This window comes from Castor canadensis, chromosome 10 (genome assembly GCF_047511655.1).
Source record: "Castor canadensis chromosome 10, mCasCan1.hap1v2, whole genome shotgun sequence".
NCBI classification, from domain to species: Eukaryota; Metazoa; Chordata; class Mammalia; order Rodentia; family Castoridae; genus Castor; species Castor canadensis.
In genome coordinates this window covers 81,142,985-81,287,163 of record NC_133395.1, presented here as the reverse complement: position 1 = coordinate 81,287,163, position 144,179 = coordinate 81,142,985, and the positions used below count along the sequence as shown (strand labels likewise).

The following is a 144,179-nucleotide window of genomic DNA, read 5'->3' as shown; positions in this document are numbered from 1 at the left end:
ACCTTGTCCAATGAGTTCTCTTGTAGTCAGGCCGCAAGGATGGGCGCCACTTGCCCGCAACCTGGATGGGCATGCTGCGTGAACCTGACGAAGAGCAATATGGAATGAGAAATAAGACACACACAGACATACAGACATTCAACAAAAAAGCTGGGGACCAGAGGGCTGCATGTTCCTGATGGGAAACGTGAGCTCCTCCCTGAGCCCAAGTGTTTATTTTAATAGGTCAGTACAAGGAAAAGACTCAGGTAAAAATCAAGCTTTTACAATTCTTGATGCAAGGTGAAAGGAATGAGGTTGGGTGGGCTAGTTTTCCTAAGGCTAATGAAACTTAATTACAACACATCAGTTCTGGAATCATCAAGGCACGTAGGACACCTTATCTAAGGTAGTGATTAATCTGGCATCAGGGAGTCTCCTAACAGTTCTGGTACCTTATCTAGTTTTGCATCAGTGGGCTGGTATGTGGACACAGCAGGTTGTATTCTTCAAGATGTGAGAACAAAGGTCAAGACACCAGGTACTGGGAAAAATATGGTAGAAGAGGCTGTGCAAACTTCTACATGGAGAGGCTGTGCAAACTCCATTATATGCCAGTCCAGGGTTCATGACTGGTCTCCAACATCATACGGTTTAAGAGAAAGTTGCCTTCCAGAGCTCAACATTTGGTGCTAAAGGTACATAGAACATTCTGTGTTATTTTCATTTCAATGAGGAAATCAGAAAATGTTTTCAGAAATGTTATGCCCCATCGTTCTTAGACATTGGGATGTATTAGGACTAAAGCTACTTAGTTTACACAGAGGAATGCCTCTATACAAATTTCTGTTTGAAGTAAACTGTTAGCATGCATATGTTGTAGAAATGTATTTGGTTGTACTTGTTGCCTTGCCAAAGGTGTTTTAAGTCCACTGACCATGAATCAATTCTTGGTATTGATTGCCTACCTTGCGATATGCTCATAAACACTACATGTACCTTGATTGTATGAATTTAGGGATATGCTGTGTTGACATGACAGAAAATGAAGTATGCATCAAACCTGAAAAGACAAGAGTGGTCCACATTTGTTCATCATTTTCTTCTGAAAGTTCCAAAATGAACAATAAGCAGGAAGTAGATATCCATCATTAGGTCCTCTTCATTACTCTGAGGCATAGAAAAAAAAATGTGTAAACAAGTGCCTGGCACTTTTCAGTCATTTTACAAATAAATGAATATTCTTACATTTCCTTTCTCATTGAAGATTGGTATTTCATTTTGAATTTCTCTCTTGTTTGGGAAGGAATTGCTTTCTAGATCCTATTTTTGCTTGATATTATTTAAACTTCACCTAGGAAAATATTTTCCTTACTTTGTCACTTCATCCAAGCTCTTTTCCTACCAATACAATGTTAGTGAAATATTAGTGTTTAATCCAATATTTACCTACATGAAGCAGCTTCTAAGTCCATTTATACTCAACATGACATACTATCATGTCTCTTTCATGCCATATATTTTATTTTGCCCCTCCAGCTATTAGAATTTCCTTAAACATGAATTTGCTTTAAAGTTTCCATTAATTTTATGAGGAATGCAATGTAGATTTAAATATTCTGAAGTTAATTCCAATTCCTTGATGAAATATGCCCATATGCTAAAATTCTGTCTCTGAATGAGTTTTGCCTGAACTTCCATGACCAGGTTACAACATCATGCCTACACGGTAGTAAATTGTAGTCTTAATATATAGAGCAAGTATGGGGTTCTGTATTCCAATGCTTTCATTTTTCTTTCAAGTCTATTTGAATTTAAAATAGGAAATTCAATTGCCATTTTAGAATGTGATCAGGGTATCTTTATTCAACTCATTACTTATGCTAATATTAACAGAGAATATCACATCTTCCAAGGAAGGGTGTTGCTAATTTACCTGAGGTTTCAGACCAAAGAGGAAGAAATGTGCCACATGGACAAATGAAAAGTAAGCCATATAATATACTTTTTAAAAGTCCTTTTAAAGAATGTTTATTTCAAATGTGAATATTAGTATGTTCCACTATCCAAAGAAAATATATATTAGGTGTATATTATCAGAGAAATGGAAGACCATGTGTGATGAGCTGTAATTCTGATCAAGTTTCTGAAACAGGTAAAATTGAGAATGCCACTTAAGGTTTTGAATTCATGATTACATTTTAAGGTACTCTAACAATGTACTACTGTTAGGGAAGAAAGAAGGGAGAGAAAGGGGGTTGAAGAGAAGAAAAGTGGGGATTCCTGGAAGCATTTGAAGGAAAATGAAGCTGGTGATCTATGTACCAGTGGGAATATAAGGAAATTACTCAGTAAGAAATTATAATTTTGAAAAACTTTAATGTGAGCTCTTAGAATCATGACTTGTCAGAGAAATAGAGCAACATATTCTCACTTTTTGCCTTCTACTTTGTTGGGAAGGCATTATGAGTTGTAGTACTTCTTCATGCAGAGCTGTGTATTATTTTCCATAAATATATATGATTGTATATGGTCAACCATTCTTATGTATAATATATTGTCACATAAAGTGCTTCTATCTTACAGCATAGTATCATAGAGGCCAGAATAAAAGAATAGGAAAGAAGAAAAATAAGACTAGTTATGGAAAGATCAGGATAGCAAAGGCTGTATACAGCTGAGCACAGGCTTGGTGGCTGGTTTGCATTGTGAATAGGGAGACATGGGAAGAAAAATAAATCCCTTATATCACTTGTGATATTTGTCACCTTTCCATTTGGGTGACATGATAGAAAGAAACTGCTGTTGAGATTCCTCAAAAATATGTTAGGTAAAGAGAGTTGGAAACAGACCTTGCATTGAACTGACCTTATCAAACATCAAAGAATCACCTCTTGGGAACTATGGTAAAATGCCCATTCTGATTCTGAATTTCTGAGACTGTGCATGTTCATTGAGATCTAAGGTGATGCAGATCCTGCTGGTCCTCCATCCACATTCTTAGTAGCAAGATATGCATTTTCCATTAAAGAAATATATACAGAGAACAGGAGGGAGTAACAGGTCCTGCCTGGGGGGTAGGTACTAGTGGAAGGTGGAGGAGGTCAGGAAAGGGAGGGAAAGGTTAAATACAGTACAAATACTATACATACACATGTATGTAAATGGAGAAGTGATACCTATTGAAACTATTCCAGGAATGGGGAGAGGGAGATAAAGGAGAATGGTGGAGGGTGTGAATTCAAGTATAATATGTTTGATATATTGTAAGAATTTTTGTTAATGCCACAGTGTACCCCTACCCAGCAGAACAGCAAAAAACAAAGAAAGAAATATATACACAGAGACACTGGGTAATCATTAATGGCCTGACAGGGCCAAAGGAAAACAAATTTTGCATTTCTTTCTGAGCATGTTGTTAGCTGGGGAGAGAGCATAAAGATGGGCAATAGAAATTGCAGTGTGTCTGCTTTTAGAATACTAATGCTATAATATTTTATAGTTGTCTAGAATTCTAGTTCCATAATTCTAAGATATTGCTGCCAAATCAAGAAGAAAGAAATGTTATAAATAATCATACAAAACATTTATAATGGAAACAATCAAGATGCAGTTATAGAGATTATTTTGAAAAGAGATTGTCTAGTAGAAAGGAAGAGAAAAGAAAGCAGTTGTCAAAGTAATGAATTCATAATGAGAAAACTAGAGGGAACTCACTTCAGATGGCTTCAGTATATTAGCTGTTACTCAAAGACTAGAACTACACTCCATAGACTATTGGATGCAGGAGGGAGTGTTGGAATTGGGGTTAAGTGGAGGCATCAAAGATGTATGTTGCACTGATGTTAGTTACACAAATGGGAATAATTTCAGTACAAAAATCATTAAATTATTATTTAAAAGCAAAATAGTTATACCATAAAATATTTTCTGAACCAACATGACATTACAAAGCAGTGTAATTTGTAATAAAAATCATAGAGTATATTGCTTGAATGTCAAAAATCTGACTAGTAAATATTGCACTCACTTGAAATGTAGTAAGTTGTAAATATCCAATAATTCTGCAAAAAAAGTCAGTTTATTCTATTTTGATAATACTTTGATACAAAAGTTTATTATACAGTATTTCCTATAAGGAATTGTAATATGTCTAAACTAGATGGATAATGAATGTAGTCATTCCAATATCCCACATGGGTATGAAAACAGTAATAATCTATGAATGGCTACTTTAAATGTCTATATCCATGATGACAAGTATAGAAAATTTTTGATACAAAATGGATTATACACTTCGCTTGATTGTCATTGCCACTTTACATTTTCTAAATTACAGACCAAATTCCAGAATACTAACAAATTCTTAATTACACTGCTATAAAACATTCTGAAGTGTTTTGTTAAAGGGTTGGTTTTTCATTTTATCAGAGTACTACACATTTCAAATATCTTTTATAGTTTTAATACTCTCCTCTGTTTTGAGATTATATTTTTCTCCGTCAATCAGAATTTTCACATTGGTATTTGTGCCTTTTCTCTTTCAGTTATGTTCATTGGATACATAATCTTTCTGTGAAATTGTTAACTAAATTTAATCCTAATTTCACTCCTTCTATTATATTTCCAGTTCCATTCTCCCTCTTCCCTGCTCTTTCAAACAGTGATTGGCAGTTTCATTCTGTTATCTTCACATGTTTATGTGTAGTGTACTTCTACCCTTTTTACCCCATAGTAGTTTTCTTCTTCCTTCCCATCCTCCCACTGATCAACCTCAAGAGAACACCCCATATACATTAGTGTCCCACTGTTATCATCATCGTCACCATCATCATCATTTTAGGTCTAGGTTCCTCAAATAAGTGAGAATATACAATATTTGGCCTTTTAATCTTCATTTATTTCAGCTTAATGACCTAGCATTCCATTTGTTTTCTTGCAAATGGCAAAATTATATTTATGTATAAGTATATGTAATATTATGTTTTTGTTTTTTCATTTACCATTTCTTGAATGCCTCAGTCATTTCCACAGTTTGGCAATAGTGAAAAGAGCTATAATAAACATGGGTATGCAAGTATTGCTCTTTTTTTTAATCATCATACAAAAAAAGAATTTTATTTTGAGAAATTGATTTCTAATTTATTTCAAGTTTTTCTTTCAGAAATAAAACCACAGAACAACACAAGCTAATTCAACCTTAAAGGCTGGCATGCTGAGCAAGGAATGTTCTTATTCTTTGTAGGAGCTCCTTCTTTACACTGTCAGGTACCAGGGTTCTGCCTTTTGGAGTGATTTCAGCCATCAAGTCATCAACAGTAATGTGCTCTAGTCCTTTTTCTTTAATTACCTCTTTACAGTGTGCCTTCAATTGATCCTTCCAGCCACACTCAATTAATTTAGCTCTCAGCAACTCTTTGAGGCATTCTCTTTCTCCAGTTTCCACTAACCTTTGCTTAATCGCTGCTCTCATCTGTGCATCTTTGTTCATCTTGCTGACCACCATCACTGCAGGTGAGGGCCATCCCTTCCCAGTGACAAAATGATCCTTGTGCTGGCGACCATTACCTGCCACACGCTTCGGCTTCCCAGGCCAAAGTATTGCTCTTGTATACTAAACTCCATGGAATTTATGTCCAAGAGTGGTATTATAGGGTGAAAATGTAGGTCTACTTTTATTTTGGGGGGGATATCTCCATCCTTATTTCCATAGTGGTTATACTAGTTTACATCCCAACAACAGTGCGTCAGGATTCCTTTCTCCTCATGTAACCACCAGCATTTTTTTCTTTTATTATTCATAGATGCATACAAGGCTTGGGTCATTTCTCCCCCCTGCCCCCACCACCTCACTTACCACCCACTCCGCCCCCTCCTTCTCCCCCCTACCCCCTCAATACCCAGCAGAAACTATTTTGCCCTTATTTCTAAATTTTGTTGTAGAGAGAGTATAAGCAATAATAGGAAGGAACAAGGGGTTTTGCTGGTGGAGATAAGGATAGCTATACAGGGCATTGACTCACATTGATTTCCTGTGCGTGGGTGTTACCTTCTAGGTTAATTCTTTTTGATCTAACCTTTTCTCTAGTTGCTGGTCCCCTTTTCCTATTGGCCTCAGTTGCTTTTCAGGTATCTGCTTTAGTTTCTCTGCGTTAAGGGCAACAAATGCTAGCTACTTTTTAGGTGTCTTACCTATCCTCACCCCTCCCTTGTGTGCTCTCACTTTTATCACGTGCTCAAAGTCCAATCCCATTGTTGTGTTTTCCCTTGATCTAATGTCCACATATGAGGGACAACATACAATTTTTGGTCTTTTGGGCCAGGCTAACCTCACTCAGAATGATACCAGCGAATGATAACATTTCATTCTTCTTCATGGCTGCATAAAATTCCATTGTGTATAGATACCACATTTTCTTAATCCATTCATCAGTGGTGGGGCATCTTGGCTGTTTCCATAACTTGGCTATTGTGAATAGTGCCGCAATAAACATGGGTGTGCAGGTGCCTTTGGAGTAACCTGTGTCACAGTCCTTTGGGTATATCCCCAAGAGTGGTGTTGCTGGATCAAATGGTAGATCAATGTCTGGCTTTTTAAGTAGCCTCCAAATTTTTTTCCAGAGTGGTTGTACTAGTTTACATTCCCACCAACAGTGTAAGAGGGTTCCTTTTTCCCCCGCATCCTCACCAACACCTGTTGTTGGTGGTGTTGCTGATGATGGCTATTCTAACAGGGGTGAGGTGGAAACTTAGCGTGGTTTTAATTTGCATTTCCTTTATTGCTAGGGATGGTGAGCATTTTTTCATGTGTTTTTTGGCCATTTGAATTTCTTCTTTTGAGAAAGTTCTGTTTAGTTCACTTGCCCATTTCTTTATTGGTTCATTAGTTTTGGGAGAATTTAGTTTTTTAAGTTCCCTATATATTCTGGTTATCAGTCCTTTGTCTGATGTCTAGCTGGCAAATATTTTCTCCCACTCTGTGGGTGTTCTCTTCAGTTTAGAGACCATTTCTTTTGATGAACAGAAGCTTTTTAGCTTTATGAGGTCCCATTTATCTATGCTATCTCTTAGTTGCTGTGCTGCTGGGGTTTCGTTGAGAAAGTTCTTACCTATACCTACTAACTCCAGAGTATTTCCTACTCTTTCCTGTATCAACTTTAGAGTTTGTGGTCTGATATTAAGATCCTTGATCCATTTTGAGTTAATCTTGGTATAGGGTGATATACATGGATCTAGTTTCAGTTTTTTGCAGACTGCTAACCAGTTTTCCTAGCAGTTTTTGTTGAAGAAGCTGCTATTTCTCCATCGTATATATTTAGCTCCTTTGTCAAAGACAAGTTGGATATAGTTGTGTGGCTTCATATCTGGGTCCTCTATTCTGTTCCACTGGTCTTCATGTCTGTTTTTGTGCCAGTACCATGCTGTTTTTATTGTTATTGCTTTGTAATATAGTTTGAAGTCAGGTATTGTGATACCTCCTGCATTGTTCTTTTGACTGAGTATTGCCTTGGCTATTCGTGGCCTCTTGTGTTTCCATATAAATTTAACAGTAGATTTTTCAATCTCTTTAATGAATGTCATTGGAATTTTGATGGGAATTGCATTAAGCATGTAGATTACTTTTGGGAGTATCGACATTTTTACTATGTTGATTCTACCAATCCATGAGCATGGGAGATCTCTCCACTTTCTATAGTCTTCCTCAATCTCTTTCTTCAGAAGTGTATAGTTTTCCTTGTAGAGGTCTTTCACATCTTTTGTTAGATTTACACCTGGGTATTTGATTTTTTTGAGGCTATTGTAAATGGAACTGTTTTCATACAGTCTTTTTCAGTTTGCTCATTGTTAGTGTATAGAAATGCTAATGATTTTTCTACGTTGATTTTATATCCTGCTACCTTGCTATAGCTATTGATGATGTCTAGAAGCTTCTGAGTAGAGCTTTTTGGGTCTTCAAGGTATAGGATCATGTCATCTGCAAATAGGGATATTTTGACAGTTTCTTTACCTATTTGTATTCCTTTTATTCCTTCTTCTTGCCTAATTGCTCTGGCTAAGATTTCCAGTACTATGTTGAATAGGAGTGGAGATAGTGGGCATCCTTGTCTGGTTCCTGATTTTAGAGGGAATGGTTTCAGTTTTTCTCCATTAGGTATAATGCTGGCTGTAGGTTTGTCATATATAGCTTTTATAATGTTGAGGAACTTTCCTTCTATTCCTAGTTTTGTTAGAGCTTTCATCATGAAATGATGTTGGATCTTATCAAAGGCTTTTTCTGCATCTATTGAGATGATCAAGTGGTTTTTGTCTTTGCTTCTGTTAATGTGGTTTATTACATTTATTGATTTTTATATGTTGAACCATCCCTGCATCCCTGGGATGAAGCCTACTTGGTTGTGGTGAATAATCTTTTTGATGTGTTGTTGAATTCGGTTTGCCATTATTTTCTTGGGGATTTTTGCGTCAATGTTCATTAAGGAGATTGGCCTATAGTTCTCCTTTTTGGAGGTGTCTTTGCCTGGTTTTGGGGTAAGTGTAATACTGGCTTCATAAAATGTGTTAGGCAGTTTTCCTTCCCTTTATATTTCATGGAACAGTTTAAGGAAGGTTGGTATCAGTTCTTCTTTAAAGGTCTGATAGAATTCAGTAGAGAATCCATCAGGTCCTGGACTTTCTTTTTGGGGAGACTCTTGATGCTGCTTCAATTTCATTTTGTGTTATAGGTCTATTCAGGTGATTAATTTCCTCTTGGTTCAGTTTTGGATGGTCATATGTGTCTAGAAATCTGTCCATTTCTTTAAGATTTTCAAATTTATTTGAATATAGGTTCTGAAAGTAGTCTCTGATGATTTCCTGGACTTCGACGGTGTTTATTGTTATCTCCCCTTTTGCTTTCCTGATTTTACTAATTTGGGTTTTTTTCTCTCCTCATTGTAGTTACGTTTGCCAGGGGTCTATCGATCTTGTTTATTTTTTCAAAGAACCAACTTTTTTGTTTCATTAATTCTTTGTATGGTTTTTTTGATTTCTATTTCATTGATTTCAGCTCCTGTTTTTCTTATTTCTCTCTTTCTATTTGTTTTGGGATTTGCTTGTTCTTGTTTTTCTAGGAGTTTGAGATGTATCATTAGGTTATTGATTTGGGATCTTTCAGTCTTTTTAATATATGCACTCATGGCTATAAACTTTCCTCTCAGGACTGCCTTAGCTGTGTCCCATAGGTCCCGGAAGGTTGTGTTTTCATTTTCATTGACTTCCAGGAACTTTTTAATTTCCTCTTTTTTTTCATCAATGATCCATTCTTCATTAAGTAATGAGTTATTTAGTTGCCACCTGTTTGCATGTTTTTTGTCTTTATTTTTGTTGTTGAGTTCTAGTTTTATTGCATTGCGATCAGATAGAATGCATGGTATAATTTCTTTTTTCTTATATTTGCTGAGGCTTGCTTTGTGCCCTAGGATATGATCTATTTTGGAGATGGTTCCATGGGCTGCTGAGAAGAATGTATATTGTGTAGAAGTGTTCTGTAGACATCAAGTAGGTCCATTTGATCTATGGTATATTTTAGATCTTGGATTTCTTTATTGATTTTTTGTTTCGATGACCTATCTATTGATGATAATGGTGTTAAAGTCTCCCACAACCACTGTGTTGGTGTTTATATATGCTTTTAGGTCTTTCAGGGTATGTTTGACGAAATTGGGTGCGTTGACATTGGGTGCATACAGATTGATGATTATTATTTCCTTTTGGTCTATTTCCCCTTTTATTAGTATGGAATGTCCTTCTTTATCTTGTTTGATCAATGTAGGTTTGAAGTCTACTTTGTCAGAGATGAGTATTGCTACTCCTGCCTGTTTTCGGGGGCCATTGGCTTGGTAAATCTTCTTCCAGCCTTTCATCCTAAGCCTATGCTTATTTCTGTTGGTGAGATGGGTCTCCTGTAAGCAACAAATTGTTGGATCTTCCTTTTTAATCCATTTCGTCAAGCGGTGCCTTTTGATGGGTGAATTAAGTCCATTAACATTAAGCGTTAGTACTGATAGGTATGTGGTGATTCCTGTCATTTAGTTGTCTCAGTTGTTTGAAGGTTTGATTGTGCGTACCTAAGTTGAGGTTACTCTCTACTGTCTTGCTTTTTCTTTTCCTGTGGTTTGGTGCTGCCTGTCTTTTCATGGTTAAGTTGGGTTTCACTTTCTGTGTGCAGAATCCCTTGCAGAATCTTTTGTAGTGGTGGCTTTGTGGTCACATATTGTTTTAGTTTCTGCTTATCATGGAAGACTTTTATTGCTCCATCTATTTTGAATGATAGTTTTGCTGGGTAGAATATCCTGGGGTTGAAGTTATTTTCATTCAGTGCCTGGAAGATCTCACCCCACGCTCTTCTTGCTTTTAATGTTTCTTTTGAGAAGTCTGCTGTGATTTTGATGGGTTTACCTTTGTATGTTACTTGTTTTTTCTCTCTTACAGCCTTCAATATTCTTTCCTTAGTTTCTGAACTTGTTGTTTTAATGATGATATGTTATGGGGTAGTTCTATTTTGATCTGGTCTGTTTGGTGTCCTGGAGGCCTCTTGCATCTGTATGGGAATATCTTCCTCTAGATTTGGGAAATTTTCCATTATTATTTTGTTGAATATATTACACATTCCCTTCGCTTGCACCTCTTCTCCTTCTTCGATGCCCATGATTCTCAAGTTTGGTCTTTTGATGGAGTCAGTGAGTTCTTGCATTTTCTTTTCACAGGTCCTGAGTTGTTTAATTAATAGTTCTTCGGTTTTTCCTTTAATTACCATTTCATCTTCAAGTTCTGAGATTCTGTCTTCTGTTTGTTCTATTCTGCTGGATTGGCCTTCCGTTTTGTTTTGCAGTTCTGTTTTGCTGTTTTTTCTGAGGTTTTCCATATCCTGGCTGTTTTCCTCTTTAATGTTGTCAATTTTTTCTTGAGTTCATTTATCCATTTATTCATTGTGTTCTCTGTTTCACTTTGGTGTTTATACAGTGCTTCTATGGTTTCCTTTATTTCTTCTTTTGCTTTTTCAAATTCTCTATTTTTATTGTCTTGGAATTTCTTGAGTGTCTCCTGTACATTTTGGTTGACCCTATCCAGTATCATCTCTATAAAATTCTCATTGAGTACCTGTAGTATGTCTTCTTTTAAATTATTCTTGTGGGCTTCATTGGGTCCTTTGGCATAGTTTATCTTCATTTTGTTGGAGTCTGGATCTGAGTTTCTGTTTTCTTCATTCCCCTCTGGTTCCAGTACTAATTTTTTGCTGGGGGCAACTGGTTTCCCTGTTTTTTCTTTCTTCCCATCATTGTCTTTGGTGTTGTTACTGTCCCTGTACTGTGTGCAATTAAGTATTTTCTAGCTTGTAATAATAACAATGGTAATATTCAGAATGGAAGGGTGAGCTGGATTGAAAGGAAGAAGTTAAAGAAAGGGGGAAAACAAATACACAGACAAGAAGGAGAAAACCGAACAAGATATCAGACAAGAAAGTTTCAAAGGTATAAACAGGGAGCGTTAGTGTACTAATTGACAGTAAGCTGAACAGACATTAGAGAGACAGAGAGAGGATTGAAAATCAAAACAAAAAAAAAAGATAAGAATAAAAATAAAAAATAAGTAAATGAAAGAAATATCTATATATAAAAATGAATTAAAATAAGATGAAAAATAGCAAATTAAGAAAAAAAACAAAAAATCAAAAAACCAAAAAGCCTCCAAGTTCAAATGCAATGAAGTTTCAGTCTTAATAATTTGGTTGTCCGTCTCAGTCTCCATTCCTGGAGATAGTGCCTCAGATGTTGTTCTGTAGTTGTCTCATCAAAGGGGACACATAAAGTAGGACAAAACTACACACACACACACACACACACACGCAAACCCCATCAAGTGTCCCAAGTTCAAATGCAATACAGTTTCAGTAAGTTTTTCAGCATGCAGGTGTAATTCGGTTGTTCTCTCATCAAAGGTAGGGAGAAAAAGAAAAAAAATACTCTGGAGACAGTTCTGGGAATGGTATCTGCAGCTGTGGCTTGCCTGCCCGGTGCTGTCAGCCTGCTGTTGCTGGAGGCGTTATTTATGCAGATCTCTGGGGTGAGCTTAGCACTCACCTGTCCCCGCAGGCTTTCTTTGCTCAGAGTTCTCCTGTGCGGGAGCCTCTGCTACAAGCTTTCCCCTTTCCAAGCACTGGGAAAGATGACACTGCACCCGCGTTGTCAGGCCTGCATGTTTATTTACAGTTCATGTGGGAGGTGGGTCTTCCCCCCTCTCCTGTGCAGTTTTCCTCCCACCGCCACTTTCACAAGCTTTCTTGCTCCTGATTACTGGACGGTGCTGCTGCTCCTGCCAGCTGCCATGTTTGTTTACAGTTCACGTGGGAAGTGGGTCTTCCCTCCTCTCCTGTGGAGTTTTCCTCCCTCCACCACTCTCCCAAGCTTTCCCGCTCCTGGTTGCTGGGCACGCACCCCACACCCACTCCCACCAGAGCCTCGCCGGCCCACCTGGCTTGTTTATTTACAGTCCCGGGAAGGATTCCCTTCCCCCAATCTTCGGCACTCAGGGTGCCCCACCCTCTTTCCCGTGTGTCTTTATTGTTCTTTTTTTATTTTTATTTTTATTTTATTATTCATATGTGCATACAAGGCTTGGTTCATTTCTCCCCCCTGCCCCCACCCCCTCCCTTACCACCCACTCCACCCCCTCCCGCTCCCCCCGCTCAATACCCAGCTGAAACTATTTTGCCCTTATCTCTAATTTTGTTGTAGAGAGAGTAGTCTTTATTGTTCTTATTGCTTATTACTCAGTTTCTCTTTTTTCCCCAGGTAGAGTTTGGTCTGTCCAGGGGGCTATGCTGCTCTGGCCCAGGCTTGTCTGTGGGAGTACTGTGGTACCACGAAGCTCACCTGGTCTGCGTCTTCCCAAGCTGTCTGTGCGTGGGCGGCTGGCGGCCCAGGGTCCCTCCTGGTTTCTCCGTTTAACATGAAGTGGAGATTCTTTGCGCCAGCTGGAGGTGTGGTGGGGTCAAAGTTATGCTTCTTCTCAGTGATTATGCCTGCAAAGTGTGTCTCCAGCGTCTCTCCAAGATTTCACTATAGGAGGCTCGCTTTCTGCTTCCTCCCTCTAGCTGCCATCTTCACATGTTCCAGTTTTCTCGTTTTTAAAATTTTTTAAATTTTTTTATTCACATGTGCATACATTGTTTTTGGCCTCTCTTTCCCACATGCCCTCGGTTCCATGTAGAACCTGTTCTGCCCTTATCACTAATTATGTTGAAGAGAAGACATAAGCCATAATATGAAAGACAAAGCATTTTTGATAGTTTAGATAAGGATAGCTATACAAAGAGATTCCTAGCATTGCTTCCATGTACAAAGGTGTTGCAACCCAAGTTGATTCATCTCTACCTGGCCTTTTCACTAGTTCCTGATCCCCTTCCCATATTGACCTCTGTCGCTTTAAGTTTTCTGTATTAGTTCCTCTGCAAGTTTAATGAAACATGAAAATATGAGGTATGGCTATCCACATACCTCCCAGATTTGCTCTCCCCTTGTCATGTGACCCAAGTCCAACAACATTGCTATATTTGCCCTGGATCTAAAGTCCGCATATGAGGAAGAACATACAATTTTTGGTGTTCTGAGCCTGGCTAACCTCAGCATGATGTTCTCCAGTTCCATCATTTACTTGAGAATAATAAGAGTTTATTCTTCTTCATGGCTGAGTAAAACTCAACGTGTATAAGTACCACATTTTCTTAATCCATTCATCAGTACTGGGGCAACTTGGCTGTGTCTATAACTTGGCTATTGTGAATAATGCTGCAATAAACATGGGTGTTCAGTTGCCTGTGGAGTAACCTGTGTCACGTTCCTTTGGGTATATCCCTAGGAGTAGGATTGCTTGATCATATGGCAGATCTATGTTTAGATTTTTAAGAAGCCTCCATATTTTCCAGAGTGGTTGCACTAGCTTACATTCCCAGCAGCAGTGTACAAGAGCTCCTTTATCCCCACATCCTCACCAACACCTACAGTCAGCAGTGTTTTTAATGATGGCTGTTCTAACAGAGGTGAGGTAGAATCATAGTGTGGTTTTGATTTGCATTTCCTTTATGGCTAGAGATGGTGAGACTTTTCAATTTCTTCTTTTGAGAAGTTTCTGTTTAGTTCAGCTGCCCATTTCTTTATTGGTTCATTGATTTGGGGAGAGTTTAATTTTTTAAGTTGCCTGTATTTTGTGGTTACCAATCCTTTGTCTGATGTATAACTGGCAACTACTTTCTCCCACTCTGTGGGTGATCTCTTCAGTTTAGAGACCATTTCTTTTGTTGTGCAGAAGCTTTTTAGTTTTATGAAGTCCATTTGTCCATCCTTTTTCTTAGTTGCTGAGCTGCTGGGATTATATTGAGGAAGTCCTTGCCTATACCTCTTACTTCCAGAGTATTCCCTGCTCTTTCCTGTATTAAGTTCAGAGTTTCAGGTCTGACATTAAGGTCCTTGATCCATTTTGAGTTGATACTAGCACAGTGTGATAAACATGGATCTAGTTTCAGTTTTTTGCAGACAGATAACCACTTTTCCCAGCAACATTTGTTGAAGAGGCTGTCCTTTCTCCATTGTATATTTTTGGTGCCTTTGTCAAAATAAGGTAGACATAGCTGTGTGGATTCATAGCCGGTCCTCTATTCTGTTCCACTGGTTTTCATGTCTGTTTTTGTGCCAGTAGCATGCTGTTTTTATTGCTATTGCTTTGTAATGTAGTTTGAAGTCAGGTATTGTGATACCTACAGCATTGCTCTTTTTGCTGAGTATTGTCTTGGCTATTCATGGTCTTGTGTTTCCAGATGAACTTTAGGGTAGATTTTTCAATCTCTGTGATGAAAGTCATTGGGATTTTAATGGGAATTGCATTAAACATGTAGATTACTTTTTTTAGTATAGCCATTTTTACTATGTTGATTCTACCAATCCATGAACACAGGAGATCTTTCCAACTTCTGTAGTCTTCCTCGGTCTCTTTTGTCAGGAGTTTGTAGTGATCCTTGTAGAGGTCATTCATATCTTTTGTTAAGTTTACTCCTAGGTATTTGATTTTTTTGAGGCTATTGAAAATGGAATTGTTTCCATATATTCTTTCTCAGTTTGTTCATTGATAGTGTATAGAAAAACTATTGATTTTTGGAAGTTGATTTTGTATCCTGCTACCTTACGGTAGCTGTTTATGGTGTCTAGGAGTTTTGGGGTAGAATTTTTTGGGTCTTTAATGACAAAAACGGTTTTCAATACAGGCAAAGATTGTACTGTGAAATATAATTTCTTTACAAGCCATTTAGTTAGCATCATTAAAGCTGCAAAGTTAGTTAGCTTGTATTTTGACATGAAAATACCCAAATTAACATAACTTTGATGATTAAATTCAATGTTTCTTCTTGTACTTCATTCAGAAAACATATACCGAACATCTATTACATGCCATGATTTATAAATGTCATCAATTATTCTTACAGTGAAATAATATATTGTTCTAAATCTAAACGAAACAATAACTTGCCACAAAAAATGTTTTGGTCAAAAATTGGCTGTATGTACATGATGATTCTATGGTCTAGTGATTTGGTAGGTGTCATAAGTGTCTGTAAATGCATGCTTATTACATTTTTACAATGAGGAAATTGCCAAACAATGTATTTCTCAGGTCATACCAGGAATATCATAAGTAACATGGGTGAAATAAATAGAAAATCATTAAATTTTCATCAAATATTAATTTACCTGTCTCAACTCATGTCTTAGAGTCTTCAATTCCATATTGCATGTGCTAAGACACATTTCATCTTCTTGATTCTCTTCAGCTTCTTGGTATTTCTCTTCTTCTTCACTAAACTGCTCCTTAATGTTTTCATACGAGTGATGCAAATTTATTCCCTCCTTGGCATCTTGTTTTGAGGCAAATCTGCAGTTAAATATGCTTATCTTAAAATTAAGTTGTTAGAAACTAAGTAGTTCATTTTGTGTTGTGGACTTTTATATGTTGATTATTATTCTAATAAAGTATATATTCTCAAATGTTTTTCCTTTCCAGTTGCATAGTTTTAATTTCATACTTCATTCTCTCCCAAAAGGCATGCATACTTAAAAAGTAATAATGAAAGAACTCTCTTTTAATTGGTAAGTTTATGTAATTAGAATTCTGGTAAATATTATGGAAAAGCAACTTTGAAACTATTAACTACAATGACAAGTTGGATATGATCTTTTTACATTGTCATAATCCTTCCTCAATTAAACCAGAGAATTTAAAGTTATTAATTTCTAAAAAGTTACTCCTTAAAATAAACTCACTAAATGTAAAATTTTATTTTTAGGAAATATGTAGGTGTCCTAAGTGATTTAGAGTGTAAGTTATCACCTTTAAATCTTTTTCACACAGCATCTTCCTGCAGATTTTAACACAAGATTAGCTAAGCAGCCTAATATAGCTGGTGCTAGTGGCTTATGCCTGAAATCCTAGCTCATCAAGAGGCAGAGAATAGGAGGACTGCAGTTCAAAGCCATCCTAGTCAAATTGTTCCATGGGACCCTATCTCAAAAAACCCTTCACAAAAATAGTACTGCTGGAGTGGGCTCAAGGTGAAGGTCCTGAGTCAAGCCCCATTACTGCAAAAAAAGAAGTCTAATATATATTATTATGCTTTTCATGTTTTTTCTCCAATATTTTCAACTCTTTAATTGTCATGCATCTTATGAATCATAGTAGGAATAGTTAGTAACAAAATGGGAATAATAATAATAAAGAGTAACAAGTTCTTTCAACATATAGATTATACTTAATTTATCTAAGTAAGAGAGTGATTTTGAGTAAACTATTCAGTAGTCACTTTCCATTTTATATTTTCTCATGAATAATTAGTTGAGAATAATCTATTTTTCATGCAAGACTCAGAGATAGAGGACTGATTAACACATGTGAGGCCCTGTGTTTGATCTCTAGCATCACCATTTAAAACACCTTATAAATATTAAATTTCATCTCACTTGATAAAAAAAGGCCATTTCATACTCTGTTGGACAAATTATGAGAGAAAGTAAACTTTTCTGAAAACAATTCAGTAATGTTAAAGCCTTTTTTTAAAGTCCTTATATTTTAACCACATTTTTCTGTATTGGAGAATTCATTCAAAGTAGATAATTACAAATATGTAAAATTATATAAAAGATGTTCCTTTTTGGAGTATTAACTACAATACAAAATATTTTTAAAGACCCACAAATTGTTTTGCTACATTGTGAGATGTCAATATATTGGGCTTCTATACTGCCATTAAGATTGTGACTTCAAAAGTACACATCTAATTATTAGAAGTACTCATGTTTAACAACTTGTGTTATTTTTTCAAGACTTCCATGCTGCACAAGGTTTCCCTGAAAATCCTCAGAACATAAAGCTTAAACTATAAGAAAATCCCCTATGTATCTGAGTTATAATGAATGTACTTTAAAATTAAGAAATTCTAAGCTGGGATAACATACCTTAAATTGTAGAGCTTTTTCCATTTCTCTCTTACAAGCTGTAACTGGGATTCATCTTCTGTTGCTCTTTTCTGCTCTTTTAGTAGTGCACTAATCTTATTTCTATAATTTTTATTTTTTTAAGTACTTCATACTTATTTTTACAAAGTTGCAGTAATCTATTATGTGAATGAACTTTATCCAAGAGTTTTGATATGACAACAGTCTCTGTATCAGAGAGAAAACAGATAAAATACCTGAGTGTCTTTTGCATTTAACAGACTGTACATTTTAATATTCTCTTATTCACTTTCTGAATAATAGTATACTTAGTGCTTACAATGCAGAAAATAGTATACTAAACTCTGCAGATAAAACACAGTAGCTCCCTGCTCTTGTTTAGCATAAAATTTAGTGCAGAAGACAGATAGAATGATTACTATAATTTCAGATAGTTGGTAAAAAAGAATAGAGTTCTGTTTGTAGTGGGAATATATTTTCTCAAGGCACAGGAATATTTCCCAGAGGAAGATTTGACTGCATTGAGAAATAAAAGATTAACAGGAATGAGGCAGAGGATGAAGTGAATTGCAGTGAACATGCAATATGTACTGAGAATCCATTGTTCTCTACTTTTCTCCAAGGTAGTGCAATAGGTACTGATTTATTTTCCTACCTGAATTAAAAAGAAAACAAACTACATAAAACAATTTTCTAGATAATGGATTTCAGACAATGATCCCTGATACACAGTGAAGTAAGCCTAATGTCCAAGGTCCCTGCGGTGAGAAGGGGTCAAGGCCAAGACACAAGGAGAAGGAATTCAAGAGTGACAGAACTTCCCGAGATAAGGTGATGAAACTGAGAGTCTGGCAAAACCAAGGAAGATAGAGATTACATACAGGACATTGGAGAGGACAGAGCAATACAAAGGAAGAACCCTGGAGATCTGCAAAGAGCCCCTGGAATATTTAGCAGAATAATGCAACACATATGTGCCAGAAAACTACCTATCATAGGAAACCATGCCTGGTGCTCACACAGTTCCAGAAAGAGTAAACCTCTTCTTTCACCAGATATTGGATAGAATAATCAGAAAGGTATTTCCTTGGAAGTGAGGAATTAACCTTAGATTTAACACTGTTTTGATACATCTAACGAGTTATCAAAACAAGATCAAACTCTTTTAAGCAGCTCAACTCATTCTTCAAATAAAACACAAGAGGAGATATTAGGGACATTAAAGTCATTTTTAAACATCAAAATAGAGTTATAGAGATGCAGACTGATAGAAATCAAAGAACATGGTAACAAATATAGAACTATACTTTGCCCTTCAACAATACCAGTTGGTTCTATGAAAGCCTAATTATATGTGTGATGTTTTCTGGGATTTGAGATAATTTGAAAAAAAAACTTAGAGATGAACCACCTAACCAACAATAAATAAATCTTACTAAAGAGAATACGTCAAAATAATTTAAATATTTCAAAGCATATTCCCTTTATCACAAAGTAATGAAATTAGAAATACAAAAAATTAGGAAAATACTGATATATTTGGAAACTAATCAACACACATCTAAGTAACCCTGGGTTGAAGAAGTATTGAAAACAAACCAAAACACATTTCCAACCAAAAAAGTTAAAAACACAAGATGATAGAATTCACGGACTATAACTACAGTAATACTTCAATGCATTTTCAGCACTGAATGTTTCTATTTGAAGAGTGTTACTCAGATCAGTGGCCTTGACTTTTACCTTAAAAATATAAAAAAGACCTAATCAAACCCAAAGAGAGCAGAGGAAAGCAAATAATAAATGATGGCTACACTCTGAATGTTTGTATCCCCTTAAAATTCACATGTTGAAAACTAATCATAGAGGGAGGGTAATAGGAGTTGGGGTCTTTTGAAAGCAATTAGGTAATGCAGGCAGATTCCCTTTGAATGAAATTAATGCTCTTAGAAACAAAGACCTGGGGTGCCAGAATGACTCAAATGGCAGAGAACCTGCTTTGCTAGTACAGGTGCCTGAGTTCAATCCCCAGTATCAGAGAGAGAGAGAGAAGGAAATGGAGAGAGAGAAAGAGAGAGAGAGAGAGAGAGAGAGAGAGAGAGAATCTTCACTGCTTCTGCCATGTGAGTAAGCAGGGGGAAATGTGGCCATCTCTGAACCAGGAAGCAGGTCCTCATCAAACACCAATTGGCTATTGCTTTCATTTTTAACTTCTAGTCTCCAGAATTTGGCAACTATTTGGTTTACTTATGAGAGACCTAATCTATGATATTTTGTGATAGTAATTCAAATGGGCTGCAATAATAGCAAAGATAAAATAAAACAGGAAATAGAGATAAAAAAGCCAAATACTTTGAGATCAATAAAAGTGATAAATAAGCCTCTAGGTGGTTCCCATGCAAAGTTTTGATCTCTTAGAGTAGAGAATAGAGCCCAGGTACTGGTGGCTAACACCTATAATTCTGACTACTGGAGATGCTGAGATCTGGAGGATTGTGGTTCTAGGACAGCTCAGGAAAATAGCTCTCAACATCCCACTTCCAAAATAACCAGAGTGAAATAGACTGCAGTGCATCTCTAGTGGTAGAACACCTGCATTGCAAGTAAAAAGCCCTGAGTTTAAATCCCCATTCATCAAATTAAATAATTTAATAAACAAATAGAATAGAGAACAGAGCATATGAGGTATGTGGAAGAGGTAAGATGGAGAGAAAATAGTAAATAGGTCCAGGAGTGCAGTTGGATAAGAGGAATCACTTCTAAAAATCTACAACACAGCAGTACAACTATGGATGATAATAATTGAATATTTCAAAATAGATAGAATTTAAAATGTTCCCAAAGCAATGACAGATGTCTGAAGTGATATGTCAGTTACCTAAATCTGATCATTATACATTGTACATAAGTATGGAAATATCACACTGTACCTCATAAATATGTAGGGAAAAACATCAATTGAAAATTACATATAGTTTATAAAAAGGAAAAAAAAATCCCTGAACATTATAAAAATATCTGAACTGCAGAAAATGTGATAAAATATGGAAATATCTGCACATTGAAAATTTGAAAAAAGACTGAGAAAATGAAGTACAATCAATGTAAAAATATCTCACCAATCTGATAATGTATAATTAGGATTGCAGATTATACAGGTTACAGGAGGTGGGGGAGCAGGCTAAACTCTAGGGGTACTGCAGTTTTACAGGTGAGACTATTGTATCTGATTATGGTAAAGCACAGAGAGAAACAGAGTCAGCTAAAGTCTGGGATGCCATTTACACTGAGAAAAGTACAATGGGGATGATCATGATGCTTTGGCTGAGAGTATGCAATAATTTTCATTCTACTTTTTAAGGAATATTTCTGATATCAACAAAACTATAATACATCCATTGTCAATGACATAATACTAAGCAAAGTTTGTATATATTACTATATACACATAAAATACCATCCATGTATGCAATGGCCCTACCTTTGGAATCCATTTGAGGAAATTCTTCAAATATAATTGGAATACCCTCATAATTACACAGCTCCCAATCCTCTGAGTCTGATTCAGACAATGGAGTTAATAAGTTAGGGTCATTCATAGAAGTTACTTGGTTTTTGACCTATAAAATAAGTAACATCTCAAAATGTTACATAGATATACATACATTCATATATATGCATGTCTGTGATGTGATAACTGTACAAGAGGTAATAAGCCATCCTTTTTATATGAGCAGAACCACAGATACTTCTGTAAAGGGATTCCTTTTCAAAAGGATAACTTTATCAATGTTTGCTCCTTCTTAATCATGTTTTCAAGCTGTCTTTACATAACAAAAGATTCTTTATTTTTTACTTTACATTTCTGCAGTGGTTTTAAGTTATATTTTTTAATGTATCACTGCCTTTTGTGTCATATTTTTGGGTTATTACTATTTTGATTATATATTATAATACCTTAGTCTTTTCATCAGATGATTTCCTTGGGGACCTACAAAAAACACACAACTTTTCAGGCAAATATTAAATATGCAAAATATAAAGACCACCGAGAACTATTGTCTGGTAATAGAAAAACCTCAGCATCTGCAATTCAATGTATTTCTCCTATTCACAAAGTTTACAAACTATTTAAAATCCAATAATGTGGAGAGATTCCAAGATGGCTGAAGAGGGAGGAAGCAGAAAGTGTGCTTCCTAAAGTAAACTCTTGGAGAGATGCTGGAGATACACCTCACAGGAGAAACCACCAAAAAGAGGCAAAACTCCGTCACTTCCACTCCCCTAGCCTGCACATAGCATCCCCATTCCACATTAAACTGAGAAACCAGGAGGGCTCCCACACTGCCAGATGCCAGCCTCTAACCTGCTTGGGAGATGCAGACCACCAGGTGAGCAAGCAAATAAGTGGCATGCGGTACCCTGGGCCAAATCAGCATAGCCCTCAAAACAGACTGACCCCCACCAGGGAAAAAAGAAAAAAACAAACTGAATAATAAATAAGCAGCTGAAAAAAAAGGACACATAGTAAAGAGGGTGGGGCTCCCTGAGCTCCAGAGAGTGGGGGAGGGGCACCCCCTCACACAAACTGTAAATAAACAAGCCGGCTGGAGAAGGCAGGAGTGGCGCCTCCTCCCCCAGTGTGCTTAGAGAGGAGAAGGCATCCAACAGCGGTTAAAGTGTGGCACGCTCCACCAGAGAGTAGGGAGGAGCCCCTCCCCACGTGAACTCTAAATAAAAAAGGACTGCAATTGTGACAGGCGGTAGGGCTGTATACTAGAGAAAACAAAAGGGGCATGCACCCAGGATAACTCTAAATAAACAAAGCCTAAGTGAGTGTAAAGCTCATTCTGCAGCAGCAGCTGGCTGACAGTAGGGGGTAGGTGAGCCACAGCCTCAGATAGACATTTACAAAGCTGTCTCCAGACTCTCTTTTTTTTCTTTGATGAGACAAGGCAGAACACAGACACCAGGACTGGATGCTGAAGGACTAACACCAAAACTATTAAGACTGAAACTGTATTGCATTTGAATTTGGGATCTCTCTTTCTTTTTCCCCCCTTTGATGAGAACTACTACTCAGAAACCAACACCAGGACTGGATGATGAAGGACTAACTATTAAGACTGAAACTTTATTGCATTTGAACGTAGGGATTTTTTTTAATCCTCTACTGTCTCACTAATGCCTGTTTAGCTCACTGTTGATTAGTACACTATCTCTCCCTGTTTATTTCTTTGGCTCTGTTTTTTTGTTTGTTTGTTTGATTTTGTTTTGTTTTGTATTTTTCCCTTTTTCTTTACCTTCTTTGCTTCCCTCTCCTCTCAACCTTCCATTCTAGATATCACCTTTGTTATTATTACAAGCTAGACAATAATGAATTACACACAGCACAGGGACAATAACTGTAGCATGGGCAATGATGGGAACATGGAAAAAAGATGGAAACCAGTTTCCACCAACAATAAATTAGTACAGGAACCAGAGGGAAATGAAGAAGTCAGATACCCAGATCCAGACTCCAAGAAAACAAAGATAAGTATGCCAAAGAACCCAATGAAGCCCACAAGAACACTCTGAAAGAAGAAATCCTGCAAGTAATCAATGAGAATTTTATAGAGATGATACTGGATATGGTCAACCAAAATGTACAGGAGACACTCAAGAAATTCCAAGACAACAAAAATAGAGAATTTGAGAAAGCACAAGAACAAATAAAAGAAACTATATAAGCACTGTTTAAACACCAAAGTGAAACAAAGAAAAACACCAAAGTGAAACAAAGAACACAACAAATAAAAAGATAAATGAATTCAGGACAAAAATAGACAATATTACAGGGAAGAAAAGAAAATTTTACCTTACTTTATCCTCATGGATTTCACTTAACCTATAATCATCTTTCACTTATAAAGGACCACCAGTTAGTGAATGGGCCTTGCCATTCACTGGTAATGATAGATGCTTTGACATTCCATTTTTCATTTTCCTTTTTCTTTAAATTCCTTCACGTGCAATGCAGAACCACTAAAATGCCATTTAAAACCCATGGTTTTTGCATAATTCTACTAACAAAAATCAAAATACATTTTGGGCAAAATTGCAATGCTTTCCTGTTTTAATTTATTGACTGATTCAGAAAAGCCATGTAGTATAGGTAAATACTATGAAAAACAGATTTATATACAATTATGAACCAATGTGATATACATAAGACTCAACATATAGAAAGTTGTATCTGAGTGTAAAAAAGACTTTACAAAAGAGATAAAATATAAAAAAGGAGCTCACCAGGCTAAAAGGAGAGGAAAAAAGTCATTCTAGTTAAAGAATAGAGTATAAGAACAAAGATTAAGTCAATGGCACCTACATTTCCTAGGAACTTAGAAGCAAAAGCACACAATACACAGAAGTAAGTGGTAAGAAATGAGTGTTACACCAAACTTGAATGCTACACTGAAACACCCGAACATACTGTCTATAGGCAATGATTCTTAGACATGGGAGTAATAATTACATTCATTCTACATTTGTGGTTTTATTTTTAAATATGGTAGTTTAATTTAGATGAAAATTTCTTAAATCACATGAAATAAATTTTCTAAGTGTTTTGAGATAAAATCCTACTTCTAAAATAAATATTTATCATTATATATACTTCAAAATAACAATATTCTATTTAGTTATGAATTTGTTTGAAAATAGTGATTTGTCAAATTTCATATGCCTTTGGTATCTAATCTAGTATCTAATCCTAATATTTAAAAAGCTGGCTTTATTAATAGACTATTGTAACTGTTTTTATAAGGAACAAATACATGGAATGGTCACATGATATTGATATCATACAACAGCAAAACATTCCAAAGGGACTGAACTTTCACACTGGAAATTTTCCCACTACAGACTGTTATCTGATGAAGCTCCTTAATGTGCCAAAAGCAAATTATTCACAAGAAAAATGGTATGTAGATAACTATTTTATATCTAACCAAAGTCAGTAATTTTCTCTCTGAAAGATGTCTAATCTGATCAAATGCACTTCAACAAACATGCTTCCAGTGCCTACAAAAGCAAGAATAGCATTGAAATAGCCATGCTGCTGCAGAGAACAACCCACTTACCTCTCAAAACTGGCCTTCTGAAGCTTGGCCCATTTTTAACTTCCACTCTTCCCAGGTGTCAACCCACTTACCTTCTCAATGTCAACAACTTGCTAAACTCCCGTCTTCCAAAAACCCTATTTAAGATAAGCAGGTTTTTGAGTTAGAAGAGACTATACTTGACTGATATAGCTCTTGTTTATCATGGAAAGCAACACACTCAATTTTTCTCATTTTGAAAATAAAGATAAGTCTGTGAGTAAGGACTTCTTCTAGGACACCATTGTTAAGTGGCATAACAGAGGAATCATCTGATTTCCTTCTTTTTGCTACATTTTTCAGTCCTTACATAATGACCATGAAGTACATTTTAGCACTTAAGGGTTTTTTTATTACAAGCCTGTGTCATTTTTAAAAACTCTACTTGGTGAAGGTATTAAGTAATAAATTCACAAAATTAAGGACTAAAGTAAAAGATCTCTTACAAAGTTTTAGTTTTATATTACATAAGCTGATTATAATTTGCTCATTCAAAGACCACAGAGAGACCAAATTGTCAAGGGCAGAATTTCTTCCTTGATAAAAAAATCATCTGATTCTATGATATTTTAAACTAATTGAATATATGATATAATTAGTTATATTGTAATAATAACATAACAGAGATAAAAGGGGAGAACTTCTGAAAATAATCTGATTTTTCAAACTGAGATAATGTACAATGTCTATGAAGACACTGTGGAAAAGATGGTATATATACTGAAATGTATTATTATTTAAAAGGTCAGTGGCATGCATGGAGAGTGCCTTTAAAAGAAGATTCACACACTCTCAGCATCTGCATTTAGTGCAAGTGTTAGCAAGTTAGTGCTTTTGGGCCCCTTGTAACTCTTTGCCTGCTTTATGTTTTGATTTTGGGCTTTGGGTTTTTTTGTTTGTTTTTGTTTTTTGTGGTTCTGGGGACAGAACCATGGGCCTCAGTTACATTAATCAGGCACTGCATCAATGAGCTATATTCCCAGCCCTGTAAACAAAGTTTTAATAAAATGGACTCTCATTCACTTACAATTTACAAGAGGTATTGGATGATAACAATAGAGACATTATGGTCCATGGTCCACAAACCTAAAATATTTATTATCTGGTCCTATGATGAAGAAGTTTGCCAATTTCTGGTTTAGTATATCAGATATCACTTGAAGAAATTTTAGTAAGTTTCAGGAATAGACAAGAATACCCATGTGGATTCTTTAGCAATACACTATTTAGCAATACACTATTCATTTGGTGGTAAGATGTTACAGTAGTCATGCATTTGGAATAAAAAACAAAACTATTGGGTAATACTTTTATAGGTCATGATGTAGAGTGCCAATGCGGCAAGTAGCCTCCTTTTGCAGCTCAATAGATGTTGCAAGTATTACTAGAAAATTTGCTTAAGATGTGTCATTAAAACTGAATTCTCCAAACAGATTTTAATCAGAAAATAATCAGCATAGAAAATCTAACCTCACTTATTGTTTGCACACTATATTACTTTACATAGATGATAATTTGTTTCCTTATTGATAACAATTCTCATTACCTCCAACTTCATGATATAATGGTATAATAAATACCTTAACACGCATATATATATATATGTAAGTTTCCTACATAACTACCGAAAACACAAATATTGCATATAATTCATGAACATTTGTATATATATACATTTAAAAGTAAAACACTATTAAGTATGTGTACTTATTTTATGTTATATACATTATATAATGAATGTACTTAATATAGGTATGTATGTGTTTACAAGTCATATTTTCCTGTCCCAGAAGGATTCAATCCTACAAGTGAAGTTGTTATGCTAACAATGATATAATTGAAATTTTAATATGCACCAATAAATTATTCCTCAAAAATTATTTATCAATTTTATTTATAAAAAGTGCATGACAATGTCTTTTTCTTTACATTTTCAATCATCAGTATTATTTTTAAATAAAATATTTACAGTTGAATTGGAAACAATGATATGTCATTATTTATATTTTTCTGATACCCTTGCAAGGCTGTAAATTCCTAATATCAAAAAATGTGTTAGTGATGAGTATTAGATCAAATTAAAAATTTTTTATAGCAGTTATCTATTGATAAATTTCTCTACAGCCTTACCCATCATGTTCTCCATTCTCCTTAACAGAAAATTGCTGGTGAGCAACTCTCCTGCTGCTGTTGTGTAGAATCAACTCATTGTTAGCAGCAGTGGCACCACCACATGGGATTTCTCCTACTTCCTCTTTTTTTGTCTTGTGCTTCTTCATTTTTTCTTCAGCCTTTAATGAAAATTGATACTAAGGATAACGGATAGTTTTCAATAAGGGAAATTTGTTGTTTTTATGGAACTGGTCATTTGAGTCAGTCTAATTTTTTATTTTAGTTCATAAAAAGTATTTTTGTAGAATTTCATTTTATCATTTCAAGTGATTAAAATTTTCCTACATTCTGCTGTTTGAATGAAAATAACATCTTTTCAAAACTTCAAAAAGGGCCATTCTTCATTTCCTGCCTTTTTAAAATCCACTCTTTGTTATCTAACATTTTTACTCCCTATGAAAATGGCAGAAATAAAAAGACGAATGTGTCCTTTTCTGTGTTTACTACCTAGTTTTACCATAAAAAGTGAGCTTTAGAGACTGTGATATTATGGAGCTTTAGTAATAAAATAAAACCTTCTCCTTTCTTGCTACACTATTTCCCCCACTGACTTTTACAATTATTTTTCATTTAGGTATTGAGACTCAAAAACGTGAAGGGTCTCACAGAAATGTATGAAGCAATGTTTGCCACAAGACAAGAAGCAGAAAGAAACTACTGTGTTTTCATTTGTAAAATGAGATGATTCCAAAGTTTTACATTCAGTAACCATAAAAGTTAAGTAATTACCTACTGAAAATAGGAGTAAAAACAAGAAAAGTTCAATGATTCATTCAAAGATGCTAAGAGGATTAGCTAGCATTTCATGATATCAAGAGACATAATACCATTCTGTAAGTCCTGAATTAGGTACATTATCTGATATATTCATTAATTTAACCAAATAAAATAAGCCTGTAACTTTGACAAAGTAGTCTCATGCCTTTACTTTTGAAGAAGGTCTTGACATTTTTGTACAACTTTAAAGCTCAATATACCTCAAATCTCAGCTTCTCTTTGGAATCGAATATCAAATTTTTGGCTAAAGATCTATGTTACTAATGTGATAAAATTCTATATGCCAAAACTCACCAAACTTCACTTAAGAACATAATATAAAAGGCTAATTTGAGAGGAGAAATAAATTTTGGAGATATACATGTTTATTGTCAAAATTGCTTAAAGTCTTGTTGGAATTATAAGTTAGATTAGTTTGAGTAGAACAGAGCAATTGTGCAAATGAAAGCACAATAAACTTATGGTTTGGGCTCAAAATATTTGCTGCAACTCTGGAACATAGACCCATTTTTATACCTTCTTAGTGATTTCTCTCTTCCCACTACATTCTCATTTAATGGTTTAAATAAATGAAATTTATTATTAAGTCAATAGTAAACAGACTCCTATAGTTTATTATATGTATTCAGCAACTTCTATGATTATCTTGATTCAGAAGCTCATATGGTTCAGGGTAAATGACTTTTCCAGTTCATATGCCTGTGGAAGACTGATAGAAAGACTGAAGATGATTAAGGAACAACATATATGAGAATGTTTCAAACATGCTTACTCATTTGTGCTAAATTGTACATATTTTTCCACCTTAATATCTCTCATTTGATCAACATTTCCTCATGCTTTTACACTTAAGGAAGTCTTGAATGTACAGATATATCACCTCTATCATAATCCATATTTGTTTGTTTCCTGGAGTATTTTTTTTGTAGATGGGATAGTGGAGGACTAATTTGCTGATTTGATTCTCAGATTTTTTTTTTTTTTTTTTGGTGAGGGTGCTTGTTTTCAAAATAACCTCATCCTTCAGTAACCAAAGAGTGCAGACTGAGAAAATATAAAAAATTATTAAAATTTAACTGCTAATCTTCTTAATGTATGTTTAACTTCCCCAAAATGACTGAACTGTAACTAAAAAGTGAAAAGTAATTTACCTTACTCTAACATAGGAGAAAACATGAGCCAGCAAACTTAACTTCTCACTATTTGTTTGGACTGAACTTAATTCAGTAAATGTGTTAAATTTACTAAAAACTGAAATAGATACATTTTTGTGGTAGTGGGGTTTGAAAAGGAGGGCCTACACCTTCAGCCACTCCACCAGCCCTTTTTTGTGATGGGTTTTTTCAAGATAGGGTCTCGTGATCTATTTTGTTGGGGCTGGCTTGGAACTTCAATCCTCCTGATCTCTGTCTGAGTAGCTAGGATTGCAGGTGTGAGACACTGGCTTCTGGCTGAAACAAATGATTTTGAATATTATAAAGACTTCCTCACAACAAGACTTTTTTCCTTACCATACATTAACTAGTGAGAATTTATTCTGAGTTGAAGTCCTTTTTCTAGAGCTCAATAATTACAGAAAAGGCAAACTTTATATTTTTCAGAGCCAAAATAATTAGCACCAATCACAAAGAAAAATAAATGTCTATATTTGCATTCTAGTTATATAACATAATGGTGTTATGCACATATATGAACTATATGTATTAAGCCCAGTTCTGAAATATTCTGATATACCTATAGACACTGATAAAAGTGGTGTCATTATATTTACCAATCTCTGATGTTAAAAATGAAATAAGGTAGAAAGTTATTGTTTGTACCTAATATAAAAGGTCTTTTTCTGGGAGATATAATTCTGTAATAAAGGGAGTGAGTTTCATTTTACAACACTATTTTCTCCCTCAACATAAACACAAAAGTCAATTAGAGACCATAAGGGAGAAATAACATTTTTATCATTGGCAAAACAGAATTATATTATGAAAACTACGAATTTTGAACCATAAGGGATGATCACTCTTCATAATCAATACAATTCAATAGCCATCATTATATTGTTCCTAATTTAAACTGTATAATCATAAGGCTCAAATTTAATCTTGCCTTCTTTATCACGCCAAAGAGATTATACAAAAGGAAACACCAGAAATATTCAGAAACAGACTCTTGCCTCAATTGCATGGATAAATTTAGCCATAAGTTATTGTATAATGTAGGAATGCTTTAAGTTTTATAACTTGCTTCTCTGTTTGTAAAATCAGACAGTAATATGAACTTGTGATGTAGTTATTCTAAAAGGCAAATCTGGGAGGCAATTTTATTTCACCTATGAGTCTTTATTAAAGCAAAGGAAACAATATTAAACCAGATACTTAAACTGATGTTTTCACATACCTTTGGCTGGTTATTTTCACCATGATCAAGCTTTGTTTGCTCTTTCTCTGATGTCACTCCTAAGTCTGGGTCTGTTGACAAATCCATACATTTAGATAAATAAACAACTTGGAAGGATTGATAAAAGTAATAGTTTGTATAAAAATAGAAAACAACTATAATAACAATATAATTTTTTATTATATCAATTAGAAATTTAAATTACATTTAATCTTGAGCTTAATATACACTTCTTTGCAAAGTACTTCTAGATAATTAAACATCAACTAATCACTTGAAAAAAATGCTAGATGTCACCAGGTTCAAACTTTAAACAAGCCACAAAATATATTCTTTGGTTGATTTCTAATACTACTACTACTCTTGGTGCCTTTATCTGTGAACATTTCATTCCTTGTATCTGTAACATGTTTTTGTCCATGTCATGATAAAGATCTTTTCTTCCTTAAAGACTCACTCTGTTGTGTGAAGTCATTCTTGCTATGCCTATTGCTATGCTTTTGAGAGAAACACACATCTTTTTCTTAAATACCTTAATATTTTGTCACTAATTCTTCTGTAGCTTTAACACTTGAACCATGTATTACTTGTTACATGGCTTCTCTTCTTGAACTGAAAGGTGAAGATCATTCAAACCACTGTTTGTGTAGTCAGTCATTATCTTATCTTAGTCAGTAAATACTAAGTAAATACTAGTAAATTCTAGATGTGGAGTTTAAAATGTGTCACTAGAACATGTCAGGGATGGCTTTTCTAGAAGTATTGCTTGAGCTGACACTTAAAGAGTGTGATTAACTAGATAAAGGTAGGAAAGGCTGAAAGCATGAAAGGCAAGAGGGAAACAGAAGTGTTACATTGGGTATATATAGTCTGAAAGCATAGGGATTGGCAAGGAAGACATCACCATCAATTTAACAATGCCAGAGAAATAGGCACAGGAAAATAGGTTTCAGAAGATATTAGATTGAAAATTTTATGTAATTATAAGATATCAAACATTAATGTTTTAAAGAGTGACTCATATTAACATTTGCAATGGAGATAATCACTATAAATGTGGTGGAAGGATGAATGTCCAGGGAATATGAGTAGACACAGGGAGATGTTTTAGAAGACTGCAACAGTTGAAAATGAAGATGATGGAGACCTGAGGTGAGGGAATATTTAAAAAAATATTTAGGGCATTAATTTATCAGTTATCAGCATATTATTAAATGAATAAATGTACAAATCTGGAAGCCTGATGAACTAGGCTGCTCATTACTTAACAAAAGATCTGAAATGAGGTATGAATTGAACTACATGCAGTAATTAAGTTCCTTAAATTTATTTGGTCAATTCTCTACCTCACATCTGCCTATCTGGAGAAAGGAATTTAGGTGTTTTGTTTTAAATGTCCAGTTTCTCAGCTGTATCAAATTATGAAGAAATAAGGATGGAGCTGTGAGTGCAACTCACTGATAGAGCATGTACAAAGACTTGAATAAAATCCCCAAACCAATACCAAAAAAAGAAGGGGAAAAGAAAGAAAGGATAGGAAAAAAAGAAACAAAAAGGAAATTTTAGCTTAAAAAGCACTCATATAGGTAAATAACATTAGATTCAAATCTTGATGTCAAGGAGATAGGGTCAAGATGGCAGAAGAGTAAAAGTTTTCTCCATTGGGCTCTGTGAATAAGAGTCAGGATAAAAAAGAAGAAACCATATACAGTGGAGCAAAAGAGAGGAAGAGCACTGCAAACCAATGAAGAGGGGTAGGACAGCTGTAAAATGTCATAATAGAAAGGAGACAGACTAAACTAAGTAAGGGTTTGCAGCTCCAAACCCAACTCCCCTGGGGGTGAAAGACAGGCCAAAGCCCCCACCCCAAGGTAAGCCCAGTGACCTTTACAACAGATTGGCAGACCTAGCTTTGGAACAAAAACCACACTTGCCCTGAATCTTAACCCCAGTGCAGGGATTTGATGGGACAGTGACTTCACTGTCATGACAGCACAAGATCTGAAAGACAACCTTACATTCCCCATATCTCAGATAGTTGAGGCAAGTCATGCTCAAAGGAGGGCCTACTACTCATGAAGACTGACGTATTCTAGGGGGCTCAAAAACATGGAAAAATTGCAGCTCTAGGGGTCATAAAGAGGGAGAGGCTTTGACTGTTGGTGAGCTGAGAAGTTAAAAGGAGCTTGGAAGGAAAAGGAACAGTGTTCCATGGCCCCACCCTACCTGTCTATGGAAAGTATCAAAAACAAAGCATTTAGACATCAGTGGAAGAGAATTCAGAATCCAGAAGCTGCCTACAAGCTTTCTGCAGACAGGTGAGCTTAAGGCTGAACAACTTTGGGGATATAAAGAGTGGCGACTTGGGAGTTCTGGGATATGCAGCCACAGTGTGCTCTTTCTTTGGAGAATGCCACCAAAGAGACAATAAGGAAGATGGAGACTTTCGAGTGGGGTGAGCTATTGGCTCCTGGCAGGAGCCCATGGAGCAGCAAAAGGCTCAGAGGTCAACAACCCCACCCTACCCAAGAGCAGCAGCTCCATTGACTAAGGTTGATTTTAAAAACAAAGCACCTACTCTCCACCAGAACAGAGCTCAGGTTACAGGAGCTGCCCTGACCTTCTGCTGTCCAGGCAGATTTGCCTTTGAGCCAGCCAGGCACTCAGAAAATTAAGGAACAACTGAAGCTCATTATCAGAATGTTGTGGGAGAGTCAGCCATAGAAATGGTCAAAGAGAGAGAGTCTATGACATGGCTGGGCAGAGAAATTAAAGAAGCATCAGGAGTTCAGGTAGTTAGTGGCCTGGTTTATTGTGGTCCTCATCTCCATGACTACAGCAAGTCCAGTGCCAGGAGAACACTGTGGAAATAGCTCTAAGGCCATGGCAGGCACAGTGCTCACAATCCAGGAGTTATCTGGTGACTTTGGGGGCTTGCTGCCTATGGAGGCTGAGAGCTCTGAGCACAAGACCTGGAGATCACATTTCATTCCCTAGCCTCATCCCTTCCACAGGGCAGTGTACTACTGGGCAGAGTCTGAAAGAACTGAAAACTAAAGACAGATCACCTGCTCCCTCAGTTTTCCACCACTGGTGTAGAGCTCAGTGGCTATGTGTTCCCCCACTATCAGGCACATTTGGGATATGTCCTTAAGGAAGCACAATATTTCCTGAAAGAGTGAAAATAGGGGGCCCTTTGTAGCAAGTGGATACTTAATTGGCTTACAGACTAAAAAGCACCATCAATGACTTCTAGTACACAAAGAAGGGAAGTCTTAAGGTGGAAACAGCAGGGAAGTGGGCAAATGATGCTTGGCAAACCTCACCCTCAACCCACATACAGCAGCAAACTATGCACAAGGGGATGCAGGAGATTCTGTTGCAGCAATATTGTCAGAGGAGAAACCAAGCAACACTCGGAGGAGTGGAGAACTCAGATTTTAATTTTTACGCTAGCGGGCCCAGACGTGTACCAGTGTCTGAGCCCCGAACAAAGGATTCACAGGATATTTAAAAGGCAGTGCAGGGTATCAGGTTACAAGGAATGTGCTCTCCCATAAAGTAGGGCTAGTAGTGGGTTAGAGACCTAAGGTTTAGATAAGAGCAGCAGGGGAGGCCTGCTTTGAAAAGTTTATTTACAAGTGGAGACAAAGGAAGGCAGGAATGGGTGCTTATCTCTGCATGGTGCCTTTCATCTTGGTCCCAAACTTTTGCATGGCTCTAATGGGCAATTCCTCACAGCTCTGTCTGAGGTTATAGCTTTTAATTGACAGTTTACCATGTTTTACAACCCTGTTTTAAGGCTATCTTCCTCTTCATTCCCCCCTTTTGATGCTTTTTTCACTTGTGGACAAGCATCAACATTAGACTTTAGAAATCTTATAAGGTTTTTTTTTGTCCCAAAGACCTATATTGTGTTACCAGGAGCTGTAACTTTATCACCTCCAATTGCGAGCTAATGAAGTTAGTTATGGCGTTAAGAAGGCACATACCAAACACAAGTGCCAATGGAAGCATAAGGAGAGGGCCAGACAATGGAGTCAGCTGTATCTCTTTTTATCTGCTTTACATAAAACAACACTTTGTGTTTAAGAAAAGTCAAAGCCCTTCTTCTTGGCAGTGAGTAAATCCAACCTGCTCTCGTTTTGGAGGACCACTGATGCTAGAGAGTTTAGCTGGTCCTGCATGGTTACTATAGACCTAGCCACTTGTTTTATGTCATTTGTTAGGTCCACAGATAATTGATTATAGTAGGTGGCTGATGAGGCAGTCCCTCCTATGCCTGTTTCTTTCCCAGTCATTATCCCCAGTCTGATTAATAAAGGTACGAATTGGGTAGCTCTCTTCGACCACACATGAGCCATTAAAGGTGGGGGTGTCTGATTGTTAGGCACTATGTTTATCTGGGGTGAGGAATGCTAATGTGCAAATGCCCTTCCAGTCAGCTGGCAAGTACTGGTAAGCAAGGGTCCCTCAGACAAGGAAGAATCCCAGGCTGGTGCACCATAGCCTGTCAACTGTACATTGAATGGCGGTAGCTGTACAGTTGAGATTCCAAGTTAAAGTTTCCTGTTCTGGAAGGAAGCCTTATCGGGGGTCATGGTGGTGGCAGATCAATGTCTTTTTATTGGCCCAGGTCCACCTAGGTAATTACCTCTGGGTGGCCTCTCTAGATCTGTGGCTCTCCCTTTAGTAAACTGATATGGGAGTGGGGTAGAAGGGTAGGGTGGCACAAGGAGGTTTATTTTCTCCACTGTTTTATGACTTTAAGGTGTCCCTGTCTTTCTCCCAGCAATCCATATGCCCTATAATGTCTTTGTTTTTTGTAACCCAGTTAGGCTATCAGCTTTCTTTATAGTAAATCATCCCTCTCCTGGTGCATTCAGAGATTGATATGCTGCACATGGGTGACAGATACTGATAAAAGGTGAAGGCATACCTCAGTTTTCCCTGGAAGGAAGGCGGCCTTATGCAGGCCGAGCAGTCATCCCAGCCTCCCAATTGGACAACCTCAAAATGTAGCAGAGTCAGAAGGCAATAACACATCAGAGACCTCATGCCTGAGACTGGAGTCTGGGCTACAGATGACACCAAACAGCAGTAAGGCTTCCTACTATGAGGAGGTAACAGAAGGCCAGCAGTAATCTCTGGCTTACATTTCAATCTTGGGGAGCAGTGAAAGCCAGTCCTCATGTAAACAGATTGCACAATGCTAATCAGCAGGATAAGGTATGGGTGACAGAGAAGAGGATACATCTGTGTCCTGGTGAATGAATCCTCAGGCTTCTGCGGTGCGTTGACCAACCAGCTTCCGGGATATGGCTGGGGCAGGGCTGGAGATCTCAACAGTGATGGCATGCTGTTGTGAAGTTCTCTGGAACCTTAATCTGAGGGGTATTAGTTGAATCATGGAGAGCCTGTCAGACGTTGGGCTCTGCAGGGGCAGCTGTCCTTTTATCCAGGAGTGATGAGTCCCGGGAGTGACTCCAGTAACTTCAACAGTCCTAAGAGCTGCCAACATTACTAGATGGGGACCCATACAACTGGGTTGGAGTAGTTTTTTTTTAATTTTTTTATATATCATATCTCTTTTTTTTTTTTAGCTGAGTAGAATTACCTTGGCAACAATATACTGTCAGTATATATGTCCAAGAAAACTTTTTTTTTAAAGTTAAAAAACTCCATCTTTAAGTATTAAAGGACATGTTTAGATCCAGTAAAAATAGTTATTTTTTCTCTATTTAAGTAGAAGACCCTGTCTAAAAATGTGAGTTTGTGTCTGGAAAAGCTTTAATGTCAGATAGCCACACATGCATAAGAACCATTTCTTTAATCTTCTTGGCCTTGGTTATTTTTGAGAGGTCTGGCACCAATGACTCCATTGGAACTTTGATGGCATTCCCCCCTTTGTCTCCAAATTGTTAGTCTCCGAAAAGTCTCTTCTGAAGATCTGTCTTCCATCCAAGTACTAACCAGGCCTGACCCTGTTTAGCTTCCAAGATCAGACAAGATCGGGTGCATTCAGGGTGGTATGGCTGCAGACTGAAGATCTTTCTTGATTGGCTGCTTTTTCCTGGATTTTGTTTGTTTGGTTTTTAGTCCCACATTGGGAGGGAATAATGAGCAGATCAGGTGAGAGTCAGTGCCAACTAGACCCTTTTGGCCAAATTTAAGCAACAAAGAGGCTTAGAAGGAACGGCTCTTAGGCAGTGTACTTTTAGACAAGGACAATACAAAACAAAATCTAACAAAAGCAGATGTCTAAGTAGTTAACTTGGTTGACACATAAGCACTCATTAGTCATTTTTATGGACTTGATTATAAATGTCCCAGGAGGATCAGAACTGAAATGACAAAAACTTAAAAGAGTCATGGTTAAAATTTTGATGGACAATTTAGCAACCAACAGAACAGTACATCAGTACCACTAGCTTTTTGTTATCATGTTTATCTAAGTTTTGTATTGTAGAAGACTTGATATACTTGAAAATACAAATATACTTAATACACAGGAACCAGCAACAGCATCACAACTCTATAGAGGTTAATACACATATTAATTTAGTTGTTGCTCTTGAAGTAAAACTTTAGATTTTTATCAGTTGTAGGGGGAAAGAACAGTTTTAGCAAACCCAAACAGCCCAGTCACAAACTAGCATAGGGTACAAACTGTATTAGAATCATCTAAGACAACAGTTGTTTAACCATGAGGTCATCTAGAAAGTGTTACATAACTGTTAGAAAATAAGAGGCATGGAATAGGCACAGAGACAGCTGAAACACTGGTACAGGGTTTATTATTTAGGCAGGAGCCTTGTGGAGGGGGACCCCAGCAAGACAGCAAGAGCCCATTGCCATATACAGGCTTGGGCTAGACATAGGGGGCTAGTGGAAAAGTACCAGGAAAGTCACTGTCTGCCCAGCTGTCCCTGGCATATATCCAGGATGACAAAGGTGAGCCAGCGGCAAGGGGGGGGAGTCTAGTCCTAACATGGCTGTCCTCATTGTTAACCCCAACATAAACCAACTCTTAAATGAACATGACTCAGTTACCTTAGTAGTTAAAACCCTGACAAAAATCACCAGAGAACACAGGTAAATATTTATGGGGACTAAGTGTGAAGTTAGGAAACATAGTGGCCAAGAACCATGGCTCAGATGTTGATAAGAAATCATATCCCAGATTGTTGACATTAGCAGATGGCTCTTGACATATAGCAGAATCCCATCACCTGCAGTCAATGGAACCTCCCCTAAAATAACAGCCCCAATCTGGTCATCTCAGGGAAAAATTTCCTCCACCTGCCATGTGGAAGGAGTAGGACTAACATCTCTACTCTGTTATGTCTAATAAAAACTGGAGATCTTGACTTCCAGTGTAGTGCTCCTCTTGGAGTTTTTACTTATTTATTTATTTATTTTTATCCTATCTGGAAGGTGCACTTTGGCTTTACATAAGTAAATCTGTCTTAACCCTCACATCAGTGCAGCAGTACTCCCTGTGTTCAGCTGCCTCTTGTCTCTCTGTGTTTTAATAAACTCTTGTTATCTTGACAAATTTATGGATTAACCTGGAGTATCAAAAATTTTGAGTTATCTTGACAAAACAAAACAATTATAAGACAATTTTTGTAAATGTTATCTAGACCAATATAATATTTTTAAGGTAGCCTTGTTGTTATGAGCTTAGAGAATTAAATTTTAGTTTAACATCAGTACATTAAACTTTGAAGTTATAAAACCTTTAATGTAACTGGATTTTAGTTAACTTTAACTAGTTATATACCATCTATAAGCTGTATCATTTTATGACAATTTACTCTGTATCTTTGTGACAATTTATTTTGTATCCTCTGTGGAGCTGGTCTTTATCCTCTTTTTTATCTAAAAGTATTTTTTTAACCCTTTATTTATTTTGAAAAAAACCATATCCTTAATACCTTTTATATATTTTGTTACTTGTTGAAAATAACTCATAAAATCTTTTAACTTAGAGCCTTATATTTGCATGAAAAAAAACAAGAAAGAAAGCAACTCTGAAATTATTTTTTTGTATAAAAGCAATTTATAGAAAACTCATTTGTTAATAGACCCATATATTATAAGAGAGAATTAAATCCCAGATTTTATTTATGACAGAATGAAACAGGCTAAGGGCATTTTAACTACCTAAATTCCAAGACTTTGTTGCAGACTGTAGCCTCTTTTTTTTCCTTCCTAGCTAAGCCAGAGTGTTAACCCCTGAGTGTCTGCATCCTAGTGAGGCCTGACTAAAATAAGTTTGAAAGCTTGTTTTTTTGTTGTTGTTGTTTAAGGTAGCAGTAGAACAGAGTAATAACTTTTACGTTTACTCTACAATAAGAATCGTCCTTAAGGTGTTTACATATTTAAATGTAAAAGTCTAAGCAGTTTATAACAAAGATCTTTAAAACAAATATCCTGTTTTTTTTTTCCTTGAATATCATATTAACCTTATAGTATCAATTTAAGAACCATTTTTAAGATGTTTACATGCACACACAAAAAGTTTTATAAATTAAGCATGCCAGAAAAACTGTCAATTTAAGTGCACATAAAATGAGCTGGAATTCCAGGAGCAAATTAAATTTTGCCCATGCTTTAAACAAATTCACATACACACACACACACACACACACACACACACACACACATTCACACCAAAGTTATAACACCTTCCTTGCCCCCCTCTGGGAGAAGTGCCTGACCTGTGGAACTCCTCTTGGAGGTTCCTGGGAGTGGATCAAGCTCCCCTTCCATCCAGTGGGACGGGACCTGACTTAGGACTGATTTCCCGGGGGTGGTGCTTACCAAGTCCAGACAAGACTGCCAGATGAGTTGGTCCACTTCTCCTTGGAGTCCAAGCTGGGTCAAGACTGCTCAGAGAGTTGGGGCACCAGGGTGAAGGAGAACCCAGAATACCATCGGGTGGCGTGCCACCTCATTCAGTCCTGTGTCCCTCCCTACTCTGATGCAGCCCAGCCGCCGGCTGGTGGCACAAGGGGCCAGTCGGTTGGAATCTCACTGGGGCCTCCATTTGTTGCGGCAATATTGTCAGAGGAGAAACCAAGCAACACTCGGAGGAGTGGAGAACTCAGATTTTAATTTTTACGCTAGCGGGCCCAGACGTGTACCAGTGTCTGAGCCCCGAACAAAGGATTCACAGGATATTTAAAAGGCAGTGCAGGGTATCAGGTTACAAGGAATGTGCTCTCCCATAAAGTAGGGCTAGTAGTGGGTTAGAGACCTAAGGTTTAGATAAGAGCAGCAGGGGAGGCCTGCTTTGAAAAGTTTATTTACAAGTGGAGACAAAGGAAGGCAGGAATGGGTGCTTATCTCTGCATGGTGCCTTTCATCTTGGTCCCAAACTTTTGCATGGCTCTAATGGGCAATTCCTCACAGCTCTGTCTGAGGTTATAGCTTTTAATTGACAGTTTACCATGTTTTACAACCCTGTTTTAAGGCTATCTTCCTCTTCAATTCCAGCTACTTCTCCTCTATCTGAGTGGTACTGTGGAACAGGCCTGGTGCCTTGGTCATAAGGGTAAGAGCTTGCCTATTATCTGTCCCCCCGTTTGGTGATGAAAAACTAACTACAGCCATCCTACTACACAGTCCTGGATGAACACTGAGAATACTTCAACTGCAGACCACTGGTGATTAAAACTTCCAAAGAATGAATTTGCCTATAAGATGCATAAATTTCACTGGAGGAACATAATATGAAAAAAAAAAAACCCTGCAATATGACATCCCTAAAGATCAACAACTTCATAAGATCAAAGAAGAAGAAAGCCCAAAGAACTCAAAAACATGAATGTAAGAATCATCAATGAAATGAAAAAGGACATGCACAAAAAGGTGAATTCAAAGAAAATACAAACAAACAGTTGAGTGAAATTCAGAAAACAATGCAGGATATGAAAGATGAATTCAAAAAAGAGAAAGAAATTCTGACAATGAATCAGACTGAAATTTTTGAAATGAAAAGTTCAGCATATCAAATAAAAATTCAGTGGAAAATCTATCTAGTAGAGTGGATCAAATTGAAGACAGTTGGGATTGAAGACAAGGTAGATGAATTTGAACTGTCAGAGAAAAAAAAGAAAAAACCACAAAGAAGTAGAAATGGAAAATGTGACAACTCTAATGCTATTAAAAGACCAAACCTATGAAACACAGGAAATAAAGAAGGAGAAAGGGTGTATGCTAATGACATAGAAAACATATTTTAACAAATAAAAGCAGAAAACTTCCCAAATCTTGAGGAAAAGATGACCATCCAAGTTCAGGAGAACTGTAGGACTCTAAGCAGACACAATAAAAATGGAAACTCTCATTGACATATTATAGTTAAAGCATTAAGTACAAGAAAAGAATATTGAAAGATGCAAGTGAGAAGCTCCAAGTTACTTATTAGGGAAAACCCCTCAGCATAGCAGTGGATTTCTCAACAGAAACCTTAAAAAACATGGTGGGCAATAAATGATGTATTTCAAGTACTGAAAGACAATAACTGCAAACCTAGATTACTCTACCCAGCAAAGCTATTTTTCATGGGAGAAATACAAATCTTCCATAAGTAACAAAAAGCTAAAGCAATTTATGACCACTATACCAGCACTGCATAAAATACTCAAAGGAATCACACACACACAGAAGAGCAAGATAAATTTAACCAGGAAAATATGAATCTTACCAGATGAGTACATAAACAAATGAAGAATAAGAAAAAAAATTAAACCTACAAAATGAACAAAATGGCAACAATTACTACATACTTTACAATATTAACACTGAAAGTTGATGGCCTCAAGTCTCCAATCAAAAGACATAGGGAAGTGGGTTGGATCAAAAAACAGGCCCAATCATTTGTTGCTTAGAAGAAATTTCTCTTATTAACAAAAATGAACATTGACTTAGCATAAAAATGTGGAAAATGATCTTCCAAGAAAATGGAGTCCAAAAGCAGGCAGGAATAGCTATACTCATATCAAAATCAGCAAGAAGAGACAGGGTTACTTCATATTAATAAAGACAACAAACACTCAAGAGGAAACAACAATTTGATAACAAATATATACCAATATCCATGCTCCAAACTTCAATAAGCAAACACTTCTAGACTTAAAAAGCACAGATGGATTCCAACACAATAATAATGGAGACTTTAATACCTCACTCTTAGCAATACATAGGTCATCCAGATAAATATCAACAAAGAAACCTCAGAATTAAATGACACTATAAACAAAACAGACTTAATGGACATCTATAGAGTATTTCATCTCACAGCAGTACAATAACACAAAATTCTTCTCAGTAGCCCATGGAACTTTCTCTAAAATAGATTATCTCTCAGTACACAAAGCAAATCTTAACAAATACAACAAAACTGAAGTAAGTGGCTGCATTTTGTCAGACTACAATGTAACAAATTTAGAACTTAAGAGCAAAAGAAACTACAAAAATGTTCAAATATTCAAACACATGGAGACTGAACAACACATTGTTAAATGAACAGTGGATGACTAGAGAAATAAGGGGGATAGAAATCCAAAAGCTCCCAGAACACAATGAAAATGAAAACATAATTGACCAGAATCTTTGGAATATAGCAAAGGCAGTGTTAAGTGGAAAGGTGGTGCAAGCTCCTAGAACTCATAAGAAGGAAACACAAAATTAGCAGATGGAGGGAAATAATAATGAATAAGGCAGAAATTCATGACATTAAAAAAAACTACAAAGAATCAATGAACCAAAAAGCTGCTTCCTTGACAAGATAAATAAAATTAAAAACCTCTTAGCAAATCTGACTAAAACTAGGAGGGAAAAATCCAAATGAATATAGATAAACACAAAAAGGGATATAAATAAAATAAATAATTAAATAATTAAATAATATCATCAATAAAATCTGGAGGATGATGAGGGAATACTTTGAAAACTTGTCTTCAAAGAAACTGGAAATCCATGAAAAAAGGACAAATTCCTAGATGCACTTGTGCTGCCAAAATTGAACCAAGAGGATACAAAACCCTTCAACAGAACTATGACAAGCAATGAGATTGAGGAAGTTACAAGATTATCCCAATAAGTAAAAGTACAAGAGCCAATGGATTCATTGTTGAATTCTATCAAACTTGTAAAGAAAACTTGACAGAACTCCTCAAAATTTTCCATGAGATAGAAAGTGAAGCAACCCAAACTCATGCTACAAAACCAGTATTACACTCATTCCAAACCTAGACAAGAACCCACAAAAAGAGAATTATAGAACAATCTATTTAATGAACATAGATGCAAAAAATCTCAATACGATACTTGCGAATCTAATTCAACAACACATTCGACAGATCATACACAATGGTGGAGTTGTTTTCATTCTGGAGACACAAAGATGGTTCAACATATGTAAATCAATACATTCATTACAGCACATAAACAGAAACAGGACAAAAATCATATTATCATCTCATTTTGCACAGACAAAAGCCTCTGACAAAATTCAACATGTTTTCATGGTAAACACTCTGAAGAAAGAAGAACACAGGCAATGCACCTTAACACAATAAAGGCTATATGTAACAAAGTTATAGGCAACATCAGAATTAATGGAAGAAATCTGAAACCATTTCCACTAAAGGTAGGAAAGAAACAAGGGTATCCACTCCCCCTACTTTTCAAAATAATTTAGGAATCACTAACCACAGCAACAAAACAGGGAGAATAAATAAAAGGGATTCAGATAGGGGAAGAAATAAGTCAAATTATTCCTATTTGCATAATCTATAATTCTAACTTAAAAGACCCCAAAGATGCCAACAAAAAAACCCTAGATATGATGAACGCTTTTGGCAATGTAGCACGATGCATTTCCACTGATGACATCCAGCTCTTTGTTAAGATTGTCTCAGTAATGAAACTTTAATGTAGAAAATCTAGAGTTTAGAAGTTTTCAAGTAAAATTACTAGCTTGTGTTATGATGTCCTCAGTGAACTCAGTGTCCATGTCCTACATGAAGAAAAGTTATAAGAAAACAAAACTTGAGTAGAATATTGGCTAGGCTCTGGAGCCCTTCCTGCACCTTTGTTTTCTCTTCTACTAGAGAACCTTCCCCATCTCTACTACAAGAACTTGTCTTGCTCTTAACTTATTTATTAACCCAGAACTAATGCAGATTCTCTGCCTGGGAGCTGGAAAAAAAAACATTACTCCCAGAATTATTTATATCCTAGTAAGAGACATTGAAAGATTAAAACAGATGGATACTAAAAAAATGGCATTTCCCAATGTGACTATGGATTTAGATATTATCATGAGAAGCTGAGGAGATATTTTTAGTAATAACTGAAGAATGTGTGCTTCATTAGCTACACTTACCAATCATTGCCTAAACACAGGCCATGAAATAACAGGATCTAGCAAACTAGAAATACAACTTCAATGATGCTGTGTATCTGTGTCCAATCTGACTTGTTAATATGTATAACTCCCACTGTTCAGGTGTATTTGTTTGGTTTTTTTCTCTAATACATAAGGAAATATCATGGAGGACAATTCTATAACACAATAGGCCCTTAGGAAATATTTGATAACTGAATATATAAATGGATTTCCATGAGTATTTCTTAATAAATAATTAATTTGTCCATTAAAAAAAAGAATAAACAGGTTGAGAAGAAATCTGGTAAGCAATTACATTCACAATAGCTGCAAAAATCAAGCTAAAATGTCTAGCTATAAAATTCAATGAGGTGAAGAACATCTGTAGTGAAAAATATAAAGCCTTGAAGAAAGATATTGAAGAAAACACCTGAAGATGGAAAGACCTCCTATGTTCATGGATTTTCAGAATTAATATCAGAAAAATGGGTATACTCCTGAAAGCAATCTACACATTCAATGCAATGCCTATCAAAATCTCAACATCATTCTTTGCAGAAATAAAATTCCTATGGGAGAATAGAGTACCCCAAGACCAAAATCAATCTGGAGCAAAATGAGCAATACAAAATATACCACACTACCATACTCAAAGTTACACTACAGAGTCACAGTAACAAAAACAGCATGATTATGGCACAAAACAGATATGAAAATCAATGGAATCAAAAAGAAAACCACAAACTTCAACCATCTGATCTTTGTCACAGAAGCCAAAGATATACACTGGAGAAAAGACAGCCTCTTCAACATATGGTGTTAGGAAAATTTGGGTTTCTGCATGCAGAAGATTGATACTAGACTTGTATTTCTGACCCTGTACAAAAATCAACTCTAAATGGATGAAAGATGTTAATATAAAATGTAAAAATTGAAAGTACTATAGAAAAAGCTCTTGAAGGTTTTGTTATGGGAATCTCAAACTGAGATACAGGAAGCAACATTTTATTGTGCCAGCACAGACTCAGCAGACTCGTGTTCAAAGGCTGAGCCTGACAACAAAGGGGTCTCACCTTACATACCCTTGCAAGCAAGTTACAGAAGCAAAAGGCATACAGGATTACATGCAGTTCTATGGGATACTTCACCCTAGTGCTACATGACTTTCTCCAAGTTTAGATTCCTTAAATTTTATCTCTCTTTATGCCATCCCTTCCTCCCTGCTACTTTAATCAGAACACAGGGTTTTCTGTGTCTTTTCTGGTCCTCCTTCCTGCTACATTATTCTCCCCTTTGATGCTTGGACTCACCTAGGGTCAAAGAGCATCATCTTGATCTAGGGGTTTATATTTCCATAGCATCATTACATGTGCAGCCATTTTCCTTTCTGTAGTGGCTTCCGTAATGGTGCTGATAGACCACAATACCAGGGAAACCAGGCAGGGTAATATTAAGCATGCTCCCAGGACAAGGCCCATCATCCCTATCAGGGTTTTGAATCTGCCCAAGGCAGAGAACTATCCTCCAAACAGGTCATTGGGATTCCATCTTCTCGAACTCCGGAAGGGATATGGGCAAGCTTTTTCATTCTGTCTGTGATTTTTCCCTTCATCATCAATCTGTAAGCAGCAGTTGCTTAGCTTAAATTTTCCACAAACTCTTCCCTCAGAAGCAAGCAAATGGTCTAAGGCCAACTGGTTTTGATAGATGGCATTGCACATTTTCCTGCTGTTTTGACAACAAATTGAGAGCTATTGCAGTTTTATTAGTTATAATTTCAACAACAGCCTTCAGCCTGATGATGCGGTTGAGCATATATACAAGGGTACAATAGCACCAGGACCTGTCTTCTGCCCACGGGGCAAGACCATAGTACTGGATGATTCGCTCAAGAAGCCATTCCTTATCTTTCCAATTGCCAATTTGTAAGGCACCCATTTTTGTCAACTTAATTTTTCTTCATATATGAGGATTCTAAGTTTTTCACCTCGTCTGAGGGGAAGCCAGAAGAAGGATGGCCTGATAGCCTGGCACACAAGACACAAATCAGCTGCTAGGTAGCACCATATAAGCTTGCTTCCTACAGATACAATACAGCTCCTTGGGCACCTGCCAATCTATGTTTGTGGTAAGATTGTTCCAAGCCTTCCAGAGATTAGAAAAGTTGGCCAGTGGGTGGGACTAGGGTTCTGTGTGGTTTGGAGCTCCCTGCCATTGGGTATCTTGGGTAGTGTCACTGTAAAACTTCTGTCCTAAACAAGTTAAATCTCCCTAGCACATTAGAACATTGGCCTTTGGGTCAGAAGATACAGCAATTCCCAAAGATAGAAGTTTTTAGGAGCTAGATGGCTTGTCCTGCGTTTGGGGAAGGTGGTCTCATTAAAGGGATCCCGAGTGTCTAGCTCCCTTGCTTCACATGGCCAGTAGTCTCCAATGTTGGTTATTCCACAAACATAGTATGAAGTGACTTTCAGTGTCTGGGCTATAGACTCAGCCAATGAGAGGAACAAGTATTTAGTCTTGCAGATATAGGGAACTCACTTTTCATTTCCTCATAAAAGGAATGAAAGACTTGGTAAGAGGAACTCTCATGGTTGATAGTTAGTAACCTGAGGTGCAGTAAGGTCCCAGGATAGTACACCTTTCCATTTATCTTTATACCAACTATGGATCCCTGTTCCCAATCTGAGGTCTTAAGCACAGTAAAATTTACAGGATTACAATTGTGAAGGGTACAGTCGGGTATAGGTGTTCCCTTGTGGAGGACAACCGAGTGTCCCACTGTCTGCCAAGTAGCTCATGAGATGCAACTCCAGTGAGTGCAATAATGCTAACCTGCACTACCACATGACCTGCCACATGGGTCCAGGCACATGTGTTTATCATTTAACATATAGGCTCTCTCCCAGGCTAGGCCTCCACATCCTCCTATGGCTGCACATACATGAAAAACACTGACACTGGTTTATCAGGTTTGAATTCCTGGGTATGGTTAATGATAATTCCCCCCAATGGCACCGGACCTCCGGACCTCAAGTCTCTGGACCTCCACCCATTGTTCCCAAGGGCTGTAGTTGTGGTTGAAACAGACATGCTGATTACCATGGGAATACACTGAGTAGATGGTATGGTTGTGAGTGCATGACCTGATGACAGTGCCTGCACAGGAATAGTAAATACGCAAAAGCAAAGTCCTGGTGACAACACTTCCTGTCCAAGTAGTATGCATACATAGGTCACAAGAGGAGGGATCTGGGACCATGAAAGGAAATCAGATCAGTAACAATAAACAGTAGTTATGCATCCTGCCCAAAAGCGGTAGGAGAGAGCTAATAAAAACGTTTCAGAGTGGGACCATTCAGTGGGGGATGGTTTCTACCAAACTTCAAGAGAAGCTGGGTTGACTTGGTTGTGGTGTATTCAAGGAGCAATCTCTGCTACTTCAACTGTGGTAGGGGTAGACAAAGTAACAACAAATGGGCCTCTCAAATGAGGCTTTAATGGTTGGACATTCCATTCCTTTACCTATACAGCATCCACTGACCTATAAGGGTGCATGGGAGTTATCAGGCAACTCTCTCCCAGATCCAGTCATTGAAATTTGACAGTCAACCCAAGGGCCTGCATCTGCTGCCTCAAGGTGAGGTCACCTATTTCCTTAAGGTCCACCCTTATGCCCTTGATTAAGGAGGATGGGCATCCATAAAGGACATCAAATGGTGAGAACCTGTCTGCCTCGTAGGACTAGACCTAATCGTTAGTAATGCTACAGGCAGTAATTGATCCCACTGCAAATGGGTGTCCTGACACAGTTTTCCTAACTGTTAATTTTAGGGTTCTATTTATGCATTCCACTTTTCCTGAACTCTAGGGGCAGTAGGCTGTATGCAAATTTCAGGTGATTCCTAGGCCCTTAGCCATCAGCTGTACCACCTTTGCAACAAAAACTGGTCCATTAGCAGAGCCAATAGACACAGGTATCCCAAACCGAGGGATGATTTCCATTAACAGACATCTGGCCACCTCCCAGGCCTTTTCAGTTCATATGGGGAAGGCTTCCACCCATCCTGAGAAGGTATAAACAAATGCCAACAGATTGGCATCCTTGAGGCTCGTGGCATTTCGGTGATGTCCATGATCAACTTTTCAAGAGCAGTTCCACCAATACTCTTGGCCTGCAGAGGTGCTCTTAGCCCTTGTCTGGGGTTATTTTTGGCATATAGGCTACATCTCTCACATACTTCCTTACTTATGCTGGAGAGCTTGGGAACATAAAAATACTGGGCCAGGGTGGTCTCAAGGGCTCTTCACCCTGAATGAGTTCCTTGGTGGAACTACTTGACAAATGTAGGGGCCAGAGACTCAGGTATGGCAATGAAGCCATTGGAAAACTTCCACCATCCATCCAGTAGAAAGTTTCCCTCTGTCTGAAACCACCCCTCTTCTTGTGGTGTATATCATGGGTCCCATTCAATTAAGTGACATGGGAACAAGGCAGCTGTCAGAACAGTTGGGGCTGGACTCATGTGAGGGCTGCTTGTTTGGCCTCCTTGTCAGCATTCTGATTTCCCCAGGCAATTGTTGTATATCCCTTCTGGTGCCTTCATCAATGTATAACTGCCACCCATTTAGGGGTCCACACTGCATCTAGGAGTTTGAGAATTTCCTGCCCATACTCGATACTTTTTCCTCCCTAATTAATGAGTCCCCTGTCTTTATATAAGGCTCCATGGACATGAATGGTTGTGAAGGCATATTTAGAATCAGTGTAGATGTTTACTCCCATCCCTGCAGGGTGCTGGAGTGCCCATGTGAGGGCAACAAGCTCAGCCTTCTGCACAGAGGTCCCGACTGGCAGTGGGCGAACCTCAATGACTGAGTCCAAAGTCACCATGGCATCACCGGTAAAGTGTGTGCCATCCCGCACAACACTTTGAACATCTGAGAAATATTCAATGTCTGGATTGTAGAAAGGCTGATCAGTTACATCTTGCCAGCTCAAGAAAACCTCATCTGTAACCTCTAAGCAGTCATGTTCCAGAGAGACCTGAGTCAACTGGCAATAGAGTGGCCATGTTTAGAGTCTTAACAACCTCGAGCTGGATGCTTGGATTTTCACATAGCATACTCTGGTATTTGACCATCTGAGAGTTAGTCAATAATTTCCTTTATACTCCATGAGTGTCAGGATGGAGTGGGAAACCCAGACAGTGAGTTTTTTCCTTAAGGTGAGCTTGTCTATTTCTGTTTCCCAGGTCCCAGTGGATGTTACAGCACATAGGCAAGATGGCCAGCTTCGGGAAACTGAGTCAAGTTGTTTTGCCAATGAAACCACCAGATGGTGCCAGGAGCCTAATAACTGAGTCAGGACCCCTATTGTTTTTCTTGTTGTTCATGGACACACAGGAAAAATGGCTTCATCATATTTGGCAGGCTTACTGCTGGTGCAGTTGTGATTTCCTTCTTGATTTCTTTAAAGGATTTCTATTGCTCCCTCCCCCATACCACAGACTCCTATCATTCCATCTTTGTGGCTTCATAGAGGGGTTTGTTGAAGAGGGAGTAGTTAGGGATCCAGGCAGAAACCTGTAGCTCCCCAAAACTCTAATTTGCTGACAGATCTTAGGGGTTGGGATAGCACATACAGCCTGTTTCCTCTCAGGGTAGAGGCTGCATTGCTTCTGCAAGAGGTGAAAGCCAAGGTGTTTGACAGTGTTTTGGCAAATCTGGGTCTTTTTCCTACAGACTTTGTATCCTGACTCCCACAAAAGGGAAAGGAGGAGGTGCATCCCTTCCATATAGTCCTCCCAAGTTGGTCTAGTCAACAGGAGGTCATCTATGTACTGGAGGAGTGTGCAGCCATGCTGGTCAGCTGAGAAGTTTTTAGGTCAGATGCCAAGGCAGTTCTGAAAATAGTGGGTGAATTTTTGAAAACTTGTGGCAACTGAGTCAAGGTTAGTTGCCCTTTTCCCCAGTATTGGGATATTCTCATTGGAAGGCAAAAATAGGCTGGCTCTGTGGGACCAGGGAGATGCAGAAGAATGGATCTTTAAGATCTAGGTGGTAAAAAAAAATTTGCCTCAGCTGGGACAAGACCTAGAAACGTGTATGGATTTGGGACTCTGGGGTGCAAAGTGACAGTTGCTGAATTTACTGCCTGGAAGTCCTGAACTGACCTGAAATCCTCAGTCTCCAGTTTCTGGACCAATAATAAAGGGGTATTCAGGATGACTGACAAGGTTGGAGGATCCCATACTTTAAGAGTCTGTCAAAGTGCTTTTGAACTCCTACCTGGGCCTTGGGAGGAATGAAGTACTGTTTCTGGCTGATGGGGGTGGCTCCCAGCTTTAGTTTCACCACTATTGGAGGCACATTTCAGGCCAGACCTGGGGAATTATCCTCAGCCCTTACATCTTGAATCTTGAAAGGAAGCTCAGGAATCTCATGAAGCCTGCCTTCAAGGGCATAGAGCTGCCATTCTTCTTCTTGTGCAACATTGAGGATTAGAGTCTTTGCCTCAGATCTTCACAAGTTTAAGGCTGTTGTGCCATGCCATCTGAGTCAAAAGTTATCTGTGCCCTCAGTTTGCATAACAAGTCCCTGCTCATCGTGTCCACAGAGCAATCAGGGAGACAGAGAAATTCATTCCTCTGGTCTGGCTGAGCCTTCTGGGAGTCCCTGTCCCATTGGGGACATTTATTTTCCCAATGCCCTTCGTGATGACAGTAGGTACATTGATGTCTCTCTAATTCCTCCCTAGGTTGGGGGTGTCTTGGGGGTATTTGTCATCATCTTCAGGGATTGCCTTTGCCTATGCCTGGATTAGCTCACTGGGGTCCACCTGACTGTCCAGTAAGGCCTGCTGCAAGGAGGTCCACTTTCCTTTTCATCTTCCTGTCAGCCTCCTGCATAGCCTGCTGATCTCAATTGACAAAACTTTTGTGGCCACCTCCAGAAGCTAGCTAGTGTTTATTCCAGCAAATCCCTCCACTTTCTCCAATTTTTGCCTCATGTCTCCCTCCCTGGGCCTGGCCAAAGAAAAGAGGAGTTAATTATCTCCTGGTTTTCAGTGGCTTTGGGTCAAAGGGGGTGTACAAATGGAAGGCATCACACAAATGCTCATAGAATTGGCTGGGAGTCTCATCTGGTCCTTGGAGGACTTCTCATGTTTTGCCCATGGTGTTCATGGCCGATTTCTCTCCTTCCTTCATGCCTCCCAATAATGCTTCCTGATATTGCTCAAGTCCCAGGTAATCTTGGTCATCATTGGGGTTCCAACAGGTGTCTTCTTTGGGAAAATGGGCCTGAGCCTATGCCTAGGCATTTAGAATGCCCTAAATGGCATGATCTTCAAACCACTTTAGAGCTGCTAACGTTATATGGTGCCACTATTCAGAAGAAGCTGTCCACAGTCTGTCCAGGTGAGTTTGTGAGGTCGGATGATAGACTGCATCAAATGAATCAGAACTTGAGGCTTTTCCATGAAGGAGTGGGTATGATGTTTTTAGTTGAGGAGGTCTGTGGTGGTAAATGCCTGGTAGACAAATGTCCATCCTTCTACTTGTATGTGGCCTTCCTGGTCATAATACATTGGGCTCTGGGCTTCCCTCAGGAGCATCTGCAGGGCAGTGGGAGTCTGAGGAGAGGAGGGGTCCTCACAGAGACTGGTTCAATGTCCTCAGTTGAATGGGGAATATGGAGTGAGAACCAGAAAAGTGAGAGTAGGCATGGGGTCTGTAGGACTCAGGGAGGTCAAGGGAGTTGGAGTCCCAGGGGTTTCTGGGCCACACTTTACAGCTGTGGCTGTCCCTTGAACTTCCCCTCCAATGTTGGAGATGGGGATGTGGAACTGGGTGATGGTGGTAGAGGTAGATAAAGGGGTAAATAAGGCAGTGTTATTCCTTGGGCTCCTTGGCCATTATAGGCACCTTTGTTTTCTCTCTACACTTGGAAGTTGCATCCACCCTGGCTACCATAATTCTACAGGTCTCTTCCAGACAAGGCCTTAGCCATGTGTGTTGGCTTAAGACAGCATCCTTTCAGCAGTCAATATAGGGAAATTGATCTGGATACCCAGGTCTCCCTAAAATTACCCTATAACTTCATTAACCACTGTTTTATTTAATGACTCTTCTGGGTGCCAACCTATACCAAGAACTGACCAATTTACTTCACAAAGGGACTTAAGCTTGTTAGGAGTTAACTCCATAGTCTTCATTAAATCCCATTTTAAAGTTTTTAACCATACACTCCAAGGCAGTGTTTTTACTCCTATTTCCACCCATCTGTTTCTGTTACCAGACAGCAAGACAGATAAAGTGGGGTGGGGAGACTGCTACTCCAGCACAAAAGGGAAAGCAATACATGCCCCTTATTGATGACCTGGACACAGTCACCTGGCCAGGGATTGCACCTACACAGGTCCTCACTTGCTTCACCAGTCTCTGGCCACTCCCCTCATGGGAATTTAGGTGTCTCTTTGGCCTCAGTGAGTCCATATAAACCCTGGCGTGGAGACCCTGTTAGGGCTCACTGTACACCATATGCATTCACTATGGACTTGTGAATTTGGACTCTGCACTTGCTTCACAGCTGGGCTGTGTCTCAGGCTCTCACTTTCACAAAATCTCACACAGTACATTTCTTCTGCCATCTCCCTGAACCTGAGAGACATGGTTTCACCCTAAAAGTTGGTTACTAGTGTGTCTCTCTGTGAGTTGATCAGACTCCCCCTCTGCCTCCTGATGTAGGCCTGAATTTGAACCTGGGTTCTTACCTGTCTGACAAGTGGCACTCCCCCTGCTGCTTCCTGTTACTCACCATGGTCCATTGTGTGTCTGATGCCCTTACACAGACTCACTGGGAGGATGAGTCCCTTCTCTAGATCAAGCTGGACATTGGTGTCTGGTGGGATCAGGTCTCCTGGTGGCCCAGGGGGTGCACCCCAGCAACAAGGGAGGTGAAAAACCATTGACTCTGTAATCTTGGCAGTGAGCCCCTAAGAAATGTTATGGGAATCTCAAACTGAGACACAGGACACTGAGGCAATTCAGCAGGAAGCAATGTTTTTTTGTGCCAGCATAGACCTGATAGACTCATATCCAAAGGCTAAGCCTGAGAACCAAGGGGTCTCATGTTATATACCCTTGCAAGCAGGTTACAGAAGCAAAAAGCAAGGTGTAAGTTATATATGGTTACATGCAAATATACAGGCTACTTCACTCTCGTGTTATGTGACTTTCTCCATGTTTAGATTCCTTAAATTTTATCTCCACTATGCCATCCCTTCTTCCCAGCTACTTTATCAGAACACAGGCTTGTCTGTTTCTCTTCTGGTCCTTCTCCCTGCTACAAGATAGGCATTGGTAATTATTTTCTGAACTGGACTCCAAATACAAAGGAAATAAGAACAAGAATGGACAAAAGAGACTGCATTAAATTAAAAAGGTTCTGCACATTAGAAGAAATTATTATGAGAATCAAGAGATGATCACAGAATAGGAGAAAATATTTCCCAGATATTTAACAGAGAAGAGATAAATATACAGAATGTTCAAATAGCTAAAAAAAAAAAACCAGCAAAAGGAGATCCAATTAATTGGGCAAATGAGATGATACAGATGTCTAGTAAGTACATGAAGCAATACTTAACATTCTACCCATAAAAGAAATGAAAATAAAAACAACACTAAAATTCTCACTCACCCTAGTCATATTTGCCATCATCAAGAAAAAAAAAAAAGATTCCAAGATGGCGGCTAGAAGGAGGAAGCAGAAAGCGAGCCTCGTATAGTGAAATCTTGGAGAGACACTGGAGACACACTGTGCAGGCATAATCACTGAGAAGATGCCTAACTTTGATCCCTCCACACCTCCAACTGGCACAGAGAATCTCCACTTCACGTTAAATGGAGAAACCAGGAGGACCCCCGGGCCGCCAGTCACCAGCACCAAGACGGCTTGGGAAGATGCGGATCAGGTGAGCTTCACAGTTCCGCAGTACCCCCACAGACAAGCCTGGGCCAGAGCAGCATAGACCCCTGGACAGACCAAACTCCACCCGGGGAAAAAAGAGAAACTGAGTAATAAGCAATAAGAACAATAAAGACACTGGGAAAGAGGGTGGGGCGCCATAAGTGCCGAAGATTGGGGGAAGGGAATCCTTCCGTGGACTGTAAATAAACAAGTCAGGCGGGCCAGCGAGGCTCTGGTGGGAGTGGGTGTGGGGTGCGCGCCCAGCAACCAGGAGCGGGAAAGCTTGGGAGAGTGGCAGAGGGAGGAAAACTCCACAGGAGAGGAGGGAAGACCCACTTCCCACGTGAACTGTAAACAAACATGGTGGCTGGCAGGAGCAGCAGCACCGCCCAGTAATCAGGAGCAAGAAAGCTTGTGAAAGTGGCGGTGGGAGGAAAACTGCACAGGAGAGGGGGGAAGACCCACCTCCCACATGAACTGTAAATAAACATGCAGGCCTGACAACGCGGGTGCAGTGTCATCTTTCCCAGTGCTTGGAAAGGGGAAAGCTTGTAGCAGAGGCTCCCGCACAGGAGAACTCTGAGCAAAGAAAGCCTGCGGGGACAGGTGAGTGCTAAGCTCACCCCAGAGATCTGCATAAATAACGCCTCCAGCAACAGCAGGCTGACAGCAGCAGGCAGTCAAGCCACAGCTGCAGATGCCATTCTCAGAACTGTCTCCAGACTCTTTTTTTTCTTTTTCTCCCTACCTTTGATGGGAGAACAATCGAATTACACCTGCAAGTGGAAAAACTTACTGAAACTGTATTGCATTTGAACTTGGGACACTTGATGGGGTTTGTGTGTGTGTGTGTGTGTGTGTGTGTAGTTTTGTCCTACTTTATGTGTCCCCTTTGATGTGACAACACAGAACAACATCTGAGGCACTATCTCCAGGAATGGAGACTGAGAGGGACACCCAAATTATTAAGACTGAAACTTCATTGCATTTGAACTTGGAGGCTTTTTGGTTTTTTGATTTTTTGTTTTTTTTCTTAATTTCCTATTTTTCATCTGATTTTAATTCATTTTTATATGTAGATATTTCTTTCATTTACTTATTTTTTAGTTTTATTCTTATCTTTATTTTTTTTAGTTTTGATTTTCAATCTTCTCTCTGTCTCTCTAATGTCTGTTCAGCTTACTGTCAATTAGTACACTAACGCTCCCTGTTTATACCTTTGAAACTTTCTTGTCTGATATCTTGTTCGGTTTTCTCCTTCTTATCTGTGTATTTGTTTTCCCCCTTTCTTTAACTTCTTCCTTTCCATCTCATCTCACCCTTCCATTCTGAATATTACCATTGTTATTATTACAAGCTAGAAAATACTTAATTGCACACAGTACAGGGACAGTAACAACACCAAAGACAATGATGGGAAGAAAGAAAAAACAGGGAAACCAGTTGCCCCACAGCAAAAAGTTAGTACAGGAACCAGAGGGGAATGAAGAAAACAGAAACTCAGATCCAGACTCCAACAAAATGAAGATAAACTATGCCAAAGGACCCAATGAAGCCCACAAGAATAATTTAAAAGAAGACATACTACAGGTACTCAATGAGAATTTTATAGAGATGATACCGGATAGGGTCAACCAAAATGTACAGGAGACACTCAAGAAATTCCAAGACAACAAAAATAGAGAATTTGAAAAAGCAAAAGAAGAAATAAAGGAAACCATAGAAGCACTGTATAAACACCAAAGTGAAACAGAGAACACAATGAATAAATGGATAAATGAACTTAGGACAAAAATCGACAGTAAAGAGGAAAAGAGCCAGGATATTGAAAACCTCAGAAAAGACAGCGAAACAGAACTGCAAAACAAAATGGAAGGCCAATCCAGCAGAATAGAACAAACAGAAGACAGAATCTCAGAACTTGAAGATGAAATGGTAATTAAAGGAAAACCTGAAGAACTATTAATTAAACAACTCAAGACCTGTGAAAAGAAAATGCAAGAACTCACCGACTCCATCAAAAGACCAAACTTGAGAATCATGGGCATCGAAGAAGGAGAAGAGGTGCAAGCGAAGGGAATGTGTAATATATTCAACAAAATAATAATGGAAAATTTCCCAAATCTAGAGGAAGATATTCCCATACAGATGCAAGAGGCCTCCAGGACACCAAACAGACCAGATCAAAATAGAACTACCCCATAACATATCATCATTAAAACAACAAGTTCAGAAACTAAGGAAAGAATATTGAAGGCTGTAAGAGAGAAAAAACAAGTAACATACAAAGGTAAACCCATCAAAATCACAGTAGACTTCTCAAAAGAAACACAGGCACTGAATGAAAATAACTTCAACCCCAGGATATTCTACCCAGCAAAACTATCATTCAAAATAGATGGAGCAATAAAAGTCTTCCATGATAAGCAGAAACTAAAACAATATGTGACCACAAAGCCACCACTACAAAAGATTCTGCAAGGGATTCTGCACACAGAAAGTGAAACCCAACTTAACCATGAAAAGACAGGCAGCACCAAACCACAGGAAAAGAAAAAGCAAGACAGTAGAGAGTAACCTCAACTTAGGTACGCACAATCAAACCTTCAAACAACTGAGACAACTAAATGACAGGAATCACCACATACCTATCAGTACTAACGCTTAATGTTAATGGTCTTAATTCACCCATCAAAAGGCACCGCTTGACGAAATGGATTAAAAAGGAAGATCCAACAATTTGTTGCTTACAGGAGACCCATCTCACCAACAGAAATAAGCATAGGCTTAGGATGAAAGGCTGGAAGAAGATTTACCAAGCCAATGGCCCCCGAAAACAGGCAGGAGTAGCAATACTCATCTCTGACAAAGTACACTTCAAACCTACATTGATCAAACAAGATAAAGAAGGACATTCCATACTAATAAAAGGGGAAATAGACCAAAAGGAAATAATAATCATCAATCTGTATGCACCCAATGTCAACGCACCCAATTTCATCAAACATACCCTGAAAGACCTAAAAGCATATATAAACGCCAACACAGTGGTTGTGGGAGACTTTAACACCATTATCATCAATAGATAGGTCATCGAAACAAAAAATCAATAAAGAAATCCAAGATCTAAAATATACCATAGATCAAATGGACCTACTTGATGTCTACAGAACACTTCTACACAATATACATTCTTCTCAGCAGCCCATGGAACCATCTCCAAAATAGATCATATCCTAGGGCACAAAGCAAGCCTCAGCAAATATAAGAAAAAAGAAATTATACCATGCATTCTATCTGATCGCAATGCAATAAAACTAGAACTCAACAACAAAAATAAAGACAAAAAACATGCAAACAGGTGGAAAATAAATAACTCATTACTTAATGAAGAATGGATCATCGATGAAATAAAAGAGGAAATTAAAAAGTTCCTGGAAGTCAATGAAAATGAAAACACAACCTACCGGAACCTATGGGACACAGCTAAGGCAGTCCTGAGAGGAAAGTTTATAGCCATGAGTGCATATATTAAAAAGACTGAAAGATCCCAAATCAATAACCTAATGATACATCTCAAACTCCTAGAAAAACAAGAACAAGCAAATCCCAAAACAAATAGAAGGAGAGAAATAAGAAAAATAAGAGCTGAAATCAACGAAATAGAAACCAAAAACACCATACAAAGAATTAATGAAACAAAAAGTTGGTTGTTTGAAAAAATAAACAAGATCGATAGACCCCTGGCAAACCTGACTACATGAGGAGACAAAAAACCCAAATTAGTAAAATCAGGAATGCAAAAGGGGAGATAACAACAAACACCGTGGAAGTCCAGGAAATCATCAGAGACTACTTTCAGAACCTATATTCAAATAAATTTGAAAATCTTAAAGAAATGGACAGATTTCTAGACACATATGACCATCCAAAACTGAACCAAGAGGAAATTAATCACCTGAATAGACCTATAACACAAAATGAAATTGAAGCAGCATCAAGAGTCTCCCCAAAAAGAAAGTCCAGGACCTGATGGATTCTCTACTGAATTCTATCAGACCTTTAAAGAAGAACTGATACCAACCTTCCTTAAACTGTTCCATGAAATATAAAGGGAAGGAAAACTGCCTAACACATTTTATGAAGCCAGTATTACACTTACCCCAAAACCAGGCAAAGACACCTCCAAAAAGGAGAACTATAGGCCAATCTCCTTAATGAACATTGACGCAAAAATCCCCAAGAAAATAATGGCAAACCGAATTCAACAACACATCAAAAAGATTATTCACCACAACCAAGTAGGCTTCATCCCAGGGATGCAGGGATGGTTCAACATATAAAAATCAATAAATGTAATAAACCACATTAACAGAAGCAAAGACAAAAACCACTTGATCATCTCAATAGATGCAGAAAAAGCCTTTGATAAGATCCAACATCATTTCATGATGAAAGCTCTAACAAAACTAGGAATAGAAGGAAAGTTCCTCAACATTATAAAAGCTATATATGACAAACCTACAGCCAGCATTATACCTAATGGAGAAAAACTGAAACCATTCCCTCTAAAATCAGGAACCAGACAAGGATGCCCACTATCTCCACTCCTATTCAACATAGTACTGGAAATCTTAGCCAGAGCAATTAGGCAAGAAGAAGGAATAAAAGGAATACAAATAGGTAAAGAAACTGTCAAAATATCCCTATTTGCAGATGACATGATCCTATACCTTGAAGACCCAAAAAGCTCTACTCAGAAGCTTCTAGACATCATCAATAGCTATAGCAAGGTAGCAGGATATAAAATCAACGTAGAAAAATCATTAGCATTTCTATACACTAACAATGAGCAAACTGAAAAAGACTGTATGAAAACAGTTCCATTTACAATAGCCTCAAAAAAATCAAATACCCAGGTGTAAATCTAACAAAAGATGTGAAAGACCTCTACAAGGAAAACTATACACTTCTGAAGAAAGAGATTGAGGAAGACTATAGAAAGTGGAGAGATCTCCCATGCTCATGGATTGGTAGAATCAACATAGTAAAAATGTCGATACTCCCAAAAGTAATCTACATGCTTAATGCAATTCCCATCAAAATTCCAATGACATTCATTAAAGAGATTGAAAAATCTACTGTTAAATTTATATGGAAACACAAGAGGCCACGAATAGCCAAGGCAATACTCAGTCAAAAGAACAATGCAGGAGGTATCACAATACCTGACTTCAAACTATATTACAAAGCAATAACAATAAAAACAGCATGGTACTGGCACAAAAACAGACATGAAGACCAGTGGAACAGAATAGAGGACCCAGATATGAAGCCACACAACTATATCCAACTTGTCTTTGACAAAGGAGCTAAATATATACGATGGAGAAATAGCAGCTTCTTCAACAAAAACTGCTAGGAAAACTGGTTAGCAGTCTGCAAAAAACTGAAACTAGATCCATGTATATCACCCTATACCAAGATTAACTCAAAATGGATCAAGGATCTTAATATCAGACCACAAACTCTAAAGTTGATACAGGAAAGAGTAGGAAATACTCTGGAGTTAGTAGGTATAGGTAAGAACTTTCTCAACGAAACCCCAGCAGCACAGCAACTAAGAGATAGCATAGATAAATGGGACCTCATAAAGCTAAAAAGCTTCTGTTCATCAAAAGAAATGGTCTCTAAACTGAAGAGAACACCCACAGAGTGGGAGAAAATATTTGCCAGCTAGACATCAGACAAAGGACTGATAACCAGAATATATAGGGAACTTAAAAAACTAAATTCTCCCAAAACTAATGAACCAATAAAGAAATGGGCAAGTGAACTAAACAGAACTTTCTCAAAAGAAGAAATTCAAATGGCCAAAAAACACATGAAAAAATGCTCACCATCCCTAGCAATAAAGGAAATGCAAATTAAAACCACGCTAAGTTTCCACCTCACCCCTGTTAGAATAGCCATCATCAGCAACACCACCAACAACAGGTGTTGGTGAGGATGCGGGGGAAAAAGGAACCCTCTTACACTGTTGGTGGGAATGTAAACTAGTACAACCACTCTGGAAAAAAATTTGGAGGCTACTTAAAAAGCCAGACATTGATCTACCATTTGATCCAGCAACACCACTCTTGGGGATATACCCAAAGGACTGTGACACAGGTTACTCCAAAGGCACCTGCACACCCATGTTTATTGCGGCACTATTCACAATAGCCAAGTTATGGAAACAGCCAAGATGCCCCACCACTGATGAATGGATTAAGAAAATGTGGTATCTATACACAATGGAATTTTATGCAGCCATGAAGAAGAATGAAATGTTATCATTCGCTGGTATCATTCTGAGTGAGGTTAGCCTGGCCCAAAAGACCAAAAATTGTATGTTGTCCCTCATATGTGGACATTAGATCAAGGGAAAACACAACAATGGGATTGGACTTTGAGCACGTGATAAAAGTGAGAGCACACAAGGGAGGGGTGAGGATAGGTAAGACACCTAAAAAGTAGCTAGCATTTGTTGCCCTTAACGCAGAGAAACTAAAGCAGATACCTGAAAAGCAACTGAGGCCAATAGGAAAAGGGGACCAGCAACTAGAGAAAAGGTTAGATCAAAAAGAATTAACCTAGAAGGTAACACCCACGCACAGGAAATCAATGTGAGTCAATGCCCTGTATAGCTATCCTTATCTCCACCAGCAAAACCCCTTGTTCCTTCCTATTATTGCTTATACTCTCTCTACAACAAAATTTAGAAATAAGGGCAAAATAGTTTCTGCTGGGTATTGAGGGGGTAGGGGGGAGAAGGAGGGGGCGGAGTGGGTGGTAAGTGAGGTGGTGGGGGCAGGGGGGAGAAATGACCCAAGCCTTGTATGCATCTATGAATAATAAAAGAAAAAAATGCTGGTGGTTACATGAGGAGAAAGGAATCCTGACGCACTGTTGTTGGGATGTAAACTAGTATAACCACTATGGAAATAAGGATGGAGATATCCCCCCCAAAATAAAAGTAGACCTACATTTTCACCCTATAATACCACTCTTGGACATAAATTCCATGGAGTTTAGTATACAAGAGCAATACTTTGGCCTGGGAAGCCGAAGCGTGTGGCAGGTAATGGTCGCCAGCACAAGGATCATTTTGTCACTGGGAAGGGATGGCCCTCACCTGCAGTGATGGTGGTCAGCAAGATGAACAAAGATGCACAGATGAGAGCAGCGATTAAGCAAAGGTTAGTGGAAACTGGAGAAAGAGAATGCCTCAAAGAGTTGCTGAGAGCTAAATTAATTGAGTGTGGCTGGAAGGATCAATTGAAGGCACACTGTAAAGAGGTAATTAAAGAAAAAGGACTAGAGCACATTACTGTTGATGACTTGATGGCTGAAATCACTCCAAAAGGCAGAACCCTGGTACCTGACAGTGTAAAGAAGGAGCTCCTACAAAGAATAAGAACATTCCTTGCTCAGCATGCCAGCCTTTAAGGTTGAATTAGCTTGTGTTGTTCTGTGGTTTTATTTCTGAAAGAAAAACTTGAAATAAATTAGAAATCAATTTCTCAAAATAAAATTCTTTTTTTGTATGATGATTAAAAAAAAGAGCAATACTTGCATACCCATGTTTATTATAGCTCTTTTCACTATTGCCAAACTGTGGAAATGACTGAGGCATTCAAGAAATGGTAAATGAAAAAACAAAAACATAATATTACATATACTTATACATAAATATAATTTTGCCATTTGCAAGAAAACAAATGGAATGCTAGGTCATTAAGCTGAAATAAATGAAGATTAAAAGGCCAAATATTGTATATTCTCACTTATTTGAGGAACCTAGACCTAAAATGATGATGATGGTGACGATGATGATAACAGTGGGACACTAATGTATATGGGGTGTTCTCTTGAGGTTGATCAGTGGGAGGATGGGAAGGAAGAAGAAAACTACTATGGGGTAAAAAGGGTAGAAGTACACTACACATAAACATGTGAAGATAACAGAATGAAACTGCCAATCACTGTTTGAAAGAGCAGGGAAGAGGGAGAATGGAACTGGAAATATAATAGAAGGAGTGAAATTAGGATTAAATTTAGTTAACAATTTCACAGAAAGATTATGTATCCAATGAACATAACTGAAAGAGAAAAGGCACAAATACCAATGTGAAAATTCTGATTGACGGAGAAAAATATAATCTCAAAACAGAGGAGAGTATTAAAACTATAAAAGATATTTGAAATGTGTAGTACTCTGATAAAATGAAAAACCAACCCTTTAACAAAACACTTCAGAATGTTTTATAGCAGTGTAATTAAGAATTTGTTAGTATTCTGGAATTTGGTCTGTAATTTAGAAAATGTAAAGTGGCAATGACAATCAAGCGAAGTGTATAATCCATTTTGTATCAAAAATTTTCTATACTTGTCATCATGGATATAGACATTTAAAGTAGCCATTCATAGATTATTACTGTTTTCATACCCATGTGGGATATTGGAATGACTACATTCATTATCCATCTAGTTTAGACATATTACAATTCCTTATAGGAAATACTGTATAATAAACTTTTGTATCAAAGTATTATCAAAATAGAATAAACTGACTTTTTTTGCAGAATTATTGGATATTTACAACTAACTACATTTCAAGTGAGTGCAATATTTACTAGTCAGATTTTTGACATTCAAGCAATATACTCTATGATTTTTATTACAAATTACACTGCTTTGTAATGTCATGTTGGTTCAGAAAATATTTTATGGTATAACTATTTTGCTTTTAAATAATAATTTAATGATTTTTGTACTGAAATTATTCCCATTTGTGTAACTAACATCAATGCAACATACATCTTTGATGCCTCCACTTAACCCCAATTCCAACACTCCCTCCTGCATCCAATAGTCTATGGAGTGTAGTTCTAGTCTTTGAGTAACAGCTAATATACTGAAGCCATCTGAAGTGAGTTCCCTCTAGTTTTCTCATTATGAATTCATTACTTTGACAACTGCTTTCTTTTCTCTTCCTTTCTACTAGACAATCTCTTTTCAAAATAATCTCTATAACTGCATCTTGATTGTTTCCATTATAAATGTTTTGTATGATTATTTATAACATTTCTTTCTTCTTGATTTGGCAGCAATATCTTAGAATTATGGAACTAGAATTCTAGACAACTATAAAATATTACAGCATTAGTATTCTAAAAGCAGACACACTGCAATTTCTATTGCCCATCTTTATGCTCTCTCCCCAGCTAACAACATGCTCAGAAAGAAATGCAAAATTTGTTTTCCTTTGGCCCTGTCAGGCCATTAATGATTACCCAGTGTCTCTGTGTATATATTTCTTTCTTTGTTTTTTGCTGTTCTGCTGGGTAGGGGTACACTGTGGCATTAACAAAAATTCTTACAATATATCAAACATATTATACTTGAATTCACACCCTCCACCATTCTCCTTTATCTCCCTCTCCCCATTCCTGGAATAGTTTCAATAGGTATCACTTCTCCATTTACATACATGTGTATGTATAGTATTTGTACTGTATTTAACCTTTCCCTCCCTTTCCTGACCTCCTCCACCTTCCACTAGTACCTACCCCCCAGGCAGGACCTGTTACTCCCTCCTGTTCTCTGTATATATTTCTTTAATGGAAAATGCATATCTTGCTACTAAGAATGTGGATGGAGGACCAGCAGGATCTGCATCACCTTAGATCTCAATGAACATGCACAGTCTCAGAAATTCAGAATCAGAATGGGCATTTTACCATAGTTCCCAAGAGGTGATTCTTTGATGTTTGATAAGGTCAGTTCAATGCAAGGTCTGTTTCCAACTCTCTTTACCTAACATATTTTTGAGGAATCTCAACAGCAGTTTCTTTCTATCATGTCACCCAAATGGAAAGGTGACAAATATCACAAGTGATATAAGGGATTTATTTTTCTTCCCATGTCTCCCTATTCACAATGCAAACCAGCCACCAAGCCTGTGCTCAGCTGTATACAGCCTTTGCTATCCTGATCTTTCCATAACTAGTCTTATTTTTCTTCTTTCCAATTCTTTTATTCTGGCCTCTATGATACTATGCTGTAAGATAGAAGCACTTTATGTGACAATATATTATACATAAGAATGGTTGACCATATACAATCATATATATTTATGGAAAATAATACACAGCTCTGCATGAAGAAGTACTACAACTCATAATGCCTTCCCAACAAAGTAGAAGGCAAAAAGTGAGAATATGTTGCTCTATTTCTCTGACAAGTCATGATTCTAAGAGCTCACATTAAAGTTTTTCAAAATTATAATTTCTTACTGAGTAATTTCCTTATATTCCCACTGGTACATAGATCACCAGCTTCATTTTCCTTCAAATGCTTCCAGGAATCCCCACTTTTCTTCTCTTCAACCCCCTTTCTCTCCCTTCTTTCTTCCCTAACAGTAGTACATTGTTAGAGTACCTTAAAATGTAATCATGAATTCAAAACCTTAAGTGGCATTCTCAATTTTACCTGTTTCAGAAACTTGATCAGAATTACAGCTCATCACACATGGTCTTCCATTTCTCTGATAATATACACCTAATATATATTTTCTTTGGATAGTGGAACATACTAATATTCACATTTGAAATAAACATTCTTTAAAAGGACTTTTAAAAAGTATATTATATGGCTTACTTTTCATTTGTCCATGTGGCACATTTCTTCCTCTTTGGTCTGAAACCTCAGGTAAATTAGCAACACCCTTCCTTGGAAGATGTGATATTCTCTGTTAATATTAGCATAAGTAATGAGTTGAATAAAGATACCCTGATCACATTCTAAAATGGCAATTGAATTTCCTATTTTAAATTCAAATAGACTTGAAAGAAAAATGAAAGCATTGGAATACAGAACCCCATACTTGCTCTATATATTAAGACTACAATTTACTACCGTGTAGGCATGATGTTGTAACCTGGTCATGGAAGTTCAGGCAAAACTCATTCAGAGACAGAATTTTAGCATATGGGCATATTTCATCAAGGAATTGGAATTAACTTCAGAATATTTAAATCTACATTGCATTCCTCATAAAATTAATGGAAACTTTAAAGCAAATTCATGTTTAAGGAAATTCTAATAGCTGGAGGGGCAAAATAAAATATATGGCATGAAAGAGACATGATAGTATGTCATGTTGAGTATAAATGGACTTAGAAGCTGCTTATGTAGGTAAATATTGGATTAAACACTAATATTTCACTAACATTGTATTGGTAGGAAAAGAGCTTGGATGAAGTGACAAAGTAAGGAAAATATTTTCTAGGTGAAGTTTAAATAATATCAAGCAAAAATAGGATCTAGAAAGCAATTCCTTCCCAAACAAGAGAGAAATTCAAAATGAAATACCAATCTTCAATGAGAAAGGAAATGTAAGAATATTCATTTATTTGTAAAATGACTGAAAAGTGCCAGGCACTTGTTTACACATTTTTTTTTCTATGCCTCAGAGTAATGAAGAGGACCTAATGATGGATATCTACTTCCTGCTTATTGTTCATTTTGGAACTTTCAGAAGAAAATGATGAACAAATGTGGACCACTCTTGTCTTTTCAGGTTTGATGCATACTTCATTTTCTGTCATGTCAACACAGCATATCCCTAAATTCATACAATCAAGGTACATGTAGTGTTTATGAGCATATCGCAAGGTAGGCAATCAATACCAAGAATTGATTCATGGTCAGTGGACTTAAAACACCTTTGGCAAGGCAACAAGTACAACCAAATACATTTCTACAACATATGCATGCTAACAGTTTACTTCAAACAGAAATTTGTATAGAGGCATTCCTCTGTGTAAACTAAGTAGCTTTAGTCCTAATACATCCCAATGTCTAAGAACGATGGGGCATAACATTTCTGAAAACATTTTCTGATTTCCTCATTGAAATGAAAATAACACAGAATGTTCTATGTACCTTTAGCACCAAATGTTGAGCTCTGGAAGGCAACTTTCTCTTAAACCGTATGATGTTGGAGACCAGTCATGAACCCTGGACTGGCATATAATGGAGTTTGCACAGCCTCTCCATGTAGAAGTTTGCACAGCCTCTTCTACCATATTTTTCCCAGTACCTGGTGTCTTGACCTTTGTTCTCACATCTTGAAGAATACAACCTGCTGTGTCCACATACCAGCCCACTGATGCAAAACTAGATAAAGTACCAGAACTGTTAGGAGACTCCCTGATGCCAGATTAATCACTACCTTAGATAAGGTGTCCTACGTGCCTTGATGATTCCAGAACTGATGTGTTGTAATTAAGTTTCATTAGCCTTAGGAAAACTAGCCCACCCAACCTCATTCCTTTCACCTTGCATCAAGAATTGTAAAAGCTTGATTTTTACCTGAGTCTTTTCCTTGTACTGACCTATTAAAATAAACACTTGGGCTCAGGGAGGAGCTCACGTTTCCCATCAGGAACATGCAGCCCTCTGGTCCCCAGCTTTTTTGTTGAATGTCTGTATGTCTGTATGTCTGTGTGTGTCTTATTTCTCATTCCATATTGCTCTTCGTCAGGTTCACGCAGCATGCCCATCCAGGTTGCGGGCAAGTGGCGCCCATCCTTGCGGTCTGACTACAAGAGAACTCATTGGACAAGGTGAGGGAACGTGCTCCGAAGGATGTGCCCACAAGGAAAATAAGGTAAGGGGAGAGAGAAATTCTTAATGTAGTCAGGAGTAATAAATATGGGACAAACTAGATCTAAAGAAAGAGATCACTATGTATGTATGTTTAAAACTAAAGGTCAATCTAAAGTCTTCAATGTCTAAGAGTGCACTCGAAATTAATGCGATCGTTTGTGTTTCATTGTGTAAATTTTGTGGATATTAATGTATTTGTTTTGTGTGTCATTGTGTGAGTTTTGTGTATGTCTATTGTATGATTAACTTATTAGAGACAAAAATCTAATAGCTATGGCAACAGTCTTATTAAAAACTGAGACTGACTCAAAACACTATTCCTAAAATTGACTCTTGCCTCAGCTGTTAAAATAAGTCCTAAAAAACAGAATGGGACACTTCTCAATCTGCTCCTAAAAATTAAAAAAAAAAAGTTATCAATGTACTGTGCCCACTTTGTTAATTTTTACATGTTCTTGAGCTCTTGAATCTATGCACACTTAAATTGACATTAATGGCAGCCTAATTTAAAATCTTTCTTACATATGCATATATTTAAACATCTTTAGGAGAATTTTTATTATAAAGTTATTGTAAAGAAATCAATAACTTCTGTTCTCTTCTCTCCCCTACCTCTGATGCTGCTACTTTTAAGAAAACCAGTTTTTTAAAGGCTATGTTAATCAGGTCTAACTAGCTACAGGCATTATTTTATGGACAGTAACCTTAATCTCATTGTGTCATAGGTGTAATTTACATTCAATTCTTTTATAATTAGATCTATTAGCAAAAGGTGTCTTTAAAAATAAGGCTAATTAAGAAAACAATTTTATTTAAATTTAAAATTCTTCTAAAAGTTATTTTAAATACAAGTTACAAAGTGAACAATCAGAAAGGATATAGATAGGTATTGAGTGTATATTTTGGGAAAAAGTTAAAGGAAAAAATGAATGTTTTTAGATAAGGAAGGATTTTGTAAAGAAGGGGTTGTCCTAAAGACTGTTTCAAATAAGGATAAGGACAAGACATCAAAGGGTTTAGTACGTTATATAAAGGTCTGAGTAAGTTTTAAAAGTGTATAATAAAAAGCTTCAGTGTGTAATAAAGTTAAAGTTGAGTATAATCTAAGAGTTGCCTAAAAGATTTTTAGGGTCATGTGAAACTAAAATCAAATTCTCTATGTCTACAAAATAACAAGGTTATCTTAATATTATTCTGCTCTGAGTAACATCTGCAGAAAACTGTTATCTGGATAGACTTTATCAAAGTAATTACTAGTGTTTTCTGTTGATCTTGTCAAGCTTTAGTACTACTAAATCAGAGTTCATTTACCTATTTTCTCATTTGTCTTAAATGACCACCTTATAACTGTGTCTATATTTTATCTAAATATGGTACAAACATTTACAAAGTTAAAGGTGTCAGCTTATATAAAATGATGAGCTAAAGCTCTGTTTTATCCAAAAGTGTTACACTTAACTGACCAGCTAAAGTTGTTTATCCAAAAGTGTTAACATCTAAACCTTTGACATATAAAATGCTTGATGAAACTTTTGGCAGGTGTGCTGTTTATAATCAGTAACATTCAGAAAAACCTTGCCATTTGAGCAATCTTGCTACTTAAAATCTGGCCTATACTAGTTTTAGTCAAATAAGTGTTACTGTATATGTATAAAATGTAACTATGCATCAAAAAATAATGCTATTTGGGTTCACAGGCATTGGCCCCCTAACTTAAAGAGAGCTAAAGTTAACAATGCCAGACCTTTACAAGCTTGTGTCCACGTGTTCCTAATTGTAAAAAGGAGCATTAGTGCTGCTGTTTTAATACTATAAAACAGCATAATTATTCTCCTAAACAGTCATAATTATTCTCCTAAAATACAGTCAACAATGGAAATAACTAAATGTCTGACAATTCCCAAACTACTTTTCAGTATTTTAACCATGGCTATTGTAAGTCTTTTCATTCTCCATCTGGGTCCTTCTTCAGAGCATTTACAATTTCCCAATACCTAATTTCAATTGAGTTTGGCCTTCTAAATATTTACGTTTGTTGGCTTTTTTCAAAACCTTTAACTGTTGTCTGTTGACATTCTGCAGCATTTTTAAGTTGTCAGGATATCACCTATAGTCCAGACAGAACTAAGAATGGGTGCCAGGTAAGCCCACTTCTTCTAAACCTCTTTTATTGCTTATAATTTGGTCAAATGGGTCTTATTGTAGCTCCAGATAAGGTACAAAAACAATCTCCCTTTTCAGATTTGGGACAGCCCTTATTGAGGAATGTACTATCCACCTCTCAAAAAATAGAAATCCTTAACTGATTTTCAAAAATTATTAGGTGATATAAATTTGCTAAGTCCTGGGTTAAAACTTACCACCCATGAACTGTCTCCTCTCTTTAAAATTTTACAGGGAGACACTCAATCATCTTCTCCTAGATATCTCACACTGGAAGGTTGTATGGCCCTGGCTAAGGTTGAACAAGCTATTCATAATTCTCAGAGAACTCATGTTAATTATTCTCAACCAATACAACTTCTTATTTTATCTACTACAAATCTACCCACAGGAATTCTTGGGCAGACATAGGGAGTACTAGAGTGGTTACATTTACCTCACTCCCCTGCTAGAGTAATCACTCCTTACCATAATATGGTAGCAAAATTAGTAGCCATGGGACATTTTCCCACTGTACAACTGCTAGGACTAGAACCATCCCTTATTATTGTCCCATTTACTAAGGAACAACAGGCTTGGTTATGGTGTACTGACACCATGTGGCAAAATGCATTAGCAAACTTTACAGGACAGCTTGGAGAACATTTGCCTTCCTCTAAACTTCTTAATTTTGCTTCTAAACATGCTTTTATATTTCCTGACAATATCCAAAAGGATCCCATGCCTCAGGCTCTTGTGATTTTTACTGATGTTTCAAGTTCTGGAAATGCTGCTTACTTTTCCTCTCAAGGACAAAAGGTTGTACAAATAGGTTTTTCCACTGTTCAGTGTGCTGAGCTTCAGGAAGTTACACTGGCTTATCAGGACTTTGCTCATGTTCCTTTTAATTTGTATACAGATAGTGCATATGTTTATGGTGTACTTAAGACTATTGAAACTGCTTATATGGGACCTGCTAATGATGAACAGCATTTTCATCTCTTCCATGAGTTAAGGGCTTTTTTACAACAACTCCAAAATCCCTATTTTGTGGGCCATCTCTTGTCCACTCTGGCCTTCCTGGGCCGTGGGCAGAGGGCAATTGCTTGGCAGATTCCTTGGTTTCTCCATTAATTTTACAGGTGAATAACTCATCACCAGTAAACCAGGCCATACAAGGCCCTTCTCAGTTCCACCAAAACTCCAGAGCTCTTCGTAAATATTTTCCTATCACCCGAGAACAAGCTCATCAGATTGTTAAGTCATGTTCAAAATATGCTCCTCATTTGCCTGTGTCCAGAGAGGGAGTTAACCCTCATGGTATTCGTCCTCTATCATTATGGCAGAAGGATGTTACACACATTCCATCTTTAGGACAACAGCGTTATGTCCACGTTGTTATTGATACTTACTCTGGTTTTGGTTTTGCCTCTCCAAGATCAGGAGAAGCAACACGCCATGTCATAGATCACTGTTTGGATGCCTTTGCTGGAAGGGCAAGACGTTCCATATTAAAATGATAATGGTCCAGGCTACACATCTACTGCCTTCAAGGCTTTTTGTTCCTCCTACCAAGTTCTTCATACCACAGGCATACCCTACAATCCACAAGGCCAAGATACAATGGAACGAGCTCACCAAACTATAAAAATTCAATTACAAAGACAAGAAGGGGGAGACAGCTCCCCAGCCACTCAAATTAACAAAGCTCTTTTTACTTTAAATTTTTTAAATTGCTCTGATTCTGGCTTTACTCCAGCTGAAAAACATTGGGAACATTGCCATAAACAACATTTGCCACAGGTATTGTGGAAAGATGTAATGACTGGGGCCTGGCAAGGCCCTAGCTGGGTCTTGTTATGGGGATGAGGCCATGTTTATCATGAAGGTGCAGAAAGCCCAATTTGGATACCCTCATCGTTTGTGAAGACACATGGAACCCATCAGCCGTCAGATGCATAAGCTCCACCTGATGGAGGAGGAAAGGAGCCCAACAGGTGGAACTCAAAAATCAAAAGGCAACACCTCAGATTAAACATAGAAATGCATTGGAGCTTTTAAGAAATAGACTAGGGGAAGATGTTGGAGACCAGGCATGAACCGTGGACTGGCATATAATGGAGTTTGCACAGCCTCTCCATGTAGAAGTTCTCAGCCTCTTCTACCATATTTTTTCCCAGTACCTGGTGTCTTGACCTTTGTTCTCACATCTTGAAGAATACAACCTGCTGTGTCCGCATACCAGCCCACTGATGCAAAACTAGATAAAGTACCAGAACTGTTAGGAGACTCCCTGATGCCAGATTAATCACTACCTTAGAAAAGGTGTCCTACGTGCCTTGATGATTCCAGAACTGATGTGTTGTAATTAAGTTTCGTTAGCCTTAGGAAAATTAGCCCACCCAACCTCATTCCTTTCATGTTGCATCAAGAATTGTAAAAGCTTGATTTTTACCTGAGTCTTTTCCTTGTACTGACCTATTAAAAAACATTCTGGCTGAGGTAGGAGCTCACATTTCCCATTGAAAACCGGCAGTTCTCCTGATGCCAACTTTCTGTTCTGGGTTTTATGTTTGTATGCCTTTGTGTGTCTTATTTCTCATTCCCCATTGCTCTTAGTCAGGTTCATGCAGCATACCCACGCAGGTTGCCGACAAGTGTATGACCCTAAACTCTTCCTCAGCAGTCACACTGAAGTCATTTGCAGACCTCCAGGAAAAAATATATGGCTGACTGTGGAACTATTGGCTGGTAATAGGAAAGTGCAAATGGGAGCAAGTCGACATAATCATCCCAAAAATTTGAGAGAACCTGGTGAACAAATACTTAGGTAAACTAATACTAATGGCTAGAGGGGCAAACAAAGATGCATGCATGATAAGAGACTTCATGGTATGCTATGTGGAGTCTAAACAGACTACTTCAGAAGCTGATTCAATTAGGGAAACGATGGCTTTTGAACCTTAATACTTCACTAACGTTTTCTTGATGGGATTGGTAGTTGGATGACAAATTAGAAAGGAAATATTTTCTGTGTTTACTCTAAGTAATACCATGCAAGAATTAGATATGTTGTGCAACCTTTTGCCAATGAGGAAAGACATTAAAAATTAATATAGCAGGGTTTAATGAGAAGGGAAGCCTGAGAACATTTCTTTCTTTCTAAGTGTGTGAAACGTGGCAGGCCTGGTTTGCACATATTCTCTTCCATGCCTCATAAGAATAAAGATGACCTCATGATGGTTATGTTTCTTTCTGCTCCTCATTCATTTCAGGACTTCCAGGAGAAAATGATAACCAGATATGACCTAAGCAGGGTTTCCTGCTTACATTTTTTCTTCTCTGTCACCACAGCATAACTCTCATTATGTAGACTCGGGGAATTATGGAGCCTATCACATTGTAGAGTCTCCAAAACAACAATTTTTTCATGGTCAAGGCACTTAAAACATCATCAGTAAGACACAAAGCATGCACTGCTTCATTCATTCCAATAACCTGTTTAATAACAGTTTTCTCCCAAAGAGAAATGGATAGAGGACCGTTCATATGTGTAAACTATGGACAGCCCGGTTGACTAGATCTGAATGTCTATAAAACCGTAATTTATGTAAGCTGTATAAGGGCAGTCCTAGTAGATCCCAATGTCTAAGAATGACGGGGCGTAAAATTTTTGGAAACATTTTCTGATTTCCTCACTGCAATGAAGATAACATAGAATGTTCTTGGTACCTCAGCACCGAATGCTGAGCTCTGGAAGGCATCGTGCTCTTAAAAAGTATGACCCGCACCTCTCCCGCAGCAGAGACACTGAGGTCACCTGGAGACCTCCAGGAAAAACTACAAGGTTGGCTTTGGAAATGTTGGCTGGTTATAGGAAACTACAACATGGGAGCCAGTCAAAATAATCATCCTTCCATAAAAATCTGGGGCCCATCACTCTTACTTTGTTCTTATTTTCAGCTGCTTACAGGTGAGACTGAGATTCCATCTCCATCTTATATCATATGAACAGTTTGGGCACATACATACACAAATAGTGTTCAGAATATTGTTTTGTTACCTCAAATCCATGGGTACAGTTTATGTGCATTTCACCATCAACGCTAGAGACAGTAGTTAAATAACAGTGAAACTGAATAGCAGTGGTGGATACCTCTTTCTAAAGGATGGTCTGATAAGCAATACCATTTGGCTCAGGCTTCATGATGGAACAAAAGAAAATAATAAGAAGCTTATGTTTAAATACTTATGTACCAATGGTCGCTTATTTTCTCTGTCATCCTGCGCTTCTTGCTCTTCCTCTGATGACAGTTCTAAATTGGTATCTGCAGATAAATACAGGTTTCATTAACATAAACTACAAAGAAGAATTAGATAAACTGATAGTCTTTGTAATAATGCAAAAAAATAATATGTCTAAATCTTGCCCTGATAAAATTTGTATTCCTACCAGGCACAGTGGTTCAGGCCTATAATGCCAGCAACTTTGGAGGCAGAAATTAAGAGGATCGAGGTTTGAGGCCATCCCAGACAAAAACGTCAGAGAGTGCCCACCCCTATCTCAACCAATTCCTGGACATGGTGGCACATACCTGTCATCCCAGCTGAGGTAGAAGTGTAAAAAGGGGGATCATGATTCAGGCTGTCATGGCCAAATACGTGAGAAACTAATGCAAAACTAACCAAAGTGAAAAAGGTCTGGTGGCTCACAAGGTAGAGAACCCGCCTAGCAAGTGTGAAGTACCGGTACCCAAAAGGAATATTTGGATTTCTCTTTGCCCAACTAAGAATGTCAAGCTCAATCTTTATCTCTAGATCTACTACCTTAGAACATACTTCGGATTATCCAAACCTATAGAGTTGCACTTGAATGGACTCCAACATGTTGCCACATTGGACACATTCAAACACACCAAAGATTCCTGCACAAACATAGCAATCTATCATAAATGAACATATTCTCAGAAGTACAAGTAGGAACTAGGATAAGAAATGAAAAACTTCACACTGGGTGCTACTCTACACCTTCTAGTAGAAACTTTTAAGTGATCTGCTAAGCATTGACTTCATCAAATTTCTGCATCTTGTTAGAACTTTTCTGTGAACACCCTGCACCATACATCAGAGGTGCTTTCTTTGACTGTACCGACAAAATACTTTGGTTCTTTTCAGATCTGGACTAATTACACGGAATTTCCACAGCTATAGCTCTCCTTTGCTACAAAACCGGTCAGGTTTTCCTTCAGGAGATTTTTTAAAGGTGCTGTTACCACATAGATTCAAAGTTAGTTCTTTGCATGTCTATCCCTTTGTTCCTTGAATGAAAGGGACAAACTAGCAAATCATTTTGCATAAACAGTCTATACTTACTTTAACTGGCAATATTTTTTATATTCCTGTCGTTGTTGGGAATACCGTTTAAAGACTACAAATAAAAGGTGTGAGGGCTAGATGAAGTTCCCGATAAGGACACAGAATGTAGGAAGGGGTGAGAGTAAAAAGGCTCTAACACGAGGAGAAGAGAAATACTAAATATCTCAAAACATAGGTATGTGGCTGGGTTGTAAAACACGAGCAGTTCCACAATGCCAGAGAAACACAGGGGAAAGGAGCAGTGGTGGAGAGTTGTGAATTGTCAGTTTATCAAAGCCCTTTACACAATTGCAAAATGCTTGGATATGGAGCTAATTTTTTTTTTCCCTTTTGGTGGTACCGAGGTTTGAACTCAGGGTCTCAGGCTTCCTGGCAGGACATTCTACCACATGAGCCGTACCATCGACCCTTTTGGGCTTGTGATTTTTTAGGCAGTTTCTCCACTTTTTCCCGGGACCCTCTTCTGACATTGAAGCCCCTACCTATGCCTCCGTCACGGGCAGAATAACTGGTGTGCAGCGGCTCACACACCTGCCTTTTCTGTGAAAAGGAGGTCTCAAGGACGATTTCCCTGGGCTGACCTTCAACTACAATTCTTCTAATCTGCACTTCCCAAGTGGTTGGGAGTGTAAGCAAGAAGCACCATGCCCAGATGACATTGAACTATCACAATGACATTCACATTCCCTCTTCTATCACTCAAGTGTTTGAGCTCTCTCTAAATGTTCTCCTAAAAAGAAAAGGATCATCCATGTTCACCTTTCCAAGAGCGATAGCGTACTCTACATGTGTTAGGATGATGAATGTAAAAAGCATGGGTATTAAGAGAGAGATATTCTTTAGTAAAAAAAAAAGAGAGAGAGAGAGTAGAACAAAAATGATGGACGTAAGAGCTTGTGGAATGAATCCAGAAAGATTTAAGGCATGAAGTTTTCAGTACTCGATACAGAATAATTTTTGTTAAATAAATAATTGTGCGAGTTTGGATCTCTGGAGAACGACACGCTCCTTATTACATGAAAAAGGTATACAATGAAAGGTGAACTGAACTACACAACATGTTGACGTAGCTGGTGTTTGCTTTGTTCTCTTAGTGTGGAACGTCCTTCTCTATTGCAGCGACTCATCTGGGTGTAATGGTTGCAAAGTCCACCTCTGGTACCTACAAACGATGTCAAAAATGATGACAGTGGCTGGGATGTATATGGATACTAGAGCATGGCATTCACATGAGTGTGAGTAAATCACCAACACCAACTTAAAAAAGGAACACAAGACAGGAACAGTCAAGGGGAAGAATAAGAACAGGAAAAACTCCAGGGGAGGCTCGTCAATGATGGGCATTTGTATTGAGAACTAACACTATTTCTGTAGCTGAAACAGAAAACCCTCTGAAAATACAATGCCCAATTTAGGGGTTATGGAACAAATGACACATATTACACTATATTGTGTAACTTATTATTTCACATCTGACTCCCTGTCTATCTAAGAGAACTGAATCAACTCAAACACACATTAGATGCAAGTGATCAAAAGGTTGGGTGTCCAAATGGAATTGAAATGGATAGTCTTTTCTTCTGCCTTGAAGTAGCTAGCCTTGTGTGTTGCTACCACCTCCTGACTAGCTGAGATCTCAGGACAACACCAGTGTGCCATACAACTGAATAAACGCGTTTTATGGAAATGGAGATTGACCTCAGGGCCTCGCACTCACTAGCCAAGTGTCCTACCGCAGGATCCATCCTGTCAGTCGTCCAGTTACATTCCTGAACTTGGAAAACACTTACACTTTCTTAACTAAATCCTGGTGCTCCCTAGTGGTTCCAAGCTGAGAACTTTTTGTGTACTAAGAGACAAAACAAGACAATGTTCAGTTTAAATTTGCATTTTGTAAACTTTTGTCTACTTGAGCGAAGGTGACTCACACCAGCACACCTCGCTACCCAGGAGCCTGAGATCAGGAGGACACCTTTCCAGGTGAGCTGTCACAAATTATTTGTGATACACCATATCCCAGCAACGGGAGCAAACTGGACTGCACACGGGGCTCAAGTGGAAGATGTCTGCTTTGCAACACAAAACTGTTGGTTCAAATCCCAGTCTCACCACCAACAACAAAATACTTTTATCTAGACTGTGCAAGTCTTTTCCTTAAACATCAATGACAGCCTTCAGATATGCATTGCTCATCGCAACTCCTTACAGCAAGTTAGGGATAAAAACAGGTAGCAATGAGAAGACTACAAGCCTCAAGCCTCTCTTCTATGTTACTCCGCTTCTGTTACGAGGAATTTTTAATGGAACGTTTACCTGATTGGAATGTGTGCAAAACCTTCCTCGCTGATGCCTTAGTTGATACACAGTGTTTCTTTACAGTGATAGGCTAGATGGGGTATGAAACAAGATATGTAGTGGTTATTGGATGATATTCCATACTGTACTACATTAAGAATGTGAAACATCTTAAAGATAAGGTCAGCACATTCAAGTTATTACCTTTGAGGGAGGATGCATCTCAGGACGTTCTGAAAACACAGAGATATACATTTGATTACAGGAATGTGGTGAGGTTGACCACACTTTCTTGCACAGTAGGTGGTCATTATCCCCAAGACAAACCATGGACATGACTGGTTTATTGATTTATGTGTTTTTTGTTGTTGTTTAGGGTGGATGTTTAACTTCTTATTTTTTGTTCATTTGTGGGTATAAGACAGCCACATGGCAGAAATAACAGGAAAAGAAGAGTGATCATCCAATGTCACTTTGTATATATTTCTGTAAGGGAAAACCTATACCCAGGCTACTAAGTGTGCGTCGGGACCAGCAGATTCTGTGTCCCCATAGAATGAAATAAGCACGCAGAGTCTCAAGAGATTCGGCATCAGAACGTGGGTTTTATCATAGTCTCCAGTACGTGGTTCATCAAGAATTGAGAAGCGCCCTTCAGTAGAAAGTCTGCTTTCACATCTCTTTACATTATCTTCCATTGGTGGCACCAAGTCAGTAATTCCTCCCTACCATGGCACCCAAATGGAAAGGACCTAAATGTCACAAGCTTTCTAATGGTCATTTAATTTGACTTTTCTTTCCTGGTCTCTGCACACTAATCCTATTTTTTATTCTTGCCAATTCTGGCCTATATAATACTCTGCTATGAAGGGGAACATTAATGTATAGAGATGGAAGGCTGAACATACACATTCATATTGATTTCTCGAAAGTAAAACGCAGCTCTGCCTCATGAGGTACTTCAATTCATAATTCATACAGACGAGAAGCCTGGGAATAAGAGTTGTAGTTCTGAAATACTGCTTTGTACACTTCTCAGAATTTTAATGCCCTACTCTTCCTTTAATGAAGGCACTCCTTATTTTCCCATGGCAGTTTAAACATCACCAGCCTCATTTTCCTTCTTATACTTTCCAGGACTCTCTACTTTTCTTTCCTGCCTTCTGTCCTTTCCCTCTTCTTACTTGTTTTCTAATAATAGCCAGGAGTTGAAATCCCATGAAATGAAACCCTTTCTTTGATACCTGTCCATTAGACGTTGCAGAAACTCCATCAGATACACAAGTTACCACACATTCAGCTCACTTGCTGATAATATACACTTAGTATATGCTTTTCTTTGAAAAGTGGAACAAACGAGTCCTCAATTCTTAAGCAAACTTTCTTTCAAAGGACTCTCTGAGAATAAAATCTTAGCTCTTACCTTCCACTTGTCCATTTGACATATCTCTTCCTCTTTGATCTGAGGTCGCAGATAAATTTGCAACACCACTCCTTGGAAGTTGCTTAGCTGTGCTCTGTTAAAATGTGTATAAATAATGAGGTGAATAGGGATGTCCTGTGCACATTATAAGAAGACATCGAACTTTCCTCTTGTTAAAGCAAACAAACTAGAAGAAACAGAAGCACGTATGTATGGAAACCCAAAGCATTGGCGTAGAGGACTCCATACACGCTCTCTCGATCAAGTGTACCTTTCAGCACCATGTGGCCACCAGCTATGTAACCTGATCATGAATGTCCACAGGAAACTCACACATAGGCAGAGGCATAGCTCCTGGGGGTTTTTCATGAAAGATTTGGAATTAACTTCCCTATACATAAATCTACATGGCATTGCCCACAAATTTGAGAGAACCTGGTAAGCAAATGCTTAGGTAAACAAATGCTAATGGCTAGAGGGGCAAATAAAGATGCATGCATGATAAGAGACTTCATGGTATGCTGTGTGGAGTCTAAACAGACCCAAGCCTTGTATGCACATATGAATAATAAAATAAAAATAAATAAATAAGTAAATAAATAAAAAATAAAAAGAGAAAACTGGTTTTGCTCTTTGAAAAATTTAGCTTTCATTCAGGTAATTATCATTTGGGTGGAAATAAGGGCCTTTTTTCTTTAATAGGGACTTACTTTTGATGGTTTGTTTTTATGTTTTTAAATTTCTGTTAGTAGTTAGGATTTTAGACTGTTTTTTTCCATGCCAATATTATGAGTCAAAAAATTTAATGTAGTATACCTCTATACTTTAGAAAAATGAAATGAAATCCAGAGGCAAATTTCTCAAGCAAAGAAACACAGAAAATTACAAGATGATATTCTTGCAAATCACCTCCTAAAACAAAAGAGGATAAGAATGGAGCAACAGAAAATGAGTGCTAAGGTATTTTCTTCAGTCATTTTCAAATATTGTGCATATGTATTTGTTTTTGTATGTGTTCAGATTTTAAAACCAACTCCATGCATCATGAAAGTATACAATATTTTAAACCATATACACAATGTGCATATTTGAAATATACATAATTAGAGGTAGTGATGGCTTTTGTAGCCCATTGAATAAGGGAATTTGGCTAATTCATCTCCATTAGTCTGCAGCAGTTTAGTGATGGCATTCACAATGGCCTCATCCAGAGAGAAGGATTTTAGCATTTTACATGAAATTGATGGTTCATCCATGATCATTAAACCCTTGCTACTGCCATACAGGCTCTAGATTTTGTCAGTGATTTCACCCCCTTATATGTTAATATGTAGGTTTATTTATTACCTATACTACTGTGTAAGAAAGAAGAGACCCTATTTTAGAAGTGGAGACACTATTTTTCTTGGTTTCAGTATTAGTCAGTGGAAAATGATCACATAGCACAATGCAAATGATACTCCTGGAGTAAGTCATACTTCCCAATTTTGAGAGGAAAAACACCCAATATGCTTGAAGTAATCCCATATTTCAGAGCAAAGACCTTTGAAAATAATGGCATGCCATAATATACTGAGCAAGTGCTCCGACTCAGGGACATATTCTCAGCCCTGGGTCTATTTAGTTCACGCCTTTCAAGATAACTTTCCTATGAAAGCCAGAAATATTGAGATCATGTATAATATTGATATCTTTAATACAGAATTAAGAAAGTATATATATTCTGCCAGTTGAGGGATAATGAATATACCACATAGTTCACTCACTTAAAGTGTAAAATGCTCTCTCTCATAGTCTTGTCACAGAGCTGCATAAACATCACACAGTCAATTCTAGAACATTTACTTGTCTTAAGAAGATACCCGGAGTCCCTTAGCTGTCATCCATTTCCTCCATCTTATCCAGTTCTAGAAAATCACCAATTGACTTTTGTCTCAAAAATTTCCTACTCTGGACATGTCATAAGTGTAGAGTCATATAGTTTCATAATTTGATAGATCCTAGGTTGATTACACTTCTTGGTTATCACTAATAATGTTGCTATGAAGAATGCTTTTATCTCACTGCCACTGGACTTATCCTCTGAGTTATTTGGACTGGTTGTACCACCTTCTTGCCTATACTCATGCTAACCTTTTGTCCTTCAGTGCTTATTCATTTTCACCTCTTTTATTCTGAATTGGCTCCAAATTTGTTCCTAGTTGTAATATCCTCATTGATATTATTCTTTTTAGCACTTGTATGTGCAGAATAATTTAGGTCTTAATTTTATATTGACCTTAGTATGAGAGATAAGCTTATCTAAGTTTAAATTTATCTAAGAAGATGAATAATACCCTTGATCCACATCACCTGTCCTTGAATAAATTAAAAACACTTTTGCTTAATATTTATTACAATATACCATACCAATAAATGAAGCTGTTACTTTATACCATACCTATTATTTCTTCTTTGAGATATTGGCATAAAAAGTCTTCTATTGTAAATATATTTAAGTAATTAAATATAAATTAAAAGCACTTAAACTAATAAAAGAATACAATCCTTTCAAATGTTCACATTTTTCTTGCTAGGAAAAATGTAGGTTTGCCTTCCTTCCTTATGTAATCAGAACTGGGATTTGTAGATTTATAGCACTTGACCAACAGACAAGTTCTGGCTCTAGCTTTTCTGATATATCTTACCACCTAACTTCAACTGTTCATCAGGGTGCTCATTAAAGCACTCTGTCATGAACAATTGCTGTGAATAAATTGCATTGGGAACCTGGATTTCAGAGTAGCATCCAAGATTTTCAGATCAGTGGCTTTAGCCGGCCTATGCTTGTCATGTCAGCTTTGTATGGCTTACTCCAGAAGTATCATTTGCACTGTGCTATGTGGTCATTTTCCACTGAGTAATACTGAAACTAAGAAATCTATAAGTGATTTTAAGTGGATAAAAGTACAGTTTCTAGTGGGATTGGTAAAATTTTCTTAAAATACTGGGACTCATGTTTCATTTGTGGTCACTTTCTACTGTGGGAAGAATGATTCAGTGAACCTTTTAAAGAAGGTCTCTTCCTCTAGCATGCTATCTGCCTTAAAGATCAAATTATATTAGAATATAAAACACATTATACTAATTATAGATAGATAGAAATAGATATTGCACTAATTATAGATTGGTAGATATAGCTATGTAAAGATACATATTCACCATTTGCCTCATACTCTTTATATAGATTCACTAGTTTTTTCTTCCCAGTAGTCTACTGAGGGATCTACTGTTACAATTTTCATTTTACAGATGAAAAAACTGAGACCCAAAAGTTAAACTCACTCCATAAAACATGCATAATAATTAGTGGAACTGGAATTCAGTATGAGTCATTGTGTGATCTATGTAGTTATTATCTCTCACACTCTTCAGTGAAATGTCTAATTGTTACAGAAAGTATCATGTTAATGTTTTTCCTCACTGGCATAGATCTGGAAATTTGTATATTGAAACTTTCAAATTACAGACAATGAGTTGGTGCTTTGACACATAAAAATGCTTGCTGTAAGAGGAATTTCTTCTTTTTCCCCAATTTACCAACTGTGTCAATTTGAGAGATGGATCAAATGAAATTTAAAAATTAGAATAATAAATTTCAATCCTAGAATAGGGTTAGTAAACTTTTCTGTAAAGGGCCAGATAGAATTATTTTGACTGTATGGGGCATGAGATCCCTGTTGCAACAATTCAATTAACTCTGCAGTTGTAGCCCACAGGTGGCCATAAATGGCACGTGGATTGGAAGGGGTCTGATTGTGTTCCAGTATTTCAACACATGAAGAGTTGATGGACAAGACTGTACCAGAATGCTAGTAACCTTTTTCTATTCTCTCCTTTAGTTGCAAGAAACAAAAGAGCAGTATATAAAGACTGTACAAATTGCAGAGAAGATGAAAGATGACCTTAAAATGTATGATTTCAAGCAACATAAAAATAATTCAAGTGATTATTAAGCAAAGTGTGTCAAATAAGAGTTACATCATTTTTGATAATAAGTACATTTGTGCTAAGTCAGAGAAAAATTTCTGTTTTAAGTTACTTGAAATTTGTAAATTAGGGTTTGAAAAATAACTCAATGACACAGTGTGTACTTTGCATGAGTGAGGTACTGGGTCCTTGGTCCACAACAACACAAAATTGGAAAGATAAATGTACAATTTTTCATATTACCCATAATTTCCCACAAAACACTGCTCAAAAATATGGTTTGGTTACCAAATCATTTACTCTTCCAATATTTCAGAATTCATGTAATCATTCATTTAGAAGATTATTCAAAATTATGTGATATTTTAAAATTTAGTCTGTGAGAATAATTATTTTTAATTATGCCTTGTAGACTTGAACTTCAAAATTCCAAGTTACAAGCTAAAATAAAAAAGAGATCAAATGTTATTGAAGAGCTTCAGAATAATAAAGTAAGTGAAAAATTGCTAAAAACTATAAATTTGTTTAGTTGCTCACTAAATTCTGTCACATGGAACCTTTCTTTTTCTAGTGGTAGTATACAGGAATATTTTAGGCAATATGGGAAATCTCATTAGTAAAAATGGTATTCATATTTTTATTATATTATTATTGTACTGTGGATACATTGTGACATTTATCACATTTCTTACAGTACATCATAGTTGAATTTACTCCTGCATCATTCTCCCCCCTCCTCCCATTCCTGGAATAGTTTCAACAAGTCTCATTCTTGCATTTTCATACATGAGTACATATTTCCACCATATTCATCCTGCTACACCCTTTCCTTATATACTCCCCCCACTTGCAGGTACCAACCCTCAGACAGGATCTGTTTTATTTTCCTGTTCTCCATTTTTTTAAAGTATTTTTGTTTGTTTAGCATAGCCAGACAGGGAGTTTCATTGTGACTTTTCCATATATAGATGTATAATAACATGAATTGATTCATCCACTCTATTTTTCTCCTCTCTACCATAGTCCTCTTCTTATGGTAATTTCAACAGGTTTGAATGTTCCATATTTATTCTTGCATAGGAATCACATTAACCACATTCACCTTCTTTACTTTCTTCATTTACTATCCTCCTCCAATTAGTGCCCTTGCTTAAGTGTGACAATTCTTGTCCTTCATTGTTTAGGTGTCTGTTCATCATCCAGTGGGATTTTTGCCTTGGTATTTGATCTGTAAATGTATTGTGCTTAAGTCAATCTAACCCCCTCCACTGCACTTCCTCACCCTTTTGCCCCTTTCATGTGTTGTTCAACATTTTCAGTGTTTCCTTGTGTCTTGTACCTACACAGATATGATGTATTTCATTATCATTCAGTAACTTCCTGTCTTTCTTCTCCTCCCTTCATCTCCTCGACCAGTCCCACTTTTGAATACAAGCTCTGCGTGCATGTGTGTATGTATTCTTCAGTTCCATCCATTTACCTGCAAATGACAAAATTTCATTCTCTTTTATGACTAAATAAAATTCCATTTTATATAAATACTGCATTTTCATCAGTTGTGGGGCATCTTGCCTGTTTCCATTGTTTGACTATTGTGAATAATGCTGCAATAAACATGGATGTGCAAGTGTCTTTACTATAACCGTACTCACAGGTAAGGATATAATACCCTAGCAGTGGTATTGCTGGATCATACAGAAGTCTGTTTTTAATTTTATGAAGAGTGTGTGTACTGTTTTTCATAGTGATTGTACAAATTTACATTCCCTATAGGAGTTCTTTCTTCTCACATCCTTACCAACATTTATTGTTGTGTGTGTTCTTGACAATAGCCATTCTAACAGGAGTAAAGTGGTTTGATTTGCAGTTCCTTCATGGCTACAGATGTTGAGCTTTTCTTGTGGTTTTTTTTTTTTTTTTTGCCATTTGGATTTCTCCTTTGAAAAAGCTCTGTTCAGTTGCCAGTTTCTTGATTAGTCACTGATTCTTTGGGAATTTAGTTTTTTGAGCTCTCTGTAGATTCTGGTTAGCAATCCCTTGTCAGATGTATACCTGGTAAAGATTTTCTCCCACTGTGTGTGCTACCCCTTCAGTGTAGTGACTATTTGTTTTTCTGGATATAAGCTTTTTAGTTTCATGCAATCTCATTTGGCCATCCTTTCTTTTAGTTGATGAGCCATTGGAGTATTATTCAGGAAGTTATTTCCTATGCGTATTTCTTCTAGTGCATTCCCTCTTCTTTTCTACACTAGCTTCAGAATTTCAATTCTCATATTAAGGTCCTTATCACATGTTGAGTGGATGCTTGTTCAGAGTGAAATACATGGATCTCGTTTATGTTTTCTGTGTGCAACTATCCAGGTTTCTGTGTGTAAGTATCCATTTTCCCAGTAGCATTTGTTGAAGAGGTTGTTATTAGTTCATCATATGTTTTGGGCACTATTGGAGAAGTCTTAAATTTTAGAGAATGATGGTGAATGGCAAAGGAAAAAGTGAATCTTAAGGGAAAATGCTTACAAAAGATGAGAATATTTTTCTCATCTCAAAGTAATTTGAGGATCAAAAATTTAGTGGAATTCAGTTCAAATTGTGCCCAAAGTTATGTCAGTAAAATACAATAAAAATGTTGGGTTTTGAAAATGAAATGTAAATATAATCACTCTAACTTTTTCAATAGCAATTATGTATAAGTATTTCTAACAATTAAATTATAGCCATGTGAATTTCAGAAATGATAGTGATGAACATGTAAATCAATTTGTGGCATATTAAGAAAAGTAACTAGTTTTGATGACAGATTTATAAATATAAACACACAAAACTCACAGAATTATGAGAAATCATACTTTTAAGAAAGAAAAGTTAGTTTCTAGATTTTAAAATGAATTTTTTATAATTTTTTCCCAAGATTGAATATTATAAGGAAAAACAAAGCCTTGCTTTACTAAAAGTACAACTGGAATATTCCTTGGAGAAAGAAAAGAAGAAAAATTCTGAATTAGAAAAAGAGATATCTAGGTAAGAATTTAATATTTTAAATCTTTTCATCTGCCCAATGTTGAATAAGGATAATTTTTTAAATACAAGTTCATTATATATCTACATTTTCATAATTATAAAATTATTTTAATATTTGCTTCATAAACTCACAAAACAATTTGAAACTTTTTGAATGCCAAAATATTACATTAATTCACTAATGATTTCAAACAGAATGTTTTTGGCATAGAAAGTTAGGTGTACTCTTTTTGATCTATCTGAAAATGTTTTTCTGAGCATATTTTGTTGTGTTTCCTTTTTAGAGTACTTCTTTTAGCATTCAAACATGCCAATATTTAAAGTCCTGTCTGTGACATTCTTTTAAAATGTCAAATATGATCCTGATTTTTCTTATATGTTCTTTCTACCATGATTTTTTTGCAGTTATAAAATATGTCATAGAGATATACTCATTTTCCATGGGCATCTTCCATATGTACTTGAAGTATACATATTATAAAATTTAGGTTTCTATTAAAATGTGTATAGGCACAGATAATATCCAGTCATCCTTTATGTTATGTTCAGGGTTTGGTTCTGGGACACCCTGCGTTTTTCATACTCCACTTAAATTGAAGTCCTTTGTATAAAATTGTGTACTTGCATATATTCCCATCTACCTTTATACTTTAAATTCTCTGCAGATTACTTTTAATGCCTAATAAAATGTAAATGTTATGCAAATAAATCCTGTACTGTATTGTTTAGGCAATAATGTTGAGGAATGAGGTATGAATAGGTTCAGTACAGATAAAGCTGTTTTCTCTAAGTATTTTGCATCCACAGTTGCATTAACAGATGAGGGCTGACTGTACATATATCTCATACGTACAAAAATATGAATGACTTAGAGTTGAAGAATGAAGCTAACAACTATATGTCCAGCAGTACATAGAAAAACAGAATGTTTTCCAGATTATTTATAATCCAAACCACACATAGCTGCTTTTCTATTTTTTTGGTTTTGTTCTCTGGTTCTAATCAATATTTTCTATCCTTTAATTCCCTTTCTGTACAGTTTTGTATCTCTCTCATTTTGTGAACATCATGCTAGCAAAGATCTCTAGCTTTCTTTCTTTAGCAGTCTTTAAATCTATATTCATTTGGTCTCTGTTGATTTCCTTTGTTCTAAAGTTATGTGTTTCCCACTCCACATGACCTTCTAAGAGATTTTTCCCTGTCTCTTTTTTATTCTGAATGAACTTATTGATGTTTTGATTTGTTATTTTGTGGTGAGATTAAGCTCAGAACTACAGACATTCTAAGTATGCCATATACCACTGAGCTTTCCCCAGTACTCCAGGATGTGTTTGTGTGCTTCTTTTTCTTATGCAACTTGATCAACTGATAATGAAGTGTCTAGTCATAGCTTTTGAAAATATTCATAAATAAGGAAACTTCACCTTAGCTACTGAACTCTAGACTATAGGTAATATATCATGATAAGTTAATATTGTATATGGTCACACTAAAGTGGATATTAATAATTATGAAAATCCATATATGGTTATCATAGTAACTCTTTACCTGCCATACATATCACAAAATACTCTTCATATTACTTATCTGAGATTCTAATTTTGTTAGTATGCTTTCAAATAAAGTTACTTTGAAAGAAATTAAAGATAATAGTTTATAGATATTTCATTTATATAAAAAACATGTAGTAAAAATCATTAAATATTTGTTCTATAAACTTGACTCACCCCATTTGTACATTCTTGCAGATTCAAGAAATTCTCAAAAACTCCTGAAATGACATTAAATAAACATGAAAATGGAGAAATCAGTTTTCATAAAGATTTAAAGAACCATCAATTTAAAGCAGATCTTCAGAGTAACATGCTAAGACAAAAGGTAATTTTAATCAGTTTTGGGAGCAAAAATCACTTAATCCTGGGAAATATAAATCACTCCATGCTTTGTGCAAATGATGAAGATTATTTATTAAATTTTTACAGATTTGATATCAGGGGAAAAGATTCCATTTTTTCTTTTAAAAAGCATAATGAGAAAAATAGCATAATGTTTATTTTATTGTATTTGAACCCTAGCTAATAACTTATCATCCAGAAACACATCCATACGTGACCCAAAATTATAAATACCAAGTCACTATTTTGGTACAAAATTTCCTCAGATCTAGTTAACGTGTTTTCACATTCAGCATTTTAATGATATGATTCAGTGGCTTTAGTATATTCACATAGTTATAGAATCTTAGCCTCAATTGTAGAACACTTTTATCACCCTAAAAAGAAACCCAGGTGGGCATGATGGTGGATGCTGAAGCATGTGGATTCTGAGTTTCAGGCAAACCTAGGATATATAGCAAACTCTGTGAAGAAAAAAATCTAAATTCCCCATACATTTTAGTCATCTCTCATTCCATTTTTCAGCTGTCTTAGAGAACCCCCATCTGCTTTGTCTCTGCAGGTTTTTCTCTTCTGGACCTTTCATATGAATAGAATCATATAATACATAGTCTAGCTTCTTCTTTTGTGACTGTCTTTTTAGCATAGTCTTTTCAAGGTTTATCCCCATTGTAGCAGGGGATAAGATTAGTTATCTTATTGCTAACTAATATTATATTATATGGATTTACCATTCATTTTATTTATCCTCTCATCTGTTTATAGACCTTTGGGTTGTTTCCACTTTGGGCTCTAATTAATAATGTTGAGATGCACATGCATATACAATTTTCTGTTTTGAACAAGTTTTTATTTATCTTGGTTGTATACTCATGAGTGCAATTTCTGAGTCAAGTAATAACTCAGTGCATAAACTTTTGAGTGTCTGCCAGTGATCTCTGTTTTTGAAAGTAGCTGCACCATGTTTCATTCCACCAACATAGTTTGAGAGTTTTAATTTCTCCATGCCTTTGGCAGCACTTGTTTTCCATCATTTGATTAAAAGATTCATTCTAGTGATTTGAAGTGGTGCCTTATGATGATTTTCATTTGCATTTCCCTGACGACTAATGTGATGGAATTGAGAACATCTCTTTTCATGTGATTACTAGATATTAAAAAATACTCTTTAAAGAAATGTCTATATAATTTCTATATGTTAATTGGGTTATATTTGTAGTCTTTACTGTAAGAAGCCTTTATAAATCTTAGCTTTGTCCTAACTGTGATGTTAGGGTTCTATTCATGCACTGCAATATTCCTGAAATCTGGGGGCAGTAGGCTGTGTGCAACTTCCAGGTGATTCTTAAGACCTTAGACATTAGCTATAACACCCCTACCACAAAGGCTGGTCCATTATCCGGTCCAACAGACACAGATATTCCAAACTGAGAAATAATGTCCTTTAACAGACATCTGGACACCTCCTGGGCCTTTTCAGTCCCTGTGGGGAAGACTTCCACCCATCCCGAGAAGGTACAAACAAACACCAACAGATATTTGCATCTTTGAGCTCATGGCATTTCAGTGAATTCCATGGTCAAGTTTTCAAGTGGAGGTCAACCAACACTCTGCCTCTGGGGAGGCACTTTTAGCCCTTGTCTGGGGTTATTTTGGGCATGTTGGTTACATCTCTCACATAGTGCCTTACTTATGCTGGAGATCTTGGTACATAAAAATGCAGGCCGGGGTGGTCTCAAGGGCTATTCACTCTGAATGAGTTCCTTGGTTGAATTGCTTGACATATGTATGGGCCAGTGACTCAGGTATGGCAATGTGGCCATCAACAAACTTCCATTATCAGTTTGATAGAAAATTTCCCTCCTCAGTCTTAAACCAAGTCTGTTCTTGTGCTGTGTAATGTGTTTCCAGGTTAGTTGCTCCTTTTTCCCATTGTTGGGATTTCCCTTGGAAAGCAAAAACAGTCTAGCTCTGTGGGGCCAGGCAGATGCAGAAGAACGCATCTTTAAAATATAGGCAGTTTAAAATCTATGCCTCAGCTGGGACAAGGACTAAAAGCATGCATGGATTTGGGAGTACAGGGTGCAAAGTGACAGTTGCTGAATTTACTGCCCAGAGATCCTGAAGTAGCCTAAAATCCTCAGTCCTGGTTTTTGGACTGGTAATAAGGAAGTGTTCCAGGATGACTGACAAGGTCGGAGGATTCCATATTTTAAGAGTCTGTCAAAATGTTTTTGAATTCCCACCTGTGCCTTGTGAGGAACAAAGTACTGTTTCTGGCTGATGGGGGTGAGTCCTGGCTTTAGTTCCACCACAACTGGGGTCACAGTTCTGGCCAGACCTGGAAGGTTATCTTCATCTTATACACCTAGAATCTTGAAGGGAAGCTCAGGAACCTCATGAGGCCTGCCTTTGCGGGGATAGAGCTGTCATTCCTCTTCTTGTGCAACCATGAGGGTTAGAGTCTTTGCCTCAGGTCCTCTCAACTTAAAGACTGCTGTGCCATCTGAATTCAAAGTTATCTGGGCTCACAATTTGCATAAAAATCCCTGCCCATCAGGACCACAGGACAATCAGGGAGATAGAGGAATTCATGCCTTACTTCATGACATCCATGATTGCATTGTCTCACCATTAATAAGGGGCATCAGATGTGGTCCCCTGTAGCCACTGTAATAGCTGTGTTCTTATTGGAAAAAGGACCCACTGTTTGGGTCACAGCTGAATGCTCTGCACCATGTCCACCATGAGATCAATGGGATGGACACCTATTTTCATTCAGACCATAGGCTCCTGGGGGCCCACTAGAATGGAGCCTGGTCTGTCCTAGTCCTCCACTTACCCTTCCAGGCCTGTCAGACTGACAGTGTTTTCCTCCCATGGACTGGCTTCCCTGTGGTTGGGCTAAATTTTTCCTTCATCAACCTGACCTCTGCCTCTGGTCTGGAGGGCCTTCTGGGAGTCCCTGGCCTGTTGGGGACATTCATTCTTCACATGCACTTTCTAACAGCAATAAGCATATTGATTTCTCCCTAGTTCCTCCCTAGAGAGGGGGTGTCCTAGGGAATTTGTCATCATCCTCAGGGATTGCCTTTGCCTGAATTAGCTTGCTGGGGCCCACCTGACTGTCCACCAAGGGCTGCTTCAAGAAGTTTTACTTTCCTTTTCATCTTCTTGTCAGTCTCCCACTTAGCCTCCTAATCCCGATTGACAAATACCTTTGTGCCCACCCTAGTTACCATAATTCCACAGGCCTCTTACGGACAGGGCCTTACCCACCTGGGCCAGCTGAGGACAGCATCTTGCTAGCAGTCTATATAGGGAAACTGACCTAGGTGCTCTGGCCTTCCCACAATTACCCTATGAATTTAATTAACCACAGTTTTATCTAATGACCCCTTTGGGAGCCACCCTATACCAAGAGCAGGCAAATCTACTTCACAAAGGACCTTAAGCTTGTTAGTAGTTAACTTAACTCCATATTCTCCATTAAATCCCTTTTTCAAGTTTTTAACCATACACTACAAGGGAATGATTTTACTCTGATTTCCACCCACCTCCTCCCATTACCAGAGGGCAAGACAGACACAGACGGGGAGGGGCTTTGGAGGAGAGGTAAGGAACTCTAACACACAAAGGAGAACAATTGCACCCCTGAATGGTGACCTGGACACAACTGCCCAGCCAGGAACTGTACCTACACAGAGTCCTCATTCAATTCATCCTTTTCAGGCTGCTCCCCTCACAAGAATTTACATATGTCTTGGCTGTAGTGAATCAGTATAAACCCCAGAGCAGAGGCCCTTTTATGGCTCACTCTTGACCATATGAGTTCACCATGGACAGGCGGATTGGGACTTCACACTCCCTTGGCAGCTGGGCTGCATCTCAGGCTCCCACTTTCTCATACTCTCACACAGCACAGTACTTCCACCCTGATCCCTGAACCTGAGAGACATGGTTTCATCCCCAAAGGCAGTTACTAGGGTGTCTCACTGACTGGGAGTTGATCAGACTCCCCTTCTGCCTTCTCAGGCAGGCTTTAATTTGAACAAGGGTTCTTACCAGGCTGATGGGTGGCACTCCCCTTGCTGGTTCCTGCACATCACCAGGTTCCATTGTGAGTTTAGGGCCCTTATCTCAACTCACCAGGAGGATGAGTCTCCACTCCAGATCAAGCTATCCATTGGAACTATCACTATTCCTGGAAGTCTGGGGGATGCACCCTCATGACATGGGAGGTGAAAAAAAAACACAGTCTCTCCACAATCCCAGCAGTTAGTCCCCAAGAAATGTTATGGGAAACTCAATCAGAGACATGGGACTCTGAGGCAAAGCAACACCAATTTACTGTGCTGGCACAGATGCAGTATCCAAAGCCTGAGCACCAAGAACAAAGGGGTCTCACCTTATATACCCTTGCAAGCAGGTTACAGGGGCAATAAAATAAAATAAAATAAAAACAAGGTTTAACTCCTATATGGCTGCATGTAATTCTATAGGAAACTTCACTCTAGTGCTAAGTGTGCCTCTACCTCTAGTGCTCTGTGGCCTTTTCATATTTGGATTCTTTAGATTTTATGCCTCTACCATGCCATCCCTTACCCTCTGCTACTTTTTCAGAACACAGGCCTGTCTGTTTCTCCTCTGGACCTCCTCCCTACTACAGTTGGAAACTCAAGCAGAAACACGGGACAGTGAGGCATGGAAGCAATGCTTTATTGTGCTAGCAGAGACTCAGTGGACTCGTGTCCAAAGGCTGAGCTCTGAGAACAAAGGGGTTTCACCTTATATACCCTTGCAAGCAGGTTATAGAGGGGGAAAAAAACAAGGCTTAACCCATATATGCTAATATGCAATTCTATAGTCTACTTCACCCTAGTGCTAAGTGCCTCCAGTGCTATGTGACAGTCTTCATGTTTGGATTCTTTGGGTTTTATCTCTCTGCTATGCCATCCCTTCCTCCCTGCTACTTTATCAGAAAAGAGTCCTGTCTGTTTTTCTTCTGGTCCTCCTACTGGCTACAACTTTAGTTCATCTGTTATGTCAATTTTACTTCCAGCTTCTATGTCTAAATTACCCTTCCTTCTATACTTCATTGACAGTATTTTCACAGGTGTTTAAGCCCTTCCTGTCAATCTATTTAAAGTCCACCAGGCTTCTACTAACAGGCACTTGGAAAGTCTTAGGGATTCTTTCTTTACCAGGTTCAATATATACCACACTCTTAAGTTGTTCTTCAGTCACATTGTTCAATATTAAAAATTTTAAATTGATTCTACTATTCTTTGAATTGTTGTGGGTAATGGCTAGGGAAACAAAGTCACTGAGACCATTTTGTAGGAAGCAGGAATTTTATTATGCTAGCAGACTCAGGGGAGGTAAGACCTCAAAGCCCTGAGCCCCAATCAGTGTCAGGAGATGGGTTATATTCTCTCTGGGAGGGTTATGTAACCAGGTTTTTTTTTTTTAGCAGTATATGGGTCAGTTACAGGAAAACAAGTTGGCTACAGAATTTGGCCCTGCCCCCCTTATAGAATATGGGTAGAGGTACAGGAAATCTTGCAGGGCTAGCTGGGGGTGTGCAATATTGCAGAGCTAGCATAAAGGTGCTTGCAGACTCAGAGTGGGGAAACCAAGGTATATTCCAGACATACAGTAAATCCCAGAAAAATGGCCAAACTGGCTCCAACAGAATCATCAATTTACACGAGTAATAACAAGGATAATTCAGAGCTAAGGATTTAGCTCAGTGGTGGAGGGCTTGTTATTGATCAGTGGTTTCTGAATACCATTCATCATTGACATAACCATAGATAAGAGTTTTAAACAAAGCATTGCAAGAGAAAAGCAGTAGGCTCCAGCTAGATGGTTCAGAAACCAAAAAGCCCCAAGCTTTGTTAGTGGGGTGTTTTGTATACTGCATTGAAGGAAAAATTTGGGATGGTCTTTTTAAGATGGGCTAGGATGGGTCTACAAAGTATCATTGAGTCCACCCTATGTGCAGGATGTGGTTTTCCTTCCTGTCTTTTTGAATCTGTTGTTTAAGGATGCTGATGTTGACACATCCTGTGGTGGATAACTCAATAAACACTTTGTGATTTCCCATGACCTTGCTGGGTTATTTTTATCTTAATGGAGGCTGTTAAGTGTTTTTCTCTCAGAGATATTAAAGAAATGTCCAATTTTGGTTCTGTTTGCACATCCCCATTGCTTTATTGGACTGTGTGAAGGAGGAATTTCCTCTTGCCTTCTTACTAGCCTGACTCAGGTTTGCCTAGCCTGTGACAGGTCCTGGTTTCAATCCCAGGGAACCTTCCACCCCACACATGAAGAATGAATTAGATGTTTTCATTATTTAGGTTAGATACAGTTTATGTTGACAATAAATATTTTGAACTTCAGAATCTTTTTCACATATGTAAAATTTCTCTGTAAGCACTGACTCAAAACTAATCATGGTTTGCTTTTAGATGAGTTAAAACCATACTCTTGTAATTTGTTTTAGACACAAGCAGAAACTCATGAAGATTTTGAGAAATTAAGAGAAAGTCATACTGTTCCTGGAAAAAGATGTATGGAAGACAGAATTAAAAATATTCAATCTGCAATCACAGTAGCCAAAACTCAATTGGATTCAAACAAAATACTGTTGCAAAAACAAAAGCATACCTATCTACAAGAATTAAGAGACAGAATCACATTATGCCATCAATTAAACAAGTAAGTCAAAACAAGAAATCATGAAAAATAATTTTAGGTCAAGAATTTTTATTTGTAAAGCATAACTTTTAGTGAAATGATTTCATGAGATTTATAGGATGTAAAAGCTAACTAAATATTTTAACTTTGGAAAACAATGCTTATAAATTAACTTACTTTAAAAATGTTAGTCAAGGATTATTTATAGTACTTTTTTGGTTTTAGATGGCATTTTAGCCTTTATTATTATCATAAATATTACCAGATCCCTTAGAATTTCTGCTAAGTATTTTAAGACTTTCTTTCTTTCTTTTTTATTTTATTTTGTGGTACTGGGGCTTGAACCACTACCGATGCCTTGAGAGCCACTCCCCCTGTTGTGGGAAACAGCTAGGGAAACAAAAGTCACTGAGACCACTTTGCAGGAAGCAGGGATTTTATTATGCTAGCAGACTCAGGAGAGGTAAATTCTCAAAGCCCTGAGCTCCGATCAGTGTCAGGAGATGAGTTATATACTCCCCAGGTCCTTTACGTAACCGGGGGGGAGGGGGTTGCAGTACATGACTCACAGGTGGTCACAAAGACAAGTCAGTTCAGAGAAACAAGTTGGTTACAGAGTTTTCCCACAACCCCCTACAGAATGTGGTCACAGTCACAGGAAAACTTGCAGAGCCTCGCTGGAGGTCTGTGACACTTTTGAGCTTGCAGAAAGCTGCTTGTAGCTCCCAGAGTAGGGAATTCAAGGTAAATTTCAGACATAGAGTAAATCCCAGAAAACTAGCCACATTAGCTTCAACACACCAGCCCCTTAACTACTTGCCAGGGCTGGCCTGGAACAGTGATCTCTGCCTCCTAAGTCCCTAGTATTACAGGCATGAGTCACCGTTGCCCAGCAAGTCTTTCCAATTTGACAGTTAAATTATTATAAAATAATAATTTTAGAAGATCATGCCCTAAATTAAAGGGGTCAAGTAGTACTAATCAAAGAGCTCAAGGACACTTCTGGCACTTGGAAATTTCCCTTCTTTTGTTTGATTTGGTGTTACCACTGGAGGGTGCCTGGAGATAAAAATGTCTTTGCCATTTTTCTGCTCTATATAAAGGCAGTGGGTGCTATTAATGTAGGGATGCAGTAAATTAAATTAGCAAAATAGTCAGAAGTATCTCCTTGGTTAGTGTGAGGGGGAGTGTGGCAGAGAGAATCACAACTCCCACGTCTGAGGCTTTGGGGAGGATGGAATGAGCTAATTGCCTCAAGAGCTGTTCTAGTTTTCTTATCACAAACTCAGCTAACTTGTTCTTCCCAGAGATCATTGCTGTGTATTAGTCCTCAGTGTCAAGTTCTTAATCTTCCAATAGAATGTATACATGGTGAAAGGAAAGTTTTTGAGGAACTTTTTAAAAATTCTTAAGCTGCTTTACTAAATAAAATTATTCCCAGGTTTAAATTTCTTTGTTACATAGATATATTTATAGAATATTTAAAAATATACATATATATCACCAAATGGCTACTATAATCAAGAAAACTAACATATCCATCATCTCTCAGAGTACCCTTTAAATATAACTATTTCTAAAGGCATGCTCAAGAATCTTATAAGTAGCTCCCTTCCAGATGGCTGTGGTTTTCACTGTTAAGCTACACATTGAGAGCCATTTCTCTCTTTGTTTCAATTACTTCTTAGTTTGGAATTATATGTACTTCTTTATCACAATTTCAAGCCTTTAGTTTTATATAGTAGCTATGCTCTGGCACATTTTCAGTGTAAGTACACTATTTAATAGGAAAATCCATTTACTCTTATTGTGATTTTTAAAACTCATTTCACTAAGGAATCATGTAGGGAAAACCAAAATATTCAGCATTTGTTTTCTCCAATCTTCACAGGACTAAGGAGAGGCTAGAGGAGGCCAATGTGACACATGTCACAGACATACAGCCGAAGAGATATGTAACAAATACTCTACATACAAAGCCTGTCTCTGCTCACCCTTGTGACAGGAATCTACATAGTAGCTTGGGGGAAAACCTAGAAGCTCCTGCCTCAAACCAGCAATCTTTTAATGAGTGCATGGAAGACCACCTGAGCAGGGTTAGTTGTATTATCATTTTTGCTTTGAGTTTGACTTTCTGATATAATACTTGTTTTGAATTGATGAACTGTGGGGTTTTTCATTTTACTTATGTGAAACAGAACTAAGAAGTCTCTTGCAGTTGCTTTAAGTGGGGTGGGGAGGGGTTGAGGAGGAGAGACAAGGGTGGCAATGTAACTAATGCACAATATAAGTCTAATTGAAATTGTCACTATGAATCTCCCCTTATATAACAAATACGTCCTAATAAAAATTTTTAAAGAAAGGAGGCATATAGTTTGCAATTTTGATAAATACTCTTCACTCTCCTTTCAAGAAAAAATCTCATCTTGGTTCAATAAATGTAACAAAACTTACACATTTTAACTTCATTTAAGAAGGCCCATTCATATTTCAGAGACATGAGAATAACCATGTGTAACTGAAGGTATACTTTGAAAGTCTTTGACTTCTAAACCATTTTAGCTTGCTTGTGCTTCATAGCAAATTTTAAGTTATACAAGATCTCATATTAGCATCCCCCCTCCATCATAAGTGTATGGGTGATATCCAAACACTTAACCACACATGGATGTTTAAAACATAAAGAAAACTGAATTAAATAGTTCTGTCACACTAAGAAAGATTTACTAGTTTTTATGTTAAAATTCTTCCAATTTTATTAAACAAGATCATGTCCTTATTAGTACTTTATATGTGACGTATTTATCTGAGTTTTCGTCATTTATGTTTATAGCTTTGAAAGAATTAAGAAAATTTTGAATTTTTAAAATGCAGTTCACTTATGTCTATCTTGCCTTCATTTGAGTGACTGATGACAGCTGGTGAAATCGAGGGCCTTTAAATAGCAACTACTATAAAAACGCAGTTGTACACTGTCCAGAATCTCCTCCAAACTGAACACTGTCCAGATTTCTCATGGATATGACTTAGGAAAATTCCCATCCAATCATGTAACTCCCTTAGTAACAAGAATCCATGTCTGGTGATATAAAAGGAGCTCACAAAGTGACAAACTAATCAATTGTAGAGTGGGATAGAAAAAAATTATTCAAGTATGTTTGACACACGATGAGATAGTGCAAAATGTCCCATCTTGTGATACATAAAGAATTACAGTCTACGTTTTTAACCAAATATAAACAAATCACAACAGTTTTTCATTGTGTGTTGTTGTGATTAAAGTATATACTTCAATCTGTGTATATGGGGCTATATCTTTGATGATATTTTCATGATAAACTTAATGCACAGAAAAGTAGTATTGGCGTTTGTCTAAGCAGGCCTGAGCCTTATTTTTACTGAGCATCAAATACTAAATCTAGGTGTTTTAGAGAGCAGTTCACTCAAATAGCTTAAAAATGGAACATGTTAAATGACTAGTTAAATACATTAATTAATCCTAGGCAGCTTAGAAGCTAACACACACGCACAGGAAATTAATGTGAGTCAACTCCCTGTATAGCTATCCTTATCTCAACCAGCAAAAACCCTTGTTCCTTCCTATTCTTGCTTATACTCTCTCTTCAACAAAATTAGAAATAAGGGCAAAATAGTTTCTGCTGGGTATTGAGGGGGTGGGGGGGAGAAGGAGGGGGCAGAGTGGGTGGTAAGGGAGGGGGTGGGGGCAAGGGGGGAGAAATGACCCAAGCCTTGTATGCACATATGAATAATAATTTTTTTTAAATCCTAGGCAACTGATTTTTAAAAGAAATTGTTTATCATATGTTCATATTTTTCTGAACAAAAATGAGAGGATCAAGGTCTGAATGTTTCAGAGCTATTAATTTGGTCTACTCTGAAGAAAGGATGAACACCAAATACTTCTGTAATTCATTAAGCAAGACACAGAAAGAGAATGTTCCCCTTAGTTCTTACCAGAAGAATCAGGAAAAAATGTCGTTTTACCAAAGAATGGTAATTGAGTATGTCAATCCAGAAATGATGCGAAGGAAGATTGGGGGTGCAGAGAACCATTTTTCCCTAATTTGAGGAGAAAGGGAAAAAAGGATGCATACTCCTAACACTCATAAATAAATTGAAGAATAACTTATTTTGCATTTAATCTAGTAGCTCACTGGTGCACATGGTTTCCTTATAGGGCATTCATTAGCCAAATAGTCCTGAACTATTTAAGAGACAAAAAAGCACTCCTCAGGAGACATTATCTACATAATCACTGCAGAATGCCTTCAAACAGTTCTTACACCGTCATCATTCACAAAATTCTTAGAGTGAAGGAAGAAGCTTCCTTCAAGGAGCAGTAGCATTTTACTGTTTCTACTAGAGAAATAATAGCCCAAGATATGTCATAATTCTGTCTGAAGTTACAGAAATGTTGTTGTTGTGTGAAGCATTACAGAACAACAGACTTTCAAAGATTTTTAGCAATGCTTTCAGAAAGTAAAATGTCAAAACTAGCACTAAAACTGAATTTTTTTATCCGTCTCATTTATTTACAAGGTTTTGACATTTTGGGTCATTCCTATTTGAGATTCTGTCTTACTAGCATTTTTAAGTATCTTCTTACATAAGAGACGTTATCAAAAATTTTAAATTGTAATAGGACCCCCAAATGCATTACATTTATTCAAAAACTATGGGAATTCTATAGATTACCAAGGAAATTAATTAGAAATATGTTTAGAATTTTTAGCCACTTTGAAATGTATGTGAAATCAAAAATTTAATGTGAGCCAAGTGCTGGTGGCTAACATTTGTAATCCTAGCTACTCAGGAGGATCATGGTTCAAAGTCAACCTGAGCAAATAGTTTGCGAGACCCTATCTCAAAAAAAACCCCTCCATATAAAAGGGCTGGTGGAATGGCTCAAGGCATAAGCCCCTGAGTTCAAGTGCTAGTACTACAAAAAAATTTAATGTGAGATGGCTTTCAACCAACTGGAATTGAAAAATTCAAAATTCTTTCTTTCTGTCATAGTAAAATGTAAGAACATTTTAGTAATATAAAATGTTTCACTGATAAAAATATTTGTTGTATTCATATTGATAATACTTGCAAGTAATAGTGTAAGTTTTCCAGACTTTATAGAAAAGATAGCAGAATTAATAATATCAATGAATTTGGTAGTTGCTCCCGCTAGCTGGTTTCTTTACATCATCATAGCTAGTGTCCATTCAGGTCCATTAATGAGATAGGTCTCTCAGTAGAGGAAGAATGTTCATGCAGACAGGAGCTTCTTATGCTGAAAAAACACGAAGATCATTTTTCTTAATTTCTTATAGATTATTTCCATTTTCCTAGCATATTTTTTGTACCATCACATGGCAATATTGCATGAGTTTTCTGTAAATGAGAGTACCAGGGTGCAGCATTTTACCTAAGTGTCATGCAGAAATGTATTAAGACATCAAAAAATTTAAAAATAATAGACTACAAACCTGTGAATATTATTCAAAAATCAGAATGATTCTCTGTACATTCCCAAAGAAATAAATCAAGATTGTGGCATAGAAATGTTAGCCACTTTGGCATTTACAATGTGAGTCAAAAATTTAATGTGAGATTGATTTTAGCCAACTCAACCTAACTCATGCATGAGGTGCTCATATTATGGACCCCAATGGCAGAGATTACCTGAGTTAAAATATTTGATGTGCAAAATTTTGAGGTGAATCTGGATTAAGACACCATCCAATGTAGTTGAGTATACATCTGAAGGAAATTTTAAAACAAGATTTCCATAAGATAAAATCTCTGTAGAAACTGAAATTATTCACAAAACGAGAGCCATTAATAATCCCCTCATTGAAAAGTCTAGCTTTATAATACAAAACAAAATAAAATATACAGGTCAGCAACCTAGGATAAGGGTCCACTTACACCCACAATGTTAGAAAAATCTCTACAGTCAAATAAACACCAGTAAGAATTAACACAAAATGTTTGACACTATCTGAAGAGTCACTGTTACTAAGAAATGTTGCTGAGGTTTGGTATGGTGCTTTATTCAATCTGAGTTGAAACCATTATGGTAAGGACTTTTGAACTGTCCTTGATGAACTGAAAAGTATTGCTTGAATTACAGAATTGAAAAATCAGATTTTTTTATTGTTGTGCTATGTAGGTATCAAATATATCTACTTGAATTCACCCCCTCCATGGCTTTTCTTTATCCCCTCCCCCTCTCCTGGAATAGTTTCAAACAGGTATCAATTTACATTTATATACTGCCACCTCCCTACTCCCAGTGGCACCAATCCCCCCTCCCTGGGCAGGACCTGTTCCACCCTCCTGTCCTCTGATTTTATGGAAGAAAAAAGAAACAAAGAGAAAAATGACATTTTTTATTGTTTAAGATAAAGGTAGCTACACAGGAACTTTTCTTGTGATGTTTCCAGGTATATATGTATTATAACCCCAATTGGTTCATCTCCTCTTTTTCTTCATTCTACCTTAGCCCCTTTTCTTCTGGTGGTTTCCACCAGTTTAAAAATTCTATATTCATTCTTGTATAGAGAGTATATCAACAATATTCATCTTAACCTCCTTCTTTTAACCTACCCTCTCATGTGTTTGACTTGTTTTTCATAATATTGCTGTATTTGTATTAGGTCTATATTCCACATATGAAAGAAAACATGCAGTCTTTGGCTTTCTGAGCCTGGCTAACTTCATTTAACATGATGTTCTCTAGCTCCATCCATTTACCTGTTAATGACAAAATTGCATTCTTCTTTGTGGCTGAATAAAATTCCATTGTATATAAATACCATATGATCTTAATCTGTTCATCAGTATTGGGATATTTTGGCTGTTTCCCATAGCTTTGCTATTGTGAATAATGCTGTAAAAAAACATGGGTGTGTAGGTGTGAATGTGAGTTGTAACTTCACTCACATTCCTTCAGGTATATCCTTAGGAGTGTATTGCTAGATCACATGGCAGTTCTTTTTTTAGTTTTTTGAGGAATCTCCATACTGTTTTCCCTAATGGTTGTACTAATTTACATTCTCATCAGCAGTGTATTGAGGGTTCCTTTTTCCCCACATCCTCAACAACATATGTTGTTGTTTGTGTTCTTGATGGTTGTTATTCTAATAGGAGTGAGATGGAATCTTAACGTGGTTATGATTTGCATTTCCTTTATGCCCAGGGATGATGAGCATTTTTTCATGTGGCTTTTAGCCATTTGGCCTTCTTCCTTTGAAAAAGGCTCTGTTCAGTTTATTTGCCCGTTTCTTCATTGAGTCATTGATTTTGGGGGAGTTTAGTTTTTGCACTCCCAGTATATTCTGGTTATCAGTCCCTTGTCTGAGGTATAGCTGGGAGTTTTTTTCCCATTCTGTGGGCAGCCTCTTCAATTTAGAAGCCATTACTTTTGATATGCAGAGGTTTTTAATTTCATGTCATCCCATTTGTCAATCCTTTCTCCTAGTTGTTGAGCTTTTTGAGTACTAATGAGGAAATCATTGCCTGTGCCTTTTTCATCCAGTGTATTCCCTGCTCTTTCCTGCACTATTTTCAAATTTTCAGGTCTTCTATTAAGGCATTTAATCCACTTTGATATTAGTACAGGGTGATAGGCATGGATCTAGTTTCAGTTTTCTTCAGGCAGATAACCAATTTTGCTAATACCATTTGTTGAAAAGGCTGTCTTTTCTCCATTGTATGCTTTTGGTAACTTTGTCAAAAATAACCAGGGTGTAGCTGCATCAATTCATGTCTGGGTCTTCTGTTCTATTCCACTGGACTTCATATCTTGTTTTTTTTGCCAGTACAATGATGTTTTTATTGGTATTGCTCTGTAATATAGTTTCAGGTCAGGTAATGATACCTCCAGTGTTGCTTTTTTTGCTCAATATTGCCTAAGCTATTCAAGGTCTTGTGTTTCCAAATGAACTTTATGGCTGATTTTTCAATCTCTGTCATGAATTTCCTTAGAATTTTGATGGGAATTACATTGAACGTGTAGATAGGTTTTGTTAATACAGCCATTTTCACTGTGTTGATTTGATCAACCCATGAGCATGGGAGAGCTTTCCATCTTCTGTAGTCTGCTTCGATTTCTTCCTTCCATGGTTTGTAGTTTTCCTTGTAGAGATCTTTCACATTATTTTTTAAGTTTATTCCTCAGTATTTGATTTTTTTTTAGGCTTTTACAAATGGAATTGTTTTCCTATATTCTTTCTCAAGTGTTCATTGTTGGTGTATAGTAAGGCTACTTATTTTGTAGATTGATTTTGCATCTTGCTACTTTGCTGAAGCTGTTTATGGTGTCTATGAGTTTTTTGGTAGCATTTTTCGGGTCTTTGACATATAAGAACATGTCACCTACAAATAAGGGTAGTTCTACTTCTTCCTTACATATTCATGTTTCTTTTATTTCTACTAACCATCGAATTGCTCTGGCTAGGATTTCCAAGACTATGTTGAATAGGTATGGAGAGAGTGGACACTCTTGTCTTGTTCCTGACTTTAGAGGAAATAGTTTCAGTTTTTTTCCCATTTAGTATGGCGTTGGCTATAGGCTTGTCGTATGTAGCCTTTATTATGTTGAGATACATTCTTTCTAGTCCTAGTTTCATCAGAGCTTTTCTCATGAAAGAATGTTGAATTTTATCTATGGCTTTTTCTGTATGTATTGAGATGATCAAGTTGTTTTAGTCTTTTGTTGTGTTAATGTGCTATATTCCATTTAATTATTTAGATATGTTGAACATCCCTGCATCCCTGGGATGAAGCCAGCTAGGTCATGATGTAAGATATTTTCATTAAGCTGTTGAATTCAGCTTGCCATTATTTTATTTGGGTTTTTTTGCATCTATGTTCATTAAAGCGATTGGCATGCAATTCTCATTTTTGTTGTGTCCTTGTCCAGTTTGGGGATGAGTGCAATACTGGATTCATAGAATGAGCTTGGCAGTATCCATTCCTTTCTATTTCATGGAAAAGTTTGAGGAGTACAGTATTAGTTCCTTAAAGGTCTGGTAGTATTCAGCACAGAATCTGTCAGGTCCTAGACTTTTCTTTTTGGGAGACTCTTTATTGCTGCTTCAATTTCATTGCAAGTTATAGATCTGCTCAGGTGATTAATATCCTATTGGTTCAATTTTGGATGCTCTTGTGTGTCTGGACACTTGTGCTTTTTTAAAAATTTTCCAATATATTTGAATATACGTTTCAAAGTATTCCATGGTTATACCCCGGATTTCCTTGATGTTTATTATTTCCCCCTTTTCATTTCAAATTTTATTAATTTGGGTCTTTTCCCTCCTCATTTTAATTAGATCTGCCAGGGGTTTGTCAATCTAGTTTTAGTTTTTCAAAGAACCAGTTTTTTGTTTCCTTGATTCTTTGTTTTCTTTTTTTTTTTTTTTGGTCTCCATTCCATTGATTTAGGCCCTTATGTTTTATTTCTCTTCCTCTGCTTATTTTGGATTTAGCATGTTCTTGTTTTTCTAGGAGTTTAAGATGCAGCATTAGGTCATTTATTTGAGATCTTTCTGTGTTTTTAACATATGCATCCGTGACTATAAACTTTCCTCTTAGGCCTGCCTTTCCCGTGTTCTATAGGTGCTGATTGGTTGTGTTTTCATTTTAATTAAATGCCAGGAAATTTTTAACTTCCCCCCTTATTTTTTCTATGAACCAATGATCATTGAGCAAGGTGTTTAGTCTCCAGTTGTTTGAGTATTTTCTGCTTCTTCTTTTGGTTTTGAGTTTTAGTTTTATTGCATTGTTGTCAAACAGTATACAGGGGATCATTTCAATTTTCTTCTATTTATTGACACTTGCTTTGTGCCCTAAGATATGGTCTCTTTTGGAGAAAGTTCCATGGGCTGCTGAGAAGAATGTATATTGTCCTGTTGCTGGATGGAATACTCTGTAGACATTTGTTAATTTCATTTGATCTATGGTGTCATTCAAGTCTTGATTATCTTTGCTGATTTTTTTTGTCTGGATGACTGATCTATTGGTGATAGAGGAGTATTAAAGTCTGCCACTACCACTATGTTGGGGGTCTATCTGTGTTTTTTTAAATACATTTTTATTAATATATCCATTATACATAGGGGATTCATAGTGACAATTCCAGTTAGAATTATATTATACATTATTTACATTGCCTCCATTGTCTCTCCCCCTCAATCTTCTCCCCACCCCACTTAAAGCAATTGCAAGAGGTTTCTTAGTTCTGTTTCATATAGGTATATGAAGTACAACTACTATATACCATCACTATAAACTCCTTCTTTTACCCTACCTCTCCCACTAGTGATCCCCCTGCAAACACTGTAACTGTTTTACAGTCCTGTTTTTCATTATTAATATTTAACTTAATGTTCAAAGTGGTGTCTCAACGTATGCACTCTGTATACTTTACTTTGGTCCATTCAACTCCTTCCATTACTCTCCCTTATCCCTTTACCTCCCACCCACCCCCATTTTACAACAGTTTTCAATGCACATCCAATATACACTGCTTTCACATCTTATGTTATGTGATATTACTGATGCTCTATGATTCTCTTTTTCTTTTCCCTCTTTCCCTGAGTTCCATAGAGTAGTCCTGTTATTACAAACATGTTCTACATCTTAATTTGTATATGCTCATGCTTGATTTTGTGCATTTGTAAATCTTTGGATCTATCTTCTATGTATGAGAGAAAACATATGGCTTTTGTGTTTCATAACCTGGCTTACTTCACATAACATGAAGTCCTCCACTTGAATCCATTTACCTTCAAACCAAATGTCGTTATTACTTATGACTTCGTAATACACCATTGTATTTATATACCACATTGTATTGATCCATTCATCAGTTGTAGGGGACCTGGGTTGTTTCCAAAGATTGGCTATTATGAATAGTGCTGCAATGAACATGGATGTACAGGTATCTCTATCATACATTCCTTTGGTGTAGATGCCAGGAGTGGTATCACTGGATCATAGGGCAGTTCTATCTTTAGCTTTTTGAGAAATCTTTGTATTGCTTTCCACAGTGGTTGTACTAATATGCATTTCCAGCAATAGTGTATAAGGGTTCCTGTATTGCTACATCCTCACCACCATTTGTTGTTACTATTCCCCTTGATTATGACTATTCTATCTGGGGTAAGTTGAAACCTAAGTGTTGTTCTGATTTGCATGTCTTTTATAGCCAGGAAAGTTGAACACTTCTTCATGTATTTACTGGACATTTGTACCCCTTCCTTTGAAAATTTCCTGTTTAATTCATGTGCCACACTATCTGTGTACTTATGTCCATTAATGTATGTTTAACAAAATTGGTGCTTCGATATCAGGCACATAGAAACTGATAATTGTTATCTCCTCTTGCTATCTTGCTCCTTTTATTAATATTAAATAATCTTCTTGGTCTCCTCTCAATAATATAAGTTTGAAGTTCACTTTATCTGATATAAGTATTGCTACTCCTGCCTGTTTTGTGGGGCCATTAGCTTGGTAAATCTTCTTCAACCCTTTCACTCCAGACAGTGTTTCTTTCTGTCAATAAGGTGGGTTTCTTCTAAAGAACAGATTGTTGCATCTTCTTTTTTTAATCCAGATTGCCAATAGGTGTCTTTTGATGGGAGAGTTGAGTCTATTAACATTGAGTGTTAATATTGAGAGGTATGTGGTGATTCCTGCTACTTGGTTGTTTTTGTTGTGTACGTGTAACTAATTCTGTGCTATTCCTTGATTACTTGTGTGTTCACTCAAGGTTTAATATTTCCTATCCTTTTATGATTATGTTTGTTTTCATCTTCTGTGTATAAGATTCCTTTCAGAATCTTCTGTAGTGGTGGCTTGGTGGTCACATATTGTGTTAGTTTCTGTTTATCATGGAAGACTTTTATTCCTCCATCAATTTAAACTGATAGCTTTGCAGGGTATTGTATCCTAGGACTGAATAGTTTTGTATCAGTTTTTGAAATACCTTACTCTATGCCCTTCTTGCCTTTAAGATTTAGGTTGAGAAATCAACTGTTATTTTGATAGGTTTACCTTTACATGTGATTTTATTTTTCTCTTTTAGAGCTTTCAATATTCTTCCCTTATTCTCTGTGCTAGCTGTTTTGATGATAATATGCTATGGATAGGTTATATTTTCATCATCTATTTGGTGTCCTGGAGGCTTCCTATGCGTGAGTGGGCCTCTCTTTCTTGAGATGTGGGAAGTTTTCTGCTTTTATTTTGTTGAATAATATATTATTTATACCTTTGGCATGAACCTCTTCCCCTTCATTACCCATGATTTGCAGGTTTGGACTTTTCAGGGAGTTGCTGAGTTCCTGTATATTATTTTACCAGCTCTTCAGTCTTTTGTCTAAGAATTCTTCTTATTTTTCTTTAATATCTATTTTGTCTTCAATCCCTGAAATTCTGTGTTCCACATGTTCTAGTCTGCTGGAGTGGCTTTCAATTGTATTTTTTATTTGAGTTAATGAACTTTTTATTTCCAGGATTTCAGTTTGATTCTTTTTCTGAGATTTTCTATATCTTTGTTAAACTCCTCTTTCACATCTTGTGCTGTCTTCTTTATATCATGTATCTCTTTTTTATAATCTCCTTTGTTTCATTTTGGAGTTTGTTGAAGTCCTCTCTGAATTCATTGACTCACGTCTGTATCTTTTCAAGTTTTTTTTTCTGTGTTCTCTTGATATCTTTTGTGTTATTTTTGTAGGTTCTCTTTAAGCTTCTCATTAAGCTCTTCTGTAAGTTCCTCTTTGAGGTCCTTTCTGAGATCCTGTTTGAGCATCTCTTTAAGCTTCCCATTAAGTACATTGGAAATAATCATCATCATTCAACTGGGGATTAATTTTGTTCACTTTCCACTAAGTTTTCTTATGAACTATTGTTAGTTTTTTGAAGGATTGTATTCCTGTCTTCTGCTTCTCCCCATGTTTCTATTTTTTGCCTCCCTCCTGTGTTGTTGATTGGTTAGTTGAGGGTTTTGTTATCTTATCCTTGACTTAATTATTATGCTGTCACTGGCTTGGTCTTTAGCTAGGTAATTGTGATATTTCTGTTCTCTGACCTGACCTGGAGGTATAATTTAACAACAAATTCATAGATTCAATGCCAGAACAGTTATTTACATAATAAATAGAGCATCCCTTAGTGATATTATCTATAAAAAGTGAGTATTGGATAATCATTGCTTAGATAGAGATAGACACTTGAGAAATTAGAAAGATGGCATAGAGGAGGGGGCAGAACAGAGGAATGGGGTGAAGTGGGTAAAGGGTGTGAGGTATGGGTGTATAGGGTAATAAAACCCTAATGTGTGTTAAGGTGTAGCTCATTCATTGTGGGGAGGATGCTACTGTTAGGGGTTGCAGAGGGATAGGAGGGATGAGAATAGTGTGTAATGTTGGTATAGTAGACTATTTCATGAGTGGCAAGTGTGGAGCAGGTTGTAGCAGTGGGGAGGGAGGAGAGGAGGGAATAGTGAAGAAAGAAGGAGAGATTGAAAGTAAAGAGAAAAGTTAGGTGAGAGGAAGGAAAGTGGGGTAAGAGAGGGCTAAGCAGATTGATATTCGGGCAGAATGGAAGAAGGAGATAGGTAACAATAGATTACAGAGCAAAATAAGAAAATAAAATGAAGAAAGTAAAAAATAAAGATTAAAAAATCATAGTGTAGAAATAAAAATACTAAATTAAAAGTAAAAAAATCAGTTCACTGAAAGTTCTGGACTTTTTCTTCTGACTTGAAATCCAGGTTCTGGTACTATTAACTGGGGCTTTCTCAGTGTCTCTGTCCTTCTGAAAGTTCAGATGCTGGGCTGTGTGGCAATAGATGTTGCCCATCCTTATTGGACAGCTTTGGGGGGAGTCAGTTCAGGGTGTTTGAGACCAGGTTTTCCTTGGTGGAATAGGTCATTTGGTGCAGGTGGGTTCACTGAAGTGGTCCCATCTGGAGTTAGTTTGTGACCAGTACTGGTCCTTTCTGCCCATAAGATTCAATTGAGGTTTTTTTATTCATTTATTCATATGTGCATACATTGTTTGGGCTATTTCTCCCCTGAGTCCTCCACCTCCTCTCTCTTCCCGCCACCACCTCGCTTCCAGGCAGAACTTGTTCTGCCCTTTTCTTCAATTTTATTGAGGAGTAGATATAAGGAATAATAAGAAAGACATAGCATTTTTGCTAGTTGAGATAAGGATACCTATACAGAGAGATTCCTAGCATTGCTTCCATGCACAAGTGTGTTACAACCCAAGTTGATTCATCTCTACCTGACCTCTTCACTACTTCCCAGTCACCTTCCTATATTTACCTCTGTTGCTTTAAGGTTACTGTATTAACTCCTTTGCAGTGGGAACATCAAACAATTTCAAGTTTTGGGTTTCCTACCTATCCCCATTCCTCCCGTATGTGCTCTTCCCTTAGCATGTGACCCAAATCCAACAACATTGCTACATTTGCTCTAGATCTAAAGTTTGCATATGTGGGAGAACATATAATTTTTGGTCTTTTGAGCCTGGCTAACCTCGCTCAGGATGATGTTCTCTGGTTCCATCCGTTTACTTGTAAATGATAAGATTTCATTCTTCTTCATGCTGAGTAAACACCATTGTGTATAAATACTACATTTTCTTAATCTGTTCATCAGTTGTGGGGCATCTTGGCTGTTTCCATAACTTGACTATTGTGAATAGCGCTGCAATAAACATGGGTGTGCAGGTGCCTCTGGAGTAACCTGTGTCACATTCCTTTGGGTGTATCACTAACAGTGGCATTGCTGGATCATATGGTAGATCTATGTTTAGATTTTTGAGAAGCGTCCACATTGTTTTCCAGAGAGGTTGCACTAGCTTGTATTCCCACTAGCAGTGTATAAGGGTTTCTTTTTCCACATATCCTCACCAACACCTGTTGTTTTTGTTGTTTTTGATGCTAGCTATTCTAACATGGGTGAGATGGAATCTTAGTGTAGTTTTAATTTGTCTTTCCACAAAATAGAAAGGGAGGGAACACTGCCTAACTCATTTTATGAAGCCACTCATCCCAAAACCAGACAAAGACACCTCCAAAAAGGAGAACTATAGGCCAATTTCCTTAATGAACATTGATGCAAAAATCCTCAATAAAATAATGGCAAACTGAATCCAACAACACATCAGAAAGATCACTCACCATGACCAAGTCAGCTTCATCCCTGGGATGCGGAGGCGGGGGCGGGGGTGTCCCAACATATGCAAATCTATAAATGTAATACAGCACAGCAATAGAAGCAAAGGCAAAACCACTTGAACATCTCAATAGATGTAGAAAAAGCCCTCGATAAGATCCAACAACCGTCATGATAAAAGCTTTAAGAAAACTAGGAATAGAAGGAAAGTACCTTAACATTGTAAAGGCTATGTATGACAAACCTATAGCCAGCATCATACTTAATGGAGAAAAACTGAAACCATTTCCCCTAAAATCAGGAATGAAGCAAAGGTGCCCACTATCTCCATTCCTATTCAACATAGTCCTGGAATTCCTAGCCAGAGCAATTAGGCAAGAAGAAGAAATAAAAGGAATACAGATAGGTCAAAAAACCCTATTTGCAGGTGACATGATCCTATATCTTAAAGACCCAAAACATTCTACCCAAAAACTCAATTGAGATTTTTGATGGCTCACTTTTCAGCTGACTACCAGTTTCTCTGAGATGGTCAAAGATATTACTGATCTTACCAGGTGACAGCTATATTGCTCCACCACACTTAGGCTCTGGCAGCTCAGCATTATGACCTGCCCACACAGCCTAAGACAGCACAGGGTTCTACCCTGCCCTTACTCCAGGAGATTAGCTAAGCATTTTGCCCCAACCCTGCCCAGCAGAGGTGACTTGTACTTTCCATTTACTGCTACCAGTTTTGTCCAGGTGAGTGCAGTCTACCCACCAGCTGCACTGGTTTACGTGGGTCCCTTGAGGGAAGGTGATGTGTCATGCTCACCTGGCATTGCTGCAGATTCATGGCAGTGGAATTGTGTCAGCTCCATCTGAGCCAACTGTGCCAGTCCCAGCCTGCACCAGGACTTCCCTGCTGTTATGTGCAATTAAAAACTGTTTTGAGCGTCATTCATTGAACTTTATGTGCACCCCATGAGTTGAGAGTAGTTTCGTTGGCTAATAAAAAATCAGAATCAGCCAAGTGTAGATACCACAACTCTGGAGTATTTTTCTGATATCCTGGAGCTCAGGGTTTCTGCACCTCTCAGCTATCCACAATCTTAGACTCTCCCCCAAATCAGGTTTTTATGTAAAAGGAGATACTAAGTGATGGAAAAATGTATTTGTGTATGAGCCCAGGCATTAAAGAATAATAGAGTCCAAATGAAATAGAGAAGTGGGATAATAAAAAGCCACAACAATCAGCCAAAAATTATATTTTTGTGTATTTTAGAGAAGCCTTAATCTTTAAAGAGAAATGGCTAGTGGCAAAGTAAAAAAATGAAATTCCTAAGAGAATGCTTATAGATCTCAAAAATGTAATGGAATCAGGTGGAAGTTTACCAAAAATTGTGTTAGAAAAATAATGATTTCAATTAACCCAAAATCTATTGAGCTATTGTCAAACTGCTTCTAGTGCAGCATTAAAAATTAACATGTAAATGCAATGTCTCTTTAAATTTTTTCATAACAGTATCTCTAAAATACACTTTCAGAAGTCAAATTATGGACATTTAAATTACAGACATAATAATAAATAAAAATGAATTTCAGTATTTTAAGAAAATTATTTTTGTAATCTGTCATGGGTGACAGTTTTTACAATGTAAATGCATTAATCATGAGCTCATGAAAAATATTATTTTAAGAAGAGTGTGAGTCTCTAGACTTTTAAAAGTAATTCTCTTTTAATTTTTTAAAGTTTGAAGATAAGAAACAATGTAATGATGATGATGAGCTAGAAGAACTACTGAACTATGTTTTGAAGCAAAAAATACAAATCCTAAAATTTGTTTTGAAGGAAGAAAAAAAGGAATGTGGTGTGTAGAAGGAAAAAGATATAGGTGGGTAGTATTTTATACTTCAAATAATTTCAACCATTTGCTGATTGATTATATATTTAGTAAAACCAAACCAAGTTTGCTGTTTATCCTCATTTTCATAACTAAATCATTTTTATTTTAAAATTTGTTTCACAAATACACAACTGATTTTGAAACTTTCTTAAATCACAACTATTACATTTACTATGTAAAAATTTCAAGTATAATTACAAGAATGCATTTAGTTTAAAATGTCAACTGGGCTCTTCTTGATCTATCTTGAATGTTCATTTCTGAACATATTTTACTGTTTTCTTCTTCTGTCCTTCCCCGAGCATGCCAACATTTTGATATCTAAAGGCTAATCTGTGTCATTTACCAATGTCACAATGATCCTGAATTAGCTCATGTTGTCTTCTTACCTCTCCATATTTTCACTTATGCATTATATCGTGGTCATGGAATAATTTTCCATGGGTATCTCCTACATTTGAAAAAGTATACACATTTTTAAATTTAGGTTTCTTTTATGAATGACTACCATTCCTCTCTTTCCTTCTTTAATTTACTTCTTAGTTTGTAATAACCCTGAAAGCATATATGGGTATGTGTGTATATATGCATAAACTTCTTTAGAACAATATTTTGTCAGTACTGGGTTTGGATTTTCTTTAAACAATTTTCAAACTATAATTGTATACAGTAGCTAGGCTTTGCCACATTTTCAATGTTAATGCTTGGTGTAATGGGAAATTTTATTACTGTTATGGCATTTTTTACTTTTAAAAAGACAAGACATGTAGAGGTCTTGAGTGAAAGATGAAATACTCAGCATTTACAGACATGATACATGGGAAGATTTGGGGAAACAATTTTCTCTTACAGGTTTAGAGAGAAATAGATTTTAATTTTTTATTGATTCTACAAAAATCAGACATCGCACTTTTTAATGGTATTGAGGTTTGAACTCAGGGCATCATGCTTACAAGGCAGGTACTCTACTATTTGAGCCACTTCACCAGCCCTTTTTTGTGTTGCGTATTTTTGAAATAGGGTCTCAGGAGCTATTTGCCCAGGCAGACTTTGAACCACAATCTTTCTGATCTCTGCTTCCTGGAGGCTTGAAATACCAGCACCTGGCCAACAACTCTTTATTTTATACTTAATCTAGTAAATTCCATGTATGTAGCTGGTATAGTTTCTTTTTGGAACATTTAAGATTGGAATTGATTTGAAATTTGTATTGATTGGGTTGTTCTGTGAATTATCAGATTACATGAGTATGAGCATATGTATGATAAACTCAGTGGCAGATGATGTGTTTTGCTTGATACAGGACCTGGTTTCAATCCCCAGCACGCCCCCATATACACACAAGAAAGGAATCAAATGCTTTTGCAATTCATATTTAGCAGTTGATATCAGCGTTAAACATTTTGAACTGTAGAATACTGTTCAGATAGCTACCATATTGAAAAATATTAGAATATTGTTTATTTACTGACCAGTAGGTCAAAACTAATGAAATACAAAATAATCATTTGATTTATGACTATTTTGACACATATCCTTCTATTGTAGAAGAAGACGCTCAAGAAAAAATTGAAATTATAAGAGAAAGTCATAGTGCTTCAGTAATGTCATAAGCAATGTAAAGTTAAATTGTGGAATGATCACTTAAAAAGATTCAAAAATAACAGAACCAAGTAAATATGGGCATTTCAGTCTAGAAGAATTAAGAAATAAAATCACATTGCAACATAAGTCAGCAAAATAAAGAATTATTGAAAATAAGGGCAATAATTTGTAAGGCATTTCTTTTGATGAAACAGACTCATGAGATTAGTAGGACGTGAAAGCAAACCAAGTTATAATATGTGTTTGGAAGATGATGTTAGTAAGTGAATTTACTTTGAAACTATTAGCCCAACATGGTTTATTTTATTTTTTCCATTGTTTGGTTTGTAACACATTTTCTTACTTTATATAATCATACAATCTACCTGATCTCTTAGTATTTCTGCTAAGCATTTCGAATTTTTCTAATTAACACAGTTTCTGTTATAAAATTTCCTTTCAGCATCCCCATACATAAAAATCCTAAACTATCACTATTTTTGGAAGATTACACCCTAACCCAAGGTGTCAAGTATTACTAATATGAATTTAAGGGGCTTTGTGGCTCTTGGCAAAGTTACTTGATTGTGATCGTTATTGTTACCTCTAGTGGTGGCTGGAGACAGCATGTCTAGAGTTGTTCTGCTCTAATATAAAGGCATACTCACAAGGAAAGATTAACATGAGGATGTAATAAATTGTGTGTGTGAAAATGCATGCACCCATGAGTGTGTGCATGAGAGAGAGGCTGAGAAAGAGAAAGAGAGAGAGAGAGAGACAGAGAGAGATGGAGAGGGAGAGGGAGAGAAAGAGAGAGAGATTCCTTAGCGTAATTATTTGGGGCATTACTGGAATTTGAACTCATGGACTTTGTGTTTGCTGGGCATGTGCCATACCACTTGAACCACACCTCCAGCCCGTTTTGCTCTGGTTGTCTTGGAGTTAATAGGGTCTCACTTTTTGCCCAGGGTGGTCTGAACCATGATCTTCTTATTTAATGTTTCCCACGGTTGCTGAGACAACAAGGTCCATGCCACCCATGCCCCGCTTTTTTACTGTAAACATGGGGTCTAATGAATATTTTTGCCTGGACTGGCCTATATATACTTACAAGATTTTGATATTTTGGACTATTCCTGGTGTGATGTTTCATCTTTGTAGCACTTCTATTCTCCCTCTAGGGAAGATGATGGTAATTAATCATTACTCTGTTATTTCAATTGTTCTGATTGTTGAAGTAACATTTATCATTTATTGCACGTCTTAACAGTATATGAAATTTAGCATTGAGACTTAAATAATAGATCCCTATTTATATATTTTGCATTATTTTTACTTCCAGTTTTCACTTTCTAGTTTAATTTCAGGATGCTTTTTCCTATAAATCACAATTATACACTTTTATTGGTTCCTTATTATTATGATTATTTTTAAATCCAAAAAGATAAAATTGACCTCATCAGATACATAAAGTTAGAATTGTTGCAAACAATTCTGATCCCTGAACAGAAAAGGTAATTAAACCTAGGTCCTTGTGCATTCTAAGTGTATGTTATACCACTGAACTACACCCCTGAACTGATAAATGCATTGTTAAAAATTATTCCAGTTTAACAAATGAAAACTCTTTCTTGTTTTTAAAAAGGAGGCTTTGGTTTTCTAGACCTTTAAGTAAGCTTTTAGGGACCTCTTTCCAGAGCATTGCCTTCCTTTCCAGTGCTCTGAGGTTGCCGGTTTTAACTATGAGCTTTTACCTCTTTCTCTTATTACTGTATGTTAATTATATTGTGGTGGGAATCTTAATCTGAGATACGGGACACTGAGGCACTTTAGCAGGAAGCAACATTTTATTGTGCTGGCAGAGACTCAGTGGACTGGTGTCCAAAGGCTGATGCCCCAAAATAAAGAGGTCTCACCTTACATACCCTTGCAAGCAGGTTACAAAAGCAAAAAGCGAAGCTCAACCCACATATGGCTGCATGTGACTTCACTGGCTATTTCATTTCCCCAGTGCTATGTGACCGTCTTCATGTTTCAGTTCTTTAAGTTTTATCTCTCTGCTTTGCCATCCTTTCCCCCTGCCTCATTATCAGAACACAGCCTGTCTGTTTCTTCTCTGGTCCTCCTCCCAGCTACAATATAAGGGGGTTTCTCCATGGTGTTGCTACTGCTCTTACTTTCCTCTGTCCTTCCTCCCACACTTTCTAGTGGTTTTCATTATACCACCTTCAAACAAGATACAATGTAATTTGATATTATTCACCCCTGATTATTTTCTTTCCCTGCCCCCTCCCTCTCATCCTGCGAAAATGTTCCACATTTACATTAATGTTACACAAACACATGCACACACATATAATATCTAGATTTTCCACTTGAAAGAAAACAAGTGATACTTACCATTCTGACCCTGGCCTATTTCACTTATCTCCAGTTTCATTCACTTTTATACAAATGATATATCATTTTCTTTATGGCTCAGTAATACTGCATTTTGTATATATATACCATTTTTTCCTTATCCATTCATCTGTTCAGGTTAACTTAAGATGATTCCATTGCTCGGCTAATGTAAATATCCTGCAATAAACATGTTGTGCTGGTGTCTCTGTTGTATCTGAACTTACGTGTAATGTATATACGATCAAGAATGGGTATTACATAGTTCTGTTGCCATTTTTTTGAGGAAAGTCCATCATTATCACTTTAGTGGCCACACTAATTGGCATGCCTTCCAACAATATGTAAGAGTTTCTTTTTACCACATCCTTACCAACATTTGTTGTTGTTTGTGCTCTTTATGATATCCATTCTCACTAGAGAATTTTCTCACTCAGTCATTTTTTATTTGATTTTCCTTTATAGCCAAGGATGTTGAACATTCTGCTACTTTGCTGAAAGTTTTTATGAGAGCTAAGCTTTTTGTGAATTTCTTAGGGTCTTTCATATATAGGATCATATCATTTGCAAGCAGGGATAATTTGATTTTTTCCTTTTCTTGGAAAAGTTTGAGGAGTGTTGGTGTTAGGTGTTCTTTAAATGTCTGATAAAATTTGCCAATGAATCTGTCAAAAGTCTTAGTCTCTTCTTTATTGGGAGATACTTTCATTTGGGTTTAATCTCAGCATTCATTATAGATAGGTTTAAGTTGTTTATAACCTCTTAATTCAATGTGGTAGGTTATACATGACTAAAAATTTATTCATTTCTCTAGATTGTCTAGTTTGTTGGAGTAAAAGTTTTCAAAATATTCCATAATAATTTTATGGATGTCATTGGTACCTGTTGTGATATCCCTTTTTCATCTTTTTTTATTAATTTGGGTCTTCTCCATTCTTTTTGTTAGTTTGGCTAAACAATTGTCAATCTTGTTTATCTTCTCAAAGAATCAACTCTTTGTTTAATTGATTTATTGTAAATTCTTTTTGTTTCCATTTCATTAATTTCTGGTCTAATTTATATTACTACTTTTCATATACTGATATTGGAATCATCTGGTTCTTGTTTTTCTAAGAGCTTGAGATGCATTATTAGGTTGTTTAGTTGAAACCACTCTGATATTCTAATGCACGCACTCATTGCTACATATGTAACATATAGATCACTATACAGGTTCCCCTTAGCACTTCTTTTGCTCTGTACCAAATGTTCTTGTAGATTTTTTTTATTTTCATTTGAATGTAAGATATTTACTATTTCATTCTGAATTCTTCAATGACCAACTGATCTTTCAAAAGTGTGCTTTAAAATCTCCATGTTTTGAATAGTTTTTGTTGTTTTCTTGCTTTTGATTTGAAATTATATTGAATTATTGTCTGGTAGGATACAGGAAATTATTTCAATTGTTTGTAAGCATTAAGACTTGTTGATGACTTAATAAGTGATCTATTTGGGAGAAAATTCAATGGCTTAATGAGGAGAATTTACAATTTGCTACTGTTGGTTGAAATTCTTTCTCTCTCTCTCTCTCTCTCTGCCTCCCATCCATTTCATCAGTGGTGTTGCTTAGTTTGAGATAGTTGTATTGATTTTTGCCTGAATGCTGTATTTATTGGTGGGAGTGGAATATTGAGGTCTCCAACTATTATTATATCTGTACCTATCTGTCATTTTATGTACTGCAATGCATGCTTTATAAAATTGATGGCACTGATGTTCAGTTCATATATATCTATAACAAACTTAGTTTTGTAGGTACCTTGTATAGTAGTGGTTTTGTTCTCTGTTTTATTGATTTTGGTGCATATTTTCATTAGCCCTCTCTTGCTGGTTTTGACCTTAGCTAGCCCTTATTTTTATGAGTTTGAGATGCAGCATTAGGACATTTATTTAACATCTCTCTGTGTTTTTAATCTAGAGAACCATAGCTATAAACATTCCCCATAGCACTGCCTTTGCTGTAGTGCACAGATTCTGGTAGGTTGTTTTTTTCAATTTTATAGATTCTAGGAACTTTTTATTTCTTCTCTTATTGCTCTGAGGACCCATTGGTCATTCAGTAATCTGTTGTTCAGTCTCCATGTGTGTCAATATTTTTTGCAGTTGTGTTGTTGAGTTCTAGTTTTATTGTTTTGTGGTCATACAGTATACATGGAGTTATTTCAGTTTTCTTATATTTGGTAAGACTTTCTTTGTGCCCTAAAATATTGTTTATTTTGGAGAAAGTTCCAAGGGCTGCTGAGAAAATTTGTATCGTGTTGTTGTTAGATGAAATACTGTGTAGATATCTGTTAAGTCAATTTGGTCCCAGGAATCATTTAATTCTCAGGGTTCTTTATTGATTTTTTTTTTGTCTTTTTGTTTGTACTGTGACAGTGGGGTATTAAAGTCTCCCACTGTCATTTTCCTGGCTTGTACCTGTGCTTGTAAGGTCAGCAGTGTTTGTTTAGTGAAGTGGTGTGTGCCAGTGTTGGGCACATATAAATTAATAATTATTATTTATTATTTATTTGATGTATTGTTCCTTTTATTAGTATGCAGTGACCTTTTTTGTCTCTTCTAATTTAGGTTCATGCTGTCTATGTGTTTAGCTTTCATGCCCATGATTGGTTGGTTGGGCTGCTCAATGGAGTTGTAGAATTCTTGTATATTCCTTTCCTATTTCTTCATTCTTCTTTCCTATTTATTATCTGTTTTTCGTATTATATCTACATTATCTTTAAGTCCTGAAATTCTGTGTTCCTCTTGTTCCAATCTGCTGTCATAGCTTTCAACTGTATTTCTTATTTGACCTAAGGAACTTTTTATTTTCAGAGATTCCATTTTTTTAGACTTTTTTATCTTTATTAAATTTTTCCTTTTACATCTTGTATTGTCTTCCTTATTGCATTCATGTTATCCTCTTGCTTAACTATTTACTGGTCAGATGCATCTAGAAATTTATGCATTGCTTCTAGGTTTTTCAGTTTACTTGAATATAGGATTTCAATATATTCCATAATGATGACTGGATTTTTTTTATTATTTGTTGTGATATTACCATTTGGTTTGTTTCCTTCTCCTAGTCAGATTGGCTAAAGGTTAATCAATCTTATTTATTTTTTTGAAGAACCAACTTTTTCTTTCATTGATTCTTTGTATAATTTCTCAGAGTCTCAATTTCATTGACTTCACCCCAAATTTTACTATTTCTCCTCATATCCTACTTTTGAGTTTTCTTCTTGTTTTTCTAAAAGTTTGGTTGAATTATTAGGCTATTTATTTGTAATCTCTCTGTTTTTGGTATAGGTATCAAAGCTGTAAACTTTCATTACAAACTTCATTGTATCTAAAATGTCTAGTTGGTTTTGTTTTCATTTTCATTCACTTCTAGGACATTTTTTGTCCTCTTATTTCTTTGATGATCCCCAGGTCATTCAACAATATCTTGTTCTGTCCCCATTTGTGTGAACAATTTCTGTAATTTCTTTTGTGATTAAGTTCTACTTTTATTCCATTATGGTCTGATAGAATACAAGGAATTAGTTCAACTTTGTTACATTTGTTACAACTGGCTTTGTGTCCTAAGATATGATCTACAGGTTCTTGGGCTTCTGAAAAATAGAGGGCATTTTGCACTAACTGGATGAAATACTCTTTAGATGTCTGTTAAGTACATTTGTTCTGTAGAGTCAATTAATTTTCATGTTTTTGTTGAGTTTATGGGCTGGATCCAATTTGGTAAGAATGGAATATTACCGCACATTAATAGAAGCAAAGACAAAAATCACTTGATCATCTCAGTAGATGCAGAAAAAGCCTTCAATAAGATCCAACACCACGTCATAACTCTAAGATAACTAGGAATAGAAGGGAAGTACCTCAACATTATAAAAGCTATATATGACAACCTACAGCCAGCATTATACTTAATGGAGGAAAACTGAAACCATTTCCCCTAAAATCAGGAACAAGACAAGGGTGCCCACTATCCCCACTCTTATTCAACATAGTACTGGAATTCTTAGCCAGCGCAATTAGACAAGAAGAAGAAATACAAATAGGTAATAAGGAAACTTTCAAAATATCCCTATTTGCAGACAATATGATCCTATACCTTAAAGGCCCAAAAAACTCTACCCAAAAACTCCTAGACACCATAAATAGCTACAGCAAGGTGGCAGGATACAAAATCAACTTACAAAAATCATTAGGTTTTCTGTACACCATCAATGAACAAACTGAGAAAGAATATATGGAAACAATTCCATTTACAATAGCCTCAAAAAAATCAAATACCTAGGAGTAAACTTAACAAAAGATGTGAATGACCTCTGCAAGGAGAACTACAAACCCCTGAAGAAAGAGATCTAGGAAGACTACAGAAAGTGGAGAGTTCTCCCATGCTCATGGATTGGTAGAATCAACATAGTAAAAATGGCTATACTACCAAAAGCAAACTACATGTTTAATGCAATTCCCATTAAAATCCCAATGATATTCATCACAGAGATAGAAAAATCTACCCTAAAGTTCATCTGGAAACACAAAAGACCGCAAATAGCCAAGGCAATATTCAGCAAAAAGAGCAATGCTGGAGGAATCACAATACCCGACTTCAAACTATACTACAAAGCAGTAGCAATTAAAACAGCATGCTACTGGCACAAAAACAGACATGAAGACCAGTAGAACAGAATAGAGGGCTCAGATATGGATCCACACAACTGCCCACCTTATTTTGGACAAAGTTGCTAAAAATATACGAAGAGAAAAGACAGCCTCTTCGACAAATGTTGTTGGAAAAGTGGTTATCCATCTGCAAAAAGCTGAAACTAGATCCATGTTTATCACCCTGTACTAGTAGCAACTCAAAATAGATCAAGGACCTTAATATCAAACCCAAAACTCTAAAGTTGGTACAGGAAAGAGCAGGAAACACTCTGGAAGTAATAGGTATAGGCAAGTACTTCCCAGTAGAACCCCAGCAGCTCAGCTCAGAAATGGCCCAAACAATGTATGCACATATGAATAAATGAATAAAAAATGAAATACAGAATAATACATAAAAATATAATATCTGCTAGTTATATGTGTTTCAAATATTTACTTTCAATTATTCTTTGCTTTTAATTCTGTCACTGCTAATTTTAATGTATAAATTTAAATTGTCATTGAGTGTAAAAATAAAGAGTATTACTGTGTTGGAGTCTGTGCTTTTGAATGCAATTGACTGTACCAATACTTAGTATGTCAATATGGTAATTGTTATTTCCTCTTGATGGATTATTTCCTTTAGTAATTTGTAGTAGCCATCATTTTCTTCTCTCATTTTTGTCTGAATCTTCCTTATCAGATATGAGTTTAGCTACCGTTGCCTGCTTTCAGGTCCATTTTCTTGAAAGACTTTTTGCAACACTTTCACTCTGTCTTTGTTAGCGAGGTGCATTTCTTATAAGCAACATATGGTTGTGTCTTGATTTTAATCCAATTCACCATCCTGTGTCTATTGGTTGGGGAAATGAGGCCATTCACATTTAGTCTTAATATTGAAAGACATGTAATAGTTCGAGTCATTTTGTTTTGCTGATGTTTACTTTTTCCTTCTTTGCTAATCTGTTTGTTTAGTGGGTTTATTCTTCTTTGGATTTTCCTGGTTGCATCTTACTACTACTACTACTTCTTCTTCTTCTTCTTCTTCCTCTTCTTCTTCTTCTTCTTCTTCTTCTTCTTCTTCTTCTTCTTCTTCTTCTTCTTCTTCTTCTTCTTCTTCTTCTTCTTCTTCTTCTTCTTTCTCCTCCTCCTCCTCCTCCTCCTCCTTGTCCTTCCCCTCCTCCTCCTCTTCCTCCTCCTCTTCTTCCTTCCTTCCTTTCTTTCTTTCTTTCTTTCTTCCTTCTTTCTTCTTCTATGAGATTCCTTTATATATTTTCTATAGTGATGTTTTGGTTGTAATGAATTGCTTTAATTTTTGCTTACTGTGGAAAGATTTTTCTTCAATCATGAAGGACAGTTTGGCTATATAGACTAGTCTAGGTTGACAGTTGTTTTCTCTCAGGGCTTTAAAGATATCATTCCATCTCTCACATTTAGATTTGGTCTTGAGAAATATGCTGTTATTCTGATGTGTTTGCCTTTTATGTGACCTGTCGGTTCACCTTTATAGATTTCACAATTTTTTTCTTCATTCTGTATATTTAGTGCTTTAAATACAATATGCCTGTTTGGTGTTCTGAAAGCCTCCTATACCTGGATGTTGCTTCCTTTCCAAGATTGGGGAAGTTTTCTCCTATTGCATTATTGACCAAATTATTTATGCCTTTAGTATGTGTCTGTTCTTCGTGTATATCCATCATTCACACATTTGGTCATTTGATGGTGTCTCTGAGGTCTTGAATATTTCATTCACATTTTCTTAGTATTTTTTTCATTGTCTTTGACTAATTGATGTAATTCTTCTACTTTATCTTCCACTCCTGATATTCTGTTTTCAACGTGCTCCACTCTGTTTCCAGATTTTCAATTGAGGTTTTTATTTGTAATATTGAGCTTTTCAATTTCAAGAATTCATTTTGAATTTTTCAGGATTTCTATATCGAATCCCTCCTTCATATCCTTCAGTGTCTTCCTGATTCATTCATCTGTTTGTTTAAATTACCTTTGAGTTCAGTTAGTTATTCACTTGTTTTCTCTTTGAATTTATTTAGTTACTCACACATATGCCCTTGGAAATCACTGATGAGTATGGTCACTGTTCTTTTTTAATTTGTTGGATGATTTTTGCTCCTTTTCATTATGGTTTAAGGCTTTTATTTTAGTGTGATTGAGGGAGTGTTGATGCCTTGTTTCTTTATGTTTCTGCATTGGGATTTATGCATGTGTGTCAGTTTTTATTGGAGTTTCCAATTCCGGCTCCCTTTAATTAGGGCTACCTCAAATATTATTTATGACTGGGTAGTGGCTAAGTTGTTCTACATTTTATTATCTCTAGACTGCAAATGTGTGGCTGAGTATTCGAACACTCAACTACACTTCTCAAGATGCTTGGTGTCACCCTCTACTCCACACAGGGAGAGGAAGCTTAGATGCTAAAGCTATCACAGATGGTAAACCATAGCCTTGTGATTATGGCAATTCCTACATAAGATTAATAACTGCTGTTGCCTCAGTATCTTCAGAGGTGTACTGGAGCAAAAGTGAATATGCATGATCTATGATGACCCAAGATGATAAAGGTGGTAATGGGGAAGAAATAGGAAAATTCTAATGGATAATACAAGATATGAATATTTTTAAGTCAGAAAGGGATGGCAGCTAAGCTTAAATAGAAGGGTTAATGAGAAAATGAAGTGAGACAGTCAGAAGAAATCTTGTTAATATGGTGTTGTGGGAGAGAGGAGGAAGGGAAAATGAAGTAGACAGACAAACATAAACATAATAAAAAAGAACAAATAATATAATAATCTATTTACCAGCTGAAAATGGAGGTAACAATGAAGTATATGGAATAGGAAGCAAAGATAAAAGAAAATATGACCTAGAAAACACTTCAAGTTGTAGATTGTTAGAAAGTATAAGTGGAACAAGGCAATAGAACAGGGAAGGGGTTTGTGATTGGATATGGAAAGGCATGGTTTATGGTTCTCCCATGAGGTCTGCAGAGGATAGGAGGGAAAGCAGAGATAGAGAGAAAATGGGAGACAGAGAGGGCAAAATTCCCCAACTCAGACATACAGGGGAAAAAAACAATAACAAAAAAACACATGACAAATCCAAACATACAAAATTGAACAATAAAAAGCCCAAATTAGCATATAAGAAATTTTCAGAATTATCTATGCTCTTCTGAATGGCGTTCCCCACATCCCTCATTGTTCAAGCCTTTCAATACATTAATGTCTGTTTATTCAGACACCCTGCTGTGGAATATTATAAGTTTGCCACCTTTTTTTCCTTTTCCAGTGTGGGGGTGGGTGAGGAGACTTTGGATATCTTAATATTATCTCTAGTGAATAGTTCTGGATTTGGGGCACTCAGTTTGCCAGTCTCATACCATCCCCCTTTCATTTTTGCTTTCCCCTCTTCCCAGCCCCCAACTTCTGATTAGTTTCAGACTATTACTGCAATCTGGGTGAATTCTTTCGTTAGTGGAGGCGTTCCTGGGCATTGGGGAATTTTGAGCTGGTTGCATAAGGCCTTGGCATGTATTTTGGCAGGGCACAACAGATAGGGGTTTTCTTATGGTGTTCATGGTCTTTTGGGTGCTAGGGGAGCTTATTGACCCAGCAGGAGATGTGTGCTGGGTGGGTAGGGCCTTGGTATTTCCATGAGTAGGTTACTGTAGGAGTGGTATCTCTGGATCATGTGGTAGATCTATTTTTAGTTTTCTTGAAGACTCTCCATATTTCTTTCCATAGAAATTGCGCTCATTTACATCCTACCAAGAGTTTGGAAGTGTTCCTTTCTTCCCCCACATTCTGGCCAACATTTGTTGTTGTTTGTGTTATTCATGACAGCCACTGTGACTCGACTGAGGTAGAAACACAATGTGGTTTGATTTGCTTTTCCTTCACGGCCAAGGGTATTGAGCATTTCTTCATAGATGCATTGGCCATGTGTACTTCTTCTTTTGAGAATTGTCTGTTCAGTTCATTTGCCCATTTATTTGGTGGGTTGTTGATTTTTTGGGAATTTAGATTTTTGAGTTCCCTACATCTTCTGATTATTAATCCCTTGTTAAATGTATAGCGGGTTAAGATTTTCTCCCATTCTGTTGGCTGTCTTTTCAGTCTAGTGATTGTTTGCTGTGCAGAAGCATTTTAGTTTCATGCAGTCCCATTTATCAATCCTGTCTCTTAATTGCTGAGCTATTAGAGTTCTATGGCTATATGTTCCATTGTGCTCCCTAATTTCTCCTGGAGTAATTTTGCCACTTCAGATCTTATACTAAGATCTTCAATCTACTTTGAATTTGAATCTAACAAGGTTAGAGACTGGGATCTACTTGTAGTCTTCTGTAGGTGGGTATCCAGTTTTCCCAGCACCATCTGTAAAATAGCATATCTTTTCTCCAATGCATATTTTGAACTCCTTTGTCAAAAATAAAATATCTGTAGCCATGTGGATTTGTGTCAGGGTCTTTCCTATTCTATTCCATCACTATCTCTGGTTTTGCACCAGTACCATGCTGGTTTCATTACTGTGGCTCCTTAGTATGGTTTGAAGTCATGTATTGCCATATCTCTAGTGTTTCTGTTTCTGCTCAGGATTGCTTTGGCTTTCTGAGGTCGTTTTTGCTTCCTTATGAACATTATCACTGAATTTTCTATCTCAGTGAAAAATGTTATTGAAATTTTGATAGGAGTTGCATTAAATATATTGCTTTCTTTCAGTAGTATACCATTTTCACAATATTGATTCTGCCAATCCATAACCATGGAATGACATTCCATTTTCTTTTCTTTTTTACTATATTATTGTTGTACTGGGGTACATTGTGACCTTTACAAAAGTTCTTACAATATATCATAGTTGATTTCATCCCCTTCATCATTCTCCTTTCCCACCTCCCCCCTTTTTTGGGATACTATCAACAGGTCTCATTTTTCCATTTTCCTACATGAGTACATAATATTTCTACCACATTCATACTCCTACAGTTTCCTTATATGCTCCCTGCCCACTGATACCAACATCACAGAGAAGACCTATTTTGCCTTCCTATTCTGACAAAAAAGAAATTTTTATTTGTTTATGATGGGTATACAGGTGTTTCATTTTGATGTTTCCAACTTTATATGTATTATAACCTCAATTAGTTCATTCTCTCTATTTTCCTCCTTTCTTCCTAGGTCCCCTTCTTTTGGGGATTTCAATAGGTTCAAAAATTCTATATTCATTCTTGTATACAAAGTACATCAACCATGTTACCTTCTTATGCCTTCATTGATTTCTTTCTTTAGTGATTTAAAATTTTCATTATGTAGCTCTTTCATCTCCTTCATTAAATTTATTCCTAGGTATTTCAGTTTTTTGAAGCTATTGTGATTGATACTGTTTTCATGATTTCTTTCTCAAACTATACATTGCTTGTATGTAGAAATGTTACTGTTTTTTGTGTGTTGGTTTTGTATTATTTCATGTGCTTATGAGGTCTAAGTTTTTTTGGCAGACTTTTTAGGGACTTTCAGATATAAGATCATAATATCTGCAAATAGGGATAATTTGACTTCTTCCTTTCCTATTTGAATCCCATTTATTTGTTTCTCCTGTCTTTTTGCTCTGGCAAGGCATTCTAGTAGTATGTTGAATAACAGTGGGGAGATTGAACACAGTGGCCTCATTGCTGATTTTAGAGGAAATGGGTTTCAATTTTCTCCATTTATTATGATGTTGGCTATTGTTGTCTCATACATAGCCTTTCTAACATTGACAATTGTTCCTTCTATTTCCAGTTTCTTCAGAACATGTATCACCAAAGGGTGTTGAATTTTGTCAAAGACTTTCTCTGAATCTTTTAAGATAATGATGGGTTTTTTGTCCTTGATTCTGTTTATGTATTGTATTAAGTTTCATTCATCCCTGGAATAAAACTTATTTAGTCATGGTGCATGAACTTTTTAATGTGTTGTTAGATTCTGCTAGCAAGTACGTTACTGAAGATTTTCACATCTATGTTTGATATGGATAGTGACCTATAACTTTCTCTCTTTTTTTTTTTTTTTTGATGTGTCTTTACCTGGTTTGGATAGTAAGGTAAGACTGGCTTCATAGAACGAATTTGACAGTATGCATTCACTTTGTGTGTTATGGAATAGTTTGAGGGGCTTTGGCATTAGTTTTTTTCTGAAAGGTTTGGTAGGACTCAGCATGAATCCATAAGTACATAGACTTTCCTTTTAGTGAGGTTCTTTTTAACTTTCTATTTCATTGTTCTGCTTAAGTTGTTAATGTCCCCTTGGCTAGATATAGAGGACCACATTTGTCAAGAAATTTTCATTTTCCAGTTTGCTGAAGTGTAGGTTTTCAAAATATTCCCACATGATCTCCTGAATTTCATTGGTGTCTGTTTTAATAGCCACTTTTTTCACCACTGATTTTATTAATTTACGTATTCTCCTTTCTTATTTTAGTTAGTTTGACTAGAGGTTTGTCGATTTTGTTTCTTTTTCCAAAGAGTCAATGTCTTGTTTCATTGATTCACTGTCTCTTTCTTTTGGTTCCAATTCATTGATTTCTACACTGTTTTTATAATCCCTTTCCATCTATTGCTTTTTGGGTTGGCTTGCTCTCATTTTCCTAAGAGTTTTTTGTGTATCACAATATTATTTGTTTGAAATCGCTCTAACTTTCTGATGTGGGCACTCATGGGTATAAACTTCCTTCTTAAGTCTGCCTGTGCTGTATCCTGTAGGTGCTGATAAGTGGTGTGCTCATTTTCATTTGAATCTAGGAATTTGTTAATTTCTTTCCTGTTCCTACCTTCAAAAGTGTGTAATTCCTTCCCCCTTCAGTTTGAATGAATTTGTGGTTTTCCTCGCTATTGATTTTTAATTTTATTCCATTATGGTCTGTTAGGATACAGGAGATTATTTCATTTTTGTACTTGCTGTGGTTCGCTTTATGACATAGGATGCGATCTACTTTGAATAAAATTCCATAGGCTGCCAAGAAAAAATGTTAAATCTGCTTCTTTTTTTTTTTATTTTTCTTTTATTATTCATATGTGCATACAAGGATTGGTTCATTTCTCCCCACTGCTCCCACCCCCTCCCTTACCACCCACTCCGCCCCCTCCCTCTCCCCCCCCAATACCCAGCAGAAACTATTTTGCCCTTATTTCTAATTTTGTTGTAGAGAGAGTATAAGCAATAATAGGAAGGAACAAGAGTTTTTGCTGGTTGAGATAAGGATAGCTATACAGGGCATTGACTCACATTGATTTCCTGTGCGTGGGTGTTACCTTCTAGGTTAATTCTTTTTGAGCTAACCTTTTCTCTAGTTCCTGGTCCCCTTTTCCTATTGGCCTCAGTTGCTTTAAGGTATCTGCTTTAGTTTCTCTGCATTAAGGGCAACAAATGCTAGCTAGTTTTTTAGGTGTCTTACCTATCCTCATCCCTCCCTTGTGTGCTCTCGCTTTTATCATGTGCTCATAGTCCAATCCCCTTGTTGTGTTTGCCCTTGATCTAATGTCCATATATGAGGGAGAACATACGATTTTTGGTTTTTTGGGCCAGGCTAACCTCACTCAGAATGATGTTCTCCAATTCCATCCATTTACCAGCGAATGATAACATTTCGTTCTTCTTCATGGCTGCATAAAATTCCATTGTGTATAGATACCACATTTTCTTAATCCATTCGTCAGTGGTGGGGCATCTTGGCTGTTTCCATAACTTGGCTATTGTGAATAGTGCTGCAATAAACATGGATGTGCAGGTGCCTCTGGAGTAACAGTCTTTTGGGTATATCCCCAAGAGTGGTATTGCTGGATCAAATGGTAGATCGATGTCCAGCTTTTTAAGTAGCCTCCAAATATTTTTCCAGAGTGGTTGTACTAGTCTACATTCCCACCAACAGTGTAAGAGGGTTCCTTTTTCCCCGCATCCTCGCCAACACCTGTTGTTGGTGGTGTTGCTGATGATGGCTATTCTAACAGGGGTGAGGTGGAATCTTAGTGTGGTTTTAATTTGCATTTCCTTTATTGCTAGAGATGGTGAGCATTTTTTCATGTGTTTTCTGGCCATTTGAATTTCTTCTTTTGAGAAAGTTCTGTTAGTTCACGTGCCCATTTCTTTATTGGTTCATTAGTTTTGGGAGAATTTAGTTTTTTAAGTTCCCTATATATTCTGGTTATCAGTCCTTTCTCTGATGTATAGTTGGCAAATATTTTCTCCCACTCTGTGGGTGTTCTCTTCAGTTTAGAGACCATTTCTTTTGATGAACAGAAGCTTTTTAGTTTTATGAGGTCCCATTTATCTATGCTATCTCTTAGTTGCTGTGCTGCTGGGGTTTCATTGAGGAAGTTCTTACCTATACCTACTAACTCCAGAGTATTTCCTACTCTTTCTTGTATCAACTTAAGAGTTTGGGGTCTGATATTAAGATCCTTGATCCATTTTGAGTTAATCTTGGTATAGGGTGATATACATGGATCTAGTTTCAGTTTTTTGCAGACTGCTAACCAGTTTTCCCAGCAGTTTTTGTTGAAGAGGCTGCTCTTTCTCCATCGTATATTTTTAGCTCCTTTGTCAAAGATAAGTTGCTTATAGTTGTGTGGCTTCATATCTGGATCTTCTATTCTGTTCCACTGGTCTTCATGTCTGTTTTTGTGCCAGTACCATGCTGTTTTTATTGTTATTGCTTTGTAATATAGTTTGAAGTCAGGTATTGTGATACCTCCTGCATTGTTCTTTTGACTGAGTATTGCCTTGGCTATTCGTGGCCTCTTGTGTTTCCATATAAATTTCACAGTAGATTTTTCAATCTCTTTAATGAATGTCATTGGAATTTTGATGGGAATTGCATTAAACATGTAGATTACTTTGGGGAGTATCGACATTTTTACTATGTTGATTCTACCAATCCATGAGCATGGGAGATCTCTCCACTTTCTATAGTCTTCCTCAATCTCTTTCTTCAGAAGTGTATAGTTTTCCTTGTAGAGGTCTTTCACATCTTTTGTTAGGTTTACACCTAGGTATTTGATTTTTTTAGCAACAAATTGTTGAATCTTCTTTTTTAATCCATTTTGTCAAACGGTGTCTTTTGATGGGTGAATTAAGTCCATTAACATTAAGTGTTAGTACTGATAGGTATGTGGTGATTCCTGCCATTTAGTTGTCTTAGTTATTTGAAGGCTTGATTGTGTGTACCTAACTTGATGTTACTCTCTACTGTCTTGCTTTTTCTTATCCTGTGGTTTGGTGCTGCCTGCCTTTTCATGGTTAAGTTGGGTGTCACTTTCTGTGTGCAGGATCCCTTGCAGAATCTTTTGTAATGGTGGCTTTGTGATCACATATTGTTTTAGTTTCTGCTTATCATGGAAGACTTTTATTGCTCCATCTATTTTGAATGATAGCTTTGCTGGGTAGAGTATCCTGGGGTTGAAGTTATTTTCATTCAGTGCCCGGAAGATCTCACCCCACGCTCTTCTTGCTTTTAATGTTTCTGTTGAGAAGTCTGCTGTGATTTTGATGGGTTTACCTTTGTATGTTACTTGTTTTTTCTCTCTTACAGCCTTCAATATTCTTTCCTTAGTTTCTGAACTTGTTGTTTTAATGATGATATGTCGTGAAGTAGTTCTATTTTGATCTGGTCTGTTTGGTGTCTTGGAGGCCTCTTGCATCTGTATGGGAATATCTTGCTCTAGATTTGGGAAATTTTCCGTTATTATTTTGTTGAATATATTACGCATTCCCTTCGCTTGCACCTCTTCTCCTTCTTCGATGCCCATGATTCTCAAGTTTGGTCTTCTGATGGAGTCAGTGAGTTCTTGCATTTTCTTTTCACAGGTCTTGAGTTGTTTAATTAATAGTTCTTTGGTTTTTCCTTTAATTACCATTTCATCTTCAAGTTCTGAGATTCTGTCTTCTGTTTGTTCTATTCTGCTGGATTGGCCTTCCATTTTGTTTTGCAGTTCTGTTTCGTTCTTTTTTCTGAGGTTTTCCATATCCTGGTAGTTTTCTTCTTTATTGTTGTCTATTTTTGTCCTGAGTTCATTTATCCATTTATTCATTGTGTTCTCTCTTTCACTTTGGTGTTTATACAGTGCTTCTATGGTTTCCTTTATTTCTTCTTTTGCTTTTTCAAATTCTCTATTTTTGTTGTCTTGGAATTTCTTGAGTGTCTCCTGTACATTTTGGTTGACCCCATCCAGTATCATCTCTATAAAATTCTCATTGAGTACTTGTAGTATGTCTTCTTTTAAATTATTCTTGTGGGCTTCATTGGGTCCTTTGCCATAGTTTATCTTCATTTTGTTGGAGTCTGGATCGGAGTTTCTGTTCTCTTCATTCCCCTCTGGTTCCTGTACTAATTTTTTGCTGTGGGGCAACTGGTTTCCCTTTTTTTCTGTCTTCCCGTCATTGTCCTTGGTGTTGTTACTGTCCCTGTACTGTGTGTAATTAAGTATTTTCTAGCTTGTAATAATAACAATGGTAATATTTAGAATGGAAGAGTGAGCTGAGATGGAAAGCAAGAAGTTAAAGAAAAGGGGAAAACAAATATACAGACAAGAGGGAGAAAGCAGAACAAGGTATCAGACAAGAGAGTTTTAAAGGTATAAACAGGGAGTGTTAGTGTACTAATCGACAGTAAGCTGAACAGACATTAGAGAGACAGAGGATTGAAAATCAAAGATAAAAAAATAAAAAATAAGTAAATGAAAGTAATATCTATATATAAAAATGAATTAAAATAAAATGGAAAATAGAAAATTAAAAAAAAAAAACCAAAAAACTTCCAAGTTTATATGCAATGCAGTTTCAGTCTTAATAATTTGGGTGTCCATCTCAATCTCCAGTCCTGGAGTTGGTGCCTCAGATGTTGTTCTGTAGTTGTCTCATTAAAGGGGATGCATAAAGTAGAACAAAACTACACTCACCACTCACACACACAAAAAAAAAAAAAAAAAAAGCCCCACCAAGTGTCCCCAGTTCAAATACAATACAGTTTCAGTAACTTTTTCGGCTTGCAGGTGTAATTCGGTTGTTCTCTCATCAAAGGTAGGGAGAAAAAGAAAAAAAAGCATCTGGAGACAGTTCTGAGAGTGGTATCTGCAACTGTGGCTTGCCTGCCTGCTGCTCTCAGCCTGTAGCTGGCGGCGTTATTTATGCAGATCTCTGGGGTGAGCTAGCACTCACCTGGTCCCACAGGCTTTGTTTGCTCAGAGTTCTCCTGTGCGGGAGCCTCTGCTACAGGCTTTTCCCCTTTCCAAGCACTGGGAAAGGTGACACTGCCCCGCGTTGTCAGGCCTGCGTGTTTATTTACAGTTCATGTGGGAGCCCCTCTCCTCTGAAGTTTTCCTCCCACTGCCACTTTCAGCAGCTTTCCTGCTCCTGCTTACTGGGCGGTGCTGCTGCTCCTGCTGGCCGCCATGTTTGTTTACAGTTCACGTGGGAAGTGGGTCTTCCCTCCTCTCACAAGCTTCCCGGCTCCTGGTTGCTGGGCGCACGCCCCGCTCCCGCCAGAGGCTCTCTGGCCCGCCTGGCTTGTTTATTTACAGTCCCGGGAAGGATTCCCTTCCCCCAATCTTCAGCGCTCAGGGCGCCCCACCCTCTTTCCAGCGTGTCTTAACTGTTCTTATTGCTTAGTACTCAGTTTCTCTTTTTTTTTTTCCCGGGTGGAGGTCAGTCTGTCCAGGGGGCTATGCTGCTCTGGCCCAGGCTTGTCTGTGGGGCTACCGCAGTACCGCGAAGCTCACCTGGTCTGCGTCTTCCCAAGCCATATGGGCGCCGGCCACTGGCGGCCCGGGGGCCTCCTCGGTTCTCCGTTTAACGTGAAGTGGAGATTCTCTGCACCGGCTGGAGATGTGGAGGGGTCAAAGTTATGCCTTTTCTCGGTGATTATGCCTGCAAAGTGTGTCTCCAGCATCTCTCCAAGATTTCACTATAGGAGGATCGCTTTCTGCTTCCTACCTCTAGCCGCCATCTTGGAATCTCCCTCTTAAATCTGCTACTATAGGATAAAGCACTCTATATATGTCTGGTAAGTTCATTTTGTATATGGTATTGTTTATTTCTAGGGTATCTTTGTTCACTTTTGTCTGGATGTTCTGTCTGTTGAAGGGAATGGAGTGAAATCTCCCACTATTACTGTATCTGGACCTATCTGTTACTTTAAGCTCAGAAGTGCTTCTTTTATGAATTTGTGGTCACCAATATTTGGTGTGTATACATTTAGAATTATTATATCATCTTGCTGGATTATTCCCTTTATTACTACCTAGTGGGCTTTATCTCCTCTGACTGATTTTTTTATAACATCTGCTGTTCCTGATATGAGAACAGACACTCCTGTTTGCTTTTGGTTTCCAAATGCCTTTTAAATCTTTTTCTAAGCTTTCTTGTTAGTGAGTGTGTCTTTGGTTGTGAGGGGTTTTTTTTCTTGCAGACAAAATATTGTTCAACCCTACTTTTTAATCCAGTCAGACAATCTCTGCAATTTGTTTGGAGAGTTAAGTCCATTTTACATTTAGTGTTATGACTGTTTCCTGTCTTTCCATTGATTTTTTCCAGATTGAGTCTCATGTTGATTGTTCTTTTGGCTTTGTTCATCTTTGGATTTTGCTGGTGTACTGAGTTCATCATGCTTGCTACTTTCCTAGGTCTCATGGATTTGTCACTTTCCCATTTTGAGTTTTATTCTGTCCTGGTCTCTTGTATTCATGATTATTTTTCATCCTGTTCCATGTGAATGATTTCCTTGAGTATCCTGTGCAATGCAGGCTTAGTGGACATGAACCACTTACAGCTTATTCTTGTCTTAGAAAGTCTATTTTACTCCATTGAGATTAAAGGACAGCTTTACTAAATATATACTATTCTTTGTTGACAGTTATTCTCTCTCAGAGCTTGACTTATATTGCTCCATGCTTTCCTGGCTTTTACTGTTTGTGCTAAGAAGTCAGAGGTGATTTTTATGTGTTTACCATTGTTTGAAAGTGGGCATTTTTTTCTTGCAGAATTTGGTATTCTTTCTTGGTTCTCTTAAAACATTTGCTCTCTGAGTTGTTTGGAGTCTATGAGGCCACTTATTTTATTTTTATTTTTTACTATTACTGTACGGAAGGTACATTGTGACATTTGCAAAAGTTCTTATAACATGTCATAGTTGAACTCACCCCCTTATTAATCCTCCTTTAACCCCTCCCACTATTCCTGGAATTGTTTCAACAGGTCTCATTTTTTTCATTTACATACACGTGCATAATATTTCATCCATATTCATCCTCCTACACCATTTCTTTATATCCCCCCCCTCACTGATACCAACCCCCACTCAGGACATGTTTTACCTTCCTATTCTCTGTTTTTATTTTAAAATGTCATTTTTGGCTTAATATGGCTATACAGGGTGTTTCATTATTTCCATGTATGTAGGTATTATAACCCAAACTGGTTCATCTCTGTTTTTCTCCTTTCTATATTAGTCCCCTTTTTATGGTGATTTCAGTAGGTTTAAAATTTCTATATTCATTCTTAAAAAGGAATTGCAACAATCATATTCACCTTCTTATTCCCTTCACCCTCCCTCTCTCCTATGTGACCTCCCTAACATGTCCTGTCCTTCATAATACTGCTGTATTTGTATGAGGATATGTAATTCCACACATGAGAGAAAAAATGGCCTTTGAAGTGAACCTGGCAAACTTCACTTAAGATGATATTTTTGAGTTCCATCTATCTACCTGCAAAGGACAATTTTACTCTTCTTTCTGGCTGAATAAAATTTCATTGTATATAAATACTACATTTTCTTAATCCGTTCATCAGTACCAGGGAATCTTGGCTATTTCCATAGCTGTTGTGAATAATGCTGCAATAAACATGTATGTTTAGGTGCTTTTACTACAACCCAACTTAATTCTTTGTGGTATATCCCTAGAAATGGTATTGCTGGAGGAGCCTCCATACTGTTGGTCATTTGGACTTCTTCCCTTGAAAAAGCTCTGTTCAGTATTTGTCCATTTCTTCATTGGGTCATTGGTTTTGGTGGAATTCAGTTTTTGAACTCCCTATGTGTTCTGATTATTAATCCCTTGTCCGATGTATAACTGACAAAGATTTTCTCCCATTCTGTGGGCAGCCTCTTCAATTTAGAAACCATTTCTTTTGCTGAGCAGAAGCTTTTTAATTTCATGTATCTTCATTTGTCAATCCTTTCTCTTAGTTGCTGAGTCATTTGATTTCTATTTAGGAAGACATTGCCTATGCCTATTGATTCCAGTGTATTCTCTGCTCTTCCTTAAAATAGCTTCAAAATTTCAGGTCTTATATTCAAGTTCTAAATCCACTTTGAGTTGATACTTGTAAGGGTGAAAGACATGGATGTAGTTTCAGTTTTCTGCATGGAGGTATCCAGTATTCCCAGCAACATTTGTTGAAGAGGCTGCCTTTTCTCCATCATATATTTTTGGGACCTTTGTCAAAAAGTCAGGTGGACAAAGCTTTGTGGATTCATATCTGGGGCTTCTATTCCACTGGTCCTCATGTCTAATTTTGTATCAGTAGCATGCTGTTTTTATTGCTGGTGCTCTATCATATAGGTTGAAGTCAGGTAATGTGATACTTCCAGCATTTCTCTTTTTTGCTGAGTATTGCCTTGACTATTCATGGTCTTTTGTGATTCCAAATGAACTTTAGGGTTGATTTTTCAATCTCTGTGATGAATGTCATTGAAATTTTGATGGTGATTTCATTGAACATGTAGTTTGCTTTTGATTGTATAGCCATTTTCACAATATTGATTCTACCACTCCATGAGCATGAGAGATCTTTCCATCTTCTGTAGTCTTCTTCAATTTCTGTCTTCAGTGGCACATAGTTTTCATTGTAGAGGTCTTTCTCTTCCTTTGTTAAGTTTATTCCTAAGTGTTTTTTTTTTTTTTTTTGAGGCTATTAGAAATAGAATTGTTTTCCTAAATTCTTTCTCAGTCCATTCTTGGTTGTTATGTGGAAAGGCTACTGTTTTTGTAAATTGCTTTTGTATCCTGCTAATTTGCTAAAATCATTTATGATGTCTAGGAGTTTTTTGGTAGAGTTTTTTAGGTCTTTAAGGTATACGACCATGTCATCTGCAATAGGGATAGTTTGCTTCTTCCTTGGCTATTTGTATTCCATTTATCTCTTCTTGGATGAGATTGCTCTGGCCAAGAATTCCAAAACTATGTTGAATATGAGTGGAGAAAGTGGTCACCCTTGTCTATGAGGACACTTTATATAGAAGTATGAGACTTCTTGCTGAAATGGAAGAGATCTGAGTGGGAGGGGTCATTCATTCCCTAAGTAGGAAGCATGTATCTTGAAACTATGTAGCCACTAGTCTCTAGGCTTTACCTGTTTTTTTCCAGATTGTCCTAGTCAAAGCCGCACTTACCACCACCATGGACGTACTATGCCTTGTTAGCAGTCTCCCAAGCCAACTTGGGACTTCTCAGGTTGTCCCCCTTTAGTTCCTCCAAATTTGCTGAGTTTGAAACTTGCTTATCGTTGTTTGCAGTCATGCAGCTGCTCTAAGTTAGTTCTTAGTCAATGGGGGATGGGTGTTTTCTTTTTAAATTCACTTAATTTAATGGAAGTTTTCTGGCAGGATTGGGAGGGGCTACAGACCTCTGATTGGTTTTCTTGTGTTCCTGCCAGGATTGATGGATTGTCCTGTCCAATACTGTCCCTCACTAAGTTGAACTCTGGTGGCATATTTTCACGTGGACACTGTGGGTGGGAGTCCCAGAACTCTAGGATTTTTTTTAAATCTCCTGGATCACTCAGTCTCCAAGCTTGCCTGCTTGAAAGGAGCTTTCATGTATCTGAGGTCTCTGCCAGGGAAGGGTAGGTACTTTGTTTGGGACATTATCCTCAGGCAGTTAGGAAGGTTCACATATTTCTTTCTCCAACTCCCTTTAACTTTTCAGTTTGCTGAAAGTCAAAGCCTCTCTGAGGTCAAGTGTCTCTAGACACCAGACTCAACGATGAGACTGCTTATGATCTTGGCATGCCACAGTTCACTGAGGTATGAGGGGGTGTCTTGTCTTCTGATGGCCTGTCATGCAGGGGAAATTACTGTCCTATGAAGTCCCCACAATGGGGATAGGATTAGCATGTGATATAGTTATTATCCCAGAGCTAGGTCTGCCAAACTGTTGTGGCAGCTGCCTGACTTAATTTGAAATGGAGGTTTCTTCTATACTCTCCCCAGGGGAAACTGAAGCTGGCATGCAAAATGTTTCTTTGTTGTCTTTTTGAATTGCTATATTTTTTCAGATATCCTGTCACTCTTTTATGTTTCTCTGTGCTCTTTCTCTCTTTGGCACTTCCATATTAAGTCTCTTCTTTATTTTCAAACTCTTATTCCTGAGGCCTGATTGAAAAAGCTTCTACTCCTCTGCTATCTGACCACCTCACTTCCAGTCTTTTGATTGTACGGTAATGACCTTTAACATTTAAGGTTATAATTGAGATTTGTTTACTGTCTCCTGTGGTTTTATTGATATGAGTGTTGCTTGTTTTTTTTTAACTCTTCCAACACTCATCTTTGTGTTTTTCTGGTTTGCTAACCTGAACATGTGTACATCTTTTGAATTTTATTCTTCTCTGGGTTCTCATGTTTGTGGCTCTTTTTCTTTTTCTACTGGGTGTGGTATTCCTTTATTGTATTCCACCATTGTATCTTCTACAATGCAGGCTTAGTGGACATTAGTGTTTAGCTTATTCTTATCCTGAAAGATCCTCATTTGTCCATCAAATCTGAAAAATACCTATACTTGATATTGTCGTCTTGGTTGGCAGTTATTTTTCAGAGCTTGTAATATATAATTCCATGACTTTTTGGCTTTTAGGATTTGTGCTGAGAAAACTAAGATGATTCTTAAGTTTTTACCACTGTAGGTAGTTGAAGCTTTTTCTCTTATCCTTTTCTTATTCTTTACCCTTGGCATTCTAAATGTCATATGATGTGGTGAGGTTCTTTTCTGTACAGGTCTACTTGGTTTAAAAAATACCTGTATGTGGGTGTCTATATCTTTCTTTCTGGGTTACAAAGACATAATATAGTCAAGTACCTATAGGAGGTTAGTATTTGGTAGAAGAGCTTTTTTGGCGGGGGGAAGATAAGATCATTATATTGCTACTTCCTAAATGCAAGACTTCAAAAATGGGATTTACATTTTACAAACTGTTTTTATCGCCCACACTCCAGAAATATTTCTACAATACAGGACTGGGGGGGTATCACAATAGTAGAAGATTCTTTCAAAAATGGCTATAAATTCACCTGCTATTGAGTTGTTAACTTTTACAAGACTTGTCTATAACGCTGTCTTCAGGGAAAACAGTCCTCACAACATTGTCAATTTTGTCAAAATATTGACAAATGTGTAAGCAAAATAAATTTGTCTCACAGTTAAAATTTTCAAAGAAATTGGATAGCAGATTTTTATTAACACAACAATTTGTTAGTTTCATTATAGAGTGTTGCACCTATTGGTATCATTGGAAAGAGAATGGCTTTTATGCAAAAGACTTAATTAAAAACACTCTAGGTTGGAACATTTGCAATGTTTAAGTAATGTGCAATATTAATTTTATTTGACTCAATATGTTTCTAGAATTTTAATTCTGTAATTCTAACATACTATTTCTTAATAGAGAAGAATATAATGGTCCAAATAATGCATAAAATGTTGTACAATTGAAAAATTCAAAACCACAGACCTAGTGATTACATTGAAAAAGGAAAGTAATAGTCTAGCGTAAAAGAGGAAGGTAAGAAAGAGGTTAGCTAGGTACATTTTGAGTTTGTGATGAGAAAACTAGAGAACATTTACTTCAGATGGCTTCAATATATTTGCATTCAAATCAAAGAATAGATAATTGCAGCTCCATAGATTATTGGAGGAAGTGGAAGAATTTGACTTAAATACAGACACTCATCTGTATCATTCCATACTCTCAGGCATCTAAGATTCATGTTGCATGGATGTTAGTTTTTCAGATGAGATTAATTGTAATATAGAAGCGTGAGTTGCTTTGTTTTAAGATAGCTAATTATTTTGAAGGTACTGGGGTTTGAACTCAATATTTAATGCTTGCTAAGAGATACTCTCCTACTTGAGCCACACCTCCAGTCCATTTTGCTGTAGTCACTTTGGCAATAGGGTGTTGCTTGTTACCCAGGATGGCCTGGACTGCAAGTCTCCAATTTTATGTTTAGTGCAGTAGCTGTTATGATAGATGCAGAACACCACAGCCAGCATGGAAACACATTCTCAGCCTCCCCAGTAGCTAGGATTGTGGGTGTGCATCATCCTCACCCAGTGTGTAATAGCTAATTTCTGGTATGATAACTTCTTCATAGAAATCCTTTGAGTACTAAAATGATATCCCAAAGCCATGCACTTTTCAAAATGAAAGACATTATAAAGTTCATTCTCTAAATACCAAAATTGTGGTGTTTAGTAAATGTTGCCCTGATTTAAAGATGGCAATAATTAATACAAAATAATTCTGTGAAAATTCAGGTTAATTTTATTTTCGATAAGCATATTTCAATACTGAAAACTTCCTATTAATAATTTCCTAGATGGGGGTTCATAGACATTTGTTCACAAGTCCTGAAGAATAAATGTTCAGTTAAAGAATAAACTTAATTGATATTCTTATTTAGAAAAATAAAAACATTATTTTTGCTAATTTTAAATTTTTTATCATTTTATCAAGCTCTTAGCAGTTCATTTTTACTACATATATAGTTGTGTCAGAAGAACCAGATTTAGACATAACATCAGAAGCAGCCCAAGATAGGCTGTGAAAATGACTATGACTAACCATGGCTAGTCATCGTCATTACTAACCAATGACTAGTCATTGAAATGGTTGGTAAATATTGGAATGTAAATGTCTCATTAAACAATGTTTTCATTCATTTAATAATGTAGCATAAGACAAATGTATTTACATTTCAGATTACCCTAGAGTCAATAGATCAGTATTTAATATTTAATTTGAAAATTTGTTCACTGGCTGTAAAGCAGAATATGCTTAGAATCTATAATAATTTATAGCTAAACTTTCTCAGTTTTAAGTCTGGATATTATTTGTGTTTCATTATAAGGTTTATATAACTTCCTTACATAATGAAAAGGTAAGCTCAAATTTCAGGTCTATGAGTAAGCACTTGAAAGTATGAACTGTGTAATACTGATGGCCCTTCAATGAGATTCGTGTTAAAGGGAGGTCATTATGGATGGCTCCAAGTTTGAGGTTCCATATTATGAGCTGGTAATGCTAAGGCTCAAGTTTTGATTCTCCCTTGTGGTCTCTATTTGATTTCAGTGTCTCCAGAGAGGGTGAAAACAAGATCCTATAATCATCAGCACTGTTATTGAGAGAACTACATCTTCCAGAATGGGGCTTTTGATGTTAACATACAAATAATATCTTTCTTTATTCCCCTTTATTGTTGTGAAGGGTGGGGGTACATTGTGGCATTTACACAGGTTCTTACAATGTATCACATATATTATACATGAATTCACCCCTTTCCCTGATTCATAGAATAGTTACAACTGGAATCATTTTTGCATTTACATCCATGTGTACACATTTTTTTCACTGTATTCACCCTCCTAGTCCTTTTCCCTGCCACCTCCCCCCTCGCACTGTCTCCACCCTTCCCCCTGGGCAGGACTTGTTCCACCCTTTTGTTCTCCAATTTGTAGAAGAAAAATGAGAAAAGATAAAGTGAATAATAAGACATTTTAGTTTGTTTGAGATAAAGGTAGAAAACAATGCCTTTCTAACATATTTTCATTTCCCAGATGGAAATCAGCCACTATTACCAAAAATAGTATTTAATGTCCTTAGTGTACATTAGAGTATATTAGGACTAGACTTAATGCAGATTACTTATATAAATGCATGGCATTATATTGATTTTTGATATGGAAAAAATGTCAATATACTGTAGGAATATAGGATCTGGTGCTTGAGGCTACCTGAGATCTTTTTAATGATTTGACCTTGAACAAATTTCTACCTTTGAGTATCTCCTATGTGATAGTCAGTTCAACAGTGAAAATACCAGATGAGAGATTACGGTATTGTGACAGGACAGAAAAACAGGAAAGCAGCAAACTCTTACAGATCCCTGTAAGTACTTCATTTGAAGAAAGCAATGGAATGTTAGGACAGATAATACTGAGTTAGAATTCGTGTAGGATGGGGATTGAATTGAAAGCTGAATTCTGTAGCCAGTGTGGGTCTTTTGACACAGGCAATTAAGCTGCCATCTAATGAATATGAAGGCGACAGCTTAGTGAAAGTGTAGGAAGAGGACATCCTCCACAGAGAAAACAGTATGCCCTATCTCTTTATCGTTTTACTCTTAGTCCCTGGAATGACTAGGAAGCACAAAGTAAGATAACTATCATAATCATATATGTTTTTGCAATGCATGAAAATAAAATTTTATTTGTACAAGAAAATGTAGGAATAATGCCTGGCACATTGCAGGCACAATATATCAATGTTCTTATGTATCCCATATTATTAAGTCTTGTTTACTGTTTTGAATTTCTCTCTTACTTGGGAAAAAATTTGTGTACTATATCTAATATGTTTGCTTTATTTAAGCATAACATCAAGAAAAATTTCCTTACTACTTTGTTCTTTTACTCAGCCATTTCTCCTTATTAGTTAAATTTTCATTCAAAATATTAAGTGTGTAAGCCTCTATTTACCTAATTGAGTTAGCTTCTAAAATGTTCTGTTAACACTCAACATCACATGTGAATTTTCTTATCATGCTACATATATTCTTTTGGCACTAAAGTACTTTTGTGTTATTGGAAGCATTTTCAAATTTTGATTGTGAACATGTAAGAATTTGTTTACCTAAGTATTTTAATGTCTTATTTTCAGTGGAGAATGCAAAGTAGAGTTATATATTTTGAAGTTAATTTTTTCTTGACATATGCTCATGAGCTATGATTCTATGAATATATTTTCTCTGGCCTTCTCTGATGAGTTTACATAGTCAGTAGCCACACAATGTTAAAACACAGACTTAATCCCAAGAGCGTATATGCAGTTTATTCTGTATTTTGAGTTTCAATACATGCTTCACTTGATTTCAAGTCGGATTGGTTTTAAAAGAGGTAATACAAATATCTTCTTGGAAGGTGATTAGAACTTCTTTGTGCAACTCATTGTTTACACTAATATTGACAGAGTATCACTGAGCATCTTCAAGAGGTGTGTTCCACATTTTTCTGGGACCATAGATCAAAGATGAGAAAATATGGTATATGAGCAAGTAAAAGGTGAAAACTGTGTTTTATTACAAATCCATTTGAGATAATGCATGTTTTTTTAAAAGAAGGATTTTTATAGTCTACTAAAAAGAAGTTAAATCATAATTGGTTGTATGAGATCAAGTTTCATAAACAAGTTAATTTGCCTGTTAATAAAGGATTGAAATATGAGTTCCATCCAAGATATTGTAAAAAGATGAGAAATTTTAGGAAGTAAGGAAGAGGAGTGAAGAAGATGTAGTGCAGAATAGAGTAAGAAAGGTAGAGAAGCCAGGGAGAAAAAGAAGGAAAAATACATAGTTATATATAATATAGGATGAGAAAATTTTTAAATTCTTTGGAATAGAAAGCGTAGGTTATTAGATTTGTGGGAAGAATGAAAGGTGAGCTTCTAGTTCAAATGCTCATTCAAGAAATAGAGCAAAATGTTCCTAGTCTTCTCGTCTTCCTGACTGTTCCAATGCATGAAAGAATTGTTTATGGAGCTATGTTTTGTTTACCATAGAGAATTATAAACATAGGTGGACAACTGTCGGTGTATATAAATTAATGTCATGCAAAGGGTTGGTACTCACAGGATCATGTCATCTAGGATATAAGTAGAGAATTCAATAGAAGACAAACATAGGATTAGTAATGGAGAGATCATGAAAGCCATTGCTACATCAAAAGTCTACTAGAAACTCAATGACATCATATGCAGTTTTGATTTGGGGCCTAAAACAGTGGTGAATTGCAGGCTAAAAAACATATAGCTTCTCGAACATTGATGAATTATCTATTGGAAGCCATGCTAAGGTGCATATTCTGATGCAATAGCTCTAAAATTTTGCATATCTAAGAAGTTCTAAGATGATGTTCCTCTGACACAGGGACATAGACTTCCCTTTAAAGATACCTTTACTAAGAACCATTGGATAGTAGTTGAAGACATAATAGGACCAAAGTAAAGCATAACTTTGCTTTTATTTGTGAGTACATTTCTACCCAGGTTTGGGGGGATATGAGCAAAGAGATGCGGAAAGAAAAATTATGATTCCATGTGGTTCTTAGAAGACCACCTGTTTCTGTATGGTTCTTGAATTGTAATTCTATAGTTCTAAGACACTACAGCTAAATGGTGAAAGAAGTATTCAGGGTAATCAATCATTAAATTTAAATTGAAAGAATCATAACTACAGATTAGAGATAATTTTAGAAAGAGTAGGATTGTTAAGGGGAAAGGAAGTAAAGAAGTTAGGTTATTAAATATTGAGTTCATGATGAAGAAACCTGAATTTACTTAAGATGACATCAGTATATTTGCATTCCAAACAATGAATAGATTATTGCTGCTTCATAGATAAGTGGAAACAAGAGGGAGTGTTAGGATTGGGGTCAAGTATAGACACTAATTTCTCCCTCCATAACTCTTGGGTATCAAAGATGTATGTCTTATTAATATTGATTGTTTAGAAGTGATTAATTTGAATATAGAAGCATGAGCTGTTTTAAAATATAGATGTTTTGATGGGACATTTTTTCATAATTATTATTTAAGGACTATCATGGTATATCAAAACCAATGTAATGTAGAAAATAAAAGCCATTATAGAATCCATTCTGAAATTTGTGAGTTGTAGGTAGTATTATATTGGTTGGAATGCAGCCAGTTACTAATATCAAATTATTCTGTGAAAATGTTTTGATAAATAGGTGTCAATACTAAAAACTTATTTTACATTATTTTCTAGATGTATTTCATATACCTTCTCACACAAGTGGATCAAGAAACTTTAAGATGTCTAAATTAGAAGAAGAAAGAAATGTAGTCATGCCAATAGCACATCTGTGTATGGGAAAAAAGAATATTTTTATGAACTGGTATTCTAAAATACATGTCCAACTTGATTATTTCAGAAAACTCTCTTTCAAAAGAAATGACTTGTATATTTCTCTGAACTGTTAGCTCCATTTTGTAGTCCCTAAACTACTGGACAATTTAAAGAATATGATAAAGTGTTGTATTGATTCTGTAGTACTTCATTAAAGATGTATGTTGTTACATGCTACCATCAAAACTGACAGTTGAAATGTCCTCTAAGGGTTATGGTTTTGAGATGCTGTTTCTATCAGTCTAGCAATGATCACATGCTTATATGTGCCTCATATATTTCAGTATATTTATTGTAAACATTATATTCCTTTGAGAAAGCTTCAAGTTTAATCAAAGCTATATCATTTTATTTTTGTCATATTGCTATCCTAAGCAGAGAAAAAAACAAGAAATCTAAAAACCTACAAAACCTCATACCTAAAGTAATTGTTTCCTAATATATCCAAGAGGATCAATAATAGTATTAATTCTGCATTAATGTATGGTTGATTCTGTTATATAATTGAATGTATCCATGGCTTTTGATAATATTGTAACAAATATCCTCACTTAAAGTTAATAAGTATATTTATTCTAGGTTATTAACTTCCTAATTTATGAAATATGCTATATTTATAAAGTATCTTTTCAAAAGCCATCAGCTGAACATTGAAATAAAAGGTTAAGTTCAAATAAACAACATGTATGGTTAAAATTTGCAATACAAATTACTCTGGAAAGAATTACTTTAAAATGTGTGAAATGCTAGCAGTCATCTCATTCCTACTTATTTTACCCCCAAATTTTCTGGAATGTTTTGAGAAAAATGATGAAAATGTCGGCCTCTAGTTTTATACAGAGTACAATCTCAAGAAAAAATTTTGAAATAATATAATCAAATGTTTCTGCTTCTTGTATTCATACCTTAATGGTACAAGTTTAGATTCCCTGTGTTTGTTAAGGATTTCCAGAGATTTATTTTGAACATTTATGTTTTACCCAGACCTTCAAAATACTTATGGGAGAGCTGAGCACAGTGTTACATGTTATCAGTTGGGTGACTTGATGTCAAGGGAAGCAAGAGTTTCCCTTCTTTCCAGGAATTTGTGTCTATCTCCAGTAAGCTTCATCCTAAAAACCAAATCATTTTAATTGTATGTGGACAACCAATCTATTGATTATCTGTACCTGTTCTAATTTGTATACCAGTTAATTTAGTGACCTTACTGGGTCATGTAATTGGGTATTTAACAAGATAATACAGCATATAATAAAATATAGTATATAATATGATGTTATGTAATAAAACATAATGTAACATAAAATGCCATTGCCTCTAGAATTAACATTATAGTTAATAAATTATGAATTATCTCCTAGAATGTTACCTCTAAGCTACAAATACAAAGTTAGTTACCAATAAAAATTACTTCTTATCTCTTATTTCTTTCTCCTTTTCATACTTGTTTTTGTTTGTTTGTTTATTTATGGGTTCTACCAAGGCATTGCACATGCTAACCATATGGTATTCTACCTGTGAGTTATACACCCAGGCCTGCTCTCATTAAAGAAAACACCTAAATGATTTCCCCCAACATTGGAAGATGTGAAGCAGAAAATTCACAATTATATGTGAATACAAAGGGGAGGAAGCAGTGGACACAAGGGAGCAAGGACATAAAATATATCTAGGTTTGGAAGCTGCAACAAACATTCCTACCTGAAATCATCAGTTTGTTGTGCCCATCGTGGGACATGCATGCAGGGAAACGGGACACCGAGGCCTTTCAGGAAGTAATGTTTATCAGCATGTCGGCAGCAGCCCAGCAGATTCGCATCCAGTGGCTGAGCACCAAGATGCTGTTGTAAGCAGGTTACAGAAGCGAAAAGCAAAGTTTAACCCATACATGGTGACTTGTAATTTCATTGGGTACTCTATTCTCAGTGTTACGTGACCGTTTTCAGGTTCAGTTTCTGTAAGTTTCTGTTTCTGCCATGTCTTCCCCTCTTCCCCACTACTTAATTCCTCTCTGATGCTCAAACCCATCTAGGGTCGAAGAACATCATTACATGGGCAGCTGTTTTGTTTTGTTTCATCTTGGTTTTTATAGTGGCCTCTGTAATGGTCCTGATGGACCACAATACTAAGGGAACCAGGCAGGATAGAATCAAACGTGTTTCCAAAACAAGAGCAACCACCCCTATCAGGGTCTTGAATCCGCCCAAGGCAGAGAACCAGCCTCCTAACAGGGCATTGGGATTTCATCCTCTCCAGGTCTGCACAGA

General features: G+C 36.9%; 1 protein-coding gene, 1 long non-coding RNA gene and 2 pseudogenes across 6 annotated transcripts; 2 read left to right on the top strand and 2 right to left on the bottom strand.

Annotated features, from left to right (window-relative positions):
- Nucleotides 1-5,091: 5,091 nt before the first annotated feature.
- On the bottom strand, nt 5,092-5,495 carry LOC141411329 (transcription and mRNA export factor ENY2 pseudogene; annotated as a pseudogene).
- Nucleotides 5,496-24,631: 19,136 nt separating this feature from the next.
- On the bottom strand, nt 24,632-30,076 carry LOC141411328 (uncharacterized). Its single transcript, XR_012436099.1, has 3 exons — nt 30,002-30,076; nt 26,789-26,949; nt 24,632-24,756 (listed from the first exon to the last, which is right to left on the bottom strand). It is a non-coding gene; the product is annotated as an uncharacterized lncRNA (long non-coding RNA).
- A 30,480-nt stretch (nt 30,077-60,556) lies between these two features.
- LOC109679903 (transcription and mRNA export factor ENY2 pseudogene) lies at nt 60,557-60,960 on the top strand (annotated as a pseudogene).
- Nucleotides 60,961-65,928: 4,968 nt separating this feature from the next.
- On the top strand, nt 65,929-143,306 carry LOC141411498 (ankyrin repeat domain-containing protein 26-like). 5 transcript variants are annotated; one of them, XM_074043677.1, is made up of 12 exons: nt 65,929-66,099; nt 70,924-71,070; nt 72,697-74,851; nt 78,164-78,294; nt 81,216-81,286; nt 81,716-81,794; nt 84,212-84,321; nt 86,070-86,199; nt 92,725-92,939; nt 94,810-95,014; nt 109,857-109,998; nt 141,772-143,306. In XM_074043677.1, the coding sequence occupies exons 4-11, from the start codon at nt 78,268-78,270 to the stop codon at nt 109,980-109,982; spliced, it is 963 nt and encodes a 320-aa protein (XP_073899778.1). In that variant the 5' UTR covers nt 65,929-66,099; nt 70,924-71,070; nt 72,697-74,851; nt 78,164-78,267; the 3' UTR covers nt 109,983-109,998; nt 141,772-143,306. The 5 variants fall into 5 exon arrangements, with proteins under 5 accessions (XP_073899778.1, XP_073899776.1, XP_073899780.1 ...); XM_074043676.1 differs by lacking the exon at nt 65,929-66,099 and having other exon boundaries at nt 66,110-71,070; XM_074043675.1 differs by lacking the exons at nt 70,924-71,070; nt 72,697-74,851.
- Nucleotides 143,307-144,179: the final 873 nt, after the last annotated feature.

Bases quoted from the DNA above. Each gene is read 5' to 3' on its own strand.
- LOC141411498 (XM_074043675.1), top strand. From the start codon at position 78,268: ATGGAGCAACAGAAAATGAGTGCTAAG. The intron at 84,322-86,069 runs GTAAGAATTTAA...ACATTCTTGCAG, and splicing joins TTAGAAAAAGAGATATCTAG to ATTCAAGAAATTCTCAAAAA. The intron at 86,200-92,724 runs GTAATTTTAATC...AATTTGTTTTAG, and splicing joins GTAACATGCTAAGACAAAAG to ACACAAGCAGAAACTCATGA.